Here is a 144,179-nt window from a genome sequence, read left to right as displayed (position 1 = left end):
AGCTTTACAAGATGGTTTTAATGCCCCTTGGAAGAGTGATGGAGGTTACAGTGGAATAAAAAGACAAAATCAATGCCCCGTGGAAGAGACATGGATTTCACAGCAGCTTAACAGGACGATTTTAATACTACTTGGAAGAGTGATGGAGGTCGCTGTGGAATAAAAAGACAATTTCAATGCCCCTTGGAAGAGACGTGGAGGTCACACTAGCTTAACAATACAGTTTTAATGCCCCTTGGAAGAGCTGTGGAGTTCAGATTGGTTTTACAAGATGGTTTTAATGCCTTTTGGAAGAGACGTGGTGGTCACATTAGCATTACAAGACGGTTTTACTGCTTCTTAGAGGAGTGGTGGAGGTTATAGTGGAATAAAAAGACAATATCAATGCCCCGGGGAAGAGACGTGGAGATCTAAATAGCTTAAAAAGACAGTTGTAATGCCCCTTAAAAGAGTGGTGGAGTTTGCAGTGGAATAAAAATACAATATCAATGCCCGGTGCAAGAGACGTGGAGGTCACAGTAGCTTAACAAGTTGGTTTTAATGGCCCTTAGAAAAGGGGTGGAGGTCGCAGTGGAATAAAAAGACAATATCAATGTTCCTTGGAAGAGTGGTGGAGGTCGCATTGGACTAAAAAGACAATATCAATGCCCCGTGGAAGAGATATGGAGGTCGCAGAAACTTAACAAAATGGTTTTCATGCCCCGTGGAAGAGTGGTGGAGGTAGCGGTGGAATAAAAAGACAAAATCAATGCCCCTTGGAAAAGACGTGGAGGTCACAGTAGCTTAACAAGACGGTTTTAATGCCCCTTGGAAGAGTAGTGGAGGTCGCTGTGGAATAAAAATACAATATCAATGCCCCGTGGAAAAGACGTGTAGGTCACAGTAGTTTAACAAAGCGGTTTTAATGCCCCTTGGAAGAATGGTGGAGGTCGCAGTGGAATAAAAAAACAATGTCAATGCCCCGTGTAAGAGACGTGGAGGTCACAGTAGCTTAACAAGATGGTTTTAATGGCCCTTAGAAAAGTTGTGGCGGTTGCAGTGGAATAAAAAGACAATATCAATGCCCCTTGGAAGAGTGGTGGAGGTCGTATTGGACTAAAAAGACAATATTAATTCCCCGTATCCCCGTAGAAGAGACATGGAGGTCACAGAAACTTAACAAAATGGTTTTCATGCCCCGTGGAAGAGTGGTGGAGGTAGCAGTGGAATAAAAAGACAAAATCAATGCCCCGTGGAAGAGACGTGGAGGTCACAGTAGCTTAACAAGATGGTTTTAATGCCCCTTGGAAGAGCTGTGGAGTACAGAGCGGTTTAACAAGATGGTTTTAATGCCCCTTGGAAGAGACGTGGAGGTAGCAGTAGCTTAACAAGACAGTTTTAATGCCTCTTGGAAGAGTGGTGGAGGTTACAGTGAAAAAAAAAGACAATATCAATGCCCTGTGGAAAAGACGTGGAGGCCACAGTAGCTTAACAAGACACTTTTTAATGCCCCTTGGCAGAGCTGTGGCATTCAGAGTAGTTTAACAAGAAGGATTTAATGCCCCTTGGAAGAGACGTGAAGATGACAGTAGCTTAACAAGACAGTTTTAATGCCCATTGGAAGAGTGGTGGAGGTTACAGTGGAATAAAAAGACAATATGAATGCCCCGTGGAAGAGACTTAGAGGTCACAGTAGCTTAAAAAGATGGCTTTATTGCCCCTTGGTGGAGGTCGCAGAGTAATAAAAAGACAATATCAAAGTCCCTTGGAAGAGTAGTGGAGGTCGCAGTGGAATAAAAAGACAATAACAATGCCCCTTGGAAGAGTGGTGGAGGTTGCAGTGGAATAAAAAGACAATATCAATGCCCCATAGAATGGACGTGGAGGTCACAGTAGCGTAACAAGACTATTTTAATGCCCCTTGGAAGAGTGGTGGAGGTCGCAGTGGTATAAGAAGACAATATCAATACCCAGTGGAACAGACGTGAAGGTCACAGTAGCATAACAAGACTGTCTTAATGCCCCTTGGAAGAACTGTGGAGTTCAGAGAGGTTTAACAAGACAGTTTTAATGCCCCTTGGAAGAGACGTGGAGGTCACAGTAGCTTAACAAGACGGTTTTAGTGCCAATTGGAATCGTGGTGTAGGTTACATTGGAATAAAAAGACAATATCAATGTTCCTTGGAAGAGTGATGTTGGTCGCAGTGGAATAAAAAGACAATATCAATGCCCCGTGGAAGAGACGTGGAGGTAATAGTAGCTTAACAAGACAGTTTTATTGCCGCTTGGAAGATTGGTGGAGGTCGCAGTGGAATAAAAAGACAATATCAATGCCCCTTGGAAAAGACGTGGAAGTCACAGTAGCTTAACAAGACGGTTTTAATGCCCCTTGGAAGAGTCGTGGAGGTCGCTGTGGAATAAAAATACAATACCAATGCCCTGTGGAAGAGACGTGGAGGTCACAGTAGTTTAACAAAGCGGTTTTAATGCCCCTTGGAAGAGTGGTGGAGGTCGCAGTGGAATAAAAAAACAATATCAATGCCCCGTGGAAGAGACGTGGAGGTCACAGTAGCTTAACAAGATGGTTTTAATGGCCCTTAGAAAAGTTGTGGCGGTTGCAGTGGAATAAAAAGACAATATCAATGCCCCTTGGAAGAGTGGTGGAGGTCGTATTGGACTAAAAAGACAATATCAATTCCCCGTAGAAGAGACATGGAGGTCACAGAAATTTAACAAAATGGTTTTCATGCCCCGTGGAAGAGTGGTGGAGGTAGCAGTGGAATAAAAAGACAAAATCAATGCCCCGTGGAAGAGACGTGGAGGTCAGAGTAGCTTAACAAGACGGTTTTAATGCCCATTGGAAGAGTAGTGAGGGTCGCTGTGGAATAAAAAGACAATATCAATGCCCCGTGGAAGAGACGTGGAGGTCACAGTAGCTTAACAAGATGGTTTTAATGCCCCTTGGAAGAGCTGTGGAGCACAGAGTGGTTTAACAAGATGGTTTTAATGCCCCTTGGAAGAGACGTGGAGGTAGCAGTAGCTTAACAAGACAGTTTTAATGCCTCTTGGAAGAGTGGTGGAGGTTACAATGAAAAAAAAAAGACAATATCAATGCCCTGTGGAAAAGACGTGGAGGCCACAGTAGCTTAAGAAGTCACTTTTTAATGCCCCTTGGCAGAGCTGTGGCATTCAGAGTGGTTTAACAAGAAGGATTTAATGCCCCTTGGAAGAGACGTGAAGATGACAGTAGCTTAACAAGACAGTTTTAATGCCCCTTGGAAGAGTGGTGGAGGATACAGTGGAATAAAAAGACAATATCAATGCCCCGTAGAAGGGACGTGGAGGTCACAGTATCTTAACAAGACTATTTTAAAGCCCCTTGGAAGAGTGGTGGAGGTCGCAGTGGTATAAGAAGACAATATCAATACCCAGTGGAACAGACATGAAGGTCACAGTAGCATAACAAGACTGTTTTAAGGCCCCTTGGAAGAACTGTGTAGTTCAGAGAGGTTTAACAAGACAGTTTTAATGCCCCTTGGAAGAGACATTGTGGTCACAGTAGCTTAACAATACAGTTTTAGTGCTCCTTAGAAGAGTGGTGGAGGTCGCAGTGGAGTAAAAAGAGAATATCAATGCCCCGTGCAAGAGACGTGGACGTAGAAGTAGCTTAACACAATGGTTTTAATGCCCCTTGGAAGAGTGGTGTAGGTCGCAGTGGAATAAAAAGCCAATATTAATGCCCCGTGGAAGAGACGTGGAGGTCAAAGTAGCTTAACAAGACGGTTTTAATACACCTTGGAAGAGCTGTGAAGTTCAGAGTGGTTTATAAAGACGGTATTAATGATCCTTGGATGAGACGTGGCGGTCACAGTAGCTTAAAAAGAGAGTTTTAATGCCCATTGGAAAAGTGGTGGAGGTTACAGTGGAATAAAAAGACAATTTCAATGCCCCGTGGAAGAGATGTCGAGGTCACAGTAGCTTAACAACACAGTTTTAATGCCCCTTGGAAGAGTGGTGGAGATCGCATTGGATTAAAAAGTCAATATAAATGCCCCGTGGAATATACGTGGAGGTCACAGTAGCTTAACAAGACGGTTTTAATGCCCCTTGGAAGAGCTGTGGAGTTCAGAGTGGTTTAACAAGATGGTTTTAATTCCCCTTGGATGAGACGGGGAGGCCACAGTAACTTAACAAGGCAGTTCTAATGCACGTTGGAAAGGTGGTGAAGGTTACAGTGGAATAAAAAGACAATATCAACGCCCCGTGGAAGAGATGTGGAGGTCACAGTAGCTTATCAAGACAGTTTTACTGCCCCTTGGAAGAGTGTTGGAGGTTGCAGTGGAATAAAAAGACAATATCAATGCACCTTGGAAGAGTGGTGGATGTCGCAGTGGAATAAAAAGAAAATATCTCTGCCCCGTGGAAGAAACGTGGAGGTCACAGTTGCTTAAAAAGAAAATTTTATTGCCCCTTGGAAGAGTGGTGTAGGTCGCAGGGAATAAAAAGACAATATCAATGCCCCGTAGAAGAGACATGGAGGTCACAGTAGCTTAACAAGATGGTTTTAATGCCCCTTGGAAGAGTGGTGGAGGTCGCAGTTGAATAAAAAGACAATATCAATGCCTCGTGGAAGAGACGTGGAGGTCACAGTAGCTTAACAAGTCGGTTTTAATGCCCCTTCGAAGAGTGGTGGTGGTCGCAGTGGAATAAAAAGACAATATCAATGCCCCTTGAAATAGTGGTGGAGGTCGCAGTGGAATAAAAAGACAATATCAATGCCCCGTGGAAGAGATGTAGAAGTCACAGTAGCTTAAGAAGATGGTTTTAATGCCCCTTGGAAGAGTGGTGGAGGTTACTGTGGGATAAAAAGACAATATCAATGCCCCGTGGAAATGGCGTGGAGGTCACAGTAGCTTAACAAGATGGTTTTATTGCCCCTTGGAAGAGTGTCACGGGTGTGTCGCCACAAAGATCGTCACGATTACACAGCCTGACTTCTCGCAGCTGAGTTTTTGGTGCTTTGTGTTTTTCGGCAGTGAGGGAGTTAAATCTCTCTCTCTCTGTGCTAGACGAGGTCCAGCCTCGCCCAGCTGCAATCAATGCTGCTGTAGTGGGACTCCTTCAAATGCCTGCCGGTCTGTTAGGGAAGTGTCGGTGAAAGCATTTCATGCAGACTAACAGAGCGGATCGTGGTATTTGGAGTTTCAGAGCTAAGTGTATTTGGAGTGTTTTTTTCCCTTCCTCACTTTATCATTTATCTCCTTTCCCGTTGGTGTTCCCTCTGTTGTAGTTGTGTAGTTTTTGTATGCAAGGTGGTTTTGGTTTTACCCTTGTACTGTCTCGTTCGTCTAAGTACTGAGTGTGGGCATATTAATACCTGTCCCCTTTTGTTGTGATCAGGGGTCCTTCTCAGGACTAGATTACTTAGGTGCAGGGATCCTCAGGAGGTAGGGGTTACGCTGGCGGCCTGGACCTCTGTACCTTTAACAGTACCTCCAGGTAGAGGGATTAGTCAGGGCCCCAGCTTAGGGTCAGCTTAGGCCCCCTACCTCCAGTACACAGAGACAGCGTGACATTTTCACCGACCACTTAGATTTTCTCCAGCTACCATGGATCCAGTAGCCGGTCTAGCTCGGCAGTTGCAGAGTTTGTCCATGGAGCTGGCGGACGTTAGGTCCAAGGTTTTGTATCCTCAGGAGCAAGCCGGTCCAGAACCTAAAGTAGCTCTCCCTGACAGGTTCACTGGGGGGCGGGACAAGTTTTTTGTTTTCCGGGAGGCATGCAAGTTGTACTTTCGGCTGCGGCCTCGGTCATCGGGGAGTGAAGAACAAAGGGTGGGAATTGTCATCTCGCTCCTACAAGGGGACCCACAATCTTGGGCGTTCTCTCTTCCCCCGGGCTCCCCGGCTCTCCAGTCAGTGGATAGGTTTTTTGCTGCTCTGGGTCTTGTATATGATGACCCGGATCGGATCTCCCTTGCTGAATCTAAGTTACGTAGGATCCAGCTGGAAGATCGTCCGGTGGAGGAATTCTGTTCGGAGTTCCGTAGGTGGGCCACTGACACCCAATGGAATGACCCGGCTCTTAGGAGCCAGTTTTGTCAAGGTTTATCCGACAAATTACAGGATGTGTTGGCACAGTATGACTCTCCCGCGTCACTGGAAGCCGCTATGGCCCTTGCTATTCGCATTGACAGATGGCTTCGGGAGAGGTGCGGGATAACTCCACCCCCTGTGATGACTCCACCTCCTACAAGGTCCCCTCATATGGTGGTTCCCCTGGTCAGTCCAGAGGAGCCTATGCAATTAGGAGGGACATCATTTCGGGGGAGGGGACTGGTGGTGTGCCATAAGACAGGAAGGTGTTTCTTCTGCGGGAGAAAGGGACATTTTATTGGGGGGTGTCCATCCCGTCCCTTGCAGAGTGAAGAGTCGTCAGAAAACTGTTGATCCCAGGTTGTGTGGTGGACGGCAATCTGGGAGTAGGTATTTCGTCCCTAGGTTCGTCTCAGTTTCTCGTTCCGGCGGAGGTGGTGGTGGGTACGAGAACTGAGAGGATATCTGTTCTTCTGGATAGTGGGGCCGGGGCTAATCTGGTGGACGCTCGGTTTGCCCGGGTTCAAGGTATGCGATTGAGTGAGTTGGCTAAACCCATCCCCATATTCTCGATCGATGCCAGGCCTCTCGGTTAGGGAAGTTTTTTGCAAGCTGTGCATAACGTAAAACTTCAAGTGGGGGCGATACATAAAGAACTGTTGTCTTGCTACGTGTTGGAGGGTCTTCCCACTCCTATAGTGTTGGGCCTTCCTTGGTTAACTAAGCATAACTCGGTTATTAATTGGCAATCCGGAGAGATAAGCCAATGGAGTAAATTCTGTAATAAAAACTGCATGAATACGGTCATCGGTGCGGTTACTCCTAGGGTCTTACCTCCATTTCTGGCGGACTTTGAGGATGTATTCTCGGAGAAAGGGTGTCAGGAACTACCTCCTCATCGCGAGTATGACTGTTCTGTAAAACTGCTCCCTGAGGCCAAGTTACCTAAAGCTAGGTTGTATAACCTTTCTGGTCCTGAGAGGCAGGCCATGAAGGATTATATTTCAGAAAGTCTGGCTAAGGGGCATATTAGACCTTCATCTTCACCGGTGGCCGCGGGGTTCTTCTTTGTTAAGAAGAAAGATGGAGGCCTACGCCCTTGCCTGGATTTCCGTGAACTTAATCGGATTATGGTCCGAGATCCGTATCCGCTCCCACTTATTCCCGATCTCTTTAATCAGATCGTGGGCGCCAAATGGTTCTCTAAGTTGGATCTCAGGGGGGCGTACAATCTGCTTAGGATGAAGGAGGGGGATGAGTGGAAGACGGCGTTTAACACTCCGGAGGGGCATTATGAGAACCTTGTCATGCCATTCGGTCTGACTAATGCCCCGGCGGTGTTCCAACACTTTGTTAATGACATTTTTCGCCGCCTGGTGGGACAGTTTGTTGTCATATATCTGGATGATATCTTAATTTACTCGCCGGATCTGGTGTCTCATCAGGAGCACGTTAGGCAGGTGTTACAGATCTTGCGGGATAATAAACTGTATGCCAAATGGGAAAAGTGTGTGTTCGCCGTACAGGAACTCCAGTTTTTAGGCTTCCTGGTTTCAGCGTCCGGTTTTCGTATGGACCCTGGGAAAGTGCGGGCAGTTCTTGAGTGGGATCGGCCAGAGAATCTTAAGGCACTACAACGTTTCCTGGGGTTTGCTAATTATTACCGGAAGTTCATGCGTAATTTCTCGTCCATGGTTTAGCCTCTCACAGACATGACTAAAAAGGGGACGGATTTTTCTAGGTGGTCTGACAAGGCTTGTCAAGCATTCTCCTCCTTGAAAAAATGTTTTTCCTCAGCACCCATACTCATTCAACCTGATGCGTCACAGCCATTCATTGTAGAGGTAGACGCTTCCGAGGTAGGGGTGGGAGCAGTATTGTCACAAGGTTCGTCCCCTGGTAAGTGGCATCCGTGCGCCTTTTTCTCTAAAAAATTGTCGTCCGCTGAGAGGAATTACGATGTCGGCAATAGGGAACTCTTGGCCATTAAGTTAGCTTTTGAGGAGTGGCGCCATTTTTTAGAGGGGGCAGTCCATCCGGTCACCGTCATCACCGATCACAAGAACCTGCTTTATCTGGAGTCCGCGAAACGTCTGAATCCCAGACAAGCTAGGTGGTCATTGTTTTTTACCAGGTTTAATTTTGTCGTTACATATCGTCCTGGGTCAAAAAATGTAAAGGCGGATGCCTTATCTCGTAGTTTCCCTGGGGCCGGGAATACGGACGACCCGATTCCTATCCTTCAGGAGGGGGTGGTGGTTTCGGCAGTATGCTCTGAGCTTGAGGAGGAGGTATTGGAGGCTCAGGGGGACGCCCCTGTTGGACCTCCGGGGAGACTGTTTGTTCCAGATCAGTTGCGACAAAAGGTGATCGAGGCACACCATAACTCAGCTTTAGCAGGACACCCAGGGAGTAAAGCAACTGTGGATCTCCTCTCGCGTCGGTTTTGGTGGCCTAACTTACATAAGGAGGTGGTAACTTTTGTCGCGTCCTGTGGGGTTTGTGCGCGCTCTAAGACCTCACATACCCGTCCGTCTGGGGCCCTCTTACCTTTGAAGATCCCGGAGCGTCCTTGGACTCATCTGTCTATGGACTTTATTACGGACCTCCCTCCGTCTTCAGGTAAAACGGTCATACTCGCTGTAGTGGACAGGTTCAGCAAGATGGCACATTTTATCGCTCTTCCTGCTCTTCCTAATGCTAAAACTCTTGCGCAGGTGTTCATTGGGGAGATTGTGAGGCTTCACGGGGTACCCTCCGAGGTGGTGTCAGATCGGGGGTCTCAGTTTGTGTCCAAATTCTGGAAGGCGTTTTGTACATGGCGGGGGATGCATTTATCGTTCTCATCGGCTTTTCATCCTCAGACCAATGGTCAGACGGAACGTATGAACCAGAGCTTGGAGACATATCTCCGGTGTTTTGTGTCAGAGAACCAGGAGGACTGGGCTTCTTTCTTACCTCTGGCAGAGTTTGCTCTTAATAATAGGCGGAGCGAGTCCACTGGTAAGTCCCCGTTTTTTGGGGCATATGGTTTTCACCCCCAGTTTTGTACTTTCAGTAGGGGGTCTCTTCGGGGGTTCCTGAGGAGGAACGATTTTCTTCATCACTCGCTTCAGTATGGAGAGGGGTGCTGAAGAATCTGAATACTATGGGGAACCGATACAAACGTATGGCTGATAGGAGGAGAGTGTCTGGTCCGGACCTAAGTGTGAACGATCGGGTATGGTTGTCTACCAGGAATATAAAACTTAAGGTTCCCTCCTGGAAACTGGGTCCCAGGTTCATCGGGCCGTACAGGATCAGTTCTATAATTAATCCGGTGGCATTCCGTCTTGACCTCCCCCCTACGTTTAAAATTCACAACGTGTTCCACAGATCATTGCTTAAGAGGTATGTGGCGCCGGTGGTACCGTCACCTTTACCTCCCCCTCCAGTGGTGGTCAATGGTAACTTGGAGTTCCAGGTATCGAGGGTCATCGATTCACGCTTTAATCGCCGGTCCCTTCAGTACCTGGTTCATTGGAAGGGGTATGGTCCTGAGGAGAGGATGTGGGTTCCTGCGTCGGATATTAACGCAGACCGATTAGTTCGGGCCTTCCACACGACTCACCCGGATAAACCTGGCCCTGAGGGTCCGGAGGCCCCTAGTAGAAGGAGGGGTACTGTCACGGGTGTGTCGCCACGAAGATCCTCACGATTACACAGCCTGACTTCTCGCAGCTGAGTTTTTGGTGCTTTGTGTTTTTCGGCAGTGAGGGAGTTAACTCTCTCTCTGTGCTAGACAAGGTCCAGCCTCGCCCAGCTGCAATCAATGCTGCTGTAGTGGGACTCCTTCAAATGCCTGCCGGTCTGTTAGGGAAGTGTCGGTGAAAGCATTTCATGCAGACTAACAGAGCGGATCGTGGTATTTGGAGTTTCAGAGCTAAGTGTATTTGGAGTGTTTTTTTCCCTTCCTCACTTTAACATTTATCTCCTTTCCCGTTGGTGTTCCCTCTGTTGTAGTTGTGTAGTTTTTGTATGCAAGGTGGTTTTGGTTTTACCGTTGTACTGTCTCGTTCGTCTAAGTACTGAGTGTGGGCATATTATTACCTGTCCCCTTTTGTTGTGATCAGGGGTCCTTCTCAGGACTAGATTACTTAGGTGCAGGGATCCTCAGGAGGTAGGGGTTACGCTGGCGGCCTGGACCTCTGTACCTTTAACAGTACTTCCAGGTAGAGGGATTAGTCAGGGCCCCAGCTTAGGGTCAGCTTAGGCCCCCTACCTCCAGTACACAGAGACAGCGTGACAAAGAAAGGTGAAGGTCGCAGTGGAATAAAAAGACAATATCAATGTCCCTTGGAAGAGTGGTGGAGTTCGCAGTGGAATAAAAAGACAATATCAATGCCCCTTGGTAGAGTGGTGGAGGTCGCAGTGGAATAAAAAGACAATATTAATGCCCCGTGGAAGGGACGTGGAGGTCACAGTAGCTTATCAAGACGCTTTTAATGCCCCTTGGGAGAGTGGTGGAGGTCGCAGTGGAATAAAAAGACAATATCAATGCCCCGTAAAAGAGACGTGGAGGTTACAGTAGGTTAACAAGACGGTTTTAATGCCCCTTGGAAGGGCTGTGGAGTTCAGAGTGGTTTAACAAGATGGTTTTAATGCCCCTTGATAGAGATGTGAAGGTCTCAGTAGCTTAACAAGATGGTTTTAATGCCCCTTGGAACAGTGGAGGAGGTTACAGTGGAATAAAAAGACAATATCAATGCCCCTTGGAAGAGTGGTGGAGGTCGCAGTGGAATAAAAAGACAATGTCAATGCCCCGTGAAAGAGACGTGGAGGACACAGTAGCTTAACAAGATGGTTTTAATGCCCCTTGGAAGAGTGGTGGAGGTCTAAGTGGAATAAAAAGACAATAACAATGCCCTGTAAGAGACATGGAGGTCACAGTAGCTTAACAAGACGGTTTAAATGCCCTTTGGAAGAGCTGTGGAGTTCAGAGTGGTTTAACAAGACAGTTTTAATGCCCCTTGATAGAGATGTGGAGGTCTCAGTAGCTTAACAAGATGGTTTTAATGCTCCTTGGAACAGTGGAGGAGGTTACAGTGGAATAAAAAGACAATATCAATGCCCTTTGGAAGAGTGGTGGAGGTCGTAGTGGAATAAAAAGACAATATCAGTTCCCCCTGTGGAATAGACGTGGAGGTCACAATAGCAAAACAAGACAGTTTTAATGCTACTAGGAAGAGTGGTGGAGGTCGCTGTGGAATAAAAAGACAACATCAATGCCCCGTGGAAGAGACATGGAGGTCACATTAGCTTTACAAGACTGTTTTAATGCCCCTTGGAAGAGTGCTGGAGGTTACAGAGGAATAAAAAGACAAAATCACTGCCCCGTGGAAGAGACGTTGAGGTCACAGTAGCTTATCAAGACGGTTTTAATGCTACATGGAAGAGTGGTGGAGATCACTGTGGAATAAAAAGACAATATCAATGCCCCGTGGAAGAGACGTGGAGGTGACAGTAGCTTAACAATACGGTATTAATGCCCCTTGGAAGAGCTGTGGAGTTCAGAGTGGTTTTTCAAGATGGTTTTAATGCCCCTTGGAAGAGACACGGTGGTCACATTAGCTTTACAAGACGGTTTTAATGCCCCTTGGAAGAGTGGAGGAGGTCGCATTGGAATAAAAAGACAGTATCAATGCCCCATTGAATAGACGTGGAGGTCACAGTAGCTTAACAAGACGGTTCTAATGCCCCTTGGAAGAGCTGTGGAGATCACAGTGGTTTAACAAGACGGATTTAATGCCCCTTGGATGAGACTTGGAGGCCACAGTAGCTTAACAATTTAGTTCTAATGCCCTTTGGAAAGGTGGTGAAGGTTACATTGGAATAAAAAGACAATATCAATGCCCCGTGGAAGAGACGTGGAGGTCACAGTAGCTTAGCAAGACAGTTTAATGCCCCTTGGAAGAGTGTTGGAGGTTAAAGTGGAATAAAAAGACAATATCAATGCCTTTTGGAAGAGTGGTGGATGTCGCAGTGGAATAAAAAGACAATATCATTGCCATGTGGAAGAAACGTGGAAGTCACATTAGCTTAAAAAGATGGTTTTATTGCCCCTTGGAAGAGTGCTGGAGGTCGCAGGCAATAAAAAGACAATATCAATGCCCCTTGGATGAACCGTGGAGGTCAAAGTAGCTTAACAATACGGTTTTATTTCCCCTTGGAAGAGTGGTGGAGGTTACAGTGGAAATTAAAGACAATATCAATGCCCCGTGGTAGAGATGTGGAGATCACAGTAGCTTAACAAGATGGTTTTAATGCCGCTTGCTAGAGTGGTGGAGTTTGGAGTGGAATAAAAATACAACATCAATGCCCCTTGGAAGAGTCGTGGAGGTCGCAGTGGAATAAAAAGACAATATCAATGCCCCTTGGAGGAGTGGTGGAGGTCGCAGTGGAATAAAAAGACGATATCAATGCCACTTGGAAGAGACGTGGAGGTCACATTAGCTTAACAAGATGGTTTAAATGCCCCTTGTAAGAGTGGTGGATTTTGCAGTGGAATAAAAAGACAATGTTAATGCCCTGTAGAAGAGACGTGGAAGTCACAGTAGCTTAACAAGAAAGTTTTAATGCCCCTTCGAAGAGCTGTGGAGTTCAGAGTGGTTTAACAAGAAGGTTTGAATGCCCCTTTGAAGAGACATGGAGGTCACAGTAGCTGAAAAACACGGTATTAATGCCACTTGGAGGAGTGGGCGAGATTACAGTGAAATAAAAAGACAATATCATTGCCCCGTGGAAGAGACGTGGAGGTCACAGTAGCTTAACAAAATGGTTTTAAAGCCTCTTGGAAGAGTGGTGAAGGTTGCAGTGGAATAAAAAGACAATATCAATAGCCCTTGGAAGAGTGTTGGGGGTCGCAGGGAAGAAATAGACAAAATCAATGCCCCATGGAAGAGACGTGGAGGTCAAATTAGCTTAACAATACGGTTCTATTGCCCCTTGGAAGAGTGGTGGAGGTTACAGTGGAAAAAATAGACACTATCAATGATCCGTGGAGAGACGTGGAGGTCACAGTAGCTTAACAAGACAGTTTTAATGCCCCTTGGAAGAGTGGTGGAGGTCGCAGTGGAATAAAAAGATGATATCAATGGTTCTTGGAAGAGACGTGGAGGACACAGTAGCTTAACAAGATAGTTTTAATGCCCCTTGAAAGAGTGGTGGAGATCGCAGTGGAATAAAAAGACAATATCAATCCCCCTTGGAAGAGTGGTGGAGGTCGCAGTGGAATAAAAATACAATATCAATGCTCCGTGGAATAGACGTGGATGTCACAGTAGCTTAACAAGACGGTTTTAATGCCCCTTGGAAGAACTGTGGAGTTGAGAGTGGTTTAACAAGATGGTTTTAATGCCCCTTGGATGAGACGTGGAGACCACAGTAGCTTAACAACGAGGTTCTCATGCCCCTTGGAAAGGTGATGAAGGTTAAAGTGGAATAAAAAGACAATATCAATGCCCTGTGGAAGAGACGTGGAGGTCACTGTAGCTTAACAAGACGGTTTTAATGCCCCTTGGAAGAGTGTTGGAGGTCGCAGTGGAATAAAAAGACGATATCAATGGCTCTTGGAAGAGACGTGGAGGACACAGTAGCTTAATTAGACAGTTTTAATGCCCCTTGGAAGAGTGGTAGATATCGCACTTGAATAAAAAGACAATATCAATGCCCCTTGGAAGAGTGGTGGAGGTCGCAGTGGAATAAAAAGACAATATCAATGCCCCATGGAATAGACGTGGAGGTCACAGTACCTTAACAAGACGTTTTTAATGCCCCTTGGATGAGCTGTGGAGTTCAGAGTGGTTTAACAAGATGGTTTTTATGCCCCTTGGATGAGACATGGAGGCCACAGTAGCTTAACAAGGTGGTTCTAATGCCCCTTGGAAAGGTGGTGAAGGTTAAAGTGGAATAGAAAGACAATATCAATGCCCCGTGGAAGAGACGTGGAGGTCACAGTAGCTTAACAAGACAGTTTTAATGCCCCTTGGAAGAGTGGTGGATGTCGCAGTGGAATATAAAGACAATATCAATGCCCCGAGGAACAAACGTGGAGGTCACAATACCTTAAAAAGACGGTTTTATTGCCCCTTGGAAGAGTGGTGGAGGTCGCAGGGAATAAAACGACAATATCAATGCCCCTTGGAAGAGACGTGGAGCTCAAAGTAGCTTAACAATATGGTTATATTGCCCTTTGGAAGAGTGGTAAAGGTTACAATGGAATTTAAAGACAATATTAATGCCGCGTGGAAGAGACATGGAGGTCACAGTAGCATAACAAGATGGTTTTAATGCCTTTTGGAAGAGTTGTGGAGTTTGCAGTGGAATAAAAACACATTATCAAGGCCCTTTGGAAGAGTGGTGGAGGTCGCAGTGGAAAAAAAAGACAATATAAATGCCCCTTGGTAGAGTGGTGGAGCTCACAGTGGAATAAAATGACGATATCAATGCCCCTTGCAAGAGACGTGGAGGTCACAGTAGCTTAACAAGACAGTTTAAATTCCCCTTGGAAGAGTGGTGGAGTTCACAGTGGTTTACCAAGACGGTTTGAATGCCCCTTGGAAGAGACGTGGAGGTCACAGTATCTTAAAATGACGGTTTTAATGCCCCTTGGAAGAGTGGTAGAGGTCGCAGTGGAATAAAAAGACAATATCAATGCCGCTTGGAAGAATGGTGGAGGTCGCAGTGGAATAAAAGACAATATCAATGCCTCGGGGAAGAGACGTGGAGGTCAAAGAAGCATAACAAGATGGTTTTAATGCCCCTTGTAAGAGTGGTGGAAGTCGCAGTGGATTAAAAAGACATCAATTCCCCGTGGAAGAGACGTGGAGGTCATTTTAGCTTTACAAGATGGTTTTAATGCCCCTTGGAAGAATGGTGGAGTTCGCAGTGTAATAAAAAGACAATATCACGGCCCCTTGGAAGAGTGGTGGAGGTCGCAATGGAATAAAAAAAAATAAATGAATGCCCCTTGGATGAGACGTGGAGGTCACAGTAGCTTAACAAGACAGTTTAAATACCCCTTGGAAGAGTGTTGGAGTTTGAAACAAGACGGTTTAAATGCCCTTTGGAAGAGTGTTGGAGTTCGAAGTGGAATAAAAAGACAATATTAATGCCCCGTAGAAGAAACGTGGAGGTGACAGTAGCTTAATAAGTCAGTTTTACTCCCCCTTGGAAGAGCTGAGGAGTTCAGAGTGGTTTAACAAGACGGTTTGAAAGCCCCTTGGAAGAGACGTGGAGGTCACAGTAGCTTAAAAAAACGGTATTAATGCCCCTTGGAAGAGTGGTGGAGGTTACAGTGAAATAAAAAGACAATATCAATGCCCCGTCGAAGAGAAGTGGAGGTCACAGTAGCTTAACAAAATGTTTTTTTTGCCCCTTGGAAGAGTGCTGGAGGTTGCAGTGGAATAAAAAGAAAATATCAATGCCCTTTGGAGAGTGGTGGAGGTTGCAGTGGAATAAAAAGACGATATCAATGCCCCGTGGAAGAGACGTGGAGGTCACAGTAACTTAACAAGACGGTTTTAATGCCCTTTGAAGGAGTGGTGGAGTTCGCAGTTTAATAAAACGACAATATCAAGGCCCCTTGGAGGAGTGGTGGAGGTTGCAGTGGAATAAAAAGACAATATCAATACCCCGTGGAAGATTGCTGGAGGTCGCAGTGGAATAAAAAGACAATATCAATGCCCCTTGGAAGAGACGTGGAGGTCACAGTAGCTTAACAAGACGGTTTTAATGCCCCTTGGAAGAGTGTTGGAGGTCGCAGTGGAATAAAAAGACGATATCAATGGCTCTTGGAAGAGACGTGGAGGACACAGTAGCTTAATTAGACAGTTTTAATGCCCCTTGGAAGAGTGGTAGATATCGCACTTGAATAAAAAGACAATATCAATGCCCCTTGGAAGAGTGGTGGAGGTCGCAGTGGAATAAAAAGACAATATCAATGCCCCATGGAATAGACGTGGAGGTCACAGTACCTTAACAAGACGTTTTTAATGCCCCTTGGATGAGCTGTGGAGTTCAGAGAGGTTTAACAAGATGGTTTTTATGCCCCTTGGATGAGACATGGAGGCCACAGTAGCTTAACAAGGTGGTTCTATTGCCCCTTGGAAAGGTGGTGAAGGTTAAAGTGGAATAGAAAGACAATATCAATGCCCCGTGGAAGAGACGTGGAGGTCACAGTAGCTAAACAAGACGGTTTAAATGCCCTTTGGAAGAGTGTTGGAGTTCGAAGTGGAATAAAAAGACAATATTAATGCCCCGTAGAAGAAACGTGGAGGTCACAGTAGCTTAACAAGTCAGATTTACTCCCCCTTGGAAGAGCTGTGGAGTTCAGAGTGGTTTAACAAGACGGTTTGAAAGCCCCTTGGAAGAGACGTGGAGGTTACAGTAGCTTAAAAAAACGGTATTAATGCCCCTTGGAAGAGTGGTGGAGGTTACAGTGAAATAAAAAGACAATATCAATGCCCCGTGGAAGAGACGTTGAGGTCACAGTAACTTAACAAGACGGTTTTAATGCCCGTTGGAGGAGTGGTGGAGTTCGCAGTTTAATAAAACAACAATATCAAGGCCCCTTGGAAGAGTGCTAGAGGTTGCAGTGGAATAAAAAGACAATATCAATACCCCTTGGAAGATTGCTGGAGGTCGCAGTGGAATAAAAAGACAATATCAATGCCCCTTCGAAGAGACATGGAGGTCACAGTAGCTTAACAAGACGGTTTAAATGTCTCTTGGAAAAGTGGTGGAGTTCAGAGTGGTTTTACAAGATGGTTTTATTGACCCTTGGAAGAGACGTGGAGGCCACATTAGCTTTACAAGATGGTTTTAATGCCCCTTGGAAAAGTGATGGAGGTTACAGTGGAATAAAAAGACAAAATCAATGCCCCGTGGAAGAGACGTGGATTTCACAGCAGCTTAACAGGACGATTTTAATACTACTTGGAAGAGTGGTGGAGGTCGCTGTGGAATAAAAAGACAATTTCAATGCCCCTTGGAAGAGACGTGGAGGTCACACTACCTTAACAGTACAGTTTTAATGCCCCTTGGAAGAGCTGTGGAGTTCAGATTGATTTTACAAGATGGTTTTAATGCCTTTTGGAAGAGACGTGGTGGTCACATTAGCATTACAAGATGGTTTTACTGCACCTTAGAAGAGTGGTGGAGGTTACAGTGGAATAAAAAGACAATATCAATGCCCCGGGGAAGAGACGTGGAGATCTAAATAGCTTAAAAAGACAGTTGTAATGCCCCTTAAAAGAGTGGTGGAGTTTGCAGTGGAATAAAAATACAATATCAATGCCCGGTGCAAGAGACGTGGAGGTCACAGTAGCTTAACAAGTTGGTTTTAATGGCCCTTAGAAAAGGGGTGGAGGTCGCAGTGGAATAAAAAGACAATATCAATGTTCCTTGGAAGAGTGGTGGAGGTCGCATTCGAATAAAAAGACAAAATCAATGCCCCTTGGAAAAGACGTGGAGGTCACAGTAGCTTAACAAGACGGTTTTAATGCCCCTTGGAAGAGTAGTGGAGGTCGCTGTGGAATAAAAATACAATATCAATGCCCCGTGGAAAAGACGTGTAGGTCACAGTAGTTTAACAAAGCGGTTTTAATGCCCCTTGGAAGAGTGGTGGAGGTCACAGTGGAATAAAAAAACAATATCAATGTCCCGTGTAAGAGACGTGGAGGTCACAGTAGCTTAACAAGATGGTTTTAATGGCCCTTAGAAAAGTTGTGGCGGTTGCAGTGGAATAAAAAGACAATAATAATGCCCCTTGGATGAGTGGTGGAGGTCGTATTGGACTAAAAAGACAATATCAATTCCCCGTAGAAGAGACATGGAGGTCACAGAAACTTAACAAAATGGTTTTCATGCCCCGTGGAAGAGTGGTGGAGGTAGCAGTGGAATAAAAAGACAAAATCAATGCCCCGTGGAAGAGACGTGGAGGTTACAGTAGCTTAACAAGATGGTTTTAATGCACCTTGGAAGAGCTGTGGAGTACAGAGCGGTTTAACAAGATGGTTTTAAAGCCCTTTGGAAGAGACGTGGAGGTAGCAGTAGCTTAACAAGACAGTTTTCATGCCTCTTGTAAGAGTGGTGGAGGTTACAGTGAAAAAAAAAGACAATATCAATGCCCTGTGGAAAAGACGTGGAGGCCACAGTAGCTTAACAAGACACTTTTTAATGCCCCTTGGCAGAGCTGTGGCATTCAGAGTGGTTTAACAAGAAGGATTTAATGCCCCTTTGAAGAGACGTGAAGATGACAGTAGCTTAACAAGACAGTTTTAATGCCCCTTGGAAGAGTGGTGGAGGTTACAGTGGAATAAAAAGACAATATGAATGCCCCGTGGAAGAGACTTGGAGGTCACAGTAGCTTAAAAAGATGGCTTTATTGCCCCTTGGTGGAGGTCGCAGAGTAATAAAAAGACAATATCAAAGTCCCTTGGAAGAGTAGTGGAGGTCGCAGTGGAATAAAAAAACAATAACAATGCCCCTTGGAAGAGTGGTGGAGGTTGCAGTGGAATAAAAAGACAATATCAATGCCCCGTAGAAGGGACGTGGAGGTCACAGTAGCGTAACAAGACTATTTTAATGCCCCTTGGAAGAGTGGTGGAGGTAGCAGTGGTATAAGAAGACAATATCAATACCCAGTGGAACAGCCATGAAGGTCTCAGTAGCATAACAAGACTGTTTTAATGCCCCTTGGAAGAACTGTGGAGTTCAGAGAGGTTTAACAAGACAGTTTTAATGCCACTTGGAAGAGACGTGGAGGTCACAGTAGCTTAACAAGACGGTTTTAGTGCCAATTGGAATCGTGGTGTAGGTTACATTGGAATAAAAAGACAATATCAATGCCCATTGGAAGAAATGTGGAGGTCACAGTAGCATAACAAGACAGTTTTAATGCCCCTTGGAAGAGCTGTGGAGTTCAGAGAGGTTTAACAAGGCGGTTTTAATGCCCCTTGGAAGAGACGTGGAAGTCACAGTAGCTTAACAAGATGGTTTTAATGCCCGTTGGAAGAGTTGTGGGGGTCGCAGTGGAATAAAAAGACAATATCAATGTTACTTGGAAGAGTGATGTTGGTTGCAGTGGAATAAAAAGACAATATCAATGCCCCGTGGAAGAGACGTGGGGGTAATAGTAGCTTAACAAGACAGTTTTAATGCCGCTTGGAAGATGGGTGGAGGTCGCAGTGGAATAAGAAGACAATATCAATGCCCCTTGGAAAAGACGTGGAGGTCACAGTAGCTTAACAAGACGGTTTTAATGCCCCTTGGAAGAGTCGTGGAGGTCGCTGTGGAATAAAAATACAATATCAATGCCCCGTGGAAGAGACGTGGAGGTCACAGTAGTTTAACAAAGCGGTTTTAATGCCCCTTGGAAGAGTGGTGGATGTCGCAGTGGAATAAAAAAACAATATCAATGCCCCGTGTAAGAGACGTGGAGGTCACAGTAGCTTAACAAGATGGTTTTAATGGCCCTTAGAAAAGTTGTGGCGGTTGCAGTGGAATAAAAAGACAATATCAATGCCCCTTGGAAGAGTGGTGGAGATCGTATTGGACTAAAAAGACAATATCAATTCCCCGTAGAAGAGACATGGAGGTCACAGAAATTTAACAAAATGGTTTTCATGCCCCGTGGAAGAGTGGTGGAGGTAGCAGTGGAATAAAAAGACAAAATCAATGCCCCGTGGAAGAGACGTGGAGGTCAGAGTCGCTTAACAAGACGGTTTTAATGCCCATTGGAAGAGTAGTGGGGGTCGCTGTGGAATAAAAAGACAATATCAATGCCCCGTGGAAGAGACGTGGAGGTCACAGTAGCTTAACAAGATGGTTTTAATGCCCCTTGGAAAAGCTGTGGAGCACAGAGTGGTTTAACAAGATGGTTTTAATGCCCCTTGGAAGAGACGTGGAGGTAGCAGTAGCTTAACAAGACAGTTTTAATGCCTCTTGGAAGAGTGGTGGAGGTTACAGTGAAAAAAAAAGACAATATCAATGCCCTGTGGAAAAGACATGGAGGCCACAGTAGCTTAACAAGACACTTTTTAATGCCCCTTGGCAGAGCTGTGGCATTCAGAGTGGTTTAACAAGAAGGATTTAATGCCCCTTGGAAGAGACGTGAAGATGACAGTAGCTTAACAAGACAGTTTTAATGCCCTTTGGAAGAGTGGTGGAGGATACAGTGGAATAAAAAGACAATATCAATGCCCCGTAGAAGGGACGTGGAGGTCACAGTATCTTAACAAGGCTATTTTAAAGCCCCTTGGAAGAGTGGTGGAGGTCGCAGTGGTATAAGAAGACAATATCAATACCCAGTGGAACAGACATGAAGGTCACAGTAGCATAACAAGACTGTTTTAATGCCCCTTGGAAGAACTGTGTAGTTCAGAGAGGTTTAACAAGACAGTTTTAATGCCCTTTGGAAGAGGCATGGAGGTCACAGTAGCTTAACAAGACGGTTTTAGTGCCAATTGGAATCGTGGTGTAGGTTACATTGGAATAAAAAGACAATATCAATGCCCAGTGGAAGAAACGTGGAGGTCACAGTAGCTTTATAAGACTGTTTTAATGCCCCTTGGAAGAGCTGTGGAGTTGAGAGAGGTTTAACAAGACGGTTTTAATGCCCCTTAGAAGAGACGTGGAAGTCACAGTAGCTTAACAAGACGGTTTTAATGCCCGTTGGAAGAGCTGTGGGGGTCGCAGTGGAATAAAAAGACAATATCAATGTTCCTTGGAAGAGTGATGTTGGTCGCAGTGGAATAAAAAGACAATATCAATGCCCCGTGGAAGAGACGTGGAGGTAATAGTAGCTTAACAAGACTGTTTTAATGCCACTTGGAAGATTGGTGGAGGTCGCAGTGGAATAAAAAGACAATATCAATGCCCTGTGGAAAAGACGTGGAGGCCACAGTAGCTTAACAAGACACTTTTTAATGCCCCTTGGCAGAGCTGTGGCATTCAGAGTGGTTTAACAAGAAGGATTTAATGCCCCTTTGAAGAGACGTGAAGATGACAGTAGCTTAACAAGACAGTTTTAATGCCCCTTGGAAGAGTGGTGGAGGTTACAGTGGAATAAAAAGACAATATGAATGCCCCGTGGAAGAGACTTGGAGGTCACAGTAGCTTAAAAAGATGGCTTTATTGCCCCTTGGTGGAGGTCGCAGAGTAATAAAAAGACAATATCAAAGTCCCTTGGAAGAGTAGTGGAGGTCGCAGTGGAATAAAAAAACAATAACAATGCCCCTTGGAAGAGTGGTGGAGGTTGCAGTGGAATAAAAAGACAATATCAATGCCCCGTAGAAGGGACGTGGAGGTCACAGTAGCGTAACAAGACTATTTTAATGCCCCTTGGAAGAGTGGTGGAGGTAGCAGTGGTATAAGAAGACAATATCAATACCCAGTGGAACAGCCATGAAGGTCTCAGTAGCATAACAAGACTGTTTTAATGCCCCTTGGAAGAACTGTGGAGTTCAGAGAGGTTTAACAAGACAGTTTTAATGCCACTTGGAAGAGACGTGGAGGTCACAGTAGCTTAACAAGACGGTTTTAGTGCCAATTGGAATCGTGGTGTAGGTTACATTGGAATAAAAAGACAATATCAATGCCCATTGGAAGAAATGTGGAGGTCACAGTAGCATAACAAGACAGTTTTAATGCCCCTTGGAAGAGCTGTGGAGTTCAGAGAGGTTTAACAAGGCGGTTTTAATGCCCCTTGGAAGAGACGTGGAAGTCACAGTAGCTTAACAAGATGGTTTTAATGCCCGTTGGAAGAGTTGTGGGGGTCGCAGTGGAATAAAAAGACAATATCAATGTTACTTGGAAGAGTGATGTTGGTTGCAGTGGAATAAAAAGACAATATCAATGCCCCGTGGAAGAGACGTGGGGGTAATAGTAGCTTAACAAGACAGTTTTAATGCCGCTTGGAAGATGGGTGGAGGTCGCAGTGGAATAAGAAGACAATATCAATGCCCCTTGGAAAAGACGTGGAGGTCACAGTAGCTTAACAAGACGGTTTTAATGCCCCTTGGAAGAGTCGTGGAGGTCGCTGTGGAATAAAAATACAATATCAATGCCCCGTGGAAGAGACGTGGAGGTCACAGTAGTTTAACAAAGCGGTTTTAATGCCCCTTGGAAGAGTGGTGGATGTCGCAGTGGAATAAAAAAACAATATCAATGCCCCGTGTAAGAGACGTGGAGGTCACAGTAGCTTAACAAGATGGTTTTAATGGCCCTTAGAAAAGTTGTGGCGGTTGCAGTGGAATAAAAAGACAATATCAATGCCCCTTGGAAGAGTGGTGGAGATCGTATTGGACTAAAAAGACAATATCAATTCCCCGTAGAAGAGACATGGAGGTCACAGAAATTTAACAAAATGGTTTTCATGCCCCGTGGAAGAGTGGTGGAGGTAGCAGTGGAATAAAAAGACAAAATCAATGCCCCGTGGAAGAGACGTGGAGGTCAGAGTCGCTTAACAAGACGGTTTTAATGCCCATTGGAAGAGTAGTGGGGGTCGCTGTGGAATAAAAAGACAATATCAATGCCCCGTGGAAGAGACGTGGAGGTCACAGTAGCTTAACAAGATGGTTTTAATGCCCCTTGGAAAAGCTGTGGAGCACAGAGTGGTTTAACAAGATGGTTTTAATGCCCCTTGGAAGAGACGTGGAGGTAGCAGTAGCTTAACAAGACAGTTTTAATGCCTCTTGGAAGAGTGGTGGAGGTTACAGTGAAAAAAAAAGACAATATCAATGCCCTGTGGAAAAGACATGGAGGCCACAGTAGCTTAACAAGACACTTTTTAATGCCCCTTGGCAGAGCTGTGGCATTCAGAGTGGTTTAACAAGAAGGATTTAATGCCCCTTGGAAGAGACGTGAAGATGACAGTAGCTTAACAAGACAGTTTTAATGCCCTTTGGAAGAGTGGTGGAGGATACAGTGGAATAAAAAGACAATATCAATGCCCCGTAGAAGGGACGTGGAGGTCACAGTATCTTAACAAGGCTATTTTAAAGCCCCTTGGAAGAGTGGTGGAGGTCGCAGTGGTATAAGAAGACAATATCAATACCCAGTGGAACAGACATGAAGGTCACAGTAGCATAACAAGACTGTTTTAATGCCCCTTGGAAGAACTGTGTAGTTCAGAGAGGTTTAACAAGACAGTTTTAATGCCCCTTGGAAGAGGCATGGAGGTCACAGTAGCTTAACAAGACGGTTTTAGTGCCAATTGGAATCGTGGTGTAGGTTACATTGGAATAAAAAGACAATATCAATGCCCAGTGGAAGAAACGTGGAGGTCACAGTAGCTTTATAAGACTGTTTTAATGCCCCTTGGAAGAACTGTGGAGTTGAGAGAGGTTTAACAAGACGGTTTTAATGCCCCTTGGAAGAGACGTGGAAGTCACAGTAGCTTAACAAGACGGTTTTAATGCCCGTTGGAAGAGCTGTGGGGGTCGCAGTGGAATAAAAAGACAATATCAATGTTCCTTGGAAGAGTGATGTTGGTCGCAGTGGAATAAAAAGACAATATCAATGCCCCGTGGAAGAGACGTGGAGGTAATAGTAGCTTAACAAGACTGTTTTAATGCCACTTGGAAGATTGGTGGAGGTCGCAGTGGAATAAAAAGACAATATCAATGCCCTGTGGAAGAGACATTGTGGTCACAGTAGCTTAACAATACAGGTTTAGTGCCCCTTAGAAGAGTGGTGGAGGTTGCAGTGGAGTAAAAAGAGAATATCAATGCCCCGTGCAAGAGACGTGAACGTAGAAGTAGCTTAACAAGATGGTTTTAATGCCCCTTGGAAGAGTGGTGGAGGTCGCAGTGGAATAAAAAGCCAATATTAATGCCCCGTGGAAGAGACGTGGAGGTCAAAGTAGCTTAACAAGATGGTTTTAATATACCTTGGAAGAGCTGTGAAGTTCAGAGTGGTTTATAAAGACGGTATTAATGATCCTTGGATGAGACGTGGCGGTCACAGTAGCTTAAAAAGAGAGTTTTAATGCCCATTGGAAAAGTGGTGGAGGTTACAGTGGAAGAAAAAGACAATTTCAATGCCCCGTGGAAGAGATGTCGAGGTCACAGTAGCTTAACAACACAGTTTTAATGCCCCTTGGAAGAGTGGTGGAGATCGCATTGGATTAAAAAGTCAATATAAATGCCCCGTGGAATATACGTGGAGGTCACAGTAGCTTAACAAGACGGTTTTAATGCCCCTTGGAAGAGCTGTGGAGTTCAGATTGGTTTAACAAGACGGTTTTAATTCCCCTTGGATGAGACGGGGAGGCCACAGTAGCTTAACAAGGCAGTTCTAATGCACGTTGGAAAGGTGGTGAAGGTTACATTGGAATAAAAAGATAATATCAACGCCCCGTGGAAGAGATGTGGCGGTCACAGTAGCTTATCAAGACAGTTTTAATGCCCCTTGGAAGAGTGTTGGAGGTTGCAGTGGAATAAAAAGACAATATCAATCCACCTTGGAAGAGTGGTGGATGTCGCAGTGGAATAAAAAGAAAATATCTCTGCCCCGTGGAAGAAACGTGGAGGTCACAGTTGCTTAAAAAGAAAATTTTATTGCCCCTTGGAAGAGTGGTGTAGGTCGCAGGGAATAAAAAGACAATATCAGTGCCCCGTAGAAGAGACGTGGAGGTCACAGTAGCTTAACAAGACGGTTTTAATGCCCCTTGGAAGAGTGGTGGAGGTCGCAGTGGAATAAAAAGACAATATCAATGCCCCGTGGAAGAGACGTGGAGGTCACAGTAGCTTAACAAGTCGGTTTTAATGCACCTTCGAAGAGTGGTGGTGGTCGCAGTGGAATAAAAAGACAATATCAATGCCCCTTGGAAGAGTGGTGGAGGTCGCAGTGGAATAAAAAGACAATATCAACGCCCCGTGGAAGAGACGTGGAGGTCACAGTAGCTTATCAAAATGGTTTTAATGTCCCTTCGAAGAGTAGTGGTGGTCGCAGTGGAATAAAAAGACAATATCAATGCCCCTTGGAAGAGACGTGGAGGTCACAGTAGCTTTACAAGATGGTTTTTATGCCCCTTGGAAGAGTGGTGGAGGTTACAGTGTAATAAAAAGACAATATCAATGCCCCGTGGAAGAGACGTGGAGATCACAGTAGCTTAACAAAACGGTTTCAATGCCCCTTGGAAGAGTGGTGGAGATCGCAGTGGAATATAAAGATAATATCAATGCCCCTTGGAAGAGTGGTGGAGATCACAGTGGAAAAAAGACAATATCAATGCCCCGTGGAAGAGATGTCGTGGTCACAGCAGCTTAACAATACAGTTTTAATACCCTTTTGAAGAGTGATGGAGGTCGCAGTGGAATAAAAAGACAATATCAATGCCCCGTGGAAGAGACCTGGATGTCACAGTAGCTTAACAAGACGGTTTTAATGCCCCTTCGAAGAGTTATGGTGGTCGCAGTGGAATAAAAAGACAATATCAATGCCCCTTGGAAGAGTGGTGGAGGTCGCAGTGGAATAAAATGACAATATCAATGCCCCGTGGAAGAGACGTAGAGGTCACAGTAGCTTAAGAAGATGGTTTTAATGCCCATTGGAAAAGTGGTGGAGGTAGCAGTGGAATAAAAAGACAAAATCAATGCCCCTTGGATGAGACGTGGGGGCCACAGTAGCTTAACAAGGCGGTTCTAATGCCCCTTGGAAGAGTGGTGGAGGTCGCAGTGGAATAAAAATACAATATCAATGCCCCGTGGAAGAGACGTGGAGGTCACAGTAGCTTAACAAGACGGTTTTAATGCCCCTTCGAAGAGTGGTGGTGATCGCAGTGGAATAAAAAGACAATATCAATGCCCCTTGGAAGAGTGGTGGAGGTAGCAGTGGAATAAAAAGACAATATCTATGCCCCGTGGAAGAGACATGGAGGTCACAGTAGCTTTACAAAACAGTTTTAATGCCCCTTGGAAGAGTGGTGGAGGTTACAGTGGAATAAAAAGACAATATCAATTCCCTGTGGAAGAGAAGTGTAGATCACAGTAGCTTAACAAAATGGTTTTAATGCCCCTTCGAAGAGTAGTGGTGGTCGCAGTGGAATAAAAAGACAATATCATTGCCCCTTGGAAGAGACGTGGAGGTCACAGTAGCTTTACAAGATGGTTTTAATGCCCCTTGGAAGAGTGGTGGAGGTTACAGTGTAATAAAAAGACAATATCAATGCCCCGTGGAAGAGACGTGGAGATCACAGTAGCTTAACAAGACGGTTTCAATGCCCCTTGGAAGAGTGGTGGAGATCGCAGTGGAATATAAAGATAATATGAATGCCCCTTGGAAGAGTGGTGGAGATCACAGTGGAAAAAAGACAATATCAATGCCCCGTGGAAGAGATGTCGTGGTCACAGCAGCTTAACAATACAGTTTTAATACCCCTTTGAAGAGTGATGGAGGTCGCAGTGGAATAAAAAGACAATATCAATGCCCCGTGGAAGAGACCTGGATGTCACAGTAGCTTAACAAGACGGTTTTAATGCCCCTTCGAAGAGTTATGGTGGTCGCAGTGGAATAAAAAGACAATATCAATGCACCTTGGAAGAGTGGTGGAGGTCGCAGTGGAATAAAATGACAATATCAATGCCCCGTGGAAGAGACGTAGAGGTCACAGTAGCTTAAGAAGATGGTTTTAATGCCCATTGGAAAAGTGGTGGAGGTAGCAGTGGAATAAAAAGACAAAATCAATGCCCCTTGGATGAGACGTGGGGGCCACAGTAGCTTAACAAGGCGGTTCTAATGCCCCTTGGAAGAGTGGTGGAGGTCGCAGTGGAATAAAAATACAATATCAATGCCCCGTGGAAGAGACGTGGAGGTCACAGTAGCTTAACAAGACGGTTTTAATGCCCCTTCGAAGAGTGGTGGTGGTAGCAGTGGAATAAAAAGACAATATCAATACCCCTTGGAAGAGTGGTGGAGGTAGCAGTGGAATAAAAAGACAATATCTATGCCCCGTGGAAGAGACATGGAGGTCACAGTAGCTTTACAAAACAGTTTTAATGCCCCTTGGAAGAGTGGTGGAGGTTACAGTGGAATAAAAAGACAATATCAAGTCCCCGTGGAAGAGAAGTGTAGATCACAGTAGCTTAACAAAATGATTTCAATGTCCCTTGGAAGAGTGGTGGAGATCGCAGTGGAATATAAAGATAATATCAATGCCCCTTGGAAGACTGGTGGAGATCACAGTGGAAAAAAGACAATATCAATGCCCCGTGGAAGAGACGTGGTGGTCACAGCAACTTAACAATACTGTTTTAATGCCCCTTTGAAGAGTGATGGAGGTCGAAGTGGTATAAAAAGACATTATCATTGCCCCGTGGAAGAGACGTCGAGGTCAAAGTAGCTTAATAACATGGCTTTACTGCCCATTGGAAGAGGTGTGGAATTCAGAGTGGTTTAACAAGATGGTGGTAATGCCCCTTGGAAGAGACATGGAGGTCACAGTAGCTTAACAAGACGGTTTTAATGTCCCTTGGATGAGTGGTGTAAGTCGCAGTGGAAAAAAAAGACAATATCAATGCCCAGTTGAAGAGACGTGGAGGTCACAGTAGCTTAACAAAACAGTTTTAATGCCCTTTGAAAGAGTGGTGGAGGTCGCAGTGGAATAAAAAGACAATATCAATGCCCCGTGGAAAAGACTTGGAGGGTCACAGCAGCTTAACAAGACGGTTTTAATGCCCCTTGGAAGAGTGGTGGAGGTTGCAGTGGAATAAAAAGACAATATTAATGCCCCGTGGAAGAGACATGGAGGTCACAGTAGCTTAACAAGACGGTTTTAATGCCCCTTGGAAATGTGGTGGAGTACAGAGTGGTTTAAAAAGAAAGTTTTAATGCCCCTTGGCAGAGAAGTGGAGGTCGCAGCAGCTAAACAAGATGGTTTTAATGCCCCTTGGAAGAGTGGTGGAGGTCGCAGTGGAATAAAAAGACAATATCAATGCCCCGTGGAAGAGACGTGGAGGTCACAGTAGCTTAACCAGACAAATTTAATGCCCCTTGGAAGAGTGGTGGAGGACGCAGTGGAATGAAAAGACAATATCAATATCCCGTTTAAGAGACATGGAGGTAACAGTAGCATAAAAAGACGGTTTTAATGCCCCTTGGAAGAGCTGTGGAGTTCAGAGAGGTTTAAAAAGATGGCTTTAATGTCCCTTGGAAGAGACATGGAGGTCACAGTAGCTTAACAAGACAGTTTTCGTGCCCCTTGGAAAAGTGGTGGAGGTTACATTGGAATAAAAAGACATTACCAGTGCCCCATGGAAGAGACATGGAGGTCACAGTAGCTTAACAAGACGGTTTTATTTCCAACTTGTAAGAGTGGTGGACGTCGCAGTGGAATAAAAATACAATATCATTGCCGCGTGGAAGAGACGTGGAGGTCACAGTAGATTATCAAGACGGATTTAATGCCCCTTGGCAGAACTGTGGAGTTCAGAGTGGTTTAACAAGACGGTTTTAATGCCCCTTGGAAAAGAGGTGAAGGTCACAGTAGCTTAACAAGTCGGTTTTAATGCCCCTTGGAAGAGTGGTGGAGGTCTTAGTGGAATAAAAAGACATTATCAATGCCCCTTGGAAGATTGGTGGAGGTCACAGTGGAATAAAAAGACAATATCAATACCCCGTGGAAGAGACGTGGAGATCACAGTAGCTTAACAAGAAGGTTTAATGCCCCTTGGGAGAGTGGTGGAGGTTACAGTGGAATATAAAGACAATATCAATTCCCCGTAAAAGAGACGTGGAAGTCAAAGTAGCTTAATAAGACGGATTTAATGCCCCTTGGAAGAGCTGTGGAGTTCAGAGTGGTTTAACAAGACGGTTTTAATTCCCCTTGGAAGAGACGTGGAGGTCACAGTAGCTTAAGAGGAAAGGTTTAATGCCCCTTGGAAGAGTGGTGGAGGTTACAGTGGAATATAAAGACAATATTAATGCCCAGTGGAAGAGAAGAGGAGGTCACAGTAGCGTAACAAGATGATTTTAATGCCTCTTGGAAGAGTGGTGGTGGTTCGCAGTATAATAAAATGACAATATCAATGCCCCTTGGAAGAGTGGTGGAGGTCGTAGTGGAATAAAAAGACAATATCAATGCCCAGTGGAAGAGACGTGAAGGTCACAGTAGCTTAACAAGACGATTTTAATGCCCCTTGGAAGAGTGGTGGAGGTTACAGCGGAATAAAAAGACAATATCAATGCCCCGTGGAAGAGACGAGGAGGTCACAGTGGCTTAACAAGACAGTTTTATTGCCCCTTGGAAGAGTGGTTGTGATTGCAGTGGAATATAAAGACAATATCATTGCCGCGTGGAAGACACATGGAGGTCACAGTAGATTATCAAGACGGTTTTAATGCACCTTGGCAGAGCTGTGGAGTTCAGAGTGGTTTAACAAGACGATTTTAATGTCCCTTGGAAGAGATGTTAAGGTCACAGTAGCTTTACAAGACGATTTTAATGCCCCTTGGAAGAGTGGTGGAGGTTACAGTGGAATAAAAACACTACATCAATGCCCAGTAGAAGAGACGTGGAGGTCACAATAGGTTAACCAGATAATTTTAATGCCCCTTGGCAGAGGGCAGAGCTGTGGAGTTCAGAGTGGCTTAACAAGACGATTTTAATGCCCCTTGGAAGAGACATGAAGGTAACTGTAGCTTAACAAGACGGTTTTAATGCCCCTTGGAAGAGTGGTGGAGGTTACAATGGAATAAAAAGACAATATCAATGCCCCGTGGAATAGACGTGGAGGTCACAGTAGCTTAGCAAGATGTTTTTTTTGCCGCTTGGAAGAGTAGTGGAGGTCGCAATGGAAAAAAAAGAAAATATCAATCACCCTTTGAGGAGTGGTGGAGGTCGCAGTGGAATAAAAACACAATATCAATGTCCCGTTGAAGAGACGTGAAGGTCATAGTAGCGTAGCAAGACGGTTTTAAAGCCCTTTGGAAGAGTCGTGGAGGTTACAGTGGAATAAAAAGACAATATCAATGCCCCATGGAAGAGACGTGGAGGTCACAGTAGCTTAACAAGACTGTTTTAATGTACCTTGGAAGAGTGGTGGAGATCGCAGTGGAATATAAAGATAATATGAATGCCCCTTGGAAGAGTGGTGGAGATCACAATGGAAAAAAGACAATATCAATGCCCCGTGGAAGAAATGTGGTGGTCACAGCAGCTTAACAATACGGTTTTAATACCCCTTTGAAGAGTGATGGAGGTCGCAGTGGAATAAAAAGACAATGTCAATGCCCCGTGGAAGAGACGTGGATGTCACAGTAGCTTAACAAGACGGTTTTAATGCCCCTTCGATGAGTGGTGGTGGTCACAGTGGAATAAAAAGACAATATCAATGCCCCTTGGAAAAGTGGTGAAGGTCGCAGTGGAATAAAAAGACAATATCAATGCCCAGTGGAAGAGACGTGAAGGTCACATTAACTTAACAAGACGGTTTTAATGCCCCTTGGAAGAGTGGTGGAGGTTACAGCGGAATAAAAAGACAATATCAATGCCCCGAGGAAGAGACGCGGAGGTCACAGTGGCTTAACAAGACAGTTTTATTGCCCCTTTGAAGAGTGGTTGTGATCTCAGTGGAATAAAAAGAAAATATCATTGCCACGTAGAAGAGACATGGAGGTCACAGTAGATTATAAAGACGGTTTTAATGCACCTTGGCAGAGCTGTGGAGTTCAGAGTGGTTTAACAAGACGATTTTAATGTCCCTTGGAAGAGATGTGAAGGTCACAGTAGCTTTACAAGATGATTTTAATGCCCCTTGGAAGAGTGGTGGAGGTTACAGTGGAATAAAAACACTACATGAATGCGTAGTGGAAGAGACGTGGAGGTCACATTAGGTTAACCAGATAATTTTAATGCCCCTTGGCAGAGGACAGAGCTGTGGAGTTCAGAGTGGCTTAACAAGACGGTTTTAATGCCCCCTGGAAGAGACGTGAAGGTAACTGTAGCTTAACAAGACGGTTTTAATGCCCCTTGGAAAAGTGGTGGAGGTTACAATGGAATAAAAAGACAATATCAATGCCCCGTGGAATAGACGTGGAGGTCACAGAAGCTTAGCAAGATGTTTTTTTTGCCCCTTGGAAGAGTAGTGGAGGTCGCAATGGAAAAAAAAGAAAATATCAATCACCCTTGGAGGAGTGGTGGAGGTCGCAGTGGAATTAAAAGACAATATCAATGCCAAGTGGAAGAGACGTGGAGGTCACAGTAGCTTTACAAGACGGTTTTAATGCCCCTTGGAAGAGTGGTGGAGGTTACAGTGGAATAAAAAGACAATATCAATGCCCCGTGGAAGAGACGTGGAGATCACAGTAGCTTAACAAGACGGTTTCAATGTCCCTTGGAAGAGTGGTGGAGATCGCAGTGGAATATAAAGATAATATCAATGCCCCTTGGAAGAGTGGTGGAGATCACAGTGGAAAAAAGACAATATCAATGCCCCGTGGAAGAGATGTGGTGGTCACAGCAGCTTAACAATACGGTTTTAATACCCCTTTGAAGAGTGATGGAGGTCGCAGTGGAATAAAAAGACAATATCAATGCCCCGTGGAAGAGACGTGGATGTCACAGTAGCTTAACAAGACCGTTTTAATGCCCCTTCGAAGAGTGGTGGTGGTCGCAGTGGAATAAAAAGACAATATCAATGCCCCTTGGAAGAGTGGTTGAGGTCGCAGTGGAATAAAATGTCAATATCAATGGCCCATGAAAGAGACGTAGAGGTCACAGTAGCTTAACAAGGCGGTTTTAATGCCCCTTGGAAGAGTGGTGGATGTAGCAGTGGAATAAAAAGACAATGTCAATGCCCATTGGAAAAGTGGTGGAGGTAGCAGTGGAATAAAAAGACAAAATCAATGCCCCTTGGATGAGACGTGGAGGCCACAGTAGCTTAACAAGGCGGTTTTAATGCCCCTTGGAAGAGTGGTGGAGGTCGCAGTGGAATAAAAAGACAATATCAATGCCCCGTGGAAGAGACGTGGAGGTCACAGTAGCTTAACAAGACGGTTTTAATGCCCCTTCGAAGAGTGGTGGTGGTCGCAGTGGAATAAAAATAAAATATCACTGCCACTTGGAAGAGTGGTGGATGTAGCAGTGGAATAAAAAGACAATATCAATGCCCCGTGGAAGAGACATGGAGGTCACAGTAGCTTTACAAAATGGTTTTAATGCCCCTTGGAAGAGTGGTGGAGGTTACAGTGGAATAAAAAGACAATATCAATGCCCCGTGGAAGAGACGTGGAGATCACAGTAGCTTAACAAGACGGTTTCAATGTCCCTTGGAAGAGTGGTGGAGATCGCAATGGAATATAAAGATAATATCAATGCCCCTTGGAAGAGTGGTGGAGGTCGCAGTGGAAAAAAAAGACAATATCAATGCCCAGTTGAAGAGACGTGGAGGTCACAGTAGCTTAACAAAACAGTTTTAATGCCCTTTGAAAGAGTGGTGGAGGTCGCAGTGGAATAAAAAGACAATATCAATGCCCCGTGGAAAAGACTTGGAGGTCACAATAGCTTAACAAGACGGTTTTAATGCACCTTGGAAGAGAGGTGGAGGTTGCAGTGGAATAAAAAGACAATATTAATGCCCCGTGGAAAAGACGTGGAGGTCACAGTAGCTTAACAAGACGGTTGTAATACCCCTTGGAAATGTGGTGGAGTACAGAGTGGTTTAACAAGAAAGTTTTAATGCCCCTTCGCAGAGAAGTGGAGGTCACAGTAGCTTAACATGATGGTTTTAATGCCCCTTGGAAGAGTTGTGGAGGTCGCAGTGGAATAAAAAGACAATATCCATGCCCCGTGGAAGAGACGTGGAGGTCACAGTAACTTAACAAGACAAATTTAATGCCGCTTGGAAGAGTGGTGGAGGACGCAGTGGAATGAAAAGACAATATTAATTTCCCGTGGAAGAGACATGAAGGTAACAGTAGCATAATAAGACGGTTTTAATGCCCCTTGGAAGAGCTGTTGTGTTCAGAGAGGTTTAAAAAGATGGTTTTAATGTCCCTTGGAAGAGACATGGAGGTCACAGTAGCTTAACAAGATGGTTTTTCTGCCCCTTGGAAAAGTGGTGGAGGTTACATTGGAATAAAAAGACATTATCAGTGCCCCATGGAAGAGACATGGAGGTCACAGGAGCTTAAAAAGACGGTTTTATTTCCAACTTGTAAGAGTGGTGGACGTAGCAGTGGAATAAAAATACAATATCATTGCCGCGTGGAAGAGACGTGGAGGTCACAGAAGATTATCAAGACGGATTTAATGCCCCTTGGCAGAACTGTGGAGTTCAGAGTGGTTTAACAAGACGGTTTTAATGCCCCTTGGAAAAGAGGTGAAGGTCACAGTAGCTTAACAAGATGGTTTTAATGCCCCTTGGAAGAGTGGTGGAGGTCTTAGTGGAAGAAAAAGACATTATCAATGCCCCTTGGAAGATTGGTGGAGGTCACAGTGGAATAAAAAGACAATATCAATACCCTGTGGAAGAGACGTGGAGATCACAGTAGCTTAACAAGATGGTTTTAATGCCCCTTGGAAGAGCTGTGGAGTACAGAGTGATTTAACAAGATGGTTTTAATGCCCCTTGGAAGAGTGGTGGAGGTTACAGTGGAATATAAAGACAATATCAATTCCCCGTAAAAGAGACGTGGAGGTCAAAGTAGCTTAATAAGAAGGTTTTAATGCCCCTTGGAAGAGCTGTGGAGTTCAGAGTGGTTTAGCAAGACGGTTTTAATTCCCCCTGGAAGAGACGTGGAGGTCACAGTAGTTTAACAAGAAGGTTTAATGCCCCTTGGAAGAGTGGTGGAGGTTACAGTGGAATATAAAGACAATATTAATGCCCAGTGGAAGAGAAGAGGAGGTCACAGTAGCGTAACAAGACGATTTTAATGCCTCTTGGAAGAGTGGTGGTGGTTCGCAGTATAATAAAATGACAATATCAATGCCGCTTGGAAGAGTGATGGAGGTCGCAGTGGAATAAAAAGACAATATCAATGCCCAGTGGATGAGACGTGAAGGTCACAGTAGCTTAACAAGACGGTTTTAATTCCCCTTGGAAGAGGGGTGGAGGTTACAGCGGAATAAAAAGACAATATCAATGCCCCGTGGAAGAGACGTGGAGGTCACAGTGGCTTAACAAGACAGTTTTATTGCACCTTGGAAGAGTGGTTGTGATCGCAGTGGAATAAAAAGACAATATCATTGCCGTGTGGAAGAGACATTCAGGTCACAGTAGATTATCAAGACGGTTTTAATGCACCTTGGCAGAGCTGTGGAGTTCAGAGTGGTTTAACAAGATGATTTTAATGTCCCTTGGAAGAGATGTGAAGGTCATAGTAGCTTTACAAGACGATTTTAATGCCCCTTGGAAGAGTGGTGGAGGTTACAGTGGAATAAAAACACTATATCAATGCCCAGTGGAAGAGGCGTGGAGGTCACATTAGGTTAACCAGATAATTTTAATGCCCCTTGGCAGAGGGCAGAGCTGTGGTGTTCAGAGTGGCTTAACAAGACGGTTTTAATGCCCCTTGGAAGAGACGTGAAGGTAACTGTAGCTTAACAAGACGGTTTTAATGCCCCTTGGAAGAGTGGTGGAGGATACAATGGAATAAAAAGACAATATCAATGACCCGTGGAATAGACGTGGAGGTCACAGTAGCTTAGCAAGATGTTTTTTTTGCCCCTTGGAAGAGTAGTGGAGGTCGCAATGGAAAAAAAAAGAAACTATCAATCACCCTTGGAGGAGTGGTGGAGGTCGCAGTGGAATAAAAACACAATATCAGTGCCCCGTGGAAGAGACGTGAAGGTCATGGTAGCGTAACAAGACGGTTTTAAAGCCCTTTGGAAGAGTCGTGGAGTTTACAGTGGAATAAGAAGACAATATCAATGCCCCGTGGAAGAGAGGTTGAGGTCACAGTAGCTTAACAAGACGGTTTTATTGCCCACTTGTAAGAGTGGTGGAAGTCACAGTTAAATAAAAAGACAATATCATTGCCGCGTGGAAGAGAGGTGGAGGTCACAGTAGATTATCAAGACGGTTTTAATGCCCCTTGGCAGAACTGTGGAGTTCGGAGTGGTTTAACAAGACGGTTTTAATGCCCCTTGGAAGAAATGTGAAATTCACAGTAGCTTAACAAGATGGTTTTAATGCCCCTTGGAAGAGTGGTGGAGGTTACAGTGGAATAAAAAGACAATATCAATGCCCCGTGGAAGAGACGTGGAGATCACAGTAGCTTAAAAAGATGATATTAATGCCCCTTGTAAGAGCTGTGGAGTTTAGAGTGGTTTAACAAGATGGTTTAAATGCCCCTTGGAAGACACGTGGATGTCACAGTAGTTAAAAAGATGATTTTAATACTCCTTGGAAGAGTGGTGAAGGTCTCAGTGGATTAAAAAGACAATATCAATGCCCCGTAGAAGAGACGTGGAGGGCACAGTATCTTAACAAGATGGTTTTAATGCCCCTTGGAAGAGCTGTGGAGTACAGAGTGGTTTAACAATATGGTTTTAATGCCCCTTGGAAGAGTGGTGGAGGTCGTAGTGTAATAAAAAGACAATATCAATGTCCCTTGGAAGACTGGTGGAGGTTGCAGTGGAATAAAAAGACAATATCAATATCCCGTGGAAGAGATGTGGAGATCACAGTAGATTAACAAGACAGTTTTATTGCCCCTTGGAAGAGTGGTGGAAGTCGCAGTGGAATAAAAAGACAATATCAATGCCCCGTGGAAGGGACGTGGAGGTCAAAGTAGCTTAATAAGACGGTTTTAAAGCCCCTTGGAAGAGCTCTGGAGTTCAAAGTGGTGTAACAAGATGGTTTTAATGCCCCTTGGAAGAGACGTGGTGGTCACTGTAGCCTAATAAGACGGTTTTAATGCCCCTTGTAAGAGCAGTGGAGTTCAGAGTGGTTAAATAAGACAGTTTAAATGCCCCTTGGAAGAGACGTGGATGTCACAGTAGCTTAAAAAGATGATTTTAATACTGCTTGGAACAGTGGTGAAGGTCTCAGTGGAATAAAAAGACAATATCAATGCCCCGTGGAAGAGACATGGAGGGCACAGTATCTTAACAAGACGGTTTTAATGCCCCTTGGAAGAGCTGTGGAGAACAGAGTGGTTTAACAAGACGGTTTTAATGCCCCTTGGAAGAGTGGTGGAGGTCGTAGTGTAATAAAAAGACAATATCAATGTCCCTTGGAAGACTGGTGGAGGTTGCAGTGGAATAAAAAGACAATATCAATATCCCGTGGAAGAGATGTGGAGATCACAGTAGATTAACAAGACAGTTTTATTGCCCCTTGGAAGAGTGGTGGAAGTCGCAGTGGAATAAAAAGACAATATCAATGCCCCGTGGAAGGGACGTGGAGGTCAAAGTAGCTTAATAAGACAGTTTTAATGCCCCTAGGAAGAGCTTTGGAGTTCAGAGTAGTGTAACAAGACGGTTTTAATGCCCCTTGGAAGAGACGTGGAGGTCACAGTAGCCTAACAAGACGGCTTTAATGCCCCTTGTAAGAGCAGTGGAGTTTAGAGTGGTTTAACAAGACGGTTTAAATGTCCCTTGGAAGGGACGTGGAGGGCACAGTATCTTAACAAGACGGTTTTAATGCCCCTTGGAAGAAAGGTGAAAGTCACAGTAGCTTAACAAGATGGTTTTAATGCCCCTTGGAAGAGTGGTGAAGGTTACAGTGGAATAAAAAGACAATATCAATGTCCCCGTGGAAGAGACGTGGAGAACACAGTAGCTTAAAAAGATGATTTTAATACTCCTTGGAAGAGTGGTGAAGGTCTCAGTGGAATAAAAAGACAATATCAATGCCCTGTGGAAGAGACGTGGAGGGCACAGTATCTTAACAAGACGGTTTTAATGCCCCTTGTAAGAGCTGTGGAGTTCAGAGTGGTTTAACAAGATGGTTTAAATGCCCCTTGGAAGAGACGTGGATGTCACAGTAGTTAAAAAGATGATTTTAATACTCCTTGGAAGAGTGGTGAAGGTCTCAGTGGATTAAAAAGACAATATCAATGCCCCGTAGAAGAGACGTGGAGGGCACAGTATCTTAACAAGATGGTTTTAATGCCCCTTGGAAGAGCTGTGGAGTACAGAGTGGTTTAACTAGATGGTTTTAATGCCCCTTGGAAGTGTGGTGGAGGTCGTAGTGGAATAAAAAGACAATATCAATGCCCCTTGGAAGACTGGTGGAGGTTGCAGTGGAATAAAAAGACAATATCAATATCCCGTGGAAGAGATGTGGAGATCACAGTAGATTAACAAGACAGTTTTAATGCCCCTTGGAAGAGTGGTGGAAGTCGCAGTGGAAGAAAAAGACAATATCAATGCCCCGTGGAAGGGACGTGGAGGTCAAAGTAGCTTAATAAGACGGTTTTAAAGCCCCTTGGAAGAGCTCTGGAGTTCAAAGTGGTGTAACAAGATGGTTTTAATGCCCCTTGGAAGAGATGTGGAGGTCACTGTAGCCTAATAAGACGGTTTTAATGCCCCTTGTAAGAGCAGTGGAGTTCAGAGTGGTTAAACAAGACAGTTTAGATGCCCCTTGGAAGAGACGTGGATGTCACAGTAGCTTAAAAAGATGATTTTAATACTCCTTGGAACAGTGGTGAAGGTCTCAGTGGAATAAAAAGACAATATCAATGCCCCGTGGAAGAGACATGGAGGGCACAGTATCTTAACAAGACGGTTTTAATGCCCCTTGGAAGAGCTGTGGAGAACAGAGTCGTTTAACAAGACGGTTTTAATGCCCCTTGGAAGAGTGGTGGAGGTCGTAGTGGAATAAAAAGACAATATCAATGCCTCTTGGAAGACTGGTGGAGGTTGCAGTGGAAAAAAAAGACAATATCAATGCCCCGTGGAAGAGACGTGGAGGTCACAGTAGCTTAGCAATATGGTTTCATTGCCCCTTGGAAGAGTGGTGAAGGTCGCAGTGTAATAAAAACACTACATCAATGCCCAGTGGAAGAGACGTGGAGGTCACATTAGGTTAACCAGATAATTTTAATGCCCCTTGGCAGAGAGCAGAGCTGTGGAGTTCAGAGTGGCTTAGCAAGACGGTTTAATGCCCCTTGGAAGAGACGTAAAGGTAACTGTAGCTTAACAAGACGGTTTTAATGCCCCTTGGAAGAGTGGTGGAGGATACAATGGAATAAAAAGACAATATCAATGCGCCGTGGAATAGACGTGGAGGTCACAGTAGCTTAGCAAGATGTTTTTTTTGCCCCTTGGAAGAGTAGTGGAGGTCGCAATGGAAAAAAAAGAAAACATCAATCGCCCTTGGAGGAGTGGTGGAGGGCGCAGTGGAATAAAAACACAATATCAATGCCCCGTTGAAGAGACGTGAAGGTCATAGTAGCGTAACAAGACGGTTTTAAAGTCCTTTGGAAGAGTGGTGGAGTTCGCAGTGGAATAAAAAGACAATATCAATGCCCCGTGCAAGAGACGTGGAGGTCACAGTAGCTTAACAAGATAGTTTTAATGGCCCTTAGAAAAGTGGTGGACGTTGCAGTGGAATAAAAAGACAATATCAATGCCACTTGGAAGAGTGGTGGAGGTCGTATTGGACTAAAAAGACAATATCAATTCCCCGTGAAAGAGACATGGCGGTCACAGAAGCTTAACAAAATGGTTTTCATGCCCCTTGGAAGAGTGGTGGAGGTAGCAGTGGAATAAAAAGACAAAATCAATGCCCTGTGGAAGAGACGTTTAGGTCAGAGTAGCTTAACAAGACGGTTTTAATGCCCATTGGAAGAGTAGTGGGGGTCGCTGTGGAAAAAAAAGACAATATTAATGCCCCGTGGAAGAGAAGTGGAGTTCACAGTATCTTAACAAGATGGTTTTAATGCCCCTTGGAAGAGCTGTGGAGTACAGAGTGGTTTAACAAGATGGTTGTAATGCCCCTTGGAAGAGACGTGGAGGTAGCAGTAGCTTAACAAGACAGTTTTAATGCCTCTTGGAAGAGTGTTGGAGGCTACAGTGAAAAAAAAAAGACAATATCAATGCCCTGTGGAAGAGACATGGAGGCCACAGTAGCTTAACAAGACACTTTTTAATGCCCCTTGGCAGAGCTGTGTCATTCAGAGTGGTTTAACAAGAAGGATTTAATGCCCCTTGGAAGAGACGTGAAGATCACAGTAGCTTAAAAAGACAGTTTTAATGCCCCTTGGAAGAGTGGTGGAGGTTACAGTGGAATAAAAAGACAATATGAATGCCCCGTGGAAGAGACATAGAGGTCACAGTAGCTTAACAAGACGATTTTCATGACCCCTTGGAAGAGTAGTGGAGGTCGCAATGGAAAAAAAAGAAAACATCATTCGCCCTTGGAGGAGTGGTGGAGGGCGCAGTGGAATAAAAACACAATATCAATGCCCCGTGGAAGAGACGTGAAGGTCATAGTAGCGTAACAAGACGGTTTTAAAGCCCTTTGGAAGAGTGGTGGAGTTCGCAGTGGAATAAAAAGACAATATCAATGCCCCGTGCAAGAGACGTGGAGGTCACAGTAGTTTAACAAGATAGTTTTAATGGCCCTTAGAAAAGTTGTGGAGGTTGCAGTGGAATAAAAAGACAATATCAATGCCACTTGGAAGAGTGGTGGAGGTCGTATTGGACTAAAAAGACAATATCAATTCCCCGTGAAAGAGACATGGAGGTCACAGAAGCTTAACAAAATGGTTTTCATGCCCCTTGGAAGAGTGGTGGAGGTAGCAGTGGAATAAAAAGACAAAATCAATGCCCTGTGGAAGAGACGTTTAGGTCAGAGTAGCTTAACAAGACGGTTTTAATGCCCCTTGGAAGAGTGGTGGAGGTTACAGTGGAATAAAAAGACAATATGAATGCCCCGTGGAAGAGACATAGAGGTCACAGTAGCTTAACAAGACGATTTTCATGCCCCTTCGAAGAGTGGTGGTGGTCGAAGTGGAATAAAAAGTCAATATCAATTCCCCTTGGAAGAGTGGTGTAGGTCGCAGTGGGATAAAAAGACAATATCAATGCCCCGTGGAAGAGACGTAGAGGTCACAGTAGTTAAGAAGATGGTTTTAATGCCCATTGGAAAAGTGGTGGAGGTAGCAGTGGAATAAAAAGACAAAATCAATGCCCCTTGGATGAGACGTGGAGGCCACAGTAGCTTAACAAGATGGTTCTAATGACCCTTGGAAGAGAGGTGGAGGTCGCAGTGGAATAAAAAGAAAATATCAATGCCCCGTGGAAGAGACGTGGAGGTCACAGTAGCTTAACAAAACGGTTTTAATGCCCCTTCGAAGAGTGGTGGTGGTCGCAGTGGAATAAAAAGACAATATCAATGCACCTTGGAAGAGTGGTGGAGGTCGCAGTGGAATTAAAAGACATTATCAATGCCAAGTGGAAGAGACGTGGAGGTCACAGTAGCTTTACAAGACGGTTTTAATGCACCTTGGAAGAGTGGTGGAGGTTACAGTGGAATAAAAAGACAATATCAATGCCCCGTGGAAGAGACGTGGAGATCACAGTAGCTTAACAAGACGGTTTCAATGTCCCTTGGAAGAGTGGTGGAGATCGCAGTGGAATATAAAGATAATATCAATGCCCCTTGGAAGAGTGGTGGAGATCACAGTGGAAAAAAGACAATATCAATGCCCCGTGGAAGAGACGTGGATGTCACAGTAGCTTAACAAGACCGTTTTAATGCCCCTTTGAAGAGTGGTGGTGGTCGCAGTGGAATAAAAAGACAATATCAATGCCCCTTGGAAGGGTGGTGGAGGTCGCAGTGGAATAAAATGTCAATATCAATGGCACATGGAAGAGACGTAGAGGTCACAGTAGCTTAAGAAGATGGTTTTAATGCCCATTGGAAAAGTGATGGAGGTAGCAGTGGAATAAAAAGACAAAATCAATGCCCCTTGGATGAGACGTGGAGGCCACAGTAGCTTAACAAGGCGGTTTTAATGCCCCTTGGAAGAGTGGTGGAGGTCGCAGTGGAATAAAAAGACAATATCAATGCCCCGTGGAAGAGACGTGGAGGTCACAGTAGCTTAACAAGACGGTTTTAATGCCCCTTCGAAGAGTGGTGGTGGTCGCAGTGGAATAAAAAGAAAATATCAATGCCACTTGGAAGAGTGGTGGATGTAGCAGTGGAATAAAAAGACAATATCAATGCCCCGTGGAAGAGACATGGAGGTCACAGTAGCTTTACAAAATGGTTTTAATGCCCCTTGGAAGAGTGGTGGAGGTTACAGTGGAATAAAAAGACAATATCAATGCCCCGTGGAAGAGACGTGGAGATCACAGTAGCTTAACAAGACGGTTTCAATGTCCCTTGGAAGAGTGGTGGAGATTGAAATGGAATATAAAGATAATATCAATGCCCCTTGGAAGAGTGGTGGAGATCACAGTGGAAAAAAGACAATATCAATGCCCCGTGGAAGAGACGTGGTGGTCACAGCACCTTAACAATACGGTTTTAATGCCCCTTTGAAGAGTGATGGAGGTCGAAGAGGAATAAAAAGACATTATCATTGCCCCGTGGAAGAGACATCGAGGTCAAAGTAGCTTAATAACATGGTTTTACAGCCCGTTGGAAGAGCTGTGGAATTCAGAGTGGTTTAACAAGACGGTGTTAATGCCCCTTGGAGGAGACATGGATGTCACAGTAGGTTAACAAGACGGTTTTAATGCCCCTTGGAAGAGTGGTGGAGGTCGCAGTGGAAAAAAAAGACAATATCAATGCTCAGTTGAAGAGACGTGGAGGTCACAGTAGCTTAACAAAACAGTTTTAATGCCCTTTGAAAGAGTGGTGGAGGTCGCAGTGGAATAAAAAGACAATATCAATGCCCCGTGGAAAAGACTTGGAGGTCACAATAGCTTAACAAGACGGTTTTAATGCCCCTTGGGAGAGTGGTGGAGGTTGCAGTGGAATAAAAAGACAATATTAATGCCCCGTGGAAAAGACGTGGAGGTCACAGTAGCTTAACAAGACGGTTGTAATGCCCCTTGGAAATGTGGTGGAGTACAGAGTGGTTTAACAAGAAAGTTTTAATGCCCCTTCGCAGAGAAGTGGAGGTCACAGTAGCTTAACATGATGGTTTTAATGCCCCTTGGAAGAGTTGTGGAGGTCACAGTGGAATAAAAAGACAATATCCATGCCCCGTGGAAGAGACGTGGAGGTCACAGTAACTTAACAAGACAAATTTAATGCCGCTTGGAAGAGTGGTGGAGGACGCAGTGGAATGAAAAGACAATATCAATTTCCCGTGGAAGAGACATGAAGGTAACAGTAGCATAATAAGACGGTTTTAATGCCCCTTGGAAGAGCTGTTGTGTTCAGAGAGGTTTAAAAAGATGGTTTTAATGTCCCTTGGAAGAGACATGGAGGTCACAGTAGCTTAACAAGACGGTTTTTCTGCCCCTTGGAAAAGTGGTGGAGGTTACATTGGAATAAAAAGACATTATCAGTGCCCCATGGAAGAGACATGGAGGTCACAGGAGCTTAAAAAGACGGATTTATTTCCACCTTGTAAGAGTGGTGGACGTAGCAGTGGAATAAAAATACAATATCATTGCCGCGTGGAAGAGACGTGGAGGTCACAGTAGATTATCAAGACGGATTTAATGCCCCTTGGCAGAACTGTGGAGTTCAGAGTGGTTTAACAAGACGGTTTTAATGCCCCTTGGAAAAGAGGTGAAGGTCACAGTAGCTTAACAAGATGGTTTTAATGCCCCTTGGAAGAGTGGTGGAGGTCTTAGTGGAATAAAAAGACATTATCAATGCCCCTTGGAAGATTGGTGGAGGTCACAGTGAAATAAAAAGACAATATCAATACCCCGTGGAAGAGACGTGGAGATCACAGTAGCTTAACAAGAAGGTTTAATGCCCCTTGGAAGAGTGGTGGAGGTTACAGTGGAATATAAAGACAATATCAATTCCCCGTAAAAGAGACGTGGAGGTCAAAGTAGCTTAATAAGAAGGTTTTAATGCCCCTTGGAAGAGCTGTGGAGTTCAGAGTGGTTTAACAAGACGGTTTTAATTCCCCTTGGAAGAGACGTGGAGGTCACAGTAGCTTAACAAGAAGGTTTAATGCCCCTTGGAAGAGTGGTGGAGGTTACAGTGGAATATAAAGACAATATTAATGCCCAGTGGAAGAGAAGAGGAGGTCACAGTAGCGTAACAAGACGATTTTAATGCCTCTTGGAAGAGTGATGGTGGTTCGCAGTATAATAAAATGACAATATCAATGCCCCTTGGAAGAGTGATGGAGGTCGCAGTGGAATAAAAAGACAATATCAATGCCCAGTGGATGAGACGTGAAGGTCACCGTAGCTTAACAAGACGGTTTTAATTCCCCTTGGAAGAGTGGTGGAGGTTACAGCGGAATAAAAAGACAATATCAATGCCCCGTGGAAGAGACGTGGAGGTCACAGTGGCTTAACAAGACAGTTTTATTGCACCTTGGAAGAGTGGTTGTGATCGCAGTGGAATAAAAAGACAATATCATTGCCGTGTGGAAGAGACATTCAGGTCACAGTAGATTATCAAGACGGTTTTAATGCACCTTGGCAGAGCTGTGGAGTTCAGAGTGGTTTAACAAGACGATTTTAATGTCCCTTGGAAGAGATGTGAAGGTCATATTAGCTTTACAAGACGATTTTAATGCCCCTTGGAAGAGTGGTGGAGGTTACAGTGGAATAAAAACACTATATCAATGCCCAGTGGAAGAGGCGTGGTGGTCACATTAGGTTAACCAGATAATTTTAATGCCCCTTGGCAGAGGGAGAGCTGTGGTGTTCAGAGTGGCTTAACAAGACGGTTTTAATGCCCCTTGGAAGAGATGTGAAGGTAACTGTAGCTTAACAAGACGGTTTTAATGCCCCTTGGAAGAGTGGTGGAGGATACAATGGAATAAAAAGACAATATCAATGCCCTGTGGAATAGACGTGGAGGTCACAGTAGCTTAGCAAGATGTTTTTTTTGCCCCTTGGAAGAGTAGTGGAGGTCGCAATGGAAAAAAAAGAAACTAGCAATCACCCTTGGAGGAGTAGTGGAGGTCGCAGTGGAATAAAAACACAGTATCAATGCCCCGTGAAAGAGACGTGAAGGTCATGGTAGCGTAACAAGACGGTTTTAAAGCCCTTTGGAAGAGTCGTGGAGTTTACAGTGGAATAAGAAGACAATATCAATGCCCCGTGGAAGAGACGTGGAGGTCACAGTAGCTTAACAAGACGGTTTTATTGCCCACTTGTAAGAGTGGTGGAAGTCACAGTTAAATAAAAAGACAATATCATTGCCGCGTGGAAGAGAGGTGGAGGTCACAGTAGATTATCAAGACGGTTTTAATGCCCCTTGGCAGAACTGTGGAGTTCGGAGTGGTTTAACAAGACGGTTTTAATGCCCCTTGGAAGAAATGTGAAAGTCACAGTAGCTTAACAAGATGGTTTTAATGCCCCTTGGAAGAGTGGTGGAGGTTACAGTGGAATAAAAAGACAATATCAATGCCCCGTGGAAGAGACGTGGAGATCACAGTAGCTTAAAAAGATGATATTAATGCCCCTTGTAAGAGCTGTGGAGTTCAGAGTGGTTTAACAAGACGGTTTAAATGCCCCGTGGAAGAGACGTGGAGGGCACAGTATCTTAACAAGATGGTTTTAATGCCCCTTGGAAGAGCTGTGGAGTACAGAGTGGTTTAACAAGATGGTTTTAATGCCCGTTGGAAGAGTGGTGAAGGTCGTAGTGGAATAAAAAGACAATATCAATGTCCCTTGGAAGACTGGTGGAGGTTGCAGTGGAATAAAAAGACAATATCAATATCCCGTGGAAGAGATGTGGAGATCACAGTAGATTAACAAGACAGTTTTAATGCCCCTTGGAAGAGTGGTGGAAGTCGCAGTGGAATAAAAAGACAATATCAATGCCCCGTGGAAGAGACGTGGAGGTCACAGTAGCTTAACCAAACAGTTTTAATGCCCTTTGGAAGAGTGGTGGTGGTCGCAGTGGAATAAAAAGATAATATCAGTGGCCCGGAAAAGAGACGTGGAGGTCACAGTAGCTTAACAAGATGGTTTTAATGCCCCTTGCAAGAGCTGTGGAGTTCAGAGAGGTCTAAAAAGATGGTTTTAATGTCCCTTAGAAGAGATGTGGAGGTCACAGAAGCTTAACAAGACGGTTTTTGTGCCCCTTGGAAAAGTGGTGGAGGTTACATTGGAGTAAAAAGACATTATCAGTGCCCCGTGGGAGAGACGTGGAGGTCACAGTAGCTTAACAAGACAGTTTTAATGTCTCTTGGAAGAGTGGTGAAGGTCGCAGTGCAATAAAAGACAATATAAATGCCCCGAGGAAGAGACGTAGAGGTCACAGTAGCTTAACAAGACAATTTTAATGCCACTTGGAAGAGTGGTGGAGGTCGCAGTGGAATAGAAAAACAATATCAATGCCCCTTGGAAATGTGGTGGAGTTCGCAGTGGAATAAAAAGACAATATCAATGCCTCGTGGAAGAGACGTGGAGGTCAGAGAAGCTTAACAAGATGGTGTTAATGACCCTTGGAAGAGTGGTGGAGGTCGCAGTGTAATAAAAAGACAATATCAATGGCCCGTAAAAGAGACGTGGAGGTCACAGTAGCTTAACAAGATGGTTTTAATGCCCCTTGGAAGAGCTGTGGAGTTCAGAGAGGTCTAAAAAGATGGTTTTAATGTCCCTTGGAAGAGATGTGGAGGTCACAGTAGCTTAAAAAGACGGTTTTTGTGTCCCTTGGAAAAGAGGTGGAGGTTACATTGGAATACAAAGACATTATCAGTGCCCCGTGGGAGAGACGTGGAGGTCACAGTAGCTTAACAAGACTGTTTTAATGCCTTTTGGAAGAGTGGTGAAGGTCGCAGTGCAATAAAAGACAATATCAATGCCCCGTGGAAAAAACGTAGAGGTCACAGTAGCTTAACAAGATGGTTTTAATGCCCCTTGGAATAGTGGTGGAGGTCGCAGTGGAATAAAAAGACAATATCAATGCCCCGTGGAAGAGACTTGGAGATCACAGTAGCTTAACAAGATGGTTTTAATGCCCCTTGGAATAGTGGTGGAGGTCGCAGTGGAATAAAAAAACAATATCAATGCCCCTTGGAAATGTGGTGGAGTTCGCAGTGAAATAAAAAGACAATATCAATGCCCTGTGGAAGAATGGTGGAGATCACAGTGGAAAAAAAACAATATCAATGCCCCGTGGAAGAGATGTGGTGGTCACAGCAGCTTAACAATACGGTTTTAATGCCCCTTTGAAGAGGGATGGAGGTCGCAGTGGAATAAAAAGACAATTTCATTGCCCCGTGGAAGAGATGTTGAGGTCACAGTGCCTTTACAAGAAGGCTTTAATGTCCATTGGAAGAGTGGTGGAGGATATAGTGGAATAAAAAGAAAATATCAATGCCCCGTGGAAGAGACGTAGAGGTCACAGGAGCTTAACAATACAGTTTTAATGTCCCTTTGAAGAGCGATGGAGGTCGCAGTGGAATAAAAAGACAATTTCATTGCCCGGTGGAAGAGATGTTGAGGTCACAGTACCTTTACAAGACGGTTTTAATGTCCATTGGAAGAGTGATGGAGGATATAGTGGAATAAAAAGAAAATATCAATGCCCAGTGGAAGAGACGTGGAGGTCACAGGAGCTTAACAATACAGTTTTAATGCCCCTTGGAAGAGTGGTGGAGGTTGCAGTGGAATAAAAAGAAAATATCAATGCCCGTGGAAGAGACGTGGAGGTCAGAGTAGCTTAACAAGACGGTTTTAATGCCCCTTGGAACAGTGGTGGAGGTCGCAGTGGAATAAAAAGAAAATATAAATGCCCAATGGAAGAGACGTGGAGGACACAGTAGCTTAACAATGCGGTTTTAATGCCCATTGGAAGAGTGGTGGAGGTCGCTGTGGAATAAAAAGACAATATCAATGCCCAGTGGAAGAGACGTGGAGGTCACAGTAGCTTAACAAGATGGTTTTAATGCCCCTTGGAAGAGTGGTGGAGGTTACAGTGGAATATAAAGACAATATCAATGCCCAGTGTAAGAGACGTGGAGGTCACATTAGCGTGACAAGACGGTTTTAATGCCCCTTGGAAAAGAGGTGGAGGTACGCAGTGGAATAAAAAGACAATATCAATGCCCCGTGGAATAGACGTGGAGGTCACATTAGGTTAACCAGATGGTTTTTATGCCCCTTGGCAGAGCTGTGGAGTTCAGAGTGGTTTAACAAGACAGATTTAATGCCCCTTGGAAGAGACGTGAAGGTCATTGTAGCTTAACAAGATGGTTTTAATGCCCCTTGGAAGAGTGGTGGAGGTTACAGTGGAATATAAAGACAATATCAATGCCCAGTGTAAGAGACGTGGAGGTCACATTAGCGTGACAAGACGGTTTTAATGCCCCTTGGAAAAGAGGTGGAGGTACGCAGTGGAATAAAAAGACAATATCAATGCCCCGTGGAATAGACGTGGAGGTCACATTAGGTTAACCAGATGGTTTTTATGCCCCTTGGCAGAGCTGTGGAGTTCAGAGTGGTTTAACAAGACAGATTTAATGCCCCTTGGAAGAGACGTGAAGGTCATTGTAGCTTAACAAGACGGTTTTAATGCCCCTTGGAAAAGTGGTGGAGGTTACAGTGGAATATAAAGACAATATCAATGCCTTGTGGAAGAGACGTGGAGGTCACAGTAGCTTAACAAGACGGTTTTATTGCCCCTTGTTAGAGTGGTGGAGGTTGAAGTGGAAAAAAAAGAAAATATCAATGCCCCTTGGAGGAGTGGTGGAGGTCGCAGTGGAATAAAAAGACAATATCAATGCCCTGTGAAAGAGACGTGGAGGTCACAGTAGCTTAACAAGATGACTTTAATGCCCCTTGGAAGAGCTGTGAAGTTCAGAGAGGTCTAAAAAGATGGTTTTAATGTCCCTTGGAAGAGATGTGGAGGTCACAGTAGCTTAACAAGACGGTTTTTGTGCCCCTTGGAAAAGTGGTGGAGGTTACATTGGAAGAAAAAGACATTATCAGTGCCCCGTGGAGAGACGTGGAGGTCACAGTAGCTTAATAAGACTGTTTTAATGCCTCTTGGAAGAGTGGTGAAGGTGGCAGTGCAATAAAAGACAATATCAATGCCCCGTGGAAAAGACGTAGAGGTCACAGTAGCTTAACAAGATGGTTTTAATGCCCCTTGGAATAGTGGTGGAGGTCACAGTGGAATAAAAAGACAATATCAATGCCCCGTGGAAGAGACTTGGAGATAACATTAGCTAAACAAGACAATTTAAATGCCCCTTGGAATAGTGGTGGAGGTCGCAGTGGAATAAAAAAACAATATCAATGCCCCTTGGAAATGTGGTGGAGTTCACAGTGGAATAAAAAGACAATATCAATGCCCCGTGGAAGAGACATGGAGGTCAGAGAAGCTTAACAAGACGGTTTTAATGCCCACTGGAAGAGTGGTGGAGGTCGTAGTGGAATAAAAAGACAATATCAATGCCCCGTGGAAGGGACTTGGAGATCACAGTAGATTAACAAGACGGTTTCAATGCCCCTTGGTAGAGTCATGGAGGTCGCATTGAAATAAAAAGACAATATCAAAGCCACTTGGAAGAATGGTGGAGGTCGCAATGGAATAAAATGACAATATCAATGCCCCCGTGGAAGAGACGTGGAGGTCAAAGGAGCTTAACAATACAGTTTTAATGCCCCTTTGAAGAGAGATGGAGGTCGCAGTGGAATAAAAAGACAATTTCATTGCCCCGTGGAAGAGACGTTGAGGTCACAGTATCTTTACAAGACGGTTTTAATGTCCATTGGAAGAGTGGTGGAGGATATAGTGGAATAAAAAGAAAATATCAATGCACAGTGGAAGAGACGTGGAGGTCACAGGAGCTTAACAATACAGTTTTAATGCCCCTTGGAAGAGTGGTGGAGGTTGCAGTGGAATAAAAAGAAAATATCAATGCCCGTGGAAGAGACGTGGAGGTCAGAGTAGCTTAACAAGATGGTTTTAATGCCCCTTGGAACAGTGGTGGAGGTCGCAGTGGAATAAAAAGAAAATATAAATGCCCAGTGGAAGAGACGTGGAGGACACAGTAGCTTAACAATGCGGTTTTAATGCCCATTGGAAGAGTGGTGGAGGTCGCTGTGGAATAAAAAGACAATATCAATGCCCGGTGCAAGAGACGTGGAGGTCACAGTAGCTTAACAAGATGGTTTTAATGCCCCTTGGAAGAGTGGTGGAGGTCACTGTGGAATAAAAAGACAATATTAATGCCCCGTGGAAGAGATGTGGAGGACACAGTAGCTTAAAATGCGTTTTTAATGCCCCTTGAAAGATCTGTGGAGTTCAGAGTGCTTTAACAAGATGGTTTTAAAGCCCTTTGGAAGAGACATGGAGGTCACAGTAGCTTAAAAAGACGGTTTTAATGCCCCTTGGAAGTGTGGTGGAGGTCGCTGTGGAATAAAACGACAATATCAATGCCCCGTGGAAGAGTGGTGGAGGTCACAGTGGAATAAAATGACAATATCATTGCCCCGTGGAAGAGACGTGGAGGTCAAAGTAGCTTAGCAAGATGGTTTTAATGCCCCTTGGAAGTGTGGTGGAGGTCGCAGTGGAATAAATCGACAATATCAATGCCCCGTGGAAGAGCGGTGGAGGTCGTAGTGGCATAAAATGACAATATCAATGCCCCGTGGAAGAGACGTGGAGGTCACAGTAGCTTAACAAGACAGTTTTATTGCCCCTTAGAAGAGTGGTGGAGGTTGCAGTGGAATAAAAAGACATTATCATTGCCCGTGGAAGAGACCTTGAGGTCATAGTAACTTAACAAGACGGTTTTAATGCCCCTAGGAAGAGTGGTGGAGGTCGCAGTGGAATAAAGAGACAATATCAATGCCCCGTGGAAGAGACGTGGAAGTCACAGTAGCTTAACAAGATGGTTTTAATGCCCCTTGGAAGAGTGGTGGAGGTCGCAGTGGAATAAAAAGACAAAATAAATGCCCCGTGGAAGAAACGTGGAGGTCACAGTAGCTTAACAAGACTGTTTAAATGCCCCTTGAAAGAGTGGTGGAGGTTGCAGTGGAATAAAAAAAAATATATATCAATGCCCGTGGAAGAGACATGGAGGTCACAGTAACTTAGCAATAATGTTTTAATGCCCATTGGAAGAGCTGTGGAGTTCAGAGTGGTTTAACAGTTCTTTTTTAATGCCCCTTGGAATAGACGTGGAGGTCACAGTAACTTAACAAGATGGTTTTAATGCCCCTTGGAAGAGTGGTGGAGGTTACAGTGGAATAAAAAGACAATATGAATGTCCCCGTGGAAGAGACGTGGCGGTCAGAGTAGCTTAACAAGACGGTTTTAATGCCCCTTGGAACAGTGGTGGAGGTCGCAGTGGAATAAAAAGACATTATCAATGCCCAGTGGAAGAGACGTGGAGGACACAGTAGCTTAACAATGTGGTTTTAATGCCCATTGGAAGTGTGATGGAGGTCGCAGTGGAATAAAAAGACAATATCAATGCCGCGTAGAAGAGAAGTGTAGGTCACAGTAGCTTAACAAGATGGTTTAAATGCCCCTTGAAAGAGTAGTGGAGGTTGCAGTGGAATAAAAAAAATATATGAATGCCCGTGGAAGAGACATGGATGTCACAGTAACTTAACAAGACTATTTTAATGCCCATTGGAAGAGCTGTGGAGTTCAGAGTGGTTTAACAATTCAGTTTTAATGTCCCTTGGAAGAGTGGTGGAGGTTACAGTGGAATAAAAAGACAATATCAATGTCTCCGTGGAAGAGACATGGAGGTCAGAGCAGCTTAACAAGATGGTTTTAATGCCCCTTGGAAGAGTGGTGGAGATTGCAGTGGAATAAAAAGACAATATCAATGCCCCTTGGAAGAGTGGTGGAGGTCGTAGTGGAATAAAAAGACAATATCAATGTCCCCATGGAAGAGACCTGGAGGTCAGAGTAGCTTAACAAGACGGTTTTAATGCCTCTTGGAACAGTGGTGGAGGTCGCAGTGGAATAAAAAGAAAACATAAATGCCCAGTGGAAGAGACGTGGAGGACACAGTAGCTTAACAATGCGGTTTTAATGCCCATTGGAAGAGTGGTGGAGGTTGCTGTGGAATAAAAAGACAATATCAGTGCCCTGTGGAAGAGATGTGGAGGTCACAGTAGCTTAACAAGATGGATTTAATGCCCCTTGGAAGAGTGGTGGAGGTCGCTGTGGAATAAAAAGACAATATTAATGCCCCGTGGAAGAGATGTGGAGGACACAGTAGCTTAAAATGCGGTTCTAATGCCCCGTGGAAGATCTGTGGAGTTCAGAGTGCTTTAACAAGTTGGTTTTAATGCCCTTTGGAAGAGACGTGGAGATCAGAGTAGCTTAAAAAGACGGTTTTAATGCCCCTTGGAAAAGTGGTGGAGGTTACAGTGGAATAAAAAGACAATATCAATGCCCCTTGGAAGAGTGGTGGAGGTCGCAGTGGAATAAAATGACAATATCAATGCACCGTGGAAGAGACGTGGAGGTCACAGCAGCTTAACAAGACGGTTTTATTGCCCCTTGGAAGAGTGGTGGCTGTCGCAGTGGAATAAAAAGACAATATCATTGCCCGTGGAAGAGACCTTGAGGTCATAGTAGCTTAACAAGACGGTTTTAATGCCCCTTGCAAGAGTGGTGGAGGTCGCAGTGGAATAAAAAGACAATATCAATGCTCCGGGGAAGAGACATGGAGATCACAGTAGCTTAACAAGACGGTTTTAATGCCCCTTGGAAGAGCTGTGGAGTTCAGAGTGGTTCAACAAGACGGTTTTAATTCCCCTTGAAAGAGACGTGGAGGTCACAGTAGCTTAAAAAGACGGTTTTAATGCGCCTTGGTAGAGTGCTGGAGGTTACAGTGGAATAAAAAGACAATATCAATGCCCCATGGAAGAGACTTGGAGATCACAGTAGCTTTACAAGACGGTTTTAATGCCCCTTGGAAGAGCGGTGGAGGTCGCAGTGGAATACAAAGACAATATAAATTCCCCTTGGAAGAGTGGTGGAGGTCGCAGTGGAATTAAAAGACAAAATCAATGCCCCTTGGAAGAGTGGTGGAGGTCGCAGTTTATTAAAAAGACAATATCAATGCCCAGTGGAAGAGACGTGGAGGTCACAGTCGTTTAACAAACAGATTTAATGCCCTGTGGAAGAGTGGTGGTGGTCGCAGTGGAATAAAAAATAATATCAATGCCCCTTGGAAGAGTGGTGGAGGTCGCAGTGGAATAAAGAGACAATATCAATGCCCTGTGGAAGAGACGTGGATGTCACAGTAGCTTAAGAAGATGGTTTTAATGCCTCTTGGAAGAGTGGTGGAGGTCGCAGTGGAATAAAAAGACAAAATAAATGCCCCGTGGAAGAAACGTGGAGGTCACTGAAGCTTAACAAGATGGTTTTAATGCCCCTTGGAAGAGTGGTGGAGGGCGCAGTTTGCAATTGAGATTACTCTTTTCTTCAGAGCACCCGAATAGACCAGTGAGCGATCCCTCTCTTTTTTCTATTAATCATTTTTGGGATCCCGCTCCTGGAGCATTGCAGCAGGTACGTGTTCACACTATTAGAAGTTTGACAGCCTTTTTTCTGACCATGTGTCCCTCCCATTCAGTCACAGGTGGTTTTAACTAGCTCTACCAGCCCATACATTGTAGGTTAAAAGCCCAAGCAGAGACATATTGTCCATACAGGCTTACAGCCCAAGAGTGGCATATCCAGTGGTAGCGTAGCGTAGTTTCCCATCATACGAAGGTGACCTTGTCGTGGTTGATGGACACACATAAATTGGCCAAATTATGCGCAAAAAACCTTCATTTTTCAAAGTGACATTAGTCTAGATACAATATTTCTTATATATTCATGTATGGAGTGCCGAAGTTCTTTTTGCAATTGAGATTACTCTTTTCTTCGGAGCACCCGAATAGACCAGTGAGCGACCCCTCTCTTTTTTCTATTAATCATTTTTGGGATCCCGCTCCTGGAGCATTGCAGCAGGTACGTGTTCACACTATTAGAAGTTTGACAGCCTTTTTTCTGACCATGTGTCCCTCCCATTCAGTCACAGGTGGTTTTAACTAGCTCTACCAGCCCATACATTGTAGGTTAAAAGCCCAAGCAGAGACATATTGTCCATACAGGCTTACAGCCCAAGAGTGGCATATCCAGTGGTAGCGTAGCGTAGTTTCCCATCATACGAAGGTGACCTTGTCGTGGTTGATGGGCACACATAAATTGGCCAAATTATGCGCAAAAAACCTTCATTTTTCAAAGTGACATTAGTCTAGATACAATATTTCTTATATATTCATGTATGGAGTGCCGAAGTTCTTTTTGCAATTGAGATTACTCTTTTCTTCAGAGCACCCGAATAGACCAGTGAGCGACCCCTCTCTTTTTTCTATTAATCATTCTTGGGATCCCGCTCCTGGAGCATTGCAGCAGGTACGTGTTCACACTATTAGAAGTTTGACAGCCTTTTTTCTGACCATGTGTCCCTCCCATTCAGTCACAGGTGGTTTTAACTAGCTCTACCAGCCCATACATTGTAGATTAAAAGCCCAAGCAGAGACATATTGTCCATACAGGCTTACAGCCCAAGAGTGGCATATCCAGTGGTAGCGTAGCGTAGTTTCCCATCATACGAAGGTGACCTTGTCGTGGTTGATGGGCACACATAAATTGGCCAAATTATGCGCAAAAAACCTTCATTTTTCAAAGTGACATTAGTCTAGATACAATATTTCTTATATATTCATGTATGGAGTGCCGAAGTTCTTTTTGCAATTGAGATTACTCTTTTCTTCAGAGCACCCGAATAGACCAGTGAGCGACCCCTCTCTTTTTTCTATTAATCATTTTTGGGATCCCGCTCCTGGAGCATTGCAGCAGGTACGTGTTCACACTATTAGAAGTTTGACAGCCTTTTTTCTGACCATGTGTCCCTCCCATTCAGTCACAGGTGGTTTTAACTAGCTCTACCAGCCCATACATTGTAGGTTAAAAGCCCAAGCAGAGACATATTGTCCATACAGGCTTACAGCCCAAGAGTGGCATATCCAGTGGTAGCGTAGCGTAGTTTCCCATCATACGAAGGTGACCTTGTCGTGGTTGATGGGCACACATAAATTGGCCAAATTATGCGCAAAAAACCTTCATTTTTCAAAGTGACATTAGTCTAGATACAATATATCTTATATATTCATGTATGGAGTGCCGAAGTTCTTTTTGCAATTGAATTTTTTCTCAGTAATGCTGAAAATTAATGTTAATACGCAGTTTGAGTGTACAGCGGGGCGGGGGGAGGGGCAGGGGATGGATCTCTGCAGGAATAATGAAGATCTCCATTTTTTTTTCTCTTTCCCGCATTTACAGTAGGGAGGTGCAATCTGTCAGCCTATCAGCAGAGCACACATTGATCGAACTGCTTTTTTTCACACAAGCAAGGGCATGTGTCATTGGCAGTGTATGTCACATGTCCTTGCCCTATAAGACCCAGCCATTTTCCCCGTCGCCACCATTTTCTCACTGCTGCAGCTGCGTGTTAGACGGCACAGCTGTTGCTGTGTGCGCTAAACCTTGTTAATTTCAAGCCAATTTTCGCACAAATCTACAGATAGCTTGGGAGTAGGGAATAGTTTTGATTGCAGTCCTTTTAAGGACTAGGTTACAGCATTTCCTACGACTTTTATCAGGCAGGTCTGTGCTCTTAAATAGATAGGTTGGGAGTAAAGACTAATTGTAATTGCAGTCCTTTTCAGGACTAAGTTACATCAGTTCCTATCAGTTTTTGCCAGTCAGGTGTGTGCCAGTACTGTGCAAGTTTTTTTCACAGCATTTTGCTAAATCTAGCAAAGCAAATCCTTTCTGGCCTATTGCAGAGTGTGTTAGTCAGTGGAGTAGCCTATCTGTGTTGCAAGCTACACCACCTGTGTATAGAATACCAATTTTTTTAATGCACCTAGTGAAGTAAAACCTTTTGGGCATAGCATCATTCTATTAGTCCATCTATACTAACCTCCACCAGGTTGCAAATTCAATATAATTTTTTTCTGCATCTAGCTCTGAAAAAATATTTGGGCTTCTAGCACTGTGTGGGACTTGGTCTATTAGTCCATCTTTACTAACCTCCACCAGGTTGCAAATTAAAAATATTTTTTATCTGCATCTAGCTCTGAAAAAATATTTGGGCTTCTAGCAGTGTGTGGGACTTAGTCTATTAGTCCATCTATACTGACCTCCATCAGGTTGCAAATTCAATATAATTTTTTTCTGCATCTAGCTCTGAAAAAATATTTGGGCTTCTAGCAGTGTGTGGGAGTTGTTCTATTAGTCCATCTATACTGACCTCCATCAGGTTGCAAATTGAATATAATTTTTATCTGCATCTAGCTCTGAAAAAATATTTGGGCTTCTAGCAGTTTGTGGGACTTGGTCTATTAGTCCATCTATACTGACCTCCACCAGCTTGCAAATTAAATATAATTTTTATCTGCATCTAGCTCTGAAAAAATATTTGGGCTTCTAGCAGTGTGTGGGACTTGGTCTATTAGTCCATCTATACTGACCTCCATCAGGGTGCAAATTCAATATAATTTTTTTCTGCATCTAGCTTTGAAAAAATATTTCGGCATCTAGCAGTGTGTGGGACTTAGTCTATTAGTCCATCTATACTGACCTCCATCAGGGTGCAAATTCAATATAATTTTTTTCTGCATCTAGCTCTGAAAAAATATTTCAGATTCTAGCAGTGTGTGGGACTTGTTCTATTAGTGTTAGAACTCTCCTGTTAGGTTTTTTCTAGTTTGCTGGTGACATGACCATTTTTGCCTATTTAATCCGGCTCCACCCTCCTGGCCTTGCTGGACTTCATTGTAATTTCTACTCTTGAGCTAGCTTGGTACTCTGTTACCTTTCTCTGTCAGTTTTGCTAGGTCTTTGGACCTCTATGTTCTATGTTGTTTGTTTGTCCTATTTCTGCTACAATTTCTGCTAGGAGGTGTCCATCTTTCTCCCAGTCCCTAGTTCTTGTAGGGATCCCTTCCCTCACATCTATAGGTCTTGGTTCAGACTAGCCGAGGACTTTAGCGGGTCTGATCGCAGGATCAGGTTCCCCGTTACATCGTAGGGATCCAGCTTAGTTCTATTGTAGGGACAGATCTCCTGTCTTTCCTTAGTGCTTGTAGCAGATCATAACAGTAAGTCCAGCCCAAAAAAATTTCTCTAAGGAAAGGCCCCCAGTTTCCATCATGGTCTCGGTTCAGGATTTGGCTCAACGCCTGCAGGGACTCTCTCTGGAGGTGGCCGAGCTCCAACAACACATGAGTAGCTGCCTTGGAGCACATTTTGTAGAGCCAAAGGTACGTCTGCCTGATCTATTTTTTGGTGAACAACAAGATTTTTTTACTTTAAAAATGCTTGTTTATTGTATTTTCGTTTAAGACCCAGATCCTCTGGTGATGAATCACAGCGCATAGGGTTCATAATGTCACTTTTGCGCAAAGAACCTCAGGGATGGGCCTTTTCTATCCAACTTAGTGATCCGTGCTTTAGATCAGTGGATAGTTTTTTTTCTGCTTTGGGGTTGTTGTATGATGATCCTGATCGTGTCTCATCTGCTGAGTCTGAATTAAGACGTTTGAGACAGGGATCAGGTAATGTGGAAAATTATTGTACTCACTTCCGTCGGTGGTCTGCTCAGGTGGAGTGGAACGATTCAGCTTTGAAAAGCTCATTTCTTGCGGGGCTAGGTGAAAGGGTTAAGGATCTGCTGATTGCTTATCCTTCACCTGGAAACTTGCAGGAGGCAATGCAATTAGCTATACGGGTGGACAGGAGACTGCGTGCTAGGGTTAATAAGAGTAAATCCTCTGCCATGTCAGCTCCGAGTCTTGAGAGGGTCTGTACTGACATTGGTGAGCCGATGGAGATTGGGGCGATGTCACCCCGCTCTCAGGAAAAAGACCGCAGATTTTCTGAAGGTTTGTGCTTTTATTGCGGAAAATCTGATCATTTCATTAAGAACTGTGTGCTTCGTATGAACAAAGAAAAAAAAAAAGGTCAGTTACGCTCGTATAGCCTGTTTAAATACTAAGGGTGTACTTCTTTCTGCTACTATCACTGCTCAAGAAGAATTAATTGAATTTCGGGTATTTGTGGATTGTGGTTCTACTCTGAATGTGATTGATGGGGGATTCCTGGAAAAACTTAAATTAAAACCCAAACCTTTGTCATCCCCTATTGCTGTGGTTTCTGTCGATGGCTCTCCCTTAAAGAGTGTTACTCACAAGGTCTGTGAATTTCCCCTCACTATTAATGGTATTCACCAAGAGAATTTGGATTTGGTAGTATTAAATAATTTGCCTTCTCCAGTAGTGTTGGGGTTACCCTGGTTAAAATTGCACAATCCTGTACTGGATTGGTCTACCAATGAAATTAAGTCCTGGAGCCCTAAGTGTTATGACAAGTGTTGTAACGGGCGCATTGCTGCTGTGGATAAAGGGGAATTACCTGTACCTATTCAGGATTTTTGGAAAGTTTTTTCTGAGAAGGAATTGCAAATTTTGCCTCCCCATAGAGACTATGATTGTACCATTGAATTTGTCCCTGGAGCGACTCTTCCTAAAAGTCGTTTATTTAATCTTACTATTCCTGAGAGAAAGGCTTTGGAGGAATACATACAGACAAGCTTGGCCACCGGTCACATTAGGCCTTCCAAGTCTCCTGTGGCTGTTGGATTTTTTTTTGTTAAAAAAAAAGGACGACGGTTTACGTCCTTGTCTGGACTTTCGTGAGATTAATAAAATTACTGTACGCAATCCCTACCCACTGCCATTGATTCCTGATTTGTTTAACCAGTTAGTGGGGGCCAAGTGGTTCTCTAAAATTGATCTCCGGGGGGCATACAATTTGTTGCGCATGAAGGAGGGTGATGACTGGAAGACTGCTTTTAACACTCCTGTGGGTCATTTTGAGAATCTGGTTATGCCTTTTGGTCTTACCAATGCTCCAGCATTTTTTCAGAATCTTATTAATGACATCCTTAGACCTTTGATCAGCAAAAATGTGGTTGTGTATTTGGATGACATTTTGATTTATTCGCCGGATCTGGAGTCTCATTGGCAGAGCGTACGTGAGGTTTTACAGTTATTAATGGACAATTCGCTTTTTGCTAAGCTAGAGAAATGTGAGTTCGCTGTACAGAGAATTAGTTTTTTGGGCTACATTATCTCCAGTGAAGGTTTTGAGATGAATCCGGTTAAAGTTCAAGCTGTGCAGGAATGGCCTAGGCCTATTGGTTTGAAATCGATACAGAGGTTTTTGGGTTTCGCCAATTATTACAGAAAATTCATAAAAAAAATTTCTATTATTGTCAAACCACTGACTGATCTCACCAGGAAAGGTGCTAATGCGGTTCAGTGGACTTCTGAGGCCATTGAAGCTTTTGTGTTTCTAAAGGAGAGGTTCACCTCTGCTCCCATCCTTATGCAGCCTGATTTGACTAAGCCGTTTTTGGTTGAGGTTGATGCTTCTTCTGTGGGGGTCGATGCGGTGTTGTCTCAGGAAAACAAGGATGGAGTACATCCCTGTGCCTTTTTTTCAAAAAAATTTTCTGAGACTGAACTTAATTACGATATTGGTAATCGGGAATTGCTGGCGATTAAACTCGCATTTGAACACTGGCGTCATCTCTTGGAAGGTGCTGAATTTCCCATTCAGGTTTTCACTGATCATAAAAATCTGATCTATCTTGATGCTGCCAAGCGCTTGAATGCCCGTCAGGCTAGGTGGGCACTTTTTTTCTCGCGGTTTAATTTTTCCATTACTTACAACCCGGGTACCAAGAATGTTAAAGCTGATGCTTTGTCTCGCAGCTTTTCTCCCATGGTCGGTGCTGAGGAGGAGGAGGAGAGCATTTTACAAGAAGGTGTTGTGATTGCTGCTTTGGACTCCGTTTTGGAGGATGAGATTCTTAAAGCTCAGGAGAATGCCCCATCTAACACTCCCCATGGGAGGTTGTTTGTGCCTAGACCTTTAGGAGAGATTTGTTTGTTGAGTGTCATGAGTCTCGGTTGGCAGGTCATCCAGGAATTTCTGAAACCAAGAGACTTGTGGGTCGCAGTTTTTCGTGGCCTGGATGGCAGAAGGAAGTCATTAAGTGGGTGCGTCAATGTTCTGTGTGTGCTAGATCTAAGTCTTCGCATGCTCCTGCTGCGGGGCTGCTTTGCCCTCTGGAGGTTCCTAGTGCACCTTGGACACATCTGGCTATGATCTTTATTACTGACCTTCCCCCCTCTGAGGGTTTCACTGTCATCTGGGTGGTCATGGACCGTTTTAGCAAGATGTGTCACTTGGTTCCCTTCATCAAACTGCCCTGCGCTAAGACACTCGCTAAGGCCTTTGTCAAGGAAATTGTCAGACTACATGGCGTTCCTACTGACATTGTTTCTGATAGGGGACCTCAGTTCGTGGCTCGTTTTTGGCGTGCCTTTTGTGACAGGTTGGGAGTTCATTTGTCGTTTTCATCCGGATATCATCCTGAGTCCAATGGCCAGACAGAAAGGAAGAACCAGGATGTTGAGCAGTTCTTGCGTTGTTTTGTGGCAGACAATTAAGAGGGGTGGTCTGAGTTTCTTCCGCTTGCTGAATTTGCTCTTAACAACCATACATCCTCTTCTGCTGGGTGTTCGCCTTTTTTTTGTTGTTCTGGGAGACATCCGTCTTTTGGGTCATTCTCCAAATTGGTATCGGCTGTGCCTGAGGAGGAGAGTTTTTCTGGTGATTTGGAGAGAGTTTGGACGGATGTGCATAGTAATCTTCAGGAGGCTAACAAAAAATCTAAGAGGTACTTTGATAGGAAATGGCAAGAGGTTTTGTTTGCTGTTGGTGACATGGTTTGGTTGTCCTCTAAGAATCTGCGATTGAGAATTCCTTCTAAAAAATTGGGTCCCAAGTTCGTAGGGCCCTTTAAGGTGCTTCAGATAGTTAACCAATCTGCTGTTAGGTTGGAGGTTCCTACCTCCTGGAAGATTAATCCGGTATTTCATGTTTCTCTGTTGAAAAGAGCTGATGTATCGGATGGTGATGCCTCTGCCACTGTTCCTCCGGTGGTGGAGGACGGGGAATATGAAATTTCCCGCATCCTAAATTCTAGATGGTATAGAGGGAGTTTGCAGTATCTCGTCGCTTGGAAGGGTTTCGGACCCGAGGATAACTCATGGGTGAGGGCGGATGATGTTTCTGCTTCCAGACTTGTCAGAGCGTTTCATAGGAGGTTTCCTGATAAGCCCGGGCCTAGGGGATCCGGGGGATCCTCTTAGAAGAGGGGGTACTGTTAGAACTCTCCTGTTAGTTTTTTTTTAGTTTGCTAGTCACATGACCATTTTTGCCTATTTAATCCGGCTCCGCCCTCCTGGCCTTGCTGGACTTCATTGTAATTTCTACTCTTGAGCTAGCTTGGTACTCTGTTACCTTTCTCTGTCAGTTTTGCTAGGTCTTCGGACCTCTATGTTCTATGTTGTTTGTTTGTCCTATTTCTGCTACAATTTCTGCTAGGAGGTGTCCATCTTTCTCCCAGTCTCTAGTTCTTGTAGGGATCCCTTCCCTCACATCTATAGATCTTCGTTCAGACTGGCCGAGGACTTTAGCGGGTCTGATCACAGGATCAGGTTCCCCGTTACATCGTAGGGATCCAGCTTAGTTCCATTGTAGGGACAGATCTCCTGTCTTTCCTTAGTGCTTGTAGCAGATCATAACAATTAGTCCATCTATACTGACCTCCATCAGGGTGCAAATTCAATATAATTTTTTTCTGCATCTAGCTCTGAAAAAATATTTTGGCTTCTAGCAGTGTGTGGGACTTGGTCTATTAGTCCATCTATACTAACCTCCACCAGGTTGCAAATTAAAAATAATTTTTTTCTGCATCTAGCTCTGAAAAAATATTTGGGCTTCTAGCAGTGTGTGGGACTTGGTCTATTAGTCCATCTATACTAACCTCCACCAGGTTGCAAATTAAAAATAATTTTTTTCTGCATCTAGCTCTGAAAAAATATTTCGGCTTCTAGCAGTGTGTGGTACTCATTGTATTAGGCCATCTATACTGACCTCCACCAGCTTTGAAATTAATAATAATTTTTAGCTGCATCTAGCCCTGAAAATAATTTTTCTTCCCAATAGTGGTAGCAATAGAAATATGGGGCGCGCCTGGCTAACAAAAATATACGCTTCATAACAAAAAACACCAGCCTAGAGCATTGCATTAATAAGATGGCCTCATCGTCTCTCCCAGTACTAGGCCTACTTCGCTGGCTAGCATTCCTGTGCCTAAAATACAATGTATGGGTCCACGCTAGCCACTATGCTGAGGGGTGTAAAGCTGCTGCTAATGCTTTATAACAATTCAATTGGCAGATTTTCACAGAGCTCTTCCCCAACGCCCACCCATTGGGCAGCAGTTGCCCACCCTCCCTATGGGATCTAGTGGCTAATAGTTGATGCCATTAATCAGAGCGTCAGTTGCCCCGTCGACGTGGCAAGCATACGGTAAGGCATGGGAAGAGTGGACACGACTAGTAGCAGGCAGACGGGTTGACCAATGTGAACAAGCCAGATCACAAGTCACCATAGAGTTTCTCCACCAGCTAATGATGAGGGGCATATCAGGGGCGTCAGCGCAGCGGTGTCTGACCGGAGTAGCATTTCACTTCCAACTACTGAATTGGGGAGATGTGACAAAGATTCATCATCAGACAATCCATAAAAGGGTGGAAAAGGCGTCAGCCAAGTCAGGAGTGTAGACGTCCCGTCCCGTGTCACTAAAACTGATTTCTCACATCATATCCCTAACACCATTAACATGACACTCACAATTTGAAGCAACACTACTGTCTACTGCATTTGTGATCGCCTTCTTCGGGGCGCTATGCATAAGCGAATTAGTCCCTCAATCCAAAATTACCACCAGTGGAGGCTTATTACACCAGGACGTAGTCATAGATAATAATGCAATACGTCTACGCATACGCCAATCGAAAACGGTTCCAGCGGGCAGGGGTACTTGGGTACTTCTACAACCCACAAACGGTACACTGAGTCGGGTAACAATAGTAAAAACATATATAACCATCAGATCACAAAGTAATTTATTCCTATCACACATTGATGGAACGCCATTATCAAAATACCAGTTTCAAGCTATATTTAATAAATGCATAACATCGGCAGGGAACTACCCCAAAGATTATGGCACACACTCATTCCGCATAGGCGCGGCCACGGAAGCAGCAAGAGCAGGACTGTCAGAAACGGAAGTTCAGAGGATAGGGATATGGCGATCCACGTGTTTGGCGAGATACATAAGACCGGACTTGTTATCCTAACGTGGTTTGTTTCTTTTACAGGTGACGCTAAGCCAACAGTGTGGGTGATAGGCCACTCGTATATATATTTGGCAGAAAAAACGGCGAAAGTCCGCCCAGGCGGGAGGAAATTAGAGTTTCATAACACATATTTCAACTGGAGAGGTATTAGAGGCCTGCTATGGCCACAGGTACTAATGGAGGTAATCAAGGTAGGGAGAGAGGCAAGAGGTCTGGTCATCTTAGTTATACAGGCCCGGGGAAACAACCTAGGTCATCACAAGAGCGCATAACTAATGGCAATAATGAAAGTAGACACTGAGCGCTTCAGAGAATTTTTCACAAAACTAGCTATAGTATGGTCAGAGATTGTGCCGATAGCGGTATGGCAAGGTGCGCAAGACATCACGGCCATCGAACGGACAAGGCGGGTAATAAATATTCGGATGGCAAAATTTAGAAGAGACAGAGACAGTGTAGTGATACGACACCGACAACTGGAGGTAGATAAAGCAGGTCTCATACGGCCCGATGGTGTTCACTTAATGGATATTGGACTGGACATATTCCTGTCAGGACTAAAGGACGGAGTGGAACAAGCGTTAGGAGTGATAGGTGGGGGTCAGAGTCCTGCATACGAGTACGCAGGATCCTCCGTGGCCTGGAAATAGAAAGGACAAGTTGGAGAGTTACACTTGTTGGCCAACTTGCTGGAGTGGAGACCCAGGGCATGCTGCAACAAGCTGAATTATTTTAGAAATAAAATTCCTTTCTAATGGAATGAGTATAAAGAGTTAATAAAGCTGTGACCGATCCTCACCCATCCAGTTGTAAGAATTACATTATTGTATTGTCAAGGAAAGGGTGGTGGTAGGGGGCCTGAGCGTCTGGGTTTGTTTGGGGGTCCCCACAGTCTGCCTAGGCTAGATGCATTTAAAAATTCTTATTAGATACACAGGCGGTGCAGCTTGCTTCGCAGCTTGGCTACTACGCCCAAAGTATTGCCTAGGCTAGATGCAGTTAAAAATTCTACGCTGACTAGCAGACACTGAAGCTTTGGAGCAGACCTCTGAGTAAACAGCTCTTCAGACTCAACCATCTGTGTTACCCCAAGCCATAGTGTATGTAGTTTCTTACAGTTAAAAGGGGGGGGGGAGCGACCCAACTCACCTGGAATTGACGATGACAACGTCACGTAAGACACAGCAAGGGGACTCCAAAAAGAGTCTCCATTTTTTCACAAAATTGTGGCACAGACACCACTTAACCCTAGAACGCATACCTGGGGCCTCGCAGGCCCGCCCTGTTAGTTGTTTTCTATTTTCTGCAAGATTCTTTTAGTTAGAATTTTGAAACTCTAGGTATTCTTCATGTATATAGTTGTTTGTCATTTGACTTTGAGTTATTCCATGTTATTTGCACACGGGCCTAAAAGGTCCCAGGTACGTGAAAGTGTAGATTTTTATGGTCATGCGTTCTAGGGTTAAGTGGCATCAATTGCCCCACAGTTGCTTAAAACGGTTGGTGAGGTGATTTTACGAAATCCTCAAGCTTTTAGTCTCCCCAGGATGACACAGGGGTAGAAAAGTCCTTGCGAATCCATGATTTGTTCATCTTTATGAACGTGAGTCTGTCTACATTATCAGTGGAGAGCCGCGTGCGCTTATCTGTCAGCATACCACCAGCAGCACTGAACACACGCTCAGAGAGAACGCTGGCTATGGGGCATGACAAGGTCTCCAAGGCGTGAGTGGCGAGCTCTGGCCATTTTTCCAGATTGGAATCCCAAAATGAGCAAGGGTCCAGTGACACAGTCATGGCTTCAATGTTTACTTGGAGATACTCCTGTACCATCCTCTCTAGGCATTGACTATGTGTCAGACTTCTTGTCTCCTGTGTCCTTGCAAAGGATGGTCTAAAAAAGTGGTGAAACGATTCCACAAAATTGCTGTTACCAGCAGATACTGTGTTACTGTTACAGTTTGAGTGATGAAGACTCGACAGTCCAACGGTTGGCAAGTTAGAACTGTGAGATTCACTACGTGCACCACTGGTGTTTTGTGGAAAAGCACATGTAAGATTCTGCAACAGCGTCTGCAGATACTCCTGCATGCGTAAATCCCTTTTTATGGCAGGAATTATTTCGGCAAATTTACTTTTGGGATCTAAGAGTGTGGCAACCCAGTAGTCAGGATTACTTCGAATTCTGACAATCCAAGGGTCATTTTGCAGGTAGTGCAGCAAGAAGGCACTCATGTGTCTTGCGTATCCAGGAGAACCAAGTCCTTGTTGTGTTGGTAGCGAGGTAAGAATCATGCTTCCTTCCTCTGCCCTCTCCACCCAACCTCGCACAACAGAAATGTGATCAAGGTCTCCCTCATCTGATGAGTCTTCCATGCCCATCGCTAGTTCGTCCTCCACTTCTTCCTCGGCTCCTGCACCTTCCTCAACAGTTTGGCTGCTACCATGTGCCCTGGTTAATCCCTCTCTCCCACCCTCCCATGCCTGCCACCTTAGTGCTGCCGACCGTCTGGACCTTGGAGATGTTATCCCTTCCGCATACGACTCCTCCTCTACTTCCTCCACCTCCTCTTGTCCCACCACCTGACTCTGAATTCTGTTTAATGTGTGCTCCAGCATGTAAGTCACCGGAATAGTCATGCTGATAATGGCATCGTCGTCAGCACTAAACATCTTCGTCACCATTTCAAAACTGTGCAAAAGGGTGTGTGGCGCCCCTGAGGATTCAGTCGCCACAGAGTTACTGCATCTCACCCAGAGGTGTGGTATCTCACCCTCAGGTAAGGAAAGCGTATGGCTCGGGACCCTAACACCTGCATCCAACACATACCCGCAGTGGGGGTAGGGCGAGATTACTCCTAAGGGAGAGCAGAGTCCCAGGTCCCTAGCTTTTGGGACGGTCCTATGTAGTGGGTGCTTAGGGGAGCACATGACAGGGAGAGTATAAATAGGAAGCCATCTTAGAAAGAGCAAGCCAGTCAGAGGAGGAAAAGTGACAGGAGCAGAGGCTCTGCATGAGCTCTGCTCCGGAGGCGGGCCTAGCCTGGGAGGCCCAGGACTGAAGGAAAGAAGAGAGGAGTGGGAGCAAGAAGGCTCCAGGAACCAAAGGGACCCTAGGGGTATGGGCTGTGCAGAAGGCCACCCGTACTCCCGCTGCTACCAGGAGGTAGAGGGGTCAGGCCAGATAAGGGGAACCGGTCCCTCAACTAGCGGAGAAACAGCAAGGCTCAACTAGAAACCGGAGGCTGCAGCATTTCATGTACTGCAGGCCAAAGTCCACACCAGTCTCACTAAGAAGGTAGCCACATAGGACCCAGGGGACGGAACACACGTCGCCCGCCAAGGCCCGAGGATACCGGATAGAAGTGTCACTGGGTGTGAGGTGCAGGGAGAAGGCCAGAGAAAGGACACACAGAAGGGGCTCCTGCTAAGTACTCCAGAGCTATCTGGGGGTGGACTGAGCCCCTCACTGAGTACGCACAGCACGACGGGGGAGATTGCTCTGGTACCTGTAATCTGGACTGCAACAACTGTGAGTAAAGATCTTGGGACTGCATCACATGGACTCTGTGTTCATTACTGACTCCCTGCACTACAACCACCATCATCCACCCACACTGCCCTGAAGCTACACTCTTCCTGTGGGGAGTAATAATACCATTGCTGCAAAACCACCAGCTTCAGAGGACTGTTCCGCAGCGGCGGCCCCATTTGCCGCACTCCAGAGGTGGCGTAGTCGGACATTATAAAACCCATATATACAAATTACCCTTGGATTGACCACCCTGGGTCACGGACCGGGTCACCGCCACAGTGACTACAACCCCCGGCGTCTACCGGCCCAGCTCCGGGTATCCCATGGCCCAGTGGGCGCGTCAACTTCATAGGTCCCTGATCTGAGACCACTCCTGCAGCGTGATTTGCCCCACCTCTGGATCTCATTGGCCCAGGCTATACGTCAGTACGTATTGCACCAGGGTTTGTCGGTGCTGCCACAGTCGCTGCAACATGTGCAGAGTTGAATTCCACCGTGTCGGCACATCGCATTTCAGCCGGTGAACTGGCAGGCCCAACGACTTTTGTAGAGATGTAAGTCGTAGAGCTGCGGGATGCGAATGGCGGAAGTGAGCACACAGCGACCGTGCTGTCTGCAGAAGGCCATCTAGTCCGGGATAGTGGGCTAAAAATTGATGGACAACCAGGTTCAACACGTGAGCCATACAAGGCACGTGTGTGACATTGCCCCGGCGAAGGGCCGCACCCAGGTTTGTAGCATTGTCGCACACAGCCTTCCCTGGTTGCAGGTCCAGTGGAGACAACCATTCATGAAACTGGGTCTCCAGAGCTGTCCACAACTCCTCAGCTGTGTGACTCACATTTCCCAGACATTTCAAAGTAAAAACCGCCTGATGACGTTGAGCCCTGCTGCCAGCATAGTAAAGGGGTGTGCAGCAGGGGCGGAACTACCGCCCGTGCAGCCGGTTCATTGAACGGGGGCCCCGAGGGAGAGGGGGCCCCTCCAGCAGGGCCGCCATCAGGGCATGACTGCCCTGACTCCAGTATGGGGCCCAGCCAGTAGGGGCCCCCTTGGGGGCCCCCCTCTTGTGCGTCTCTCTCCTCATGGGGCCCCCGGCCCCATGCTAAGAGCCGGGTCCGGGACATCTCAGCGCTGCGCTGCTGCGGCAGCGCTTTCATGATTCCCCTGACTTCCGGTCATGTGACGGCACCGTCACATGACCGGAAGTCAGGAGAACCTGGTGTCAGCGATTTGGACGAGCGCCAGGATTCTGCAGGGATCGCATGGGGGTAAGTATAGCAAGTTTTATTTTTTTTTAAATACAATTTACTAGGAGTGGGGGGAATGGGAGATGCACATGTGGTGGAGGGGGATGAGAGATGCACATGGGGGGGATGAGAGAGGGGCACATGTGGGGGATGAGAGAGGGGCACATGGGGGGGATGAGAGAGGGGCACATGGGGGGGAGGGGGATGAGGGATGTGCACATGAAGGGGTGAGTGCTGCACATGGGGGGATGAGAGCTGCACATGGGGGAATTGGGAGAAAATGAGCTGCACATGGTGGAATTGGGAGAAAATTAGCTGTACATGGGGGAATTGGGAGTAGGGGGATAACGAGCTGCACATAATGAATGTGGGGTGGGGGACAGTAAATGATAAATGATGATGGGGTGGGGAGAGCACGGACATGATATAATGAATTGCGGCAGGGGGTGCATGTAAATAATGAATGCGGGGAGCAGGAAGTATAGAGTAGGGGGCGTTGCGGATGCAGGAGTGTAACTGGTAACAAATTGGCGGAAAGAGTAGAGGTTCTAATTAAATTATATATTAAGTGCCTATTTAAAGTTAATGGGGGCACCGTGGTGGATTACAATTTATATTTGGAATGGTAGGTTGCATAATGACTAACCATATATTGATGGTGGATGCACGTCTGTATTCAGCTGCGTAATGTAGAAGTTGGGGAATGTGCTCTAGATAACTGTGTTATTTTATGCAGAGACGAGTCCTGGCTGGAAGACGTGATGGCGGTCTGTGCTGGATGAAGGAGAAAAGCGTAGCTGAAGGACTTCACCTAGAGACGTCACCAGTGAGTCAGTGTATTACATGTACACTTACACTATATACTATGTACCGGGCTCCTGTGTATAACGTCACTGGTGATCCCTGTATTACCTGTAGACTATATACAGAGCTCCTGTGTATAATGTCACTGGTGATCACTGTATTACCTGTACACTGACACTATATACAGAGCTCCTGTGTATAATGTCACTGGTGATCACTGTATTACCTGTACACTATACACTATATACAGAGCTCCTGTGTATAATGTCACTGGTGATCGCTGTATTACCTGTACACTATATACAGAGCTCCTGTGTATAATGTCACTGGTGATCACTGTATTACCTGTACACTGACACTATATACAGAGCTCCTGTGTATAATGTCACTGGTGATCACTGTATTACCTGTACACTGACACTATATACAGAGCTCCTGTGTATAATGTCACTGGTGATCACTGTATTACATGTACACTTACACTATATACTATGTACCGGGCTCCTGTGTATAATGTCACTGGTGATCACTAGATTACCTGGACACTTACATTATACATACCATGTATAGAGCTCCCGTGTATAATGACACTTATGGTAATATTAGTAATGTGGTGGTAATATTAGTAATGTGGTGGTAATATGTGGTCTGGTCATGGTGTGGCAGTTTTTCCCCCTTCTGTGTGGTATTATTCAGTCACTATGTTGTGGTAATATGTGGTCTGGTCATGGTGTGGCGGTATTCCCTGTATGTGGTATTATTGGTCATTTTAAAAAAAAAATGTATATGACACATTCCCTTAGAGAAAACTAAATAAAAATATATCTAAAAAGAGTATTGGATATTTTAAGAAAATTTTAATAGGTTAGAGTAGGGCCCGGCCAGAAGAGTCTACCTTATCGTGGTGGCGGCTTTAAAAATCTTTTGGCCAAAACAAAAGCTGATGGCTATGCATGTGGCACCGTCACATGGCCGAACGTCAGGAGAACGTGGTGGCAGCGACGTGGACGAGCGCCAGGATTCTGCAGGGATCGCATGGGGGTAAGTATAACAAGTTTTATTTGTTTTAAATACAATTAATTAACTAGGAGTGGGTGGGTGAGAGATGCACACGGGGGGGGGGGTGAGAGATGCACATGGGGGGGTGAGAGATGCACACGGGGGGGGTGAGAGATGCACACGGGGGGGGTGAGAGATGCACACGGGGGGGTGAGAGATGCACACGGGGGGGTGAGAGATGCACATGGGGGGGTGAGAGATGCACATGGGGGGGATGAGAGATGCACGGGGGGGATGGGAGATGCACGGGGGGGTGAGCTGCACATGGGGGGGTTATGTTTACATAACTTTGTTGCCTTATGAAGCGCAGGGGGGGCCCCCCAAAAATTTCTTGCACAGGGGCCCACTACAGTCTGTGTCCGCCCCTGGTGTGCAGGATCCCTTCTGCGCAGTTAGAAAGCTTGTGGCATGACCAGACAGGCTTTGGGTGCAGGTGGAGGACCAAGAGGAGGTTGAGGAGGCAGAAGCAGTGGAGGAACTTTGAGATAAAGAGGATTTACGCACAACTCGTGGGGACGGCAAGACTTGGACAGCAGCCCCTTGTTCTGCTGTCACCATAGTTACCCAGTGCCCAGTCAGCGACATGTAACGCCCCTGTCCATGCCTACTCGTCCAAGTGTCTGTGGTGAAATGCACCCTGTCACACACAGAGTTTCTCAAAGAAGTGGTGATGTTGTGTGCGACATGCTGGTGGAACGCAGGCACACCTTTCTTTGAGAAGTAGTGCCGACTAGGCATCTGGTACTGGGGCACTGCGATGGACATAAGGTCTCGAAAATCCTCTGTGTCCACCAGGCGGAAAGGAAGCATTTCTGTAGCCAAGAGCTTGCAGATGGTAAAATTCAACCTCTTAGCTTTCTCATGGCTAGGAGGAAATGGTCTTTTACTTGTCCACATCTGAGGGATCGAGGGCTGGCTTTTGTGCTTAGACGGGGTTGAGAAGGGTGTCCCCGGCAAACTGCCGGTCTCTGAGGAAGATGCAGGCGGACATGTTAGGTTGCCTTGATCCAAAGGTGGTGCTCTCGATGTCGGAGTGCGCTCAACACCAGCAGGTGTTTCCACTTCTCAATGAACTGACGACCTGCCAATCACACTGGCTGTTGCGGGTAAAGAGGTGGCAGGTCTGCGTCCAAAAACATGTGTGACTGCTGTCCCCCCAGTCACAGAGGATGAAGAGGCTGCGGATGCACAAGATGGGGCAGACAGTGGTTGGCCCGGCCCGCTAGGCCGCATTGTAGCACGGTGAGCTTCCCACTGCAACTTATGCTTCATATCCATGTGACGGTACATGCATAAAGTACTCAAACTATGGATTTTTTGGCCTCCACTTAGCTTTTGGTGACAAATATTACAGATAACACGAGTTGGGTCATCCTTATCGATCTGAAAAAATGCCCAGGCTATACAAGGCTTAGAGCCCATGCGACCTGAAGAGCCACCACGACTTGTGGTCAGAGCCAGAGTTGTGGTTGAGGATGCAGTTGTTGACGTGCTTCCAGTACCCCGTCTCTGTCCAGGAAGGCGCAACCAAACCTCATCGTCAATAGCATCTGTGACGCCCCGCTGCGCTTGGTATCACAGATCCTAGAAGAGTGCATTGATGGAACCCTCCACAAGAGGCCCCCATAAACATTCACACATCTCCACCTTCCACCTCAGATCAACAGAGGGAGCCCGTTAGGGATATAAATAGGGAAGGTGGAGCTAGGCAGTTCATTTCCTCTGAAGAGTTCCTGCAGTAGAGAAGCCTAAGAGAGGTCAGTCTGCAGTGGAGCTCAGTCTAGTCTAGAGAACTCAGTTAATAGTTCAGCAGTGGAGCACGAGGCTCCTGCTAGCTAGATTCAGGGAGCCCAGATAGAGCTTAAGGTGTGCCGGCGCCATGAGATCGGTGAAGCGCGGCAAGCTGCCGTTAGTGTGTATAGCCTAGTGAGGGCCCAAGTAGGCCGAAGGCGAGTGGCGAGTTAGTACATAAGGGGCAGAGGAGCTTAACCAGCTCACCCCGAAGCATTTACCAGACACCGGATCCGAGCTTACCGGGATCTCTATGACCCAGTAAGGCATAACCGGACTCCCTGGAGAACTACAAGTCGCAAGATCGCTAAGGTGCTGATAAGTAACAGAGCCAGGAGACGCTTAGGCCTCGCATACTGGGAGCGTGAACTCCAAGAGAAGGCCCTACCACAAGGTCAGCCAGTGCAGGACAGAGACAAAGTTAGGCCTAGCTCCAGGCAGGTCAGAAACTTACTACGCAGAGGCAAGAAACAGGAGGCCCTACACCCGCTCATTGGGGAGGATCCTGATATGCACCCTTCACCCTACAGTGCTCCGGGATGTGCCTGAATTTCCACCAGTAAAAGGTACTGAAGTGACTACCGTGTCCGTTCCCGTTCTTGGTCTGACCCAGCTGGGTCTTGCCTGTCCTGCATTCCCCCTGCATACGCTGCCCTGAGACCTAGCTCCACCTGTGGGGAGCTATACCATTGAGCTGCCTTATTACGGGACTCAGTGGACTGCTGCAGCGCTGGTGCTTCTCACCAGATACCACAGGTGGCGTCACGAACTCTTATAAAATTAACAATTATCCACCCTTTTAAAGAGTGACCCCAGGGTACGGGCCAGGGAGCCGACCACCGCGACATCCCCAAGGCCAGGCAAAGGCCCGGGTACTGAGTCATCCCCATCCCCTGGGCTAGTCACATCCTCCTCCACCTCCTCTGCTGACCTCATCGACTGGCTGACTGTGGGTTGACAGTAAGTGGGATCTCCAACCTCGTCATCATCACCCTGTGTGTTCTCACACCCATCGTCCTCAGAGCCAACCTCTTCCTGCCCTGACCGAAAAGTCAAGTTGTCGCTCCAATCAGGTATTTGAGTCTCATCATCATCTTCCTCATTGTCTCCACCAACAGGAGTTACAGTTTGGGAACAAGGGTCTACATTATGCTCAGAACCTTCTTCATCTGGTCCTGGATCCGACTTATAAAGATTCTGGGCATCAGTGCAGATCATTTCCTCGTCTGGATTAACAGAAGCTCTGGAGTAGACCTCCGTTTCTCAGGCTATAGTATGAGTAAACAGCTGTGCAGACTCAACCATCTGTGTTACCCCATACTCAGAAGGGCAGCTGGAGACTTGGGAGCTGTGAGGAAGCAAGTGCGATTGGGGTGACACCTCTGAGGACTGGAGTATTTGTGATGTTGAAGTTGAGGTGGAGGAGAGCCCACTTGAAGGAGCACTTGATATCCGTTGAAGCACCTGCTGTTTTTGTGCCTCATCTGGAATTTGTAGCGATTGGCGTGGCTGTAAGAAAGGGATCTTATCACATTGTCCACAAAAAAAAGTCGACATCTTAGTTTGGCTGGAAGATGGACTTTCTTCTGCAGATGTTACTCCCCCCCCCCCCCACTGCGGGGGGGCTCGACCCACCAGCGGACGGGCACCAGTATTGGGAGAGGGGGGGGCTGGCCGTCAGGGTCCACCGCGGCTCTGGCACGAACCCAGCGACACGGAGGTGGCACGGGCAGGAACGGACTGGCCGGGTCGGCTTCGCACTTCTTTGCTTTTAGAAGGGCATGGCATGCCTATATCTGTGTCTCTGCCTCCTTTTACTCCTCCACCTCTTTTCTTTTCACATGACTATATGTACTTGTCACTTTTCCATGTATTAGTTGTGTCTTCTGAGCAGTTTGTCAGGTTTTGGACACCTTTGAAGGTGTTTTCTATGTGTTTCTATGTGTTTTTGTTTGCCTGCCATTGGTTTTAATGGTGTTCATAGGTGTTCGACAAACAGTTCGACGAACAGTTGGGCGAACACACGGGTGTTCGACGAACCGAACCGAACTCGAACACTACGGGGGTGGCTCAACACTAGTCGCAGTGGAAGAAAAAGACAATATCAATGCGGCGTAGAAGAGAAGTGTAGGTCACAGTAGCTTAACAAGATGGTTTAAATGCCAATTGAAAGAGTGGTGGAGGTTGCAGTGAGTAAAAAAAATATACCAATGCCCGTGGAAGAGACATGGAGGACACAGTAACTTAACAAGACTGTTTTAATGCCCCTTGGAATAGACGTGGAGGTCACAGTAACTTAACAAGATGGTTTTAATGCCCCTTGGAAGAGTGATGGAGGTTACAGTGGAATAAAAAGACAATATCAATGTCCCCGTGGAAGAGACGTGGAGGTCAGAGTAGCTTAACAAGATGGTTTTAATGCCCCTTGGAAGAGTCGTGGAGGTCGCAGTGGAATAAAAAGAAAATATAAATGCCCAATGGAAGAGACGTGGAGGACACAGTAGCTTAACAATGCGGTTTTAATGCCCATTGGAAGTGTGATGGAGGTCGAAGTGGAATAAAAAGACAATATCAATGCCCCTTGGAAGAGTGGTGGAAGTCGCAGTGGAAGAAAAAGACAATATCAATGCCCCGTGGAAGAGACGTGGAGGTCAGAGTAGCTTAACAAGACGGTTTTAATGCCCATTGGAACAGTGGTGGAGGTCCCAGTGGAATAAAAAGAAAATATAAATGACCAGTGGAAGAGACGTAGAGGATACAGTAGCTTAACAATGCGGTTTAAATGCCCATTGGAAGAGTGGTGGAGGTCGCTGTGGAATAAAAATACAATATCAATGCCCCGTGGAAGAGACGTGGAGGTCACAGGAGCTTAACAAGATGGTTTTAATGCCCCTTGGAAGAGTGGTGGAAGTCGCTGTGGAATAAAAAGACAATACTAATGCCCCGTGGAAGAGATGTGGAGGACACAGTAGCTTAAAATGCGGTTTTAATGCCCCTTGGAAGATCTGTGGAGTTCAGAGTGCTTTAACAAGATGGTTTTAATGCCCTTTGGAAGAGACGTGGAGGTCACAGTAGCTTAAAAAGACGGTTTTAATGCCCCTTGGAAAAGTGGTGGAGGTTACAGAGGAATAAAAGGACAATATCAATGCCCCGTGGAGGAGACGTGGAGGTGACAGAAGCTTAGCAAGACGGTTTTAACGCCCCTTAAAAGTGTGGTGGAGGTCGCAGTGGAATAAAACGACAAAATCAATGCACCGTGGAAGAGTGGTGGAGGTTACAGTAACTTAACAAGACAGTTTTCATGCCCCTTGGAAGTGTGGTGGAGGTCGCAGTGGAATAAAACGACAATATCAATGCCCCGTAGAAGAGTGGTGGAGGTCGCAGTGGAATAAAAATACAATATCATTGCACCTGGGAAGACACGTGGAGATCACAGCATCTTAACAAGACGGTTTTAATGCACCTTAAAAATGAGGTGGAGGTCGCAGTGGAATAAAACGACAAAATCAATGCACCATGGAAGAGTGGTGGAGGTCACAGTAGCTTAACAAGACCGTTTTCATGATCCTTGGAAGTATGGTGGAGGTCGCAGTGGAATAAAACGACAATATCAATGCCCCGTGGAAGAGTGGTGGAGGTCGCAGTGGAACAAAATGACAATATCAATGCCCCGTGGAAGAGACGTGGAGGTCACAGTAGCTTAACAAGACGGTTTTAATGCCCCATGGAAGTGTGGTGGAGGTCGCAGTGGAATAAATCGACAATATCAATGCCCCGTGGAAGAGTGGTGGAGGTCGCAGTGGCATAAAATGACAATATCAATGCCCCGTGGAAGAGACGTGGAGGTCACAGTAGCTTAACAAGACTGTTTTATTGCCCCTTGGAAGAGTGGTGGAGGTTGCAGTGGAATAAAAAGACAATATCATTGCCCGTGGAAGAGAACTTGAGGTCATAGTAGCTTAATAAGACGGTTGTAATGCCCCTTGGAAGAGTGGTGAAGGTCGCAGTGGAATAAAAAGACAATATCAATGCTCCAGGGAAGAGACGTGGAGATCACAACGGTTTTAATGCCCCTTGGAAGAGACGTGGAGGTCACAACAGCTTAAAAAGATGGTTTTAATGCCCCTTGGTAGAGGTTACAGTGGAATAAAAAGACAATATCAATGCCCCGTGGAAGAGACGTGGAGATCACAGTAGCTTAACAAGACGGTTTTAATGCACCTTGGAAGAGCTGTGGAGTTCAGAGTGGTTCAACAAGACGGTTTTAATGCCCCTTGGAAGAGACGTGGAGATCACAGTAGGTTTACAAGACGGTTTTAATGCCCCTTGGAAGAGCGGTGGAGGTCGCAGTGGAATACAAAGACAATATCAATGCCCCTTGGAAGAGACGTGGAGGTCACAGTAGCTTAACATGATGGTTTTATTGCCCCTTGGAAGAATGGTGGAGGTCGCAGTTTATTAAAAAGACAATATCAATGCCCAGTGGAAGAGACGTGGAGGTCACAGGCGTTTAACAAGACAGATTTAATGCCCCTTGAAAAAGTGGTGGAGGTCGCAGTGGAATAAAAAATAATATCAATGCCCCTTGGAAGAGTGGTGGAGGTCGCAGTGGAATAAAAAGACAATATCAATGCCCCGTGGAAAAGACGCGGAGGTCACAGTAGCTTAACAATACAGTTTTAATGCCCCATGGAAGAGTGGTGGAGGTCGCAGTGAAATAAAAAGACAACATCAATGCCCCTTGGAAGAGACGTGAAAATCACAGTAGTTTAACAAGATGGTTTAAATGCCCCTTGGACGAGTGGTGGAAGTTACAGTGGAATAAAAACACAATATCAATGCCAGTAGAAGAGACGTGGAGGTCACAGTAGCTTATCAAGACGGTTTTAATGCCCCTTGGAATAGTGGTGGAGGTCGCAGTGGAATAAAAAGACAATATCAATGCCCCGTGGAAAAGATGTGGAGTTCACAGTAGCTTAACAAGACGGTTTTAATGCCCCTTGGAAGAGCTGTGGAGTTCAAAGTGGTTTAAAAAGACGGTTTTAATGTGCCTTGGAAGAGACGTAAAGTTGACAGTAGCTTAACAAGATGGTTTTATTGCCCCTTGGAAGTGTGGTGGGGTTGCAGTGGAATAAAACGACAATATCAATGCCCCGTGGAAGAGTGGTGGAGGTCACAGTGGAATAAAATGACAATATCAATGCCCAGTGAAAGAGACGTGGAGGTCACAGTAGCTTAACAAGACGGTTTTAATGCCCCTTGGAAGTGTGGTGGAGGTTGTAGTACAATATCAATGCCCCGTGGAAGAGTAGTGGAGGTCGCAGAGGAAAAAAATTACAATATCAATACGCGATGAAAGAGACGTGGAGGTCACAGTAGCTTAACAATGCGGTTTTAATGCCCCTAAGAAGAGTGATGGAGGTCGCAGTGGAATAGAAAGACAATATCAGTGCCCGTGGAAGAGAATTGGAGATCACAGTAGATTAACAAGACAGTTTTATTGCCCCTTGGAATAGCTGTGGAGTTCAGAGTGGTTCAACAAGACGGTTTTAATGCCCCTTGGAAGAGACGTGGAGGTCACAGTAGCTTAACAAGACGGTTTTAATGCCCCTTGGAAAAGTGGTGGAGGTTACAGTGGAATAAAAAGGCAATATCAATGCCCCGTGGAAGAAAAGTGGAGGTCACAGTAGCTTTACAAGATGGTTTTAATGCCCCTTGGAGGAGCGGTGGAGGTCGTAGTGGAATAAAAAGACAATATCAATGTCCAGTGGAAGAGACTTGGAGGATACAGCAGCTTAACAAGATGGTTTTAATGCCCCTTGTAAGAGTGTGGAGGTTGCAGTGGAATAAAAATACAATACCAATGACCCTTGGAAGAGTGGTGGAGGTCGTAGTGTTATAAAAAGACAATATAAATTTCCTGTGGAAGAGACGTGGTGGTCACAGTAGCTTAACAAGACAGTTTTAATGCCAATTGGACGAGTGGTGGAGGTTACAGTGGAATAAAAACACAATATCAATGCCGCGTAGAAGAGACGTGGGGGTCACAGTAGCTTAACAAGATGGTTTTAATGCCCCTTGGAAGAGCTGTGGAGTCCAAAGTCGTTTAACAAGATGGTTTTAATGCCTATTGGAAGAGAAATCGAGGTGACAGTATCTTACCAAGATGGTTTTAATGTTCCTTGGAAGGGTCGAGGAGGTTACAGTAGAATAAAAAGACAATATGAATGCCCCGTGGAAGAGACATGGAGGTCACAGTAGCTTAACAAAATGGTTTAATGCCCCTTGGAAGAGAGGTGGAGGTCGCAGTGGAATAAAAAGACAATATCAATGCCCCTTGGAAGAGTGGTGGACGTCGCAGTGGAGGAAAAAGACAACACCAATGCCCCGTGGAAGAGACGTGGAGGTCACAGTAGCTTAACAAGATGGTTTAAATGCCCTTTGGAAGAGTGGTGGAGGTCGCAGTGGAATAATAAGACAATATCAATGCCCCTTGGAAGAGTGGTGGACGTCGCAGTGGAGGAAAAAGACAACACCAATGCCCCGTGGAAGAGACGTGGAGGTCACAGTAGCTTAACAAGATTTTTTTAATGCTCCTTGGAAGTGTGGTGGAGGTTGCAGTGGAATAAAACGACAATATCAATGCCCCGTGGAAGAGTGGTGGAGGTCACAGTAGCATAATAAGACTTCTTTAATGCCACTTTGAAATGTGGTGGAGGTCGCAGTGGAATAAAACGACAATATCAATGCCCCGTGAAAGAGTGGAGGAGGTCACAGTGGAATAAAATGACAATATCAATGCCCCGTGAAAGAGACGTGGAGGTCACAGTAGCTTAACAAGACAGTTTTAATGCCCCTTGAAACTGTGGTGGAGGTTGTAGTGGAATAATAAGACAATATCAATACCCCGTGGAAGAGACATGGAGGTCACAGTAGCTTAACATGATGGTTTTATTGTCCCTTGGAAGAGTGGTGGAGGTTGCAGTGGAATAAAAAGATAATATCAATGCCCCTTGAAAGAGTGGTGAAGGTCGCAGTGGAATAAAAAGACAATATCAATGCCCCGTGGAAGAGACGTGGAGGTCACAGTAGCTTAACAAGACAGATTAAATGTCCCTTGGAAGACTGGTGGAGGTCGCAGTGGAATAAAAAGACAATATCAATGCCCCGTGGAAGAGACGTGGAGGTCACAGTAGCTTAACAAGATGGTTTTAATGCCCCTTGGAGGAGTGATGGAGGATACAGTGGAATAAACACCCAATATCAATGCCCGTGGAATATACGTGGAGGTCACAGTAGCTTAACCAGATGGTTTTAATGCTCCTTGGAAGTGTGGTGGAGGTTGCAGTGGATTAAAACGACAATATCAATGCCCCGTGGAAGAGTGGTGGAGGTCACAGTAGCATAATAAGAGTTCTTTAATGCCACTTTGAAATGTGGTGGAGGTCGCAGTGGAATAAAACGACAATATCAATGCCCCGTGAAAGAGTGGAGGAGGTCACAGTGGAATAAAATGACAATATCAATGCCCCATGAAAGTGACGTGGAGGTCACAGTAGCTTAACAAGACGGTTTTAATGCCCCTTGAAAGTGTGGTGGAGGTTGTAGTGGAATAAAACGACAATATCAATGCCCCGTGGAAGAGTAGTGGAGGTCGCAGTGGAATAAAATTACAATATCTATGCCCCATGGAAGAGACGTGGAGGTCACAGTAGCTTTACAAGACGGTTTTAATGCCCCTTGGAAGAGCGGTGGATGTTGCAGTGGAATAAAAAGACAATGTCAATGTCCACTGGAAGAGACTTGGAGGTTACAGCAGGGTAACAAGATGGTTTTAATGCCCCTTGAAAGAGTGTGGAGGTCGCAGTGGAATAAAAAGACAATACCAATGCCCATTGGCAGAGTGGTGGAGGTCGTAGTGGAATAAAAAGACAATATAAATTTCCTGTGGAAGAGACGAGGATTTCACAGTAGCTTAACAAGATGATTTTAATGCCCCTTGGAAGAACTGTGGAGTCCAAAGTCGTTTAACAAGATGGTTTTAATGCCCCTTGGAAGAGACGTGGAGATGACAGTAGATTAACAAGATGGTTTCAATGTTCCTTGGAAGACTGGGGGAGGTTACAGTAGAATAAAGAGACAATATGAATGCCCTGTGGAAGAGACGTGGAGGTCACAGTAGCTTAAAAAATGGTTTTAATGCCCCTTGGAAGAGAGGTGGAGGATGCAGTGGAATAAAAAGACAATATCAATGCCCCTTGGAAGAGTGGTGGAGGTCGCAGTGGAAGAAAAAGACAACACCAATGCCCCGTGGAAGAGACGTGGAGGTCACAGTAGCTTAACAAGATGGTTTAAATGCCCCTTGGAAGAGTGGTGGAGGTCGCAGTGGAATAATAAGACAATATCAATACCCCGTGGAAGAGACGTGGAGGTCACAGTAGCTTAACTTGATGGTTTTATTGCCCCTTGGAAGAGTGGTGGAGGTTGCAGTGGAATAAAAAGATAATATCAATGCCCCTTGAAAGAGTGGTGGAGTTCGCAGTGGAATAAAAAGACAATATCAATGCCCCGTGGATGAGACGTGGAGGTCACAGTAGCTTAACAAGACAGATTAAAAATCCCTTGGAAGATTGGTGGAGGTCGCAGTGGAATAAAAAGACAATATCAATGCCACGTGGTAGAGACGTGGAGGTCACAGTAGCTTAACAAGACGGTTTTAATGCCCCTTGGATGAGTGGTGGAAGTTACAGTGGAATAAAAACCCAATATCAATGCCCCTTGGAATATACGTGGAGGTCACAGTAGCTTAACAAGATGGTTTTAATGCCCAATGGAAGAGTGGTGGAGGTAGCAGTGGAATAAAGAGACAATATCAATGCCCCGTGGAAGAGATGTGGAGGTCACAGTAGCTTAACAAGATGGTTTTAATGCCCCTTGGAAGAGTGGTGGAGGTCGCAGTGGAATAAAAAGAAAATATCATTGCCCCTTGGAGGAGTGGTGGAGGTCGCAGTGGAATAAAAAGACAAAGTCAATGCCCGGTGGAAGAGACTTGGAGGTCACAGTAGCTTAACAAGATGGTTTTAATGCCACTTGGAACAGCTGTGGAGTTCAGAGTGGTTTAGCAAGACTTTTTTTAATGCCCCTTGGAAGAGACGTGGAGGACAAAGTAGCTTAACAAGACTGTTTTAATGCCCCTTGTCAGGGAGGTGGGGGTTACAGTAGAATAAAATAACAATATCAATTTCCCGTGGAAGAGACGTGGAGGTCACATTATCTCAACAAGACGGTTTTAATGCCCCTTGGAAGTGTGATGGAGGTCTCAGTGGAATAAAAAGATAATATCAATGACACTTGGAAGAGTAGTGGAGGTCGCAGTGGAAGAAAAAGACAATATCAATGCCGCGTAGAAGAGAAGTGTAGGTAACAGTAGCTTAACAAGACGGTTTAAATGCCACTTGAAAGAGTGATGGAGGTTGCAGTGGAATAAAAAAAATATATCAATGCTCGTGGAAGATTCATGGAGGTCACAGTAACTTAACAAGGCTGTTTTAATGCCCAATGGAAGAGCTGTGGAGTTCAGAGTGGTTTAACAAGACAGTTTTAATGCCACTTGGAAGAGACGTGGAGGTGACAGTAGCTTACCAAGAAGATTTTAATGCCCCTTGGTAGAGTGGTGGAGGTTACAGTGGAATGAAAAGACAATATCAATGCCCCTGGAAGAGACGTGGAGGTCACAGTAGCTTAACATGACGGTTTTAATGCCCCTTGGAAGTGTGGTGGAGGTCGCAGTGGAATAAAATGACAATATCAATGCCCCGGGGAAGAGACTTGAAGGTCACAGTATCTTAACAAAACGGTTTTAATACCCTTTGGTAGAGTGGTGGAGGTTACAGTGGAATAAAAAGGTAATATCAATGCCCCGTGGAAGAGACGTGGAGATCACATTAGCTTTACAAGACTGTTTTAATGCCCCTTGGAAGAGTGGTGGAGGTCGCAGTAGAATACAGAGACAATATCAATGGCCCTTGGAAGAGACGTGGAGGTCACAGTAGCTTAACATGATGGTTTTATTACCCCTTGGAAGAGTGGTGGAGGTCGCAGTGGAATTAAAAGACAAAATCAATGCCCCTTGGAAGAGTGGTGGAGGTCGCAGTTTATTAAAAAGACAATAACAATGCCCATGGGAAGAGACGTGGAGGTCACAGTCGTTTAACAAGACAGATTTAATGCCCTTTGGAAGAGTGGTGGAGGACGCAGTGGAATAAAAAATAATATCAATGCCCCTTGGAAGAGTGGTGGAGGTCGCAGTCGAATAAAAAAACAATATCAATGCCCCGTGGAAGAGACGGGGAGGTCACAGTAGCTTAACAAGACAGATTAAATGTCCCTGGGTAAAGTGGTGGAGGTCGCAGTGGAATAAAAAGACAATATCAATGCCCAGTGGAAGAGACGTGGAGGTCACAGTAGCTTAACAAAACGTTTTTTATGCCCCTTGGAAGAGTGGTGGAGATCGCAGTTTAATAAAAAGACAATATCAATGTCCCTTGGAAGAGTGGTGGAGGTCACAGTGGAATAAAAATACAATATCAATGCCCCGTAGAAAAGACGTGGAGGTCACAGTAGCTTAACAATACAGTTTTAAAGCCCCTTGGAACAGTGGTGGAGGTCGCAGTGGAATAAAAAGACAATATCAATGCCCCGTGGAAGAGACGTGAAGATCACAGTAGCTTTACAAGACGGTTTTAATGTCCCCTGGAAGAGAGTTGGAGGTCGCAGTGGAAAACAAAGACAATATCAATGCCCCTTGGAAGAGTGGTGGAGGTCACAGTGGAATAAAAAGACAATATCAATACCCCGTGGAAAAGACGTGGAGGTCACAGTAGCTTAACAATACAGTTTTAATGCCCCGTGGAACAGTGGTGGAGGTCTCAGTGGAATAAAAAGACAATATCAATGCCCCTTGGAAGAGACGTGGAAATCACAGCAGCTTAACAAGATGGTTTTAATGCTCCTTGGATGAGTGGTGGAAGTTACAGTGGAATAAAAACACAATAGCAATGCCAGTAGAAGAGACGTGGAGGTCACAGTAGCTTAACAAGACGGTTTTAATGCCCCTTGGAAGAGTGGTTGAGGTCGCAGTGGAATAAAAAGACAATATCAATGCCCAGTGGAAAAGACGTGGAGGTCACAGTAGCTTAACAAGACGGTTTTAATGCCCCTTGGAAGAGCTGTGGAGTTCAGAGTGGTTTAATAAGACGGTTTTAATGCCCCTTGGAAGAGACGTGAAGGTGACAGTAGCTTAACAAGATGGTTTTATTGCCCCTTGGAAGTGTGGTGGAGGTCGCAGTGGAATAAAAAGACAATATCAATGCCCCGTGGAAGAGACGTGAAGATCACAGTAGCTTTACAAGACGGTTTTAATGCCCCCTGGAAGAGAGGTGGAGGTCGCAGTGGAAAACAAAGACAATATCAATGCCCCTTCGAAGAGTGGTGGAGGTCACAGTGGAATAAAAAGACAATATCAATACCCCGTGGAAAAGACGTGGAGGTCACAGTAGCTTAACAATACAGTTTTAATGCCCCTTGGAACAGTGGTGGAGGTCTCAGTGGAATAAAAAGAGAATATCAATGCCCCTTGGAAGAGACGTGGAAATCACAGCAGCTTAACAAGATGGTTTTAATGCTCCTTGGATGAGTGGTGGAAGTTACAGTGGAATAAAAACACAATATCAATGCCAGTAGAAGAGACGTGGAGGTCACAGTAGCTTAACAAGACGGTTTTAATGCCCCTTGGAAGAGTGGTTGAGGTCGCAGTGGAATAAAAAGACAATATCAATGCCCAGTGGAAAAGACGTGGAGGTCACAGTAGCTTAACAAGACGGTTTTAATGCCCCTTGGAAGAGCTGTGGAGTTCAGAGTGGTTTAATAAGACGGTTTTAATGCCCCTTGGAAGAGACGTGAAGGTGACAGTAGCTTAACAAGATGGTTTTATTGCCCCTTGGAAGTGTGGTGGAGGTCGCAGTGGAATAAAAAGACAATATCAATGCCCCGTGGAAGAGTGGTGGAGATCACAGTAGCTTAACAAGACTTTTTTAATGCCCCTTTGAAATGTGGTGGAGGTCGCAGTGGAATAAAACGACAATATCAATGCGTCGTGAAAGAGTGGTGGAGGTCGCAGTGGAATAAAATGACAATATCAATGCCCCGTGAAAGAGACGTGGAGGTCACAGTTGCTTAACAAGACGGTTTTATTGCCCCTTGGAAAAGTGGTGGAGGTTACAGTGGATTAAAAAGACAATATCAATGCCCTGTGGAAGAGACGTGGAGATCACAGTAGCTTTACAAGACGGTTTTAATGCAACATGGAAGAGTGGTGGAGGTCACAGAGGAAAACAAAGACAATATCAATGCCCCTTGGAAGAGACGTGGAGGTCACAGTAGCTTAACATGATGGTTTTATTGCCCCTTTGAAGAGTGGTGGAGGTCGCAGGGAATAAAACGACAATATCAATGCCCCGTGAAAGAGTGGTGGAGGTCGCAGTGGAATAAAAAGCCAATATCAATGCCACGTGGAAGAGACGTGGAGGTCAAAGTAGCTTAACAAGACAGATTAAATGTCCCTGGGAAAAGTGGTGTAGGTAGCAGTGGAATAAAAAGACAATATCAATGTCCCGTGGAAGAGTAGTGGAGATCGCAGTTGATTAAAATTGCAGTATAAATGCCCCATGGAAGAGACGTGGAGGTCACAGTAGCTTAACAAGGCATTTTAATGTCCCTTGGAAGAGTGGTGGAGGTCGCAGTGGAATAAAAAGACAATATCAATGCCCGTGGAAGAGACGTTGAGGTCATAGTAGCTTAACAAGACACTTTTAATGCCCCTTGGTAGAGGGGTGGAGGTCGCATTGTAAAAAAAAGACAATATCAATGCTCCGTGGAAGAGATGTGGAGATCACAGTAGCTTAACAATAGGGTTTTATTGCCCCTTGGAAGAGCTGTTGAGTTCAGAGTGGTTCAACAACACGGTTTTAATGCTCCTTGGAAGAGACGTGGAGGTCACAGTAGCTTAACAACACGGTTTTAATGTCCCTTGGAAAAGTAGGGGAGGTTACAGTGGAATAAAAAGACAATATCAATGCCCCGTGGAAGAGACGTGGAGGTCACAGTAGCTTTACAAGACGGCTTTAATGCCCCTTGGAAGAGCGATCGAGATCGCAGTGGAATAAAAAGACAATATCAATGTCCAGTGGAAGAGAGTTGGAGGTTACAGCAGCTTAAGAATATGGTTTTAACGACCCTTGTAAGAGTGTGGAGGTCGCAGTGGAATAAAAAGACAATATAAATTTCCCCTTGGAAGAGACGTGGAGGTCACAGTAGCTTAAAAAGACGGTTTTAATGCCCCTTGGAAAAGTGGTGGAGGTTACAGTGGTATAAAAAGACAATATCAATGCCCATTGAAAGAGTGGTGGAGGTTGCAGTGGAATAAAAAGACAATATCAAAGCCACTTGGAAAAGACGTGGAGGTCACAGTAGCTTAACAAGATGGTTTTAATGCCCCTTAGAAGAGTGGTGGAGGTTACATTGGACTAAAAAGACAATATCAATGCCCCTTGGAAGAGCTGTGGAGTTCCGAGTGGTTTAACAATACTGTTTTAATGCCCCTTGGAAGAGACGTGGAGGAGACAGTAGCTTAACAAGACAATTTTAATGCCCCTTGGTAGAGTGGTGGAGGTTACAGTGAAATAAAAAGACAATATCAATGCCACGTGGAAAAGACGTGGAGGTCACAGTAGCTTAACAAGACGGTTTCAATGCCCCTTGGAAAAGCTGTGGAGTTCAGAGTGGTTTCACAAGATGGTTTTAATGCCCCTTGGAGGAGACATGGAGGTCACAGTAGCTTAAAAAGACTGTTTTAATGCCCCTTAGAAGAGTGGTGGAGGTTACATTGGAATAAAAAGACAATATCAATGCCCCGTGAAAGGGACGTGGAGGTCCCAGTAGATTTACAAGACGGTTTTAATGCCCCTTCGCACATCGGAGGAGTTCGTAGTGGAATAAAAAGACAATATCAATTCCCCTTGGAAGAGACGTGGAGATCACAGTAGCTTAACAAGACTGTTTTTATGCCCCTTGGAAGAGAGGTGGAGGTCGCAGTGGAATAAAAAGACAATATCAATACCCCGTAGAAGAGACGTGGAGGTCACAGTAGCTTAACAAGACGGTTTTAATACCCCTTGGAAGACTGGTGGAGGTCTCTGTGGAATAAAAAGAAAATATCAATGCCCAGGGGAAGAGACGTGGAGGTCACAGTAGCTTAACAATGCGGTTTTAATGCCCCTCGGAAGAGCTGTGGAGTTCAGAGTGGTTTAGTAAAATGGTTTTAATGCCCCTTGGAAGAGACGGGGAGGTCACAGTAGCTTTAAAAGACGGTTTTAATGCCCCTTGGAAAAGATGTGGATTTCAGAGTGGTTTAACAAGACGGTTTTAATGCCCCTTGGAAGAGACGTGGAGGTCACAGTAGCTTAACAAGACGGTTTTAATGCCCGTGAGAAGAGTGGTGGAGGTTACAGTGGAATAAAAAGACAATATCAATGCCCCCTGGAAGAGACGTGGAGGTCACAGTAGCTTTACAAGACTGTTTTATTGCCCCTTGGAAGATCGGTGGAGGTCGCAGTGGAAAAAAAAGACATTATCAATGTCCAGTGGAAGAGACTTGGAGGTCATAGCAGCTTAATAAGACGGTTTTCATGCCCCTTGGAAGAGTGTGGAGGTCGCAGTGGATTAAAAAGACAATATCAATGCCCCTTGGAAGAGACGTGGAGATCACAGTAGCTTAACAAGACGGTTTTAATGCCCCTTGGACAAGTGGTGGATGTTACAGTGGAATAAAAACACAATATCAATGCCCCATAGAAGAGAAGTGGAGGTCACAGTAGCTTAACAAGACGGTTTCAATGCCCCTTGGAAGATTGGTGGAGGTCGCAGTGAAATAAAAAGACAATATCAATGCCCCGTGGAAGAGTTGTGGAGGTCACAGTAGCTTAACAAGATGGTTTTAATGCCCCTTGGCAGAGTGGTGGAGGTCGCTATGGAATAAAAAGAAAATATTAATGCCCCGTGGAAGAGATGTGGAGAACACAGTAGCTTAAAATGCGATTTTAATGCCCCTTGGAAAAGTGGTGGAGGTTACAGTGGAATAAAACGAAAAAACCAATGCACAGTGGAAGAGTGGTGGAGGTCACAGTAGCTTAACAAGACAGTTTTCATGCCCCTTGGAAGAGAGGTGGAGGTCGCAGTGGAATAAAAAGACAATATCAATGCCCCGTAGAAGAGACGTGGAGGTCACAGTAGCTTAACAAGACAGTTTTAATACCCCTAGGAAGACTGGTGGAGGTCTCTGTGGAATAAAAAGAAAATATCAATGCCCAGGGGAAGAGACGTGGAGGTCACAGTAGCTTAACAATGTGGTTTTAATGCCCCTCGGAAGAGCTGTGGAGTTCAGAGTGGTTTAGTAAAATGGTTTTAATGCCCCTTGGAAGAGACGGGGAGGTCACAGTAGCTTTAAAAGACGGCTTTAATGCCCCTTGGAAGAGAGGTGGAGGTCGCAGTGTAATAAAAAGACAATATCAATGCCCCTTGGAAGAGACGTGGAGATTACAGTATCTTAAAAAGACGGTTTTAATACCCCTTGGATGAGTGGTTGAGGTTACAGTGGAATAAAAACACAATATCAATGCCCTGTAGAAGAGACGTGGAGATCACAGTAGCTTAAGAAGACCGTTTTAATTCCCCTTGGAAGAGTGGTGGAGGTTGCAGTGGAATAAAACGTCAACGTCAATGCCCCTTGGAAGAGTGGTGGAGGTCGCAGTGGAATAAAAAGACAAAATCAATGCCCCGTGGAAAAGACGTGGAGGTCACAGTAGCTTAACAAGACGGTTTTAATGCCCCTTGGAAGAGTGGTGGAGGTCGCTGTGGAATAAAAAGACAATATCAATGCCCAGGGGAAGAGACGTGGAGGTCACAGTAGCTTAACAATGCGGTTTTAATGCCCCTTGGAAAAGATGTGGATTTCAGAGTGGTTTAACAAGACGGTTTTAATGCCCCTTGGAAGAGACGTGGAGGTCACAGTAGCTTAACAAGACGGTTTTAATGCCCGTGAGAAGAGTGGTGGAGGTTACAGTGGAATAAAAAGACAATATCAATGCCCCCTGGAAGAGACGTGGAGGTCACAGTAGCTTTACAAGACTGTTTTATTGCCCCTTGGAAGATCGGTGGAGGTCGCAGTGGAAAAAAAAGACATTATCAATGTCCAGTGGAAGAGACTTGGAGGTCATAGCAGCTTAATAAGACGGTTTTCATGCCCCTTGGAAGAGTGTGGAGGTCGCAGTGGATTAAAAAGACAATATCAATGCCCCTTGGAAGAGACGTGGAGATCACAGTAGCTTAACAAGACGGTTTTAATGCCCCTTGGACAAGTGGTGGATGTTACAGTGGAATAAAAACACAATATCAATGCCCCATAGAAGAGAAGTGGAGGTCACAGTAGCTTAACAAGACGGTTTCAATGCCCCTTGGAAGATTGGTGGAGGTCGCAGTGAAATAAAAAGACAATATCAATGCCCCGTGGAAGAGTTGTGGAGGTCACAGTAGCTTAACAAGATGGTTTTAATGCCCCTTGGCAGAGTGGTGGAGGTCGCTATGGAATAAAAAGAAAATATTAATGCCCCGTGGAAGAGATGTGGAGAACACAGTAGCTTAAAATGCGGTTTTAATGCCCCTTGGAAAAGTGGTGGAGGTTACAGTGGAATAAAACGAAAAAACCAATGCACAGTGGAAGAGTGGTGGAGGTCACAGTAGCTTAACAAGACAGTTTTCATGCCCCTTGGAAGAGAGGTGGAGGTCGCAGTGGAATAAAAAGACAATATCAATGCCCCGTAGAAGAGACGTGGAGGTCACAGTAGCTTAACAAGACAGTTTTAATACCCCTAGGAAGACTGGTGGAGGTCTCTGTGGAATAAAAAGAAAATATCAATGCCCAGGGGAAGAGACGTGGAGGTCACAGTAGCTTAACAATGCGGTTTTAATGCCCCTCGGAAGAGCTGTGGAGTTCAGAGTGGTTTAGTAAAATGGTTTTAATGCCCCTTGGAAGAGACGGGGAGGTCACAGTAGCTTTAAAAGACGGTTTTAATGCCCCTTGGAAGAGAGGTGGAGGTCGCAGTGTAATAAAAAGACAATATCAATGCCCCTTGGAAGAGACGTGGAGATTACAGTATCTTAAAAAGACGGTTTTAATACCCCTTGGATGAGTGGTTGAGGTTACAGTGGAATAAAAACACAATATCAATGCCCTCTAGAAGAGACGTGGAGATCACAGTAGCTTAAGAAGACCGTTTTAATTCCCCTTGGAAGAGTGGTGGAGGTTGCAGTGGAATAAAACGTCAACGTCAATGCCCCTTGGAAGAGTGGTGGAGGTCGCAGTGGAATAAAAAGACAAAATCAATGCCCCGTGGAAAAGACGTGGAGGTCACAGTAGCTTAACAAGACGGTTTTAATGCCCCTTGGAAGAGTGGTGGAGGTCGCTGTGGAATAAAAAGACAATATCAATGCCCAGGGGAAGAGACGTGGAGGTCACAGTAGCTTAACAATGCGGTTTTAATGCCCCTTGGAAAAGATGTGGATTTCAGAGTGGTTTAACAAGACGGTTTTAATGCCCCTTGGAAGAGACGTGGAGGTCACAGTAGCTTAACAAGACGGTTTTAATGCCCGTGAGAAGAGTGGTGGAGGTTACAGTGGAATAAAAAGACAATATCAATGCCCCCTGGAAGAGACGTGGAGGTCACAGTAGCTTTACAAGACTGTTTTATTGCCCCTTGGAAGATCGGTGGAGGTCGCAGTGGAAAAAAAAGACATTATCAATGTCCAGTGGAAGAGACTTGGAGGTCATAGCAGCTTAATAAGACGGTTTTCATGCCCCTTGGAAGAGTGTGGAGGTCGCAGTGGATTAAAAAGACAATATCAATGCCCCTTGGAAGAGACGTGGAGATCACAGTAGCTTAACAAGACGGTTTTAATGCCCCTTGGACAAGTGGTGGATGTTACAGTGGAATAAAAACACAATATCAATGCCCCATAGAAGAGAAGTGGAGGTCACAGTAGCTTAACAAGACGGTTTCAATGCCCCTTGGAAGATTGGTGGAGGTCGCAGTGAAATAAAAAGACAATATCAATGCCCCGTGGAAGAGTTGTGGAGGTCACAGTAGCTTAACAAGATGGTTTTAATGCCCCTTGGCAGAGTGGTGGAGGTCGCTATGGAATAAAAAGAAAATATTAATGCCCCGTGGAAGAGATGTGGAGAACACAGTAGCTTAAAATGCGGTTTTAATGCCCCTTGGAAAAGTGGTGGAGGTTACAGTGGAATAAAACGAAAAAACCAATGCACAGTGGAAGAGTGGTGGAGGTCACAGTAGCTTAACAAGACAGTTTTCATGCCCCTTGGAAGTGTGGTGGAGGTCGCAGTGGAATAAAACAACAATATCACTGCCCCGTGAAAGAGTGGTGGAGATCGCAGTGGAATAAAATGACAATATCAATGCCCCGTGGAAGAGACGTGGAGGTCACAGTAGCTTAACAAGACGGTTTTAATGCCCCTTGGAAGTGTGGTGGAGTTCGCATTGGAATAAATCGACAATATCAATGCCCCGTGGAAGAGTGGTGGAGGTCGCAGTGGCATAAAATGACAATATCAATGCCCCGTGGAAGAGACGTTGAGGTCACAGTAGCTTAACAAGACGGTTTTATTGCCCCTTGGAAGAGTGGTGGAGGTCGCAGTGGAATAAAAAGACAATATCTTTGCCCGTGGAAGAGACCTTGAGGTCATAGTAGCTTAACAAGACGGTTTTAATGCCCCTTGGTAGAGTGGTGGAGGTCGCAGTGGAATAAAAATACAATATCAATGACCCCTTGGAAGAGACGTGGAGATCACAGTAGCTTAATAGGACGGTTTTAATGCCCCCTGGACCAGTGGTGGAGGTTACAGTGGAATAAAAAAACAATATCAATGCCCCGTTGATGAGACGTGGAGGTCACAGTAGCTTAACAAGACGGTTTCAATGCCCCTTGGAAGAGTGGTGGAGGTCGCAGTGGAATAAAAATACAATATCAATGCCCCTTGGATGAGTGGTGATGGTCTCAGTGGAATAAAAAGACAATATCAATGCCCCGTGGAAGAGACGTGAAGGTCACAGTACATTAACAAGATGGTTTTAATGCTCCCTGGAAGAGCTGTGGAGTCCAAAGTGGTCTAACAAGACGGTTTTAAAGCCCCTTGGAAGGGTGGTGGAGGTCGCTGTGGAATAAAAAGACAATATCAATGCTCCGTGGAAGAGACGTGGAGGTCACAGTAGTTTAACAATGCCATTTTAATGCCCCTCGGAAGAGCTGTGGAGTTCAGAGTGGTTTAACAAGATGGTTTCTATGCCCCTTGGAAGAATGGTGGAGGTCGCAGTGGAATAAAAAGACAATACCAATGCCCCGTGGAAGAGTGGTGGAGGTCACAGTGCAATAAAAAGACAATATCAATGCCCAGTGCAAGAGACGTGGAGGTCACAGTAGCTTAACAAGACGGATTTAATGCCCCTTGGAAGAGCTGTGGAGTTCAGAGTGGTTTTACAAGTCGGTTTTAATGCCCCTTGAATGAGACGTGGAGGTCAAAGTAGCTTAACAAGACGGTTTTAATGCCCATTGGAAAAGTAGTGGAGGTGACAGTGGAAAAAAAAGACAATATCAATGCCCCGTGGAAGAGACGTGGAGGTCACAGTAGCTTAGTAAGATGGATTTAATGCCCCTTGGAAGAGCTGTGGAGTTCAGAGGGGATTTACAAGACGGTTTTAATGCCCCTTGGATGAGACGTGGAGGTCACAGTAGCTTAACAAGACGCTTTTAATGACCCTTGGAAGAGTGGTGGAGGTTACAGTGGAGTAAATAGAAAATGTCAATGCCCCGTGAAAGAGACGTGGAGGTCACAAAAGATTAACAAGATGGTTTTAATGCCCCTTGGAAGAGTGGTGGAGGTCGCAGTGGAATAAAACGACAATATCAATGCCCCTTGAAAGAATGGTGGAGGTCGAAGTGTAATAAAAAGACAATATCAATTCCCCATGGAGGACACGTGGAAGTCACAGTACCTTAAAAAGACGGATTTAATGCCCCTTGGAAGAGTGGAGGAGGTAGCAGTGGAATAAAGAGACAATATCAATGCCTCGTGGAAGAGACATGGCGGTCACAATAGCTTAACAAGATGGTTTTAAAGCCCCTTGGGAGAGAGATGGAGATCACAGTAGCTTAACAAGATGGTTTTAATGCCCCTTGGAAGAGCTGTGGAGTTCAGATTGGTTTAACAAGACGGTTTTAATGTCCCTTGGAAAAGCAGTGGAGTTCAGAGTGGTTCAACAAGACAGTTTTAATGCCCTTTGGAAGAGACGTGGAGGTCACAGTAGCTTAAGAAGATGAATTTAATGCCCCTTGGAAGAGTAGTGGAGGTCACAGTAGAATAAAAAGACATTATCAATGTCCCGTTTAAAAGACGTGGAGGTCACAGTAGCTTAACAAGAAGGTTTTAATGACCCTTGGAAGAGTGGTGGAGGTCACAGTGGAATAAAAAGACAATATCAATGCCCCTTGGAAGAGACGTGGAGGTCACAGTAGCTTAACAAGACGGTTTTAATGCCCCTTGGAAGAGGTGTGGAGGTCACAGTAGATTAACAAGACGCTTTTAATGCCCCTTGGAAGAGTGGTGGACATCGCAGTGGAATAAAAAGACAATATCAATGCTCCATGGAAGAGACGGTGAGGTCACAGTAGCTTAATAAGACAGTTTTAATGCCCCTTGGAAGTGTGGTGGAGGTCGCAGTGGAATAAAAAGACAATATCAATGCCCCGTGGAAGAGACGTGGAGGTCACAATAGCTTAACGAGACGTTATTAATGCCCCTTTGAAGAGTGGTGGAGGTTGCAGTGGAAAAAAAAGACAATATCAAAGCTCCGTGGAAGAGACGTGGAGATTACAGTATCTTAACAAGACGGTTTTAATGCCCCTTGGAAAAGCTGTGGAGTTCAGAGTGGTTTAATAAGACGGTTTTAATGCACGTTGAAAGAGACGTGGTGGTCACAGTAGCTTAACACGACGGTTTTAATGCCCCTTAGAAGAGTGGTGGAGGTTACAGTGGAATAAAACAACAATATCAATGCCCCGTAGAAGAGACGTGGAGGTCACAGTACCTTAATAAGATGGTTTCAATGCCCCTTGGAAGAGTAATGGAGGTCGCAGTGGAATAAAAAGACAAAATCAATGCCCCGCGGAAGAGACGTGGAGGTCACAGTAGCTTAACAAGACGGTTTTAATGCCGCTTTCAAGAGTGGTGGAGGTCGCAGTGGAATAAAAAGACAATATCAATTCCCCGTGGAAAGACGTGGAGGTCACAGTAGCTTAACAAGACGGTTTTAATGCCGCTTGGAAGAGCTGTGGAGTTCAGAGTGGTTTAACAAGACGGTTTTAATGCCCCTTGGAAGGGTGGTGGAGGTCGCTATGGAATAAAAAGACAATATCAATGCTCCATGGAAGAGACGTGGAGGTCACAGTAGTTTAACAATGCCATTTTAATGCCCCTCGGAAGAGCTGTGGAGTTCAGAGTGGTTTAACAAGATGGTTTCAATTCCCCTTGGAAGAGTGTTGGAGGTCGCAGTGGAATAAAAAGACAATACCAATGCCCCGTGGAAGAGTGGTGGAGGCCGCAGTGGAATAAAAAGACAATATCAATGCCCCGTGGAAGAGACGTGGAGGTCACAGTAGCTTAACAAGACGGATTTAATGCCTCTTGGAAGAGCTGTGGAGTTCAGAGGGGTTTTACAAGATGATTTTAATGCCCCTTGGATGAAACATGGACGTCAAAGTAGCTTAACAAGACGCTTTTAATGCCCCTTGGAAGAGTGGTTGACGTCGCAGTGGAATAAAAAGACAATATCAATGCCCCGTGTAGGAGACGTGGAGGTCACAGTAGCTTAACAAGACAGTTTTAATGCCCCTTGGAAGAGCTGTGGAGTTCAGAGAGGTTTTACAAGACAGTTTTAATGCCTCTTGGATGAGATGTGGAGGTAACAGTAGCTTAACAAGACGGTTTTAATGCCCATTGGAAAAGCAGTCGAGGTGACAGTGGAATAAAAAGACAATATCAATGCTCCGCGGGAGAGATGTGTAGGTCAGAGTAGCTTAACAAGACGTTTTTAATTCCCCTTGGAAGTGTGGTGGAGGTCGCAGTGGAATAAAAAGGCAATATCAATGCCCCTTGGAAGATTGGTGGAGGTCGCAGTGGAAAAAAAAGACAATATCAATATCGCACAGAAGAGTCGTGGAGGTCACAGTAGCTTAACAAGAAGGTTTTAATGCCCCTTGGAAGGGTGAAGGAGGCAGCAGTGGTATAAACAGACAGCATCAAAGCCCCGTGGAAGAGACATGGAGGTCACAGTAGCTTTACAAAATGGTTTTAATGCAGTTTGGAAGAGCTGTGGAGTTCAGAATGGTTTAACAAGACGGTTATAATGCCCCTTGGAAGAGAGGTGGAGATCACAGTAACTTAACAAGATGGTTTTAATGCCCCTTGGAAGAGTGGTGGACGTTACAGTGGAATAAATAAAAAATATCAATGCCCCGTGGAAGAGACCTGGAGGTCACAGTAGCTTAGCAAGAAGCATTTAATGCCCCTTGGAAGTGCTGTGGAGTTCAGAGGGGTTTTACAAAACGGTTTTAATGCCCCTTGGATGAGACGTGGAGGTCACAGTAGCTTAACAAGACGCTTTTATTGACCCTTGGAAGAGTGGTGGACGTCGCAGTGGAATAAAAAGACAATGTCAATGCCCCGTGGAAGAGAAGTGGAGGTCACAGTAGCTTAATAAGACAGTTTTAATGCACCTTGGAAAAGTAGTGGAGGTGATAGTTGTATAAAAAGACAATATCAATGCCCCGTGGAAGAGACGTGTAGGTCACAGTAGCTTAACAAGACGTTTTTAATGCCCCTTGGAAGTGTGGTGGAGATCGCAGTGGAATAAAAAGGCAATATCAATGCCCCTTGGAAGAGTGGTGGAGGTCGCAGTGGAATAAAAACACAATATCAATACCGCATGAAAGAGACGTGGAGGTCACAGTAGCTTAACAATACGGTTTTAATGCCCCTTGGAGGGGTGGTGGAGATCGCAGTGGAATAAAAAGACAATATCAAAGCACCGTGGAAGAGACATGGAGGTCACAGTAGCTTTACGAAACGGTTTTAATAACGTTTGGAAGAACTGTGGAGTTCAGAGTGGTTTAACAAGATGGTTTTAATGCCCCTTGGAAGAGAGGTGGAGATCACAGTAACTTAACAAGATGGTTTTAATGACCCTTGGAAGAGTGGTGAAGGTTACAGTGGAGTAAATAGAAAATGTCAATACCCCATGAGAGAGACGTGGAGGTCACAAAAACTTAACAAGATGGTTTTAACGCCCCTTGGAAGAGTGGTGGAGGTCGCAGTGGAATAAAACGACAATATCCATGCCCCTTGAAAGAGTGGTGGAGGTCGCAGTGGAATAAAAAGACAATGTCAATGCCCCGTGGAAGAGAAGTAGAGGTCACAGTAGCTTAACAAGACAGTTTTAATGTCCCTTGGAAGAGTTCTGGAGTTCAGAGGGGTTTTACAACATAGTTTTAATGCCCCTTGGATGAGACGTGGAGGTAACAGTAGCTTATGAAGACAGTTTTAATGCACCTTGGAAAAGTAGTGGAGGTGATAGTTGTATAAAAAGACAATATCAATGCCCCGTGGAAGAGACGTGTAGGTCACAGTAGCTTAACAAGACGTTTTTAATGCCCCATGGAAGTGTGGTGGAGATCGCAGTGGAATAAAAAGACAATATCAATACCGCATGAAAGAGACGAGGAGGTCACAGTAGCTTAACAATACGGTTTTAATGCCCCTTGGGAGGGTGGAGGAGGTAGCAGTGGTATAAAAAGACAATGTCAAAGCACCGTGGAAAAGACATGGAGGTCACAGTAGCTTTACGAAATGGTTTTAATAACGTTTGGAAGAGCTGTGGAGTTCAGAATGGTTTAACAAGACGGTTTTAATGCCCCTTGGAAGAGAGGTGGAGATCACAATAACTTAACAAGATAGTTTTAATTACCCTTGAAAGAGTGGTGGAGTTTACAGTGGAGTAAATAGAAAATATCAATGCCCCGTGAAAGAGACGTGGAGGTCACAAAAGCTTAACAAGATGGTTTTAACGCCCCTTGGAAGAGTGGTGGTAGTCGCAGTGAAATAAAACGACAATATCAATGCCCCTTGAAAGAGAGATGGAGGTCGCAGTGTAATAAAAAGACAATATCAATGCCCCATGGAGAAGACGTGGAAGTCACAGTACCTTAAAAAGACGGATTTAATGCCCCTTGGAAGAGTGGAGGAGGTAGCAGTGGAATAAAAAGACAATATCAATGCCTCGTGGAAGAGACATGGAGGTCACAGTAGCTTAACAAGATGGTTTTAAAGCCCCTTGGGAGAGAGATGGAGATCACAGTAGCTTAACAAGACGGTTTTAATGCCCCTTGGAAGAGCTGTGGAGTTCAGATTGGTTTAACAAGACGGTTTTAATGCCACTTGGAAAAGCAATGGAGTTCAGAGTGGTTCAACAAGTCAGTTTTAATGCCCTTTGGAAGAGACGTGGAGGTCACAGTAGCTTAAGAAGATGGATTTAATGCCCCTTGGAAGAGTAGTGGAGGTCGCAGTGGAATAAAAAGACATTATCAATGCCCCGTTTAAAAGACGTGAAGGTCACAGTAGCTTAACAAGAACGTTTTAATGCCCCTTGGAAGAGTGGTGGAGGTCACAGTGGAATAAAAAGACAATATCAATGCCCCTTGGAAGAGACGTGGAGGTGACAGTAGCTTAACAAGACGGTTTTAATGCCCCTTGGAAGATATGTGGAGTTCAGAGGTGTTTTACAAGACGGTTTTAATGCCCCTTGGATGAGATGTGGAGGTCACAGTAGATTAACAAGACGCTTTTAATGCCCCTTGGAAGAATGGTGGACATCGCAGTGGAATAAAAAGACAATATCAAGGCCCCATGGAAGAGACGGTGAGGTCACAGTAGCTTAACAAGACAGTTTTAATGCCCCTTGGAAGTGTGGTGGAGGTCGCAGTGGAATAAAATGACAATATCAATTCCCCGTGGAAGAGATGTGGAGGTCACAGTAACTTAACGAGACGGTTCTAATGCGCATTTGAAAAGCTGTGGAGTTCAGAGTGGTTTAACAAGACGGTTTTAATGCCCGTTGAAAGAGACGTGGAGGTCACAGTAGCTTAACACGACGGTTTTAATGCCCACTAGAAGAGTGGTGGAGGTTACAGTGGAATAAAACGACAATATCAATGCACCGTAGAAGAGACGTGGAGCTCACAGTAGCTTAACAAGACGGTTTTAATGCCCCTTGGAAGAATGGTTGAGGTCGCAGTGGAATAAAAAGACAATATCAATGCCCTTTGGAAGATTGGTGGAGGTCGCAGTGGAATAAAAAGACAATATCAATGCCCCGTGAAAGAGGCGTGGAGGTCATAGTAGCTTAACAAGATGGTTTTAACGCCCCTTGGAAGAGTGGTGGAGGTCGCAGTGGAATAAAAAGACAAAATCAATGCCCTGTGGAAGAGACGTGGAGGTCACATTAGCTTAACAAGACGGTTTTAATGCTCCTTGAAAGAGTGGTGGAGGTCACTATGGAATAAGAAGACAATAGCAATGCCCCGTGGAAGAGATGTGGAGGTCACAGTAGCTTAACAATGCGGTTTTATTGCCCCTTGGAAGATCTGTGGAGTTCAGAGTGCTTTAGCAAGATGGTTTTAATGCCCTTTAGAAGAGACGTGGAGGTCACAGTAACTTAAAAAGATGGTTTTAATGCCCCTTGGAAAAGTGGTGGAGGTTACTGTGGAATAAAAAGACAATATCAATGAGCCTTGGAAAGACGTGGAGGTCACAGTAGCTTAACAAGACGGTTTTAATGCCCCTTGGAAGAGCTGTGGAGTTCAGAGTGGTTTAACAAGACGGTTTTAATGCCCCTTGGAAGAGACTCGGAGGTGACAGTAGCTTTACAAGACGGTTTTCATGCCCCTTGGAAGTGTGGTGGAGGTCGCAGTGGAATAAAACGACAAAATCAATTCCCCGTGGAAGAGTGGTGGAGGTCGCAGTGGAATAAAATGACAATATCAATGCCCCGTGGAAGAGATGTGGAGGTCACAGTAGCTTAACAAGACGGTTTTATTGCCCCTTGGAAGTGTGGTGGAGGTCGCAGTGGAACAAAACGACAAAACCAATGCCCAGTGGAAGAGTGGTGGAGGTCGCAGTGGAAAAAAATGACAATATCAATGCCCCGTGGAAGAGATGTGGAGGTCACAGTAGCTTAAAAAGAAGGTTTTATTGCCCCTTGGAAGTGTGGTGGAGGTCGCATTGGAATAAATCGACAATATCAATGCCCCGTGGAGGAGTGGTGGAGTTCACAGCAGCTTAACAAGACGGTTTTCATGCCCCTCGGAAGTGTGGTGGAGGTGGCATTGGAATAAAACGTCAATATCAATGCCCCGTGGAAGAGTGGTGGAGGTCACAGTGGAATAAAATGACAACATCAATGCCCGTGGAAGAGACGTGGAGGTCACAGTAGCTTAACAAGACGGTTTTAATGCTCCTTGGAAGAGTGGTGGAGGTCGCAGTGGAATAAAAAGACAATATCAATGCTCTGGGGAAGAGACGTGGAGTTCACAGTAGCTTAACTAGACGGTTTTTATGCCCCTTGGAAGAGCTGTGGAGTTCAGAGTGGTTCAACAAGACGGTTTTAATGCCCCTTGGAAGAGACGTGGAGTTCACAGTAGCTTAACAAGATGGTTTTAATGCCCCTTGGACGAGTGGTGGAGGTTACAGTGGAATAAAAACACAATATCAATACCCCGCAGAAGAGACGTGGAGGTCACAGTAGCTTAACAAGACTGTGTTCATGCCCCTTGGAAGAGCAGTGGAGGTCACAGTAGCTTAACAAGATGGTTTTAATGCCCCTTGGTAGAGTGGTGGAGGTTAAAGTGGAATAAAAAGACAATATCAATGCCCCGTGGAAGGGACGTGGAGGTCACAGTAGCTTTACAAGACGGTTTTAATGCCCCTTGGAAGAGCAGTGGAGGTCGCAGTGGAATACAAAGACAATATCAATACCCCTTGGAAAAGATGTGGAGATCACAGTAGCTTAACAAGATGGTTTTATTGCCCCATGGAAAAGTGGTGGAGGTCGCAGTGGAATAAAAACACAATATCAATACCCCATAGAAGAGACGTGGAGGTCACAGTAGCTTAACAAGATGGTTTTAATGCCCCTTGGAAAAGTGGTGGAGGTCGCAGTGGAATAAAGAGTCAATATCAATGCCCCTTAGATGAGTGGTGGAGGTCGCAGTGGACTAAAAAGACAATATCAATGCCCCGTGGAAGAGACGTGAAGGTCACAGTAGCTTAACAAGATGGTTTTAATGACCCCTGGAAGAGCTGTGGAGTCCAAAGTGGTCTAACAAGACGGTTTTAATGCTCCTTGGAAGAGCTGTGGAGATTCGAGTGGTTTAACTAGACAATTTTAATGCCCCTTGGAAGAGACGTGGAGATCACAGTAGCTTAACAAGACGGTTTTAATGCCCCTTGGTAGAATGGTGGACGTCGCAATGGAATAAAAAAAACAATATCAATGCCCCTTGGTAGAGTGGTGGATGTCGCAATGGAATGAAAAGACAATATCAATGCCCCGTGGGAGATATGTGGAAGTCACAGTAGCTTAACAAGATGGTTTTAATACCCCTTGGAAGAGTGGTGGTGGTCGCACTGGAATAAAAAGATAATATCAATGCCATGTGAAAGAGACGTGGAGGTCACAGTAGCTTAACAAGACGGTTCTAATGCCCCTTGGAAGAGCTGTGGAGTTCAGAGAGGTTTAACAAGATGGTTTTAATGCCCCTTTAAGAGAAGTGGAGGTCACAGTATCTTAACAAGACGGTTTTAATGCCCCTTGGAAAAGTGGTGGAGGTCGCAGTGGATTAAAAAGATAATATCAATGCTCCGTGGAAGAGACGTGGAGGTCACAGTAGCTTAACAATGCTGTTTTAATGCTCCTTGGAAGAGTAGTGGACATCGTAGTGGAATAAAAAGACAATATCAATGCCCCGTGTTAGAGTGGTGGAGGTGGCAGTGGAATAAAAAGAAAATATCAATGCCCCGTGGTAGAGACGTGGAGGTCTCAGTGGAATAAAAAGACAATATCAATACCCCGTGGAAGAGACGTGGAGGTCACAGTTGCTTAGCAAGACAGATATAATGCCCCTTGGAAGAGCTGTGGAGTTCAGAGGGGTTTTACAAGACAGTTTAAATGCCCCTTGGATGAGTCGTGGAGGTCACAGTAGCTTAACAAGACAATTTTAATGCCCCTTGAAAGAACTGTGGTGTTCCGAGTGGTTTAACAAGACGATTTTAATGCCCCTTGGAAGAGACATGGAGGTCACAGTAGCTTATCAAGATGAACTTAATGCCCCTTGGAAGAGTGGTGGAGGTTACAGTGGAATAAAAAGACAAAATCAATACACCGTGGAAGAGACGTGGAGGTCACAGTAGCTTAACAAGACGGTTTTAATGCCCCTTGGTAGAATGGTGGACGTCGCAATGGAATGAAAAGACAATATCAATGCCCCTTGGTAGAGTTGGATGTCACAGTGGAATAAAAAGACAATCTTAATGCCCCGTGTAAGACATGTGGAGGTCACAGTAGCTTAACAAGACGGTTCTAATGCCCCTTGGAAGAGCTGTGGAGTTCAGAGAGGTTTAACAAGACGTTTTTAGTACATCTAGGAAGAGATGTGGTGGTCACAGTAGGTTAACAAGATGGTTTTAATGCCCCTTGGAAGAAAGGTGTAGTTTACTGTGGAATAAAAAGACAATATCAATCCCCCGTGGAAGAGACGTAGAGGTCACAGTAGCTTAACAAGACGGTTTTAATTCCCCTTGGTAGAGTGTTGGAAGTCGCAGTGGAAAAAAAAGACAATATCAATGTCCCGTGGAGGAGACATGGAAGTCACAATAGTTTAACAAGACAGATTTAAAGCCCCTTGGAAGAGTGGTGGAGGTCGCAGTGGAATAAAAAGACAATATCAATGCCCCGTGGAAGAGACGTGGAGGTCACAGTAGCTTAACAAGAAGGTTTTAAAGCCCCTTGGAAGAGCTGTGTAATTCAGAGTGGTTTAACAAGACGATTTTAATGCCCCTTGGAAGAGACGTGGAGGTCACAGTAGCTTAACAGGATGGATTTAATGCCCCTTGGAAGAGTGGTGGAGGTTACAGTGGAATAAAAAGACATTATCAATGCCTCTTTGTAGAGTGATGGATATCTTAGTGGAATAAAAAGACAATATCAATGCCCCACGGAAGAGATGTGGAGGTCACAGTAGCTTAACAAGACGGTTTTAATACCCTTGGTAGAGTGGTGGGTGTCGCAGTGGAATAAAAAGACAATATCTTTACCACGTGAATGAAACGTGGAGATCACAGTAGCTTATCAAGACGGTTCTAATGCCCCTTGGGAGAGCTGTGGAGTTCAGAGAGGTATACCAAGACAGTTTTAATACCTCTTGGAAGAGACGTGGAGGTCACAGTAGCTTAAAAAGACAGTTTTAAAGCCCCTTGGATGAAATGTGGAGTTTACAGTGGAATAAAAAGACAATATCAATGTCCCGTGGAAGAGACGTGGAGGTCACAGTAGCTTAACAGGACGGTTTTAATGCCCCTTAGAAGAGTGGTGGAGGTCGCATTGGAATAAATAAACAATATCAATGCACATTAGAAGAGTGGTGGAGGTCGCAGTGAAATAAAAAGACAATATCAATGCTCCGTGGAAGAGATGTGGAGGTCACAGTAGCTTAATAAGACGGCTTTAATGTCCCTTGGAAGAGTTGTGTATGTCGCAGTCTAATAAAAAGACAATAACAATGCCCCTTGGAAGAGTGGTGGAGGGAGCAGTGGAATAAAAAGACAATATCAAATCCCCGTGGAAGAGACGTGGAGGTAACAGTAGCTTAACAAGATGGATTTAATGCCCTTTAGAAGAGTGGTGGAGGTCGCAGTGGAATAAAAAGAAAATATCAATGCCCCCTGGAAGAGACGTGGAGGTCACAGTAGCTTAACAAAATGGTTTAAATGCCCTTTGGAAGAGACGTGGAGGTCACAGTAGCTTAAGAAGACCATTTTAATGCACCTTGGAAAAGTGGTGGAGGTTACAGCGGAATAAAAGGACAATATATTTGCCCCATGGAAAAGACGTGGAGGTCATAGTAGCTTAACAAGACGGTTTTATCGGCCTTTGGAGGAATTTTGGAGGTAGCAGTTGCATAAAAAGACAATATCTATGCCTCTTTGAAGAGTGGTGGAGGTCGCAGTGGAATAAAAAGACAATAACAATGCCCCGTGGAAGATATGTGGAGGGCACAGTATCTTAACAAGACGGTTTTAATGCCCCTTGGAAGAGCTGTGGAGTTCAAAGTGGTTTAACAAGACGGTTTTAATTCCCCTTGGAAGAGATGTGGAGGTAACAGTAGCTTAACAAGACAGTTTTAATGCTCCTTGGAAGAGTGGTGGAGGTTACAGTGGAATAAAAAGACAACATCAAAGCCACAGGGAAGAGACGTGGAGGTGACAGTAGCTTAACGAGACATTTTTAATGCCCCTTGGAAGAGTGGTGGAGGTCGCAGTGGTATAAAAAGACAATATCAATGCCCCTTGGAAGAGTGGTGGAGGTTGCAGTGGAATAAAAAGACAATATCAATGCCACGTGGAAGTGAAGTGGAGGTCAGAGTAGCTTAACAAGTTGGTTTTAATGCCCCTTGGAAGAATGGTGGAGGTCGCAGTGGAATAAAAAGGCAATATTAATGCCCCGTGAAATAGACGAGGAGGTCAAAGCAGCTTAAAAAGACAGTTTTAATGCCCATTGGAAGAGTCGTGGAGGTCGCAGTGGAATAAAAAGACAATATCAATGCCTCATGGAAGAGACGTGGAGGTCACTGTAGCTTTAAAAGATGGTTTCAATGCCCCTTGGAAGAGTGGTGGAGGTTACAGTGGAATAAAATGACAACATCAATGCCACAGGGAAGAGACGTGGATTTCTCAGTAGCTTAAAAAGACAGTTTTAATGCCCCTTGGTAGAGTGATGGAGGTCGCAGTGGAAAAAAAAGACAATATCAATGCTTCGTGAAAGAGTGGTGGAGGTCTTCAGTGGAATAAATTGACAATATCAATGCCCCGTGGAAGAGACATGGAGGTCACAGTAGCTTAACAAGATCGTTTTAATGCCCCTTGGAAGAATGGTGGAGGTCTCACTGGAATAAAAAGACAATATCTATGCCCCGTGGAAGAGATGTGGAGGTCACAGTAGCTTAACAAGATGGTTTTAATGCCCTTGGAAAAGTGGTGGATGTCGCAGTGAAATAAAAAGACAATATCAGTGCACCATGTAAGAGTGATGGAGGTCGCAATGGAATAAAAAGACAATATCAATACCTCGTGGAAGAGACGTGGAAGTCACAGTAGATTAACAAGAGGGATTTAAAGTCCCGTAGAAGAGTGGTGGAGGTCGCAGTAGAATAAAAAGACAATATCAATGCCCCGTGGAAGAGACGTGGAGGTCACAGTAGCTTAACAAGAGATTTTAATGCCCCTTGGAAGAGCTGTGGAGTTCCAAGTGGTTTAACAAGACGATTTTAATGCCCCTTGGAAGAGACATGGAGGTCACAGTAGCTTAACAAGATGGATTTAATGCCCCTTGGAAGAGTGGTGGAGGTTACAGAGGAATAAAAAGACAATATCAATGCCCCGTGGAAGAGACGTGGAGGTCACAGCAGCTTAACAAGACTGTTTTAATGCCCCTTGGTAAAATGGTGGACGTTGCAATGGAATAAAAAGACAATATCAATGCCCATTGCTAGAGTGGTGGATGTCGCAGTGGAATAAAAAGACAATATCAATGCCTCGTGGAAGAGATGTCGATGTCACAGTAGCTTAACAAGACGGTTTTAATACCCCTTGGAAGAGTGGTTGGGGTCGCACTGGAATAAAAAGACAATATCAATGCCACATGGAAGAGACGTGGAGGTCACAGTAGCTTAACAAGACAGTTTTAATGCCCCTTGGAAGAAAGGTGGAGTTTACAGTGGAATAAAAAGACAATATCAATGCCCCTTGGAAAAGATGTGGAGGTCACAGTAGCTTAACAAAATGGTTTTAATGCCCCTTAGAAGAGTGGTGGATGTCGCAGTGGAATAAAAAGACAATATCAATGCCCCTTTGAAGAGTGATGGAGGTCGCAATGGAATAAATAAACAATATCAATGCCCCGTGGAGGAGACGTGAAAGTCAAAGTAGCTTAACAAGATGGATTTAATGCCCCTTGGAAGAGTGGTGGAGGTCGCAGTGGAATAAAAAGACAATATCAATGCACCTTGGAAGAGACGTGGAGGTCACAGTAGCTTAACTAGAGATTTTAATGCCCCTTGGAAGAGCTGTGGAGATTCGAGTGGTTTAACAAGACAATTTTAATGCCCCTTGGAAGAGACGTGGAGATCACAGTTGCTTAACAAGATGTATTTAATGCCCCTTGGAAGAGTGGTGGAGGTTACAGTGGAATAAAAAGACAATATCAATGTCCCGTGGAAGAGACGTGGAGGTCACAGGAGCTTAACAGGACGGTTTTAATTCCCCTTGGTAGAATGGTGGACGTCACAATGGAATAAAAAAAACAATATCAATGCCCCTTGGTAGAGTGTTGAATGTCGCAGTGGAATAAAAAGACAATATCAATGTCCCATGGAAGAGATGTCGAGGTCACAGTAGCTTAACAAGATGGTTCTAATGCCCGTTGGAAAAGCTGTGGAGTTCAGAGAGGTTTAACAAGATGTTTTTAATACCTCTTGGCAGAGACGTGGAGGTCACAGTAGCTTAACAAGACGGTTTTAATGCCCCTTGGAAGAAAGGTGGAGTTTACAGTGGAATAAATAGACAATATCAATGCCCCGTGGAAGAGACGTGGAGGTCACAGTAGCTTAACTAGAGATTTTAATGCCCCTTGGAAGAGCTGTGGCGATTCGAGTGGTTTAACAAGACAATTTTAATGCCCCTTGGAAGAGATGTGGAGATCACAGTTGCTTAACAATATGGATTTAATGCACCTTGGAAGAATGGTGGAGGTCTCACTGGAATAAAAAGACAATATCTATGCCCCGTGGAAGAGATGTGGAGGTCACAGTAGCTTAACAAGATGGTTTTAATGCCCTTGGAAAAGTGGTGGATGTCGCAGTGAAATAAAAAGACAATATCAGTGCACCATGTAAGAGTGATGGAGGTCGCAATGGAATAAAAAGACAATATCAATGCCTCGTGGAAGAGACGTGGAAGTCACAGTAGATTAACAAGAGGGATTTAAAGTCCCGTAGAAGAGTGGTGGAGGTCGCAGTAGAATAAAAAGACAATATCAATGCCCCGTGGAAGAGACGTGGAGGTCACAGTAGCTTAACAAGAGATTTTAATGCCCCTTGGAAGAGCTGTGGAGTTCCAAGTGGTTTAACAAGACGATTTTAATGCCCCTTGGAAGAGACATGGAGGTCACAGTAGCTTAACAAGATGGATTTAATGCCCCTTGGAAGAGTGGTGGAGGTTACAGAGGAATAAAATGACAATATCAATGCCCCGTGGAAGAGACGTGGAGGTCACAGCAGCTTAACAAGACTGTTTTAATGCCCCTTGGTAAAATGGTGGACGTTGCAATGGAATAAAAAGACAATATCAATGCCCTTTGCTAGAGTGGTGGATGTCGCAGTGGAATAAAAAGACAATATCAATGCCTCGTGGAAGAGATGTCGATGTCACAGTAGCTTAACAAGACGGTTTTAATACCCCTTGGAAGAGTGGTTGGGGTCGCACTGGAATAAAAAGACAATATCAATGCCACATGGAAGAGACGTGGAGGTCACAGTAGCTTAACAAGACGGTTTTAATGCCCCTTGGAAGAAAGGTGGAGTTTACAGTGGAATAAAAAAACAATATCAATGCCCCTTGGAAAAGATGTGGAGGTCACAGTAGCTTAACAAAATGGTTTTAATGCCCCTTAGAAGAGTGGTGGATGTCGCAGTGGAATAAAAAGACAATATCAATGCCCCTTTGAAGAGTGATGGAGGTCGCAATGGAATAAATAAACAATATCAATGCCCCGTGGAGGAGACGTGAAAGTCAAAGTAGCTTAACAAGATGGATTTAATGCCCCTTGGAAGAGTGGTGGAGGTCGCAGTGGAATAAAAAGACAATATCAATGCACCTTGGAAGAGACGTGGAGGTCACAGTAGCTTAACTAGAGATTTTAATGCCCCTTGGAAGAGCTGTGGAGATTCGAGTGGTTTAACAAGACAATTTTAATGCCCCTTGGAAGAGACGTGGAGATCACAGTTGCTTAACAAGATGTATTTAATGCCCCTTGGAAGAGTGGTGGAGGTTACAGTGGAATAAAAAGACAATATCAATGTCCCGTGGAAGAGACGTGGAGGTCACAGGAGCTTAACAGGACGGTTTTAATTCCCCTTGGTAGAATGGTGGACGTCACAATGGAATAAAAAAAACAATATCAATGCCCCTTGGTAGAGTGTTGAATGTCGCAGTGGAATAAAAAGACAATATCAATGTCCCATGGAAGAGATGTCGAGGTCACAGTAGCTTAACAAGATGGTTCTAATGCCCGTTGGAAAAGCTGTGGAGTTCAGAGAGGTTTAACAAGATGTTTTTAATACCTCTTGGCAGAGACGTGGAGGTCACAGTAGCTTAACAAGACGGTTTTAATGCCCCTTGGAAGAAAGGTGGAGTTTACAGTGGAATAAATAGACAATATCAATGCCCCGTGGAAGAGACGTGGAGGTCACAGTAGCTTAACTAGAGATTTTAATGCCCCTTGGAGGAGCTGTGGCGATTCGAGTGGTTTAACAAGACAATTTTAATGCCCCTTGGAAGAGATGTGGAGATCACAGTTGCTTAACAATATGGATTTAATGCACCTTGGAACAGGGGTGGAAGTTATAGTGGAATAAAAAGACAATATCAATGCCCCGTGGAAGAGACGAGGAGGTCACAGGAGCTTAACAATACGGTTTTAATGCCCCTTGGTAGAATGGTGGACGTCGCAATGGAATAAAAAAAACAATATCAATGCCCCTTGGTAGAGTGGTGAATGTCGCAGTGGAATAAAAAGACAATATCAATGCCCCGTGGAAGATATGTGGAGATCAAAGTAACTTAGCAAGACGGTTTTAATACCCCTTGGAAGAGTGGTGGGGGTCGCACTAGAATAAAAAGACAATATCAATGCCACGTGGAAGAGACGTGGAGGTCACAGTAGCTTAACAAGACGGTTCTAATGCCCCTTGGAAGAGCTGTGGAGTTCAGAGAGGTATAACAAGACGTTTTTAATGCCTCTAGGAAGAGACGTGGAGGTCACAGTAGGTTAACAAGATTGTTTTAATGCCCCTTGGAAGAAAGGTGTAGTTTACAGTGTAATAAAAAGACAATATCAATGCCCCGTGGAATCGACGTGGAGGTCAGAGTAGCTTAACAAGATGGTTTTAATGCTCCTTGGAAGAGTGGTGGAGGTCGCAGTGGAATAAAAAGATAATATCAATGCTCCGTGGAAGAGACGTGGAGGTTACAGTAGCTTAACAATGCCGTTATAATGCCCCTTGGAAGAGTGGTGGACATCGCAGTGGAATAAAAAGACAATATCAATGCCCTGTGGAAGAGTGGTGGAGGTCGCAGTGGAATAAAAAGACAATATTAATACCCCGTGGAAGAGACGTGGAGGTCACAGTAGCTTAGCAAGACAGATTTAATGCCCCTTGGAAGAGCTGTGGAGTTCAGAGGGGTATTACAAGACGGTTTAAATGCCCCTTGGATGAGACGTGGAGGTCACAGTAGCTTAACAAGACGCTTTTAATGCTCCTTGGAAGAGTGGTGGACGTCGCAGTGGAATAAAAAGACAATATCAATGCCCCGTGGAAGAGACGTGGAGGTCACAGTAGCTTAACAAGACAGTTTTAATGCCCCTTGAATGAGCTGTGGTGTTCAGAGGGGTTTTACAAAACAGTTTTAATTCCCCTTGGATGAGACGTGGAGGTAACAGTAGCTTAAGAAGATGGTTTTAATGCCCCTTGAAAGAGTGGTGGAGGTCGCAGTGGACTAAAAAGACAATATCAATACAGCATGGAATAAACGTGGAGGTCACAGTCGCTTAACAAGACCGTTTTAATGCCCCTTGTAAAGGTGGGGGAGGTAGCAGTGGTATAAAAAGACAATATCAAAGCCCCGTGGAAGAGACATGGAGGTCGCAGTAGCTTTACGAAAAGGTTTTAATGCCGTTTGGAAGATTTGTGGAGTTCAGAGTGGTTTAACAAGACGTTTTAAAGCCCCTTGGTAGAGAGGTGGAGATCACAGTAACTTAACAAGATGGTTTTAATGCCCCTTAGAAGAGTGGTGGAGGTTACAGTGGAATAAATAGAAAATATCAATGCCCCGTGAAAGAGACGTGGAGGTCACAGAAGCTTAACAAGATGGTTTTAACGCCCCTTGGAAGAGTGGTGGAGGTTGCAGTGGAATAAAACGACAATATCAATGCCCCTTGGAAGAGTGGTGGAGGTCGCAGTGGAATAAAAAGACAATATCAACGCCCCATGGAGGAGACGTGGAAGTCACAGTACCTTAAAAAGATGGATTTAATGCCCCTTGGAAGAGTGGAGGAGGTAGCATCGGAATAAAAAGACAATATCAATGCCTCATGGAAGATACGTGGAGGTCACAGTAGCTTAACAAGACGGTTTTAATGCCCCTTGGAAGAGAGATGGAGATCACAGTAGCTTAACAAGACGGTTTTAATGCCCCTTGGAAAAGCTGTGGAGTTCAGAGTGGTTTAACAAGATGGTTTTAATGCCCCTCGGAAGAGAGGATGAGGTGACAATACCTTAACAAGATGGTTTTTAATGCCCCTTGGATGAGTGGTGGAGGTTACAGTGAAATAAATAAACAATATCAATGCCCCGTGAAAGAGACGTGGAGGTCACAGTAGCTTAACAAGACGGTTTTTATGCCCCTTGGAAGAGTGGTGGAGGTCGCAATGGAATAAAAAGACAACATCAATGCCCCTTGGTAGAGTTGTGGATGTAGCAGTGGAATAAAAAGACAATATCAATGCCCCATGGAAGAGACGTTCAGGTCACAGTAGCTTAACAAGACGGTTTTAATGCCCCTTGGAAGAGTGGTGGAGGTTACAGTGGAATAAAAAAACAATATCAATGCCCTGTGGAAGAGACGTGAAGGTCACAGTATCTTAACAAGACGGTTTTAATGCACCATAAAAGAGAGCTATAATTTTTCCAGATTTTGGCAGACAGAGTCATTTGACGGCTTGTTTTTTGCGGGATGAGTTGACGCTGTTGTTGGTGCCATTTTCAGGCACGTGACATTTTTTTATCGCTTTCTATTCCGATTTTTGGGAGGCAGAATAAACAAAAACTAACAATTCAGGAATTGTTTTTTTTTTTTTTTTTTTATTCTGTTCCGCGTGTGGTAAAATTGATAAGGCAGGTTTATTCTTCAGGTTAGTACGTTTACAGCGGTACCACATTTATATCGTTTTTCTATGTTTTGCACTTTTACATAATAAAAGCAATTTTATCGAAAAAATTATTTTTTAGCATCGCTTTATTCTGAGAGCTATAACTTTTTTATTTTTCAGCTGATGGACCTGTATGGCAGCTTCTTTTTTGCGGGACGAGATGCCCTTTTCAGCTGTACCATTTTTATTTATATTTGTCTTTGTGATCGCGTGTTATTCCATTTTTTGTTTGGTGGTATGGTGATAAAGCATTGTTTTTTGCTTCGTTTTTTATTTTTTATTTTTTTACCGTGTTCACTGAAGGGGTTAACTAGTGGGACAGTTTTATAGGTCAGGTTGTTCCGGACGCGGTGATACCAAATATGTGTACGTTTATTGTTTTTTTTTTTATAATAATATTTATTGATGGGTACATTATATTTTTATTTTTGGTGGATTATTTTTTTTATTTTTTTTTAATATTTTTACAATTTTTTTTTTTTATTTCTTTTTTCACTTTATGACACTTTTTTTACTTTTTTACTTTGTCCCACTATGGGACTTTCACTTTTTTTTTCTCTGATCACCTGCATGGCACAGGAATGGAGCACCATCCCTGTGCCATGCAGGCTGTCAGCGCTGGACAGGGAGAAGATAGTTTGAAGATGCACTGCGCATGTCCAAAAAATATTCCTGCTATCTGGTGACCCCGATGTTGTCATGACGACATTGGGTCGTCATGGCAACATCCTGGAAGCCACGGCAGACAGCGCTGGAGGCCGGAAGACGAGGTGAGTATTCCGATCACCTCCCCTTGCCACCGCAATGCTGCGATCGACTTCGATCGCAGCATTGCGGGGGTTAATGTGCCAGGAGTGGTGCGGGACCACTCCCTGCACATAGCACTGGGTATCAGCTGTGACAATCAGCTGACACCCGGCGTCGATCGCGCCTGCACAGCCTGTGTGTGGGCGAAATCGCCAGGGCGTATAAATACGTATCTGGTCCGTAAGTCCCAGGGCACAGATACGTACTAATACGCCCTATGTCGTAAAGGGGTTAAGAATCATTATTGTTATAGGGGCACTTACAGTATTGTGGCTGTCAACGGTGCACCTGGGGCATTATTACTTTTAGGGGCAAAATGTGGGCACTGTTTTCTAGGGCACTTGCACACGGCACTAATATTTTAAAGGGGTATTTTTACCATCAAGAGAGCACAAAGGGGGGATTTTACTTTGTAAGAGGCACAGTATTAGCATTATTATGAGGGGGCACAGTGGTGGGCATTATTATTTGGATACTAAGAGGATCAGTAATAGGGACACATACAGCAGCAGCGACTCAGCATTGGGGTATCAGCAGGATGAGGGGTTTGTGCAGGTTGGAATAGATGGGGTTGGTGCCTGAAATGTGAGAAGTCAAATGTGTCTTTGTTGTGATCTCTGCAGATGAGTCCTGGAGAAGTTGTCGTATCGGTCAGGGACAGAAGGAAAAGACGGGAAAAGTGAATGACTCCAGCAGAAAGGACGTCACCTATAAGGTACTATACAGTGGTGGCTAAAAGTATGGGCACCCCTGCAATTCTGTCAGATAATACTCAGTTTCTTCTTGAAAATGATTGCAATCACAAATTCTTTGGTATTATTATCTTCATTTAATTTGCTTGCAAGGAAAAAAACACAAACGAGAATGAAGCAAAAATCAAATCATTGATCATTTCACACAAAACTCCAAAAATGAGCCAGACAAAAGTATTGGTACCCTCAGCCTAATACTTGGTTGCACAACCTTTAGCCAAAATAACTGCGAACAACCGCTTCCGGTAACCATGAATGAGTTTCTTACAATGCTCTGCTGGAATTGTAGACCATTCTTCTTTGGCAAAGTGCTCCAGGTCCCTGATATTTGAAGGATGCCTTCTCCAAACTGCCATTTTGAGATCTCTCCACAGGTGTTCTATGGGATTCAGGTCTGGACTCATTGCTGGCCACCTTAGAAGTCTCCAGTGCTTTCTCTCAAACCATTTTATAGTGCTTTTGGAAGTGTGTTTTCGGTCATTGTTCCGCTGGAAGACCCATGACCTCTGAGGGAGACCCAGCTTTCTCACACTTATGCTGCAAAATTTGTTGGTAGTCTTCAGACTTCATGCCATGCACACGGTCAAGCAGTCCAGTGCCAGACGCAGAAAAGCAACCTCAAAACATCAGGGAACCTCCGCCATGTTTGACTGTAGGGACCGTGTTCTTTTCTTTGAATGCCTCTTTTTTTTTCCTGTACACTCTATGTTGATGCTTTTTCCCAAAAAGCTCGACTTTTGTCTCATCTGACCAGAGAACATTCTTCCAAAACATTTTAGGCTTTCTCAGGTAAGTTTTGGCAAACTCCAGCCTGGCTTTTTTATGTCTCGGGGTAAGCAGTGGGGTCTTCCTGGGTATTCTACCATACAGTCCCTTTTCATTCAGACGCCGACGGATAGTACGGGTTGACACTGTTGTACCCTCGGACTGCAGGGCAGCTTGAACTTGTTTAGATGTTAGTCGAGGTTCTTTATCCACCATCCGCACAATCTTGCGTTGAAATCTCTCGTCAATTTTTCTTTTCCGTCCACATCTAGGGAGGTAAGCCACAGTGCCATGGGCTTTAAGCTTCTTGATGACACTGCGCACGGAAGACACAGGAACATTCAGGTCTTTGGAGATGGACTTGTAGCCTTGAGATTGCTCATGCTTCCTCACAATTTGGTTTCTCAAGTCCTCAGACAGTTGTTTGGTCTTCTTTCTTTTCTCCATGCTCAATGTGGTACACACAATGACACAGGACAGAGGTTGAGTCAACTTTAATCCATGTTAACTGGCTGCAAGTATGATTTAGTTATTGTCAACTCCTGTTAGGTGCCACAGGTAAGTTACAGGGGCTGTTAATTACACGAATTAGAGAAGCATCACATGATTTTTTAAACAGTGCCAATACTTTTGTCCACCCCCTTTTTTAGGTTTGGTGTGGAATTATATCCAATTTGGCTTTAGGACAATTCTTTTTGTGTTTTTTCATAGAAGACAAATTAAATGAAGATAATAATACCAAATAATTTGTGACTGCAGTCATTTTCAGCAAGAAACTGAGTATTATCTGACAGAATTGCAGGGGTGCCAATACTTTTGGCCACCAATATATATACCTGTACTGTAATCTCTTATAGGCTCTGCAATACTGGTATCTACTACTATATGGTCAACACAGTATGGCGGTAATATCAGTGTTAATCATTGTATAAAGATTTCTGTTAGCAACAGCGTGGTCATCTGCTGAAGTTCTCCTACTTCCACTATTAGGGTGCATCACCATATTTGTAATCAGGGTTATATGGTTAGGGGCCCACTCAGAAGTCCCCCCCCCCTGAACCCAATGGGCCCTATATAATGCTCCATAGAGAATGGGTCCCATATAATGTTCCATAGAGAATGGGCCCCGTATAATGCTCCATAGAGAATGGGCCCCATATAATGCTCCATAGAGAATGGGCCTCATATAATGTTCCATATAGAATGGGCCGCATATAAAACTCCAAACAGTATGGGCCTCATATAATGCTCCATAGAGAATGGGTCCCATATAATGCTCCATAGAGAATGGGCCCCATACAATGCTCCATAGAGAATGGGTCCATATAATGCTCCATAGAGAATGGGCCCCATATAATGCTCCATAGAGAATGGGCTCCATATAATGCTCCATAGATTTAAAAAAATAAATAAATACTCACCTTTCATGGCAGGTCAGGACTCCTCAGTGTCTTCTGGCTCTCTGCACTGTCAGAGCAGAGGTCGCGGTGTACTGACGTCATTGCGCCCTCTGACCCTGACACATCACAGTGTCAGAAGACACGGAAGATACCGGAGCTGCAGAGGATTGAGATGAGGTAAGTATAAGTGCCAGAGCACTGAACAAAGCATGGGGGCTCACTCGCGAGCGCTGGCACCATGCTCCCCCGACTCACTGGCCCCATAGTGCACCAGGGTCCCTAACGGTGAGTGAGCACCCCCGCTTGCCCAAGTGCTGATGCTGGCCCTGCCGATACCCCATATGTGGGGGAAGACTACTCTATGGGCACATGGCAGGGTTCGGAAGGTAAAGAGCTCCGTTTGACTTTTTGAACTCAAAAATGGCTGGAATCGAGAGTGGACGCCATGTTGCATTTGGAAAGCCCCTGATGTGCCTAAACAGTGAAAAAACCCCTATCAGTGACTCTATTTTGTAAACTAGGCCCCTCAAGGAATTTATCTAGATGTGTGGTAAGCACATTGAACCCCCACAATAAACACTATTTTATAGAAAAAATAATTGTTTTTGCATCACTCTATTCTGAGAGCTATAACTTTTTTATGCTTTTTCCTGATGAAGCTGTTTGGTAACTTGCTTTTTGCCGGACAAAATGGCATTTTCAGCCGGTTCCTGACTGTAGGGCATTTTTTGTGAGATAGTAACATAGTAACATCGTTTTTAAGGTTGAAAGAAGATTACGTCCATCTGGTTCAACCCATAGTCTAACATGTTGATCCAGAGGAAGGCAAAAAAAAAAACCCATGTGGCAAACACTAAGCTCCACATTGGGGGAAAAAATTCCTTCCTGACCCCATACGACAATCAGACTAGTTCCCTGGATCAACGCCCTATCAAGGAATCTAGTATATATAACCTGTAATATTATACTTATCAAGAAAGGCATCCATGCCCTTCTTAAATTTTAGTAGTGAATCACTCATTACAACATCATGCGGCAGATGGTGGCACTTGTAAGCTGAAATATGTGCCGAATTCATTAGGTGGCACACACGCTGTTTTACACACTGTATTGTGTGTTGTATATGTGCATGAGGCCTAAGTATGAAGCAGTAAAATGTCTATGTAGAGTAGCAGTAGGGTGGGCCCTGTGGAATCAATCTCCCCTCTGGGCCCGAGGAACTCCAGTCCGACCCTGCTCATAAGTGAGTAGTTCCTTCAGGGGTTTTATCTGAATTGCCTTTTTTTGGGACTTACATGGAAACTCCGACATAAGTGCTCAGCGCAGAACGCAAGATAAATGTGACCTGAGTCTTATTTCGATTTTTGGGAGGTAGAATGAACAAATAGACAGCAGTACAAGAACAGTTCATATTTTTATTTTTGCACCGTTCACTATCCGATAAGTGATAAGGCAGCTTAATTCTTTTGGTCGGTGCGATTACAGTGATACCAGATATATATAGTTTTTTATGTTTTGCTGCTGTCACACAGTAAATATGTTTTTTATTAAAAAATGTTTTTTTTCTTCTCCTTATTCTGAGAGCTATAACTTTTTTATTTTTTGGCAAACAGTTTTATGAAGACTTATTTTTTGCATGACGAATTGCAGATTTTTTTGGTACCATTTTGGGGCACATAGTAATTTTTGATCGCTTTTTAATCAGACTTTTCAGACACAGAATGAACAAAAACCAACAATTCAGTTATTGTCTTTAGATATTTTTTTGCATGGTTCACTGTGCAGTAAAAGTGATAAGACAGATTTGTTTGTCGGGTCGGTATGATTACAGTGATACCAGATGTATATCATTTTTTTTATGCTTCGCTTCGCTAGTTTTACACACTAAAAACTAAATTTGACAAAAAATAATTTATTTTTGCATCATCATATTCTGAGAGCTGTCATTTTTTTATTTTTTTGCCAAATGAGCCATATTAGGGATTGCTTTTTTAGGGACTATTTGACATTTTCATTTATACCATATTTTTTTTATATATGAGTTTTTGATCGCTTTTAATTCAATCTTTTGTGTGTCAGTATGATGAAAAAGCAACAATTTTGGCATGTTTTTTTGTTTTTTTTTACGGCGTTCGCCACACAGAATAAAAAACTTGACAGTTTTATAGATTTATGTTTACATCTTTTGTTTATTTTTGCTTTATTACAAAGGCTGCATTTTTAGTGGTGAATTGGCTTTTTGTGATTTGTCAGCGTTTCTTTTGTTATTTTTTAAAAACTTTTTAACATGCTTTATTTAACTTTTTTTATTTTTTTCACTGTGGGACATGTATAATTGATACTTTGATCTCTGCAGTGAGACCTTTCAGTTTCTCACTGACTCAGCCTGTTAGGCTGGGGTCACACAAGCATATAAAAAAATCAGTCCGATTTTCATCCAGAAAAATGGTTTAATTTTTTCCTCACTTGTCATCCATGTGCAGTCCGTATACAATCCATTTTTTTACTCAGAAGATTTTAATCTTTTACAGGACCATTTACAGCTTGCTATGTTACAGAATTGCAGTGTATCCGTAAAAATCCGATGCCACTCTAATGGTCTGAATGGCATCCAATATTTTTTCTTGCACCCATCCGATTTTGAAGTGAAATCACATCATGCTGCAATTTTTTGCTCACTCTGAATACAGCTCAGAAAAAAAACCTCAGATCTGCACTACCTCATTGAATAACAGCCTCCTCAGGACTGGGAAATTTTTTGTAACAAAATATGTAGTTTTATACTGTGAAAATTATTAACATTGTATACAGTGGGGAAAATAAGTATTTGATACACTGATGATTTTGCAAGTTTTCCTACCTAAAAAGAATGGAGAGGTCTGTAATTTTTATCGCAGGTACACTTCAACTGTGAGAGATTGAATCTAAAAAAAATCCAGAAAATCACATTGTATGATTTTTACATAATTAATTTGCTTTTTATTGCATGAAATAAGTATTTGATACAATAGAAAAGCAGAACTTAATATTTGGTACAGGTACAGCTGTGGGGGTCGTGATGACATTCCACTCGTCCTCCAGTCACTCCAAATTAAGGCTATGAGCATGGGTCAACCATTCAAAGAATGAGTCAGACAACAAGCTGGTTCAAACTCAGAGCACGCTCAAAAGACTACTACAGACAATGTTCTCAGCAATGTTCTGTGTTTATTCCTACATACACAAACCTAAATACACTACATAATGGGGAGGGAAAAGGGGTTGTCCGGGGCGGGGTAAGCCATGAAAGTCCAGTGTCTGGCCACTCCTGATTGGTCCACATCTCCTTATCTCAGTCTCTGGGCAGATATTGCAGCCGTCAGCTTATAATCTTGTTTCGTTTCTCTGAAATAAGTCTTGGCAACACTGGAACTGTTTTAGTTTAAGTTTCGATTTAAGTAATACGTAGCAAGGAAAGCTTATTGTTATAAGACACAAAATGGTGGTTAGTACATTAGCAAAAAAGCGTATAAAAGTTACAAAAGTATAAAAGTTACAAAAATATATATTCTCTTTTACCCCGACATTCCCCCCTAAACACTAAGCTTTCCCTTGCTTCGGGGCCTTTGAGACTGTCCATGTGTGGGGAGAGGGGAGGTGGATTTCTTCACCCAATCATCTTAGAAGCTGCCCCCTTATGGGACGCCCCCAGACAATCGAGCCCTATCCTGGATGACACATGGAGTTCTCCCAACTGTCCCTAAACTAAATCTCTCAATTGAACTTTGTCATGGGGGGGCTGGTCAGGCTTGTTCAAAGGAGTGTATTTCTCCATATCTTCTCTTGATTCAGAAAGGTCCCGGAGGTTGGGACAGCATTGGTTATATTTTTCCTGTATAAGGGGACTATGCAGCACAGGACCACCAGGCCCAATACTAGTAGACCTCCCATTACTAGACAAACTTGTTGGAGGAATCCCTTGAGCCCTCCCAACCAACCTGAGAAAAAGGAGGTATCTACCCCTGTGTGGTAGCTGTCCACCCTGGGACAGACAGTAAGCATATGGAAAGGATATAGAAGAAGGTAGTCATCTTTTATAGACTCGTTCTGTCTCTCTTGCAGTGGGAGGCGTGAATCCAGGTGCTCTTGCCCTCAAGCTTCAGAGCCGTCGGGGTGGTGAGAAGCACAGTGTACGGTCCCTCGAACCGCGGCTGGAGGCAGTCTTTCCGGACAAACTTCTTCACATACACTAGATCGCCTGGGATGAAATCATGTACTGCATCACCTATAGATTCTGGGAGAGAGGCAGATACTGGAGAGCGGGTGTTAGTCAATTCTCTAGACAAGGCAATCACAAATTTTACCACTCTATCATGTGTTTCAGACAACTCTTGGGGCCTAATCTCTCCTATCTTGTGTGGGGTCCCAAACAAAATTTTATAGGGAGTCAGCCCATGTTTGGCCTGAGGAGTGTGTGTGATATGATACAATACTATGGGGAGTAGGTCGGGCCAGGGGAGGGGATGATCTTAGGTCATTTTCAAGAGCTGGGTCTTGAGTGTGGAATTCATCCTTTCCACTTTGCCTGAACTGGCAGGATGGTATGGAGTGTGGAGGCCCAAATCTGTTCCCAACATGTTCCAGAGTTCTTCGTAGATATTTGCTGTGAAAGCTGGTCCTTGATCCGATTCTATGACTTGGGGAACTCCAAATCTGCAGGCAATTTCGGTGATCAGTTTCTTGGCTGTGACTTTAGCAGTCATGTTGACAACCGGGTAGGCCTCGGGCCAGGCTGAGAACATATCCACGGCTACCAAAACGTACTCCTATTTTCCTGCTTTAGGCATTTGGATATGGTCGACTTGTATTCTCTGCCAAGGGTAGTCTGGTTTAGCCAGGTGTTGGAGAGGGACCCGTGCCGTACACGTTGGGTTGCAGGTAGCGCAGACAGAGCAGGATTTTGAGTATGCAGTCACAGTAGAAGAGATTCCGGGTGCAAAGTACAGTTTCTTGATACATGCCAAGGCTTGATTCTTTCCTCTGTGTGTAGGCCCGTGAGCCCATGCTGCCACAGCTGAGTACATGCGTCTAGGCAAGCAAGGCTTCCCATCCACTTGGTAAAGAGTCGAGTTGACCTTTGAATCTTTGCGACCTGCCAGCACAGCTCCTGCCGCTTTCCATTGCTTGACTTCTTCAGTGGGGGTCTTCCTTTGTTCCTCACACAATTTTTCTTCAGGCATCCTGACCCCCCTGGATTCCACTCGTGTCTCCGCTGGACTTGTATGATCTTCCGCCGGCTGTTCTTTGGCTCTTGCTCTAGTGAGCGCCACAGCTACGGTTTGCAGGGTCTCCCCCATCTCTTCTTCCTTTTCCTGCCACTTTGATGACACATTCTCCACTGCTGCAGTCTTGGCTGCTTGGTCAGCTAGGTGGTTGCCCCTGGCTTCCCTGGAATCTAGTCTTCCATGGGCCTTGACCTTGATAACAGCAACCTGAATGGGTAGCTCCAGGGCCTTCATTAGGGCCTTAATCCATGAGACATGTTTCACTGGTGTACCTGCAGCTGTGATGAATCCTCTAGACTTCCACAAGAGTCCAGAATCATTGCAAATTCCATGTCCATACCTGGAATCGGTATATATATATTCGCCTTTGTTCCTGCTGCCAGGTGGCAGACCTCTGTGAGAGCCACAAGTTCAGCTTCTTGTGCAGACATGTATGGTGGTAGAGCTTCAGCCTTGAGGACTGTTAGGTCTGTTGTGACAGCATATCCCGTGTGGAACTTCCCTTGAGGGTCTGCGAAACGGGATCCATCAGTCCATAGGTGCAAGGCAGGGTCTGCGAGCGGATGTGCCACCATATTCTCTGGAGCAGAAGTCTCTTCCTGCAAAATTTTTATACAATCATGAGGTTCCACCAATGGACCTTCACCCTCTTCACCTTCCCCCCTAGAAGGTGGAAGCAAAGTGGCAGGATTGATAGTCAGACATCTGGTAAATGTTATATTGGAGGGCAACAATAGGGAACACTGCAGCCGCAGGTGTCTTTGGTTGGTTAGATGTTTCGGAGATGTTTGTTGCAGAACAGCTGAGAGATCATGACCGGCCTGTATAACTAGATCATGTCCAAGGACGATATCAGCTGATTTGTCAAGGAGGATGTGAGCAGCGTGGACCGCCTTAAGGCACGTGGGGGCAGTTCGGGCGACAGGGTCCAGGCGGGCTGAGTAGTAGCCCAAAGGCCAATACTTATGATCATAGCGTTGTGCTAGAACTCCAGAGGCATGACCTTCCGATTCCGAGACAAAAAGGTGAAATGGCTGAGTATAGTCTGGTAAGCCCAAGGCCGGGGCAGAGAAAACAGCCTGTTTAAGGCTGTCAAAATATAGTCTGTGTTGAAGAGAAACACGTGGATCTTCAGCATGAAGCCAAACTGAGCCTTCATCCTTGAGACAGTCTGACATCTCTGGCAAATTTGCTTCAGTGCCACAGAGTAAAAGATCATCCACATACTGTAGAAGGGTGACCTGAGGGTTCTCTTGAACCCATGGCTCCAGAATAGACTTCATAGAATGAGTGAATTGGTTAGGAGAGTTCTGGGCTCTGCGGAGTCCTGGTCCATGTAAGCTGTGCTCCTTGAAAGGTGAAGGCAGAAAGAAACCACGAATCTTCATGTAAGGGTATACTGAAGAAGGCGTTGGCCAGATCTAACTCCGTAAACAAGGTGGCCGTTGGAGGCAGCTGAGACAAGAGGGTGTTTGGGTTGGGTACCACTGGAGTTTCTAAAATGGTAGCTGCATTGACGGCTCTGAGATCCTGAACCAACCGGTATCTTGGAGGCTTTCCCGGAGCGGTTTTCTTTTTTACAGGAAAGAGGGGTGTATTGCATGGAGATACACATCTGACAAGGACTCCTGATTCCAGGAGGGAAACGATTTGGGTACCCAAGCTTTGTTCTTGTGCAGCCTTGAGGGGGTATTGTGGCAACCGTGGGTACCTGTGTCCAGGCTTGAGGTGTACTCGGACCGGGGGAACCTGCAGGAGGCCGACGTCCTCCGGCCCACTGGACCACAGAGAGTGAGGGAACTGTGAGGTATCAAGAAAAGTGTGAGGTTGTATGGTCATCATCATGAGAGGGAAGGCTTTAAGAACACAGCGGTCTTCAGTCCCTTGTTCGGAATGAGGGTCCCGCAAAAGAAGCTCCATACCATGGTTTCCGAAGGTAATTGTTGCCTTCATCCGCTCTAAGAGATTGGCTCCCAACAGGTTGACAGGGCAAGTTTCAGAGACCAAGAATCTTGTGAGTACTCCGGTGAACGGTCCTGCAGACACAGGGACTGTGAGTGGAGAGGAAATATGTTGGCCTTCCACCCCAACACAGGTGAGGGTATCCGGTGATAGGGATACAGAAGGAGGGAGCTGTGCAGAGGAAATGACAGATGTGGCCGCCCCAGTGTCCACCAGGAACTCCAGTGGTTGATGGTCCACCTGTAAAGTGACAGTCCCACAGGCGGCCGTGAGATGCGTAGCCGGGAAAGTGGACACTGGTTGACCGAGCTGTCATTGGCGTGGATGAGATGGTTCACGGGAAGGTCCCTGGTTGTGTGGACCGTCACGGAACGACCGGTCATGGTACTGTCTGCGGGTTGGACAGTCTCTGAGGATGTGGTCAAGGCTACCACACTCCCAACACAACATTCGTCCTCCAGAATCACGAGATTGTCTTCTGTTTCTAGATGGTCCCTTGTCATCTCTTCTGTCTTGTTTTCTATATGTGGGAGGAGTATCATCACCTGTGCCTTTAACCATTACCCACTTGATTCCATGTTGGTTGCCAGGAGGTGGGTAGCTTTCTTGAGCTTGATATACCATGGCAGGAGCGGTTTTCTTCTTTGGCTTAGTATCCTTTTCCATTTTTAGCATTGATTTTTGGAAAGCTTTAACGATGTCCACCGAGTCGTTGAAAGAAGAAGAACGAATCTCGGGCCGTACTCTCAGGACTTCATCTCTGAGAGCGTCTTGTAGGCCATCTACTAGGGCCTGAACCAACAGGGCGGCCTGCGTCTTGACGTGAGGACTGTATCCGAGATCCTCAAAATGCATGCTGAGTCTTGCAGCATATCTTTCCACAGATTCATCAGGGTCTTGTTGAACATCTTGTACAGACCCAGCTTGATCTGACAAGCGATCCTGAGCCCAGGTTTTTAACTGTTTCATGTATTCTAGGCCGGATTCATACGTACTAAGAGATCCTGCTTTTGTGGAATCCATGGCCTTTTGAAAGCTCTCCGTTTTCGGCTAAGTGAGCCTGGCATTCTGCAGCCAGAGTAGAACCAGCAGCAAGGGCAATTTTACGAGCCAATCCTCCAACATGGCTCATACGGGTGTTTGCAGGGTTGATTATGGCCCCCACCCGATGTGTAAGGATGTCACCATAGCCTATTGACAGAGTGACGGGGCGTCCTGATGGGTCTACTAGGTTTCGGGAGCGGCAGGGGTCCCAGACTTCTGAGGGGCTGGGGGGGTGGTGCTCTTTCAGCAGTTGCTTGGAGCAAGGGTCGGAGTATGGGCAATGAATGTGGGGTGGAGGATGCCATAGGAGACGTATGGGGTAAAGGAGGGGGGGCTGGAGTATCTTGAGCCCATGCCTCATTTGGCTCCGTATCGTCTTGAGTAACAGTATGTTGGCGGAGGGAGAGCAGTCTGGCCTGAAATTCTGGGGAGTTGAGGAGGATATCCCCAGGGTTGTGGGTGACTCCCATAGGAAACAGGGGAAGCGTCTCAGCATCGTGGACTGGAGCAGAGGGTGTCACATTAACTTCAGATGGGTGCTCTGGGACTGCGGGCTTTTCCACCTGTGCTGGTGGCTGGTAATATGCACCGGACGGATCTAGTAGTGGATATAGGCCGGATTGGGGCTTTCCGGGCCTCCCACAACAAGTAAGAGGTGTAGCAAGATGGCCGTGGGAGGGAGGAGTTAGAGTGGAAGTGGGATTGTTCTTGGGGGCAGGGAAAGGTGTAGTAAGATGGCCGTTGGAGGAAGGAGGGGGGAGTGGGGGTGGGATTGTTCTTGGGGGCAGGGAAAGGTGTAGTGACAGGCATCAACGGGGTTACGGCCAATTTAGGGTCACATAACAAATCACATTCTGCAGCTTTCATGTATCCGAACAAAGGCTCGGCATTCTCTGTTCCCCCCTGCACCATCTACTCTAAGATGTGTCTGAGCCTGGTGCAGAAGTCCTCACCCAGCTTTCCCAATTTCTGTGTAACACATTCTTTCTACACTGAAAACTAAAGCCTGCCTGTACTGGATAAGCTTATCATGTTATACAAATTCCTAACATTCTTCTTGCCTTCTTGCCTTCCCGTAACTCCACTAATTGGCTTAACTCCCACAGCAGCATTCCGCAACTTACGAGATCTTTCAAATTTGAATATACGCAACATTTTCTTATAGAATGCAATGATCTGTCGCGACTCAGATCACTGGTGCAGCCGACAGGTCGCCACCCGTCAGTGTAGAGTACTCCTCAATACACTGATAAGACAGAGAGACCCCTCATCTATCCCTTTTTCCTAACCTTGAATGGCGACTTTACAGTACGACTCACCACGGCACCCTGACTGACAGCAGAACCCCTCCTTATGAGGTTTCTCTGTATAAGACGAAGAGTACACCTCAATTCGTCACAGATCCTGACAGCAGAACCCCTCCTTATGAGGTTTCTCTGTATAAGACGAAGAGTACACCTCAATTCGTCACAGATCCTGACAGCAGAACACCTCCTTATGAGGTTTCTCTGTATAAGACGAAGAGTACACCTCAATTCGTCACAGATCCTGACAGCAGAACACCTCCTTATGAGGTTTCTCTGTATAAGACGAAGAGTACACCTCAATCCGTCATGGACCCTGACAGCAGAACACCTCCTTATGAGGTTTCTCTGTATAAGACGAAGAGTACACCTCAATTCGTCACAGATTCTGACAGCAGAACACCTCCTTATGAGGTTTCTCTGTATAAGACGAAGAGTACACCTCAATTCGTCACAGATTCTTTCTCCCTTACACTACAATTCAGGAATGCTTTGAAACCTCGATTATCAGTCACGGGAGGCAGCTATCTAAGAAAAGTACAGTGACCGGGGGAGGAGGAGGTGGTGTTCACACGAGCACGCGCAGGCATGCGACGTCACTCGTTTTAACACTTGCTGGTTCAGGACGTGGTGCGGGACGCCTGAGGTCTCACCACTCGACCGGTCACCCACCCAGATCCAACCTGACAGCCCCACAGAAACCGCTGCGGCTGACACACAGGCAAGTGAAACACATATATTATATATATCTCAACTTACCATGTTCGATGGAGGTTGATCAGGCCTCAAATTCAGCCACCGCGGTCACCACCAGGGAAGTCAGCAATATGGGTCCGGGAGGGCGGCGTACCGCTAGCCACGCCGCACGTTGAGCGCCATTTGTGGGGGTCGTGATGACATTCCACTCGTCCTCCAGTCACTCCAAATTAAGGCTATGAGCATGGGTCAACCATTCAAAGAATGAGTCAGACAACAAGCTGGTTCAAACTCAGAGCACGCTCAAAAGACTACTACAGACAACGCTCTCAGCAATGTTCTGTGTTTATTCCTACATACACAAACCTAAATACACTACATAATGGGGAGGGAAAAGGGGTTGTCCGGGGCGGGGTAAGCCATGAAAGTCCAGTGTCTGGCCACTCCTGATTGGTCCACATCTCCTTATCTCATTCTCTGGGCAGATATTGCAGCCGTCAGCTTATAATCTTGTTTCGTTTCTCTGAAATAAGTCTTGGCAACACTGGAACTGTCTTAGTTTAAGTTTCGATTTAAGTAATACGTAGCAAGGAAAGCTTATTGTTATAAGACACAAAATGGTGGTTAGTACATTAGCAAAAAAGCGTATAAAAGTTACAAAAGTATAAAAGTTACAAAAATATATATTCTCTTTTACCCCGACACAGCAATTACATCTTCAATGCTCTTACTGAGGGAAGGACGTTGTTGGCCAAAATCTCGCAATAATGACCCCATCCATCCTCCCTTCAATACAGTGCAGTTATCCTGTCCTCTTTGCAGAAAAGCACCCTCAAAGTAGGATGTTTCCCCCACCATGCTTCACGGTTGGGCCGGTGTTCCTGGGATTCTACTCATCCTTCTTCTTCCCCAAACACGGCGAATGGAGTTGATACTAAAAAGTTCTATTTTGGTCTCATCTGACCACATGACCTTCTCCAATGCCTCCTCTGGATCATCCACAAGGTCATTAGCGAACTTCAAACGGGCTTGGACATGTGCCTGTGTGAGCAGGGGGACCTTTCATGCCCTGCAGGATTTTAATCTATGATGGCGTAGTGTGTTACTAACGGTAATGTTGGAGACTTTGGTCCAAGCTCTCTTCAGTTCATTGACCAGGTCCTCCCGTGTAGTTCTGGGCTGATTCCTAACCTTTTTCAGTATCATCCTTACCCATGAGGTGAGATCTTGCATGGAGCCCCAGACTGAGGAAGATTGACAGCCATCTTATGTTTCTGACATTTTCTAATAATTGAGCCAACAATTGTTGCCTTCTCAACAAGCTGCTTGCTTATTGTCCTGTAGCCCATCCCAGCCTTTTGTAGGTCTACAATTTTGTCCCTGGTGTCCTTAGACAGCTCTTTGGTCTTTGCCATAGTGGAGAGATTGGAGTGTAATTGATTGAGTGTGTGGATAGGTGTCTTTTATACAGGTAATGAGTTCAAACACATGCAATTAATACAGGTAATGAGTGCAGAGTAGGAGGGCTTCTTAAATAAAAACTAACCGGTCTGTGAGAGCCAGAATTCTTGTTGGTTGGTAGGTAATCAAATACTTATTTCATGCAATAAAATCCAATTTATTTATGTAAAAATCATACAATGTGATTTTCTGGATTTTTTTTAGATTCTTTGTCTCACAGGTGAAGTGTACCTGCGATAAAAATTACAGGCCTCTCCATTTTTTGTAGGTGGGAAAACTTGCAAAATTGACAGTGTATCAAATACTCATTTCCCCCACTGTATATCTAGTAACATACAAAATAGAGGATCAAAACCACCATTAGGATATGTGCATATGATGTCTTTTCGAGGCGGGCGACATTATCAAGTTTGTCAGAAGGAAGATGCTCAAGGGCACGCTGACTTTTTTTCCCTGAACTGTATTTAGAGTCTTTTGGTCACTTCCTGATTGCTTATTAGATGTTTTTGGCCACTAACATTTTTTTTTACTGAGATTTTCTGGCTATTTCTTTTTAACTTCATTCAATAACTGAAAATGCCTGAAGAATGGTGAGCCCACTTCTGTTAACCGCTTGAAGTCTTTGGAAAATTGAAGCTGTATAAAGCACTTAAATACCTGAATATACAGTTAGGTCCATATATATTTGGACAGAGACAACATTTTTCTAATTTTGGTTCTAGACATTACCACAATGAATTTTAATCAAAGCAATTCAGATACAGTTGAAGTTCAGACTTTCAGCTTTCATTTGAGGGTATCCACATTAAAATTGGATGAAAAGTTTAGGCGTTTCAGCTCCTTAACATGTGCCACCCTGTTTTTAAAGGGACCAAAAGTAATTGGACAATTGACTCCAAGGCTATTTCATGGACAGGTGTGGGCAATCCCTTCGTTATGTCATTCTCAATTAAGCAGATAAAAGGCCTGGAGTTGATTTGAGGTGTGGTGCTTGCATTTGGAAGGTTTTGCTGTGACGTAAACATGTGGTCAAAGGAGCTCTCCATGCAGGTGAAACAAGCCATCCTTAAGCTGCAAAAACAGAAAAAACCCATCCGAGAAATTGCTACAATATTAGGAGTGGCAAAATCTACAGTTTGGTACATCCTGAGAAAGAAAGAAAGCACTGGTGAACTCATCAATGCAAAAAGACCTGGGCGCCCACGGAAGACAACAGTGGTGGATGATCGCAGAATAATCTCCATGGTGAAGAGAAACCCCTTCACAATAGCCAACCAAGTGAACAACACTCTCCAGGAGGTAGGCGTATCAATATCCAAATCTACCATAAAGAGAAGACTGCGTGAAAGTAAATACAGAGGGTTCACTGCACGGTGCAAGCCACTCATAAGCATCAAGAATAAAAAGGAGTAACAGGGGAAAATATGGGGAAATAGCAGATATTAGTCTGTAACTGACAGTTTACAGTTTAACTAGATGTAGCAGAGTCAAACCAGTAACAAACGACAGTTTTTTCATTTAGCTGACTTGTATCCTCTACAAGGCAGTTGCCAGCTGGTGCTGGTGACGCTGTCTTCAGGCGTCCCCGCCCAAACAATGCTCCGTCTTCTAGCGGCAGCGGGCGGTCTCCGGTTTTACCCGCTGAGCCCATAGTCCATAACACGGCACCTCACGTGCTCAGCTCCACGGACCCTGCGTCTCTTCTCCCTACAGTTAGATTGACTCCTCCGGTCCACTGCACTCGGATCCCTTGCTCCAAGTCCTGTAGCCAGGAGCCTGGACCCTCTCACACTGCTCTGCTCCGCAGGACTCAGCTCTGCTTTCCCACGCAAACGTCCTCGTCTCTCCCTCTCTCTCGTCACACCAGGAGTCCCTCTGTCACCAGACCTCCCAGCTCTCTTTCTCGACACACCCCCAGCTTCCCTGTCACATGACTCCTCTGCTTGCAGTCTGTCTTCCCCCTGCAACACGAGGTACGGCCCCGGCAGTTCCGGATCCCTTGCTCTGAAAGTACTTACACCCCAGTCTTCCCCCTTACACATACACTATATAAAAAGACACATATGCATGTTTTTCTCAATATCTGACATGAAATCAGAATAAACCTTTCCCATTTTAGGTCCATTAGGATTACCATAATTTTTAATATTTGCCAAATGACAGAATAATGAGAGAGAGAGAATGTTTTAAGGCATTTTTACTACTTGCTGCAAAATCAAAAGTTTACATACATTTCATTAAAATTTGGTACCATTACCCTTAAACTGAATGACTTGGGTCAAACATTTGGGATATCTTTCCACAAGCTCCTCACAATAGTTGGTCGGAATTTGGGCCCATTCCTCCTGACTAGTGATGGGCGAGCACTAAAATGCTCGGGTGCTCGTTGCTCGGGTCGAGCACATTGGAATACTCGGGTGCTCGACCACAGCAACGAGCCCAATGTAAGTCTATGGGAAACTCGAGCATTTTTCAGGCGCCTCCCCCCGGCAGTCTGCAGAGGGCCTAAAAATTGCCCAAATCGATGGGAACAGTGCTCAAATGACATGGGAACAGCATGCGGAAGACCCCTGGAAGCATTTCTGACTCCCAGGTCACTGCTGTCACCAACGTTATCAGAGGTATTACACCACTTTTACAGACTCACAATAAAACATACAAAAACGAAACCAAAATGGATTTTCCTGGGAAATATGTTAAGGAACATGCTTTCCATTGTAATGACTTGTATTGTATATAAAGAAAAATGAATAGCCAAAAACAAAAATACTCCTCCACACCTTGGGCTATGTTCACACTTAGCGTTTTTGATGCGTTTTTGCACTTTTGCATTGCTTTCAACCGTGGCAAATGCATTCACCAGGAAATGTCATTTTAACATTTTACAACCTTATCTGGCCATGTGGTGTGTGAGACATGATCAGACACATCGTGTTTCATTTATGAAGGAGGGACTCTGAAAGTCACAAAGCCTATTTTATAGGGCCATCAGGCGGCCTTTACTATTCTTAAAGGGCCAGCAGTCGGCCCTCATTATTCTTAGAGAGCCATCAGCCGGCTATGTTTTATTGTTCCCATTACTAAAGAGTGGGTCTCTTATACTGTTATTGCGTATGCAGTGAGTGGCAGGGCTGCCCAAAATTTGGACGCACCCCAATACCCCCTTGAAGAGACTTAGAGGAGGACCTCCTGAAAACAATGTTCCCATTATTAGGAAGTAGGTCTCCCATTGTGTTTGCCTATGCAGTGAAAGCAAGGGTTGCCAAAAATTTGGAGGCACTCCAATGCCCCTTGGAAGAGACGTGGAGGTCAGAGGGCCTCCTGAAAACAATGTTCCCATTATTAGGAAGTAGGTCTCCCATTATGTTTGCCTATGTAGTGAATGCAAGGGTTACCAAAAATTTGGAGGCACTCCAATGCCCCTTGGAAGAGACGTAGAGGTGGGCCTCTTGAAAAAAAATGTTCCCATTATTAGAAAGTGGGCCTCCCATTGTGTTTGCCTATGCAGTGAATGCAAGGGCTGCTAAAAACTAGGAGGCACTCCAATACCCCTTGGAAGACACATGGAGGAGGGCCTCATAAAAAATGTCCTCATTAGAAAGGAGCGGGCCTCCTATACTTGTAATGCCCATGCCCTAAGTGTATGGGCTGACAAACATTTACCCCTAGGGGGTATACATGAACATACTGTATAAAAACTACATGCATCATAAACACCCTTTAAAAAAATTACCTGGTGATATGGTGGTGGAGGATGAGGATGAGGAGAAGGAGGAGGACAAGAGCAAATAGACAAAATCAGGAAGCGTATACCCATGTGTGGGTGTGAAGAGGTGCATGGGAATACACCTCCCAAAAAAAGACACTGGATTTGAGTTTATGTTACGCTGCTATCATTGAGAAGTCTTGCCCAATCCAACCCTTGTTCATTTTTATAAGAGTCAGCCTGTCAGCATTTTCAGTTGACAGGCGGATGCACTTATCAGTTATAATTCCACCAGCGGCACTAAAAACCCGCTCTGATAAAACGCTGGCAGCAGGGCAGGCCAGGACCTCCAAGGCATAGAGAGCCAGTTCATTCCACGTATCCAGCTTGGATACCCAATAATTATAAGGCACAGAGGAATCACGGAGGAAGTTGGTACGGTCGGCAAGGTACTCCCTCAGCATCTTCCCAAACTTTGCACTCCTTGTGAGAGTACCCCGCGCCTCAGGGCCTGTGCGATGGGAGGGGCTGAGAAAATTCTCCCAGAACTTTGACAGTGTTCCCCTGCCTCTGCTGGATTGAAGTTGTGTTTCTCTTGCCTGTACTCCTTGGTTGTCCAACGAACTGTGACCTCTGCCACCAGCGTTTTCAGATGGGAATTTTTTTAATAGTTCCGCAGCAAGGGCCTTCTGGTACTGCCCCATTTTTGTAGACCAGTCAGCCTCAGAAATAAGAGATATAAAGTTCTCCTTGTAGCGTGGGTCTAGAAGTGTCACCAACAAGTAATGACTGTCGCCCAAAATTTTGAAAACGCGAGGGTCATGGGAAAGGCAGCGTAACATAAACTTAGCCATACGTGCCAGACTGCTAACAGGCAAGAGGATGACTGACCATGCTCTCCTCTTCCTCCTCCTCTCTGTCCTCTGGCCATCCACACTGAACAGATGGGATGACAGTTATGCAGGTAGTACCGTCTATAGCTCATGAAACTAGCTCCTGTTGTTCCTCCTCCTCTTCCTCATTGTCACCCAATCCACATTGGGATGAGTTGAGGCTTGGCTGTGTGTAATCACCCTGTATGGTTCCTTGCTTCATCTCATCGTGCTCCACCTGCAATGCATCCTCTTTGATTGTGAGAAAAGAGCGTTTCAGAAGACAGAGAAGCGGGATGGTGATGCTAATTGTTATGCACACGCCCGGGCTGACTGGCGTGTGCGTGATTTAGTGATTCCACTGTGCCATGAACCGGAGAGTGCCTGGAGGGGCGTAACTAAGTATCAACCCGATCCGACCAAGGTCGCACGACGGCTACGATGCCATGCGCCAGAGAGGAACCGAGAAGAGGGACCAGGCGTGACTCCAGGTCAGACCCCTGACACGGCTGTTTACGCCCACACCGGGGAATACAGGAACAGGCAGGTTAGGCTGGCATACAGACAGGTGGGTATTGGCAGGCACTGCTGGAGTGCAGACAGGAGGATACTGGCAGGCACGGCTGGTATGCAGACAGGAGGGTACTGACAAGTACAGCTGGCGTACAGACGGGGAGGTACTAGCAGGTTGGAGCACAGGCTGGATAGGGTCCAGTACAGACTGGGATTCAGGAACAGAACTGAAGATGCGGTAGACAAGCAGAGCAGAGAGGAACCGCCGGAGAGGTGGGCAAGGCGGAGCAGAGAGGTACCGCCGAAGCAGTGAGCAAGGCGGAGCAGACAGGAGCCGCCTGAGTGGTGAGCAAGGCAGAGCAGGCAGGAACCGCCGGAGCGGTGAGCAAGACAGAGCAAGGAGAAACTGCCAGAGTGGTGAGCAAGACAGAGCAGGGAGAAACCGCCGGAGCGGTGAGCAAGACAGAGCGGGCAGAAACCGCTGGAGCGGGGAGCAAGACAGAGCGGGCAGAAACCGCCAGAGCGGTGAGCAAGGCAGAGCAGGCAGGAACCGCCGGAGCGGTGAGCAAGGCAGAGCAGGCAGGAACCGCTGGAGCAGTGAGCAAGGCAGAGCAGGCAGGAACCGCCGGAGCGGTAAACAAGACGGAGCAGGCAGGAACCGCCGGAGCGGTGAGCAAGGCAGAGCAGGCAGGAACCGCCGGAGCGGTGAGCAAGGCAGAGTGGGCAGAAACCGCCGGAGCGGTGAGCAAGACAGAGCGGGCAGAAACCGCTGGAGCGGGGAGCAAGACAGAGCGGGCAGAAACCGCCAGAGCGGTGAGCAAGGCAGAGCAGGCAGGAACCGCCGGAGCGGTGAGCAAGGCAGAGCAGGCAGGAACCGCTGGAGCAGTGAGCAAGGCAGAGCAGGCAGGAACCGCCGGAGCGGTAAACAAGACGGAGCAGGCAGGAATCACCGGAGCGGTGAGCAAGGCAGAGCAGGCAGGAACCGCCGGAGCGGTGAGCAAGGCAGAGTGGGCAGAAACCGCCGGAGCGGTGAGCAAGGCAGAGCGGGCAGGAACCACCGGAGCGGTGAACAAGGCACAGCAGAGATAAACCGCTGGAGCGGTGAGCAAAGGCAGAGCAGAGCAGACAGGGCACTGTTCACACGGAACAGACTGGAAGAGAAAGGCAGAACCAGATACACACAAGATACTTGCAATGAAGTAGCGAGTGTACTCTAAACTCACAAACGGAAGTACAGCGACAATGAGTAAGAGTTAGGTGCAGGTTCAGACTCTGCAGAAAAAGGGAAGGTATGAACATAAAGACAGGTAACAGGCTAGGAGAGTGTTTAGACAGGAACTGAGTGTTCAGACAGGAACTGACACTGCAGCGAGATACAGGAGCGAGTCTGGGTATGCGGCCCCCAGAAAAGGCGGAACGAACAGGATAGGAGCGAGTTCAGACTGGCCTGGAAATACAGCCTCCAGGAAGGCGGACAGACAGGCAAGAAAACACAGATAACAGATCTAGGTATGCGGCCCCTAGAAGGCGGGACGAACAGGCTAGGAGCGTGTTCAGACAGGCCTGGAAATACAGCCTCCAGGAAGGCAGACAGACAGGCAAGAGAAACAGAACAGGACCTGGCACATTCAGAGTCAAGGAGCACACTGAATGATAGAGTTGCTCAGGCACCAGCTTCCAGGTGAAGCTGGTTTAAATATCCAGTGACAGACAGCAATAGGCTGAGGACGCATTAGGGGTGTGCCCACAGCAGCTACAAGAAACAGGAAGTAACCGGGCCGCCGCCCTAAGCAGTCAGAACAGAGACAAACAGACAGCATGAATAGAAGCCAGGCTAGCAGACTGGACTGAAGATTGAGTTTGCGATCTTGCACAGTGAGAGATGGTGCAGCATGCAAGCCCACCACCAGGTATGTTACACTAATTATGGCGTCATCGCCGCTCACCATCTTGGTGAAGTTCTCAAAGTTTTGGAGGATGGTACATATGTCTGACATCCATGTCCACTCCTGAGGTCTTATGTGTGGAGTCTGAACTGAATACCGATGGCCTTGTTGATGCTGGTACTCAATATCTGCCCTCTTCTGCTCACAAATCCTTCCCAACATCTGCAGTGTTGAGTTCCAATGCGTGGGGACATCACACAGCAGTCTGTGAGCCGGAAGCTGCAAACGCTGCTGAAGCACGTCAAGTGCAGCGGAAGCTGTAGCTGACTTTCTAAAATGGGCACACAGGTGGCGTATTTTGACAAGCAGATCCGGCAGCTCCGGGTAGGATTTGAGAAATCGCTGAACCACGAGATTAAGCACATGGGCCAGGCATGGTACGTGTGTGAGCTCGCCTCGCCTCAGAGCGCCATCAGGTTCCGGCCATTGTCACAAGACCATGCTTGGCTGTAGGTTCAGTGGTGTGAGCCACAGATCTGCCTGCTCTTTCAGAGCTGTCCACAACTCTTCAGCATTGTGGGGTTTGTCACCTACGCATATTAGCTTTGGCACAGCCTGTTGCCGCTTGGCCGAGGCAGTGCTGCAGTGCTTCCAGCTTGTGACTGATGTAGTCATTTCAGAGATGGAGGCTGAAGAGGAGGAGGTGCAGGAGCTGTAGACTGTTGGGGCAACCCTGATTGATCTAGGGCCCGCGATCCTTGACGTCGGGAGGACGTGTTAAATTCCAAGATCCGACTGCGTCCCGGCTTCCACTATGTTTACCCAGTGTGCCATCAGCGAGATATACCGTCCCTGCCCACAAGCACTTGTCCACGTGTCTGTGGTTAGGTGGACTTTCCCAGTAACTGCGTTGTTGAAGGCACGGCTAATGTTTTGGGACACGTGCTTGTGTAATGCGGGGACAGCACACCGGGAGAAATAGTGGCGATTGGGCACCGAGTACCGAGGAATGGCTGCCGCCATCAGGTTGCGGAATGCTTCCATCTCCACGAGCCTAAAAGGCAACATTTCAAGCGCAAGCAGTCGTGAAATGTTGGAATTTACTAGTGTGGCCTGTGGGGCATTGGCTGCATATTTGCGCTTACGTTCCAAGCACTGGGGTATGGACTACTGAATGCTGTGCTTGAACAAGGACGTCGACGTGCTTCCTGATGCTGCTACTTGAGAGTGTGCAACGACAGGTGCAGGGCAGGAGGCATCTTGGCATGCGCCATGGAGAGGGGATTGGGGTGCATGCACAACAGCGGAAGAAGCAGTGGTGTCACCTGCAGACACTGTTTCTAGACCCTGGTGTTCAGCTCACTTAGTGGGGTGCTTTGCTGCCATGTGCCTGAACATGCTGGTGATGGTCAGGCTTCTAGTTATGCTACAAAACCAAAAAGATCTATTTTGGAGAGAGAAATTTGAATGTTAAGGAGAAAAGATTTTTTTCCCCCCTATACAGAGATATTAATATGCCCCCCCCTACCATTCAGGGCTGCTCATGACTGTTGCTTTAGCGCTGATGGACGCCCAGCACTTTGCGACGCAGTGAGGTGGCCACTCTGTGTGTTTGCGTGGTGCTGAGCCTCCCACAGCCTGTTGCCTGCTCATTCAGGCTTTCTGATGCGCCCTCTGAACCTTAACACACCTGTCTCTGTGTGCATATGCCTCCGTCCCGGCGGCGTCTCCGACGGGCCGCGTTGCTGTGTAATGTGGGAGGTACTCCAGCCCCTTCCTGGCCGCGTGTGACGCGCGGGCGTCCGCGTCATCGCCAGGGGCGGGACATTACAACGTACCGAATTCCGATTGGTACATTCTGGTACATAAGGTGTCCCCTCTCCTCATGATAACCACGCCTCCTGACGAAGCCACTTCTGGGAAAAACGCGCGTCGAGGCTGCTTTACACCCCCAGCATTCTCTCCCACGCTGCCTTAGATCCCATTGACATGACTCAAGGTAATGGAAGCTTAATGCCTGTATTCATGATTTACTGACACGTACATTTCATAGCGTAACTATTATGATTTATTGCTCATTTGATTGCATGTAACCGCTCTGGTATCTACCTGTATGTATTTTATATACAGGGCTATCAGTCTTATGCTAGATATTTTCTCAGCTTCCCTCATAGGATTTGTAACCATTATCACCAGATATGGTCAGTGTTAGGATTTTCATCCATTGGCAGCATATTTACATTTTGGGGTGTTAGTCTCTTTGCTACATTATCCACCCTACTCCACTACTCTCTAGCTGTCTTCTCCCACCTTCCCTTGTTGCCCTCATTTTGTCCTTCACTATTGTAATTTTTATGATATTAATATTTTTTCAATAAAGTACAGTATATATTTATCATTTAAATCCCTCATGTGTGTCTGTTTGGAGAGTACTTATAAGTAGACTAAAATCATTACCTGTATAGGGGGGAAAAAAATCTTTTCTCTTTCACATTCGAATTTCTCTCTCCAAAATAGATCTTTTTGGTTTTACTTCTACTATAGGGATTTGCTGACCATGTATTATATGTTAGGCAGATAGGCTTACTAGTTTTGCTACCCCTGCTGATGCTGGCCTGGCAGGTGGTGCAAATGGCCTTTTTGGAGTTATCGGCAGAGTGTTTAAAAAACAACCAGACTCAGGAAGACCTAACAGTTGTACTGGCAACTTCCTTCGTGTTGGTGTTACGGGGCACGGTTGCCTGCCTCTGTCTGTGGCCACCACACTGCTTCTTCCTGCCTGTTGGGGTGCTCTGCCTCCCTCCCCCTGTGTGCTGCTGTCCTCGCTCTGCATGTCCTCCTACCAGCTAGGGTCAGTTACTATATCATCCACCACCTCGTGTTCCACTTCTGCACCCTGGTCTTCTTCTTAACTTTCTGTCAGTTGTGTCTCATCATCATCCACCTCTTGCGACACTTTCCCACCATCCCCATGCCTGCTCAAACATTTGGGCATCGCTACATCCGATCTCCTCTTGCCCTGCTTCAAGTGGACCGGGCGAGAGGCCCGAATCTTTAAATGGAAAAGTGAACAGCTCTTCGGAGTCTCCAAGTGTGGGATCAGTTGTCTCTGGGCACTCGGCATGGTGGGAGGAAGGAGGATTAGGGTGAGGAATATGCAGTCCAGACTCACGGCTACTGAGAGTTGGCCGTGTGGAAGACAGGGTGGTGGTGGTGGTGGCAAAGTGACTGGAAGCATTATCCGCTATCCAACAAACAACCTTTTGACACTGCTCTTGGTTCAATAGTGGTGTGCTGCGGTCCCCTAAGAATTGGGACGAGAAGGTCAGGCGAGAAGATGTGGGTGTTTGTTGTGGCACAATTTCAGTTTGCCCACGGCCTCGGCTTCAGCGTCTGCATGCATCATCACCATCATGTCCAGTTCCCTGTCCCTTGCCAAGTGCCTTGTCCATTTTAAATGGAGGACAATATCTTCTGACTCACCCAGGGGGATATGGGGGACTCGGTACCCGGGCCTTTACCTTCTTGGGATGTCACGGCAGTCGACACACAGGCCCGTACACTGGAGTCACTCTTTAAAAAGGGGGTTGTTGCTTGAAGGGATGAATAATAGTTTGGTCTCGTGACGTCACTTGTGGTTCCTGGTAATGAGTACCAGCGCTGCTGCAGACCTCTGGAGCAGATGTTAGGGCAGCTGGGTTGGTGCGGCTCTCCACAGGCAGAGCTCAGCTCCACGGCAGTGTAGGTGCAGATGGTAATGCTGGGCGTTGTAGTGCAGGAGTGATAACATAGCAGCAATAACTGATTGAGACAGTGGGGTGCAGTCGTCCGAGTTTACTCACAGTTATCAAGTTCCTCAGGTTGCCTGTACAGGTGACAGCCTCCCACGTCGCGCTGCGTTCACCAGGCAGGGGTCCAGCACTCCCTCAAGTATCTCAAGGGCACTTAATGGGACCCCTTTCTGTATGTTCCTTTCTTAGCCGACTTCCCGTGCTGGGTCTCTCCCTCCTGCCCTGTTCCCCGCCACACAAAGTACCGATCAGGTACCTTGGGATCCCTCTGGCAACTTGAAGTTCCCGGACCTTACTTGATGCCCTTTTCGGTGGCTTAGGTGCGGATGTGGCAACTGCACCTTGAAAGTGCAGAAGCCTCCGGTTTTCTAGCTGAGACTTAAGGTAACTTGGCTAGCCCAGGGACCGGTTTCCTTCTTGTGGCCTGATCCCTCTACCGCCTGGCAGATTCGGGCATACGGGTGACGGTCCGGCACTCACCGTACCCAGTGGGACCCCTTTTGCTCCTGGAGCCTTTCTCTCTTGCTCCCACTCCTCTCTCAGTCTTGGCCATGACAGGCCAGACCTGCCTCCCGAGTGGAGCTCCTGAAAAGCCTCCGCTCCCGACGTCCTCACACTCCCTCTCTCTTCGTTCAACTCTCTAAAAATATGGCTTCCCTATATATATATGCCTCTTCTTCAAGTGCTCCCCTGATCTGCGTCCTCCACCCACACCCACTACATGGTTCCCCATCAGTTTGGTCCCCCCCACTCCAGCCAGGGGCAGCAGAAAGCAGTGCATATTGCCCTTCCAGATGGTCTGGAGTAGTGTAGTGTTGGGTGCAGGTGTTAGGGTCCCGGGCAGCACTCCATCCTTACCTGAGAGAAGGAGATGCCATACCTCTGGGTGAAGTGCAGTACCGCTGTGGCGACTGAACCCTCAGGGGCGCCACACTTCCACACTCACTACAAATGGCTGAATTTGGAGCGAAGTTTTATGTAATCCGTGTGACGGAGAAACCACAGTTTTAAATACCTGGCCTGTAGGTAACTATTTTTAACAGCAAACTGTTGTAAATTGCTTCACTGACAGACTGAAACAAATTTTTAATGGAGGCCAGAAATGGCAGTATTGTCTGAAAACGTATATGTGATCCGTGTGACGGAGAAAACACAGTTTTAAATACCTGGCATGTAGTTAACTATTTTGAACAGCAAACTGTTGTCAATTTCTTCCCTGACACACTGAAACAAAATTTTAATGGAGGCCAGAAATGGCAGTATTGTCAGCACAATTATATGTGATCCGTGTGACGGACAAACCACAGTTTTAAATAGCTGGATTTTTAGCGCTGTAATATGGAAAGGAACTGGCTGTATTCTGCAGTGCCAACACGCAAATGGCGCAGAACAACGGTGTTCTCTGGATTGCTTTTTAAGCAAATAATGAGGATTAAGATGCCCCAAAAAATTATTCCTGGCCCCTGAGACCTGGGCCTATTTCTAGAAATATCTAACAGCAACAGCAGACAAAACTGCCGAGATGCTCGGGCGAGCACCGAGCAGTAGCGAGCATGCTCACTCATCACTGCTCCTGACAAAACTGGTGTAACTGATCAAGGTTTGTAGGTCGCTTTGCCTGCACCTGCCTTTTCAGCTTTGCCCATAAATTTTCCATAGTATTGAGATCAGGGCTTGGGAAGCCTTAAAGCCACAGCTGTGGCAGAACAAATCTGATGGAATCTGCTAGACCCGGCAAAAGGTAAAAGCGGTGCGTTATATGGACATTAATATAGTTACTTTGCTGAAGGCTGTAACTGGAGCCAAGTGGACCTGGCTGCCACTTGAAAGGCTCTTGGTTGTTATGTGTGTAAACATGCCGGTGAGCCACTGAGATGGACTGTGTGATAAGCAGTTATGAAGTGTAATAAACTGCTGGATTTCATGTTACTGGAAAACGTTGCATATGTGCTTTAATTGACCCGCTGAAGCGAGTGTCCCCCAGCGTGATGACTAGCGCTGCCTTACATGTGGTTGGAGAATGCGGCAACTGCAGCCCGGTTGCTAGGGGCAACTGCAGCCCGGTTGCTAGGGGTAACGGCACAGGACGACGAGTGTGGATACAAGCATCTTGTTGTGGCTCGGCTGGGTCACGAAGATTAAAGCATCTTGTTGTAATTCAGCGGGGTTACAAAAATTGTCCTCGCACTCAAACCTGGTTTGCTGTGGCTGGGCGGGGTCACGAAGATTAAAGCATCTGGCTGTAACTCGGCAGGGTTACAAAAATTGTCCTCGCACTCAAACCTGGTTTGCTGTGGCTCAGCAGGACCATGAAAATTTTCCGGGGAGAGCAGTGTGAAGTGTCTAGTGTGAACAGTGTACCGTGATGACCATGAATGGTTCAGTACCTCTAGACGGAATGGAGAAGGGGTTAGATGACCGTCTGCAAATGGTTTGGAGCGAAATGGAGTGTCCTGAAGCAATGCAGGAACAGATAAAGATGGCTGTGAAGGGAGCAGCAAATGAGACTGAAGCTATTGAGCAATTAAAGTGCCTGTTAAAATCGCAGCCGCAGGCATTTGAGAAACGACAGCAGGTCATGGTGCAGGAAGGGCAGGAGCTGTTGGCCCTTTACAGAAAGGCGACAACGGACCATTATGTGAGTTCTTCTGGGGCGCCATTATTGTCCCAGAGTGCCCGGGGAGGTGGTAAGAGATGTTGTGAATTGGGTCCTAAGACTATTGCTGATTTTTTTTGTAAAAATCCCCCTACAGGTGTGGGTGTCCAAAAAGGGGGGGAGTTTCAAAAAGGGGCGGATTTTCAAAAGAGCATGGAGTATAGAAAACTAAAATTTGTTACTGGTTGTGGGTTGGTACCGCCTAAAAATGACAATTTAACCATTGATAACGGGGTAGCTTCAGTAGAAGGGGTTGACGTCAAGGTGGGAGGTGACTTGTTGGCCCACAACTCCATGGGGAGTGACACAGACCCCACAACTGACGGTGACACTATGAAAGTAGAAAGAGAGTTCAGTCAGGAGGGGCTAGATGAGGGGAGAGAGTCCCACTCTCGTCGTCGATGGCACAAAGGCCACAAAAAAGTTGCTCCTGTAGATTTTGCTGAAAGGGCAAATAAAGAAAATGCAAGGCTGTGTGCCTTTATTCCGAGTTTGGATCCTCTTTTAGAAGAAGAGGAGGTGACGTTGCCAGTAGCAACCTCCGATACAGTACTGAGACAGAAGGATCAGGATCCGACAGCCCTGAAAGAGGAGGCGGCCAGTCATGACCAAGAGCTGGAGCCTATCAGGCAGCAGTGTCAGCGTGACATGCTGCAACGAAGGGAAAACCTGGAGAACGTGTCCTCAGACCAGCTGAGCCTGGAGTCTGAACAGCAGAAAATAAACAAGGTTGTAAGGAACTTGCAGCGAGAACTGGAAGAAAGCCGCGAGGAAATCAACAAATGGAAAGAAAGGTTTCAGAGAAATAAAGAGGAGGTTTCTCAATTGGAGCTTGACAAAGCGGAGTGTGAAGATGAGTTGTGAGAGGTGAAAGATCGCTTCTCCCTGGTATGGTTAGAGCTGAGGCAAGTGAAGCAAAAGCTGGATTAGGGTCTACACCAGAAGGATAGGGAGCTGTCTGCCCTAAAAGAGGCGCTGCAGGATGAAGTTTCTGGACGTGATCAAAACCTAGAACGACTGCGCGAACAGTTCAACCAGAAGCTGTGTGAATCCAAGAAGGAGTGTAGTGAACTCAGTAAGGAACTGCAACAAATTAAGAGAGACTATGAGGATCTCCTCAAGGTTAAGAAAAAACTAGAGGAGGATAAGGCTGATGCAGAGCACATGCGCCAAGTGGTTGAGACCACTCTACAGGACACCCGTGATGAAAATGATGATCTCCGCAGAAAGACCCTAGGTCTGGTAGCTCAGGTGAAGGAGCTGCAGACGTTCTCTGATAATCTCCAGAGGGCAGAGACGTGCCTTAAGGAAAGAATCAGCAAGATGGAAGCTGAGCGGAAAAAGATGGAGGAGTCCATCGAAGAAGGGAGGTATGAAGCAAATGCCTCTTCAGATAATGCGAGCTTGGGTGATTCGGTGGATGTGAGAGCCAAGATCAAGGAACTCAAGGAGTTGCTACAAGCCCATTGGAAGCAAGAGAAGCTTGAGAGACTGGCTGTCGAGAGCCGAGTGGGCGCATTGGAGACAGAGAGCTCTGAGAAAATTCTGCTGATAAAGGAGCAGTTGAAGCCGGAAGAGCTTCAGAGATTGGTTGCAGAGAGGCGAGTGGCTGAGCTAGAGGAAGAAGAGGTCAAGACGAAAATTCTTGAATTTGTAGCTGTGAGTCAGCTCAGGGGAAGCATACAGGGTGAAGAAGCTGAAAGTCAGTTCCCCCTGAAACCTGAGCCGGTTGATCGACTGAAAACCACTGGTGAAACAGAAATGTCTCGGTACAAGTGCCTCATAGATGTACCCGAGGATTTGAGAGAAGAATGCACCAGTGAGTCCGTGCATGAAGAGTTTAAGAAGGCCATGGGAGCCTGTAAGGTATACTCGACCTCAGAAGCTAAACAGCTGTTGGTCCTGTCCACAACCGAAGTCACAATGAAGAGGGTGGCTATCCTAAGTAACATGCACTGGCGATGTATTCGCACAAAGCGGTTTGTCCGGTTGAAGACGAAACAAGCCATTAGACAACTGGAGCTTATGAGTAAAGCTCAAAGTCTGCATGAAGAGGTCATCCGGGTGCCTCATGCTCTGGTAAGAAAGCTCATTGTGGGAAATGGCCGAGCCATGCAGATGATGGTAAAGAAGTCCGGTGTGATGAAAGTAAGCAGTCCACGTGATCGACAGGACTCGGTACCAGATGAAGACGGCATGGTGTCATTCTCCGCTGTAGGAACAGAAGAAAGTCTTTTATATATTCGCATACTGTTGGAGTACCGAGTGACCTACCTGCGAGAGGTAGAACAGTTGAATCTCGCTAGACTGCGAGTGGAAAGACAGAATCGCCTGAGCAGCAGAAGATGGCAGCCGTCTAGAAATTGTGAGACCAGACAGAGAAAGGACCCTTCAAATAATAGAACGGCTACAGTAGAAGTTAGAGACTTTCCAAGATGTCCTGAGGATAGTGGGCGTGGGTTTAGAGGTAGTGAGACTTCCAGTAACTCAGGTCTGAGTGGCCCATACAAACGACCCAATAGAGTACGGGACAGTAGGGAGTCGAACCGGACCTTAGATACCAGGGTATGTGAGTCACACTGCTGTATTGACCGCTGGGAGCGGGGGAGGTCTGACAAGGTTACGACCGACCGCTGGGAGTGGGGAAGGTCTGACAAGGTTACGACTGACCGCTGGGAGCGGGGGGAGGTCTGACAAGGTTACGACTGACCATTGGGAGCGGGGGAGGTCTGACAAGGTTACGACCCAGAAATTTGACTTGACGAAGGCAGTGACAATGACAGAAGGTAGGTCCCTAAGGAATGGGCTAATGTTGATGATTAGTGTTCCAGGGGCTGAGCAGCGCAATTGTCAAGTACTTGGTCTCTGTGTGAACTGTGGGTTATAATGTGATTGTGTATATTATGTGTTCAACCCCACAAGTTTGAACAGAGGGGGGATATGTAATGCAGCGGCTTGCGGCATTACTGTAATGGTCCAGGGTGTGTTCTGGCTGACCATGTACCTCTCCCTCAGGTGACTGATCACATGACTGTGACATCATCACAGGTCCTGTGCACACAGAAGGACTGATCACATGATTGTGACATCAGCACAGGACCTGTGTGCACTGGAGGATATATAAATCTTGGTGCTTTTGAAACAGGGTGTGAAAGGCATGAGGCCTGTTCCCCGTGTGTGGGACACCATTAGAGTGTGAGGCCTAGTGAAGCCGGGTGAAGCCTGAAAGGCAAAGGCAGGATCCTTGTGTATAAGAGATGCCAGTAGCCTTGGAGGGCAAGAGGCTTGGAAGACAAGAGTCCTGAAAGGCAGAGGCTGGTTTCCTTGTGTGTGCAAAGAGATGCCAGTAGCCTTGGAAGGTAAGAGGGCTGGAGACCCCCATCTGGGAAGCCGTAAAGCCACAGCTGTGGCAGAACAAATCTGATGGAAACCGCTAGACCCGGCAAAAGGTAAAAGTGGTGCGTTATATGGACATTGATATAGTTACTTGGCTGAAGGCTGTAACTGGAGCCAAGTGGGCCTCTCTGCCACTTGAAAGGCTCTTGGATGTTATGTGTGTAAACATGCCAGTGAGCCACTGAGATGGACTGTGTGATAAGCAGTTATGAAGTGTAATAAACTGCTGGATTTCATGTTACTGGAAAACGTTGCATGTGTGCTTTAATTGACCCGGTGAAGCGAGGGTCCCCCAGCGTGATGACTAGCACTGCCTTACAATATATATATGTAAGTATGTGTAGACACTGGTTAGGCTACTACTGTAACGGCTTGAGTATATATGACACTGATCAATTATCATTATGGCCTCTGTCAGGTAATTACATAGATGATGCTCAGTGACAATAGTAAATGGCCCAGTAATACAATATGGGAGAAGAAAGATGACACTCACCATAAGGGTCTTGGTATTTTTGTTGGCTAAAAAATAGCAGCTGACCTGTTACAGGAGAGCGTGGGTGCATGCAGGTGCCGACCATTTCCTGTTATTGTGCTGCTTCGTTTGGTGTGACTAATAAGACAAATAAATATACCAAGATACTTCTTACTTCTGGTGAGCTCTGATTGTCTTCTCCCATATTGTATGAGCTCAGTCTAACCCCACCTGCACCCAGAGCTGTGGAGTCGGAGTCGTGATAAAATGGACCGACTCCGACTCCTAAAATATATAACAAATTGGGTGTAGTAGTTCAATGCAGTTTGTGGAGAATATTATTTCATAAGGATTTGGGAAAGTTATGAAATGTCCTATAAATGTCTGTCCTATTCTTGATCTAAGGGTCTAGACTTTTAGCTGAGATGAATCTGTGCTACAGTAAATTTATCTCTTAAACATGAGCCATGTATGAGGGTGTTGGAGTCAGAGTTGGAGTCGGTGTCATGGAAATTGAGGAGTCGGAGGTTTGGCTTACCGACTCCACAGCCCTGCCTGCACCACTGATTTACAGCTTTCTGTCTACACTGTGCATAGACAACGCTGACAGTGGAGAGGGACATGGTTAGCCTGAGCTCATGAATATTAAGGACTGCATAGCAGGAGCTGATCATTGAGAGGACTAGCAGAGCTGCAGCAGATAACACAATTGTAGCACCCCGAGGACTCGGCTGCTACAGGGGTATTGCACCTCGATCCAGAGGTGTGGTATTCCACTCCCGGGTAAGGATGGAGTGTGGAACTGGGCTCAGTTAGCTGCATGCACCACACTCACCCCATTTCCGGGGGACAGACCAACGGTACTCCCACCAGATAGATGTGCAGGTACGACAGCTTCTGTCCCCGGCTGGAGTGGGGAGGGGGGAGGAACATCCTAGTGGTGTAGGAGCAGATAGGGGAGGGACTCTGGGCATAGGTAGGAGCCCATTGGGTGCTTGTCACCTGGGCTCAGGTGTCAGAGGGAGTATATAAGGTGGGCACCATCTTAGGACAAGGTCTTTTTGGTCTGCTCTGTGCAGAGAGGAGCTCAGCCAGAGAGGGCTGACAGGGAGCTGTGGCTCAGTCTGGGCCCAGCTCCAGAGCCAGGCCTGGAGAGGAGGCCTGAAGCAGAGAGAGAGAGAAAGGAGAAGAAGGAGGAACAGAAACACCAGGAGAGGCCCAGAGATGCAAGAGAAGAGGGAACCCTGAGATCCCACGAGTTAACGGGTGAAGGGTTGGCAGAACAGGGTACCGGATCCCAAACTGGTGGAGGCCAATTATCCTCAGCCAGGAACCGGAGGTCGTGGACAAGTTTTGGCGCGACCCCTCGCCATATCCACCAGGAAGGCATACCACGTATAGGGTCAGGGAAGCCGGGAAAGGTTTCACCACCAGAAGGCTCGAGGGAGCTGGACAAAGGTGGATCCCTGGTGGGGACGGCCAGTAGGAAGGAAGAGAGGGGAGCTCAGGACCACGCTCTGGAACTGCCTGGGAGTTGGCCGAGTCCCGCACCTGGTGGACGCAGCACGGCTCGGGTGGTCACTCTTGGCCGAAGTGATCTGAATACCAACTGTGAGTAAAGCTGTGAAAACTGCAATGCACGTCTCTGAGCTTCCTTGTCACACCACTACCACTATCATCATTCCCTGCTTCACCAGCTGCCCTGAGGCTATACCTCTCCCGTTGGGGGTTATACCATCCACGCTGCACAACCACACCACCGGCCTCAGCGGTCTGCCCTGCAGCGGCGGCTTCATAGCTGCAATCAACGGGTGGCGTAGTCGAACTCTATAACATCTTAATGCCGAGCACTGCCTCTTAGTTTGACCACCCTGGGCACGGACCGGGTCACCGCCACGAGGACTACTACCCCTGTCAGATCCGGCTCCGGGTATCCCCCGCATGCGCAACGCAGCACAACATGGCCCAGGGGGCGCGTCACAATGATTTATCAAAACTACAGCAAGGAGCCCAGTAACATCACTGGATTCGGGGTCTCGGCCCCCACATCATGCTGCTCTCAGATGAGGTAGCATAAACCTGGTGACAGATTCCCTTTAGTAACATCAGACACGATCTTCCATCCAACAAGTCAATGGACCCGAATAATTCAGACTCAGGATTTCTGACTATGATGTTGGCCAGGAGAGTGTGTGAAAAGAGTCTCCTTCCTGCAGACGATCATGCCTTTCAGCTTTGGAAGATGAGCTGCTGCAGCAGAGAGTACAGATTGCTGCCATTGTTGCCCTACAACCGTCACAAGCCGCACAGTCTCGTAAGCCATTGTTTTTGTAATCCTTATAAATCACTTAATGGGTTAAACAGGTCAAGCTTTTGCTATGTATTTGGTATGATTTGATCTCGTTTTTGTTTCTCAGATACAGAATCAATGTGCTCATTTAGCTGCCCAGGTAATGCCCTCTCACCCCCATCTTCAGCTTCTCCACCACTTTCCGCACAGTTTTTGCAATTTACAACCCCAGTAGCTCCGCTGCCCCCTCCTCCTCCTCCTCCTCCTCCTCCACCACCCCCAGTCCCATCTTCCCAACTAAAATCTGCACTTGATATTATAAGAGAACGTAAAGCTTCTCACAAATGCAGCCCGACGGAAAGTGAGGCTTCAGAGAAAGGCAGTGTGGATCAGCTCCCCAGTATGATGGATGTGTTAAAAGGCATGAATTCCATCAAGCTT

The sequence above is a fragment of the Phyllobates terribilis genome, unplaced genomic scaffold, assembly GCF_046119375.1.
Source record: "Phyllobates terribilis strain yellow unplaced genomic scaffold, ASM4611937v1 Scaffold_15__1_contigs__length_34870131, whole genome shotgun sequence".
Lineage (NCBI taxonomy): Eukaryota > Metazoa > Chordata > Amphibia > Anura > Dendrobatidae > Phyllobates > Phyllobates terribilis.
This window is presented reverse-complemented; position numbering follows the sequence as displayed.